This window comes from Chrysemys picta, chromosome 10 (assembly GCF_011386835.1).
Source record: "Chrysemys picta bellii isolate R12L10 chromosome 10, ASM1138683v2, whole genome shotgun sequence".
NCBI classification, from domain to species: Eukaryota; Metazoa; Chordata; order Testudines; family Emydidae; genus Chrysemys; species Chrysemys picta.
In genome coordinates this window covers 39,234,926-39,376,007 of record NC_088800.1, presented here as the reverse complement: position 1 = coordinate 39,376,007, position 141,082 = coordinate 39,234,926, and the positions used below count along the sequence as shown (strand labels likewise).

Sequence of the window (141,082 nt, the reverse complement as noted above, 5' to 3'; positions counted from 1 at the left end):
CCCGGGTGGGAATAAGGGTGAACCCCAATTTCCAACTGGAGGAGGGCATGGTCGGACCATAACCAAAGCATAATCATCACAGACACCCAGGGCCTCCTGGCGCCCCCACCTACCATCCCAGCCGCAAAGCAAGGCACAAAAATTGATCTATCATCTCACCTTCAGAATGAGGCTGTTTGGAGGAGCAGCATGGATGAAACCGCTAGGGCTGCAGGCCCTTCTTGGCTCATGCTGAAGTGGTACTGAGCAGTGCAACACCTAGGGCTGTCAGCCTGCCACCGCTCATCAACACTACATTCACTGGAGGGAGGGGAAGGCAGAATAACAACATGAATAAAGAGTCCTTTTGCTGAAGTAAGCGCTGGGTTAGGCAGGGACAGGTTGTGGGTTCAGCTTTAAGGAATCAAGAGCATATCTGCACTTTGGGCTTAATTAAAGCAGGAACTTTTCTGTTTTAAACCAGGCCATTTATAAGAGCAGTGAGCAGCTTAGGGAGAAGGATCTCGCCCACATCTAGGGTGTCTGTAGAGTCAAAGTCACTCTGCCATGGGCTTCGTCCCCCCTCAGGGCCGTAGAACCAAAGAACATCAAGGCAGCCTGCTGTGTCTTATTGCTTATTCATAACAGGCAGCTTGGCAGCTTGGCTATATATAGGTAGGAAGTCAGGCAATGGTGCGCCTCGCTTTACAGGTCAGTGAAACGTACCCTTGCAGCTAGCCTCCCCGAAGGTGGGGCCTGAAGCTGTCAAGGAAGAAAAGAGAGGGGATTTAACTGGCAGTGAATGATTCTTAAATCAAAAGCTTGGGTAGAGCAGGCTTTGTAGGGCAGGAAGGCAGAATGATTGTACCAAACAGGCATTATTTCCATCTGAACCAGTCCCACAAACAGTTAAAATATACAGAGGTTGGGAGGACACTAAGAGACCGAACAGCTCCAGAGACAAACTGCTCCTAGAAACCACTTGTTTTACTTAGTCTCTCTTCCGCTTTGTCTTTTTTAGGGTCATTTCTCCAGCTAATTTCAAATCCAGATGCTTTATTAATAAGGGCTCCGTGTTGTCAATGGCTCGGACAATCCTGAGTCTTCATTCAATTAGAGAAAATTACTGAGCAATTTGGGAAAAGTCAGCTTTAGCATCAGAGTGTGTGCACACTAACACACACAACAACGGGGCAGCCCCTCAGCTAGCGTAAACTGACATGACTTCAACGGAGACTGGCCAGTTTACACTCACTGGAAAGCTAGCCCTGTGCGTGTATCTATTTAATCTCCCTTTTCTTTTTCTATTTTATCCTCTCTGTTCAGGTTGGGATTTTTTTACTACTAGCTCTGAAATCTCAGCTCTGCCAAGGCCATGTGATGCTCCTCTGGTTTATTTTAGGAGGCAATATGACCTCCAGTCGTGTGAAAAGAAAGCAGTATGTTATCCTGACTGGAATGAGCATGCGCTAAACATGGGCACCTATAAACTATCACAAGCTCTTGGGAGTCTCTAGGATACCGATCATATTCCCTGCGGTTACTGAATGTCTTCTACATGTCATCCCCACAACAGCAGAAAGTCAGTGCTGCTTCCTGTGCTCTCTGAACATCACTGGCCCATTGCTGTGTCACAGTGTTTCATACGCTGTAAGAGCAGCCAGATGGTGCATTGCAATGCAGCAGCACTTGTGATGGCATCCAAGCTGGGACACACCATAGAACGATGGTAAAAGTAGCACTTTCGGCTAATGGGACAAATGATCTGCTAGTGTAAATTAGCACAGCACCATGAAATCACTGGGGCTGCAGCAGTGTCCACCAGCAGAGACGCCGGCCCAGCGTCTCTGGGCTTGCTCCATGGGAGCTGGTGGTTCAGCACCTTGGAAAATCAGGCCATTTATTTTGGTGCCTACATATGGAGTTGGGCTCCTCAGTTTAGGAAGCCAAGCTGGAAAACATTGCCCTTCGCCTCAGCGTTTTCATCTGTGAAACAGGGATAAGAAGATTCACAGCCCCTACCTCAGACAGATGCTGTGGGGAGTAATTAATGGTTGCCAAGTGCTACAGCAGCTGTATGTGTTGTTAATTAAAACCCTGGGCTCCGTGATGGACGCAGCAGCAGCAGAAATACCTACTAGGCAGAGCGCTAAGAATGACCCAGCTAACTTAGCAGAGGGACATCTGCCCAGTATATGCTAGAGTGTGTGTCTGAGCTTGATAAGGCAATAGAAAGCAGTAGCTCTACACTATGGGACGGGGAATTTCTTTGCTGGTAGCTCTCTCTAGTGCCACTCCATTCTCAGCTGCTACTGTCAGATTGTGTCATCTGGATGTTCTGACTCTATGAATAAGAACCTCTCCTAAGCACTTAGGGTTTCCAAGTCACACAAACATCCTGGGAAAGACAGTTCGTTCTTAAAATAGCCCTTTCTTAGACAGGTACCATTGCTATTATCCCTATATTCACCCTTATCGACCAAAAGCTGACCCCTCTACGTCAGTGCAATTCCAGTGAAGTCAATGGGGTTACACAGGTTTGACTGCAGGCAGGGACTGTCTTTTTGTTCTATATTTGTACAGTGCCTAGCACAATGGGGGCCTGGGCCGTAACTGTGCTCCTAAGCACTACAGTAATACAACCAACAAATAATAATTTGTTCCTAAATGCATGAGCTTTTCCTAACCTATAGGGTGCAACTTTAGACAGCACAGCTCCTTAAACCAGCCACTGATATTAGTTTCTAGATTGGTTTGATTGTACCTGCACACTGCACAGGCCTTCACAATAACTCTGCTCTGCATTGGCTTCAATACTGAGGAGTCTCTCCATAGAGATCCACAAGCTGTTTTTAAAAGGACTCCATTTTCCTGTTTGGTCAATGCCCCATCTATTCAGGAAACACGAGTTCCACTTGCCAGCATCATCCCGTCCATTGCATTCCGTCGGGCCTTGGGGCTCTCTTGCCAATGCAAAGACAAGTGGCCCCACCCTGCATGAAAACCCTTTCTTCCTTCACCGGCTTGCAGCTCTAGGCTAGCCCTGGATTTCTTGCCACATGAAAGGACTGGCCATAAAACACAGCCTAATAACTTTAAACAAAGCATTACTGGGGATTAAGCCAGAGAATCAATTTTCCCTCCGCTGTATAAATCCCATATAATTCCCTAACCTTTGGTTCTAGGGTTTTTGTTTTATCATCTCAGTCCTGGGCCCCAATTGCTGCTGCTGCTATCAGGGAGCAGCATTTCCAGTCACTCTGCTCTTCTGATCATGTTTTTTTTTCCCAGTGAAGAGGAAACTAAAAGAGCAAATGTAAAGGGCGATAATTGAAAACAGGGAAGCAACTAAGAATACAGGATTTGCCAGACCGGCTCAACCCATGGATCCATCATGCCTGCTCTCCGCTTCTAGCAGTGGCCGATAGCCAATGATTCATATGGAATTAAGATACCGTTTCAATGGCATCTCACACCAGTCAGGTTAAAAAATAGAGCCAGATTGAATGGGGATCAATATTGGAGAACTGTGGTAAAAGAGGAGATTTTATGCATATATGGCGGACATGGCCAGTCATTACAGAGTATCTGTAACCAAATATCACAAATGGTTGGATATTTATTACCAAATGAGCTTTTGGCAAACCTCCTGGAGCTTCCTAATGGAAACGGTCACACAAAAGGAAACGAAGAATTAATCCCTCATCTGCCAGTAGCTGCTCAGCTATTGGTCGCCTCTCATTGGAAAAAGAAAAATAGCCCAACTATTGAGGAATGATTCAAAAAATACAGGAGGGTGTGATTATGGAAAAATTAACACGCCAATTACATACCCAACAAAACAGACAGAGGACAGATAGACACTTAGATATCTGGTTACCTTTTATTCAGTACTCAGATAAAGTAAGTTCACCTGCAAGAAAAACCAAAACCAAAAAAAAAAACCCAGCACACCCTGTCCAATTTTTGATAGACATACTGGCCTGTTAAATACGTGTATATAGAGATTTCACTCCATTTAATAAAATCACTAGAAATGACATAGGTGTTGTAATGATGCTCACTTGTTAATAGAATAACACCCTGTTCAACAGAAAGATCGGATGATTATATTCCCGGATAATGTCCCTTTAAACAACAGCTCACTAGTGTAACAATTGCTTCATTTCTGATATTTACACGGCAAGAGTTTGTAAACTTGTTACAACTTCCTAAATAAATAGTTTAAAAATAAATAAATATGCAACTCATAATGCACCTGGACAATGGAGTAATGCTCTATTTGGGGACAAAAATAATTCCTGGCCCCCCAAAATCAGGATCTGTTATGTTCTTGGCACATAAACAGAGAAACTAGGTAAAAACATACAATGCTCTTTCTGGAACGTCGGAGGGTACCCCTACTTTATTTCTTGAAATCCAGAACCTTTGCACACAAGCATCAAAAGCTGGGAGATAAAGCAGGCTGGTCCCTAAGGCAGCGAAGCATAGCTCACCCCTCCTTGCTCTTTGCAGACTAACTGCTGACAGACCCAGATCACAAGCTTCCCTACAGAGCCCCCTAGCCTGCAAGCAGGACCAGGAAAACCCTTAAAAACTTAAAGTAATAGTTTTGTAATTTTAACTTAGTTTTCAATACACCACAGTGTTCTCTTCCTGGAGCACAGGATCAGATTTAGTTTGCCACATAGGGGTCTTTAGGATGAGACTTTAGAAACCTATCTGACCTGTCTGGATATTAAAGCTCACACAACCTTTTTTAATTAGAGTGGAGATGGTGTTGCTCCTCTGTCCCTCCTCTCACCTGGGTGCGATGTATTGGTTGCTTGCTGCTCTCCACTCCAGAGATGGCTGCATTTCAGTGCTGCTGCAGCTATACTTTCTAAAGCTCTTTAGGATTATTTAGAATTAAGGGCGATTCCACTATTGCTCGTGCAGCTATGAAATTATCTAACCTCTCCCACTCCTCTTTTTAAACCCAGCTATATTCCTGGACCCTCTGGCCTTCTATGGCAGAGTAATCCACAGGCTGAAACACAGGGATGTCAGTGTACTTGCTCTACATTTAGCAGCCGTTTGTGTCACCAAGTGACCCCCTTTGGGGCTAGTAATAAAACCAGCAGTAACAGGTTACAGGAGATGAGAAGATGCAGCTGTCTTACCAATTCAAATGAGGATAAGGATGGCTAGATCACCTAGTGGGATTGCTAAGGCACACAAAAGAGCCTCTCAAGGCAAGAATAAGGGTATCCACTGTACAGCACAGGGTCCCTGCTTTCTGCAGGGGCTCTAGGCTGGATAATCCAGGCGGTCTATTATTCCATCATCAGTAAGTCTGTGATGCTGACCCTGATGTGATCCTGCCTGACAGATGCTGCAGGCAGAAGAGGGGCCCAGCGTGCCCGCCACCTGGGCTGACTCCGTGCTGTCACACCGCGGACTGCTCAGTTAGTGCAGAAGGCAATGCTCGCTGCACTGCCAGGACCAACACGTCATTAGCTTCAGTATGCGCAGTGACATTTTGGAAGCTTTTTTTCAGGCCTTGACGCAGGCTGACTGGGATCTGCCCAGACAGGAACCTCTGACTTGACCCCAGAGCACAGGCCACGGATTATATTCAATTTAGCAAAGCACAGGACGGGACTGCAGGTTCAGACTACGGATAATTGCAGTGCCAAGAGGATAGTTGCTAAGTACACACCTGCCACTGATGCCCCAAACAACATGCAACTCTTAGCGTAACAAGCCACTGTGAAGGAAAGAAAATGCCCTTAGAGGATGGCCACTGACTGCATCTCTCCTTTAAAGCATATCTGGGTTCAGATTTACCCTTCTGTTCCAGATTGTGTCCTCTGCAGAAGATAATGAAAGTATGTTGAAAACAACCCTACAGTAGCCTATCAATTGATCAACCTAATTCTGTTTCAGATGGCTCCCAGGGCAGCTGTCATGTCTGCGCTAATGATAGACGAGTGGGGGAGAAAGCTAGCATTAGAAAGCTCTTTAAACCTCAAAATGCATTTATCCACTTAGACTTAAGAATGCATCTGCACATCTGTCCAGGAGCCCATTTTCCCTATGCAGATGTGGGTCCAAACAGGAGCATGGCGCTGGCCAGTGAAGTAAATTCTAGCTGGGGTAGCAGAGTGAAAAGACAATAGCTGTATTAGGGAGCATGAATGTGGAAGGGGGGACTGATCCAAAAGCTAGATCCTGATCCAAAAACTAGAGACGTGGCAGCTTTGGCAAAGAATTATCTTACGTTTTCTATTTTAGCCGTAGATCAAAAGTTACATGACAAAAAATGAGTGATTATGAATTCTAAGGAAGGACATGTCCTTTGATAAGGCTGATGGAGATTAATCCCATTATCATCTGATAACAAGAAGTACAGTGGCATGCCAAATGGACCCTGAACCAGCCAGTTAAATGAAACCAGTCTACCAGCAGGATGGCTCACCCTGGTTTAGCAATGAACTCCTTAAAAAAAATAATTACACACATGCATATGTCAGCCAATTAGAGCTGTACGCGCTAAAAGAAGCTGTACTTTCATAGAACCACTGTTCTCAGAATGGCACGACTGTGTGCTCCATTCAATGAGAAAGCCCAAATCAATCAAACTAGACAATAAACAACTGCTGCTGTATCACAGCAGGATCTGTCAGGTAAAACAATTGATTCTAATATCTCAAATTTACATCAGCCTTGCAAAACGCTACTCACTCATGCAGTGGGGGCAAGTCAAATATCACTAGCTGCTCCATCGGGAATAGCCTGGGCAAGTGGATTTTGTGCCCAAGCTGGTATATGTTCAAGACTGTTCTGCAAAGACGATTTAGAGACACTGAAAGAGGAGACTGTCACCTCTGGATTTAAAAATAACCATCTCTTTTTGGCTGCTGACATTTATCTTGGGGCAGCAGACGATAACAGTCCTGTGACAAGGTTCAATTCGACTGACAAAATGTCTTTATTCAAATGTAGGTTCAGCTGAATTATTGTTACGCTACACATTGGCTTGGTACCTGATTGGAAGGCGGATCGAGCACACAGGCAGTAACTTGGTGGCGAGCTCTGACGGGTGCCCATGGCTGGTGTCTAGGTATAGAGGGGAAGGGGTTTGAGCAGTGTGCTGTGCAGCTTTGGGCCCATGCACCATGGCCAGGTTGTTCATGCGACACACTGTTCCTGTTATGATACTGGAAGTGCGAGGATCTGGCAGCCTCCACCTTGCCAGCAACTGACATGGCCTCTTGTCCATTTCCTAAGCATCACTCAGGTCAGTGGCCAGTATTTTGTTGGGGGTCTGGGGGGGGGGGGCTTGCTGCCCTGATGTCTGCTTTGATAAATCAAAATTGGATGCTTTTTCTCAAAGATCTGTGCCAAGGATTATTTTGGGGCAGGTCTCTGGTCCGTGTCATACAGGGAGTCAGACTAATGATCACAATGGATCCCTTCTGACTTTGGAATCTATGCATCTATGAAGCCTAGCATATTAACTGGTCCAAGTCGGAATTTAAGGGAAAAAGATCACCTACCAATAACTGCAGTTCTTCAAGCTGGGTGCCCCCAATGCCACAATGACTGGGGTGGGGCTGCACATCCACTTCTTCTTAGGGGCCCAAGTGATTGGCACAAATATAAAAGGAAGCCACCCCCATTCGCTGCAGGGCCTTCCACTACCTCACGCTACTGTCATAAATATTCAAAGGGAGAGGGTCAGGAGAGTGAGGAGGATGGATGTGCAACGCACTCAAATAACTACAGTTCTTGGCAAGTAAACTTTCCTCCTGCTTTGGGGCTGGTGCTTCCTGGGAGGTCAGCAAGCAGTATAACCAGCCCTAGGAGAGGACTGATTTTAATTCAACAAAGATTTCAACACTGCTCCACCAAACTGGACAACAGAATGAGACGCCATATTCGGAGAGCAGTGCTGCCTAATGCTTTGAACGGCATTTCCAGCAGGGCCTTGCAAATCTCTGCAAGAGATGCAACCTGTCATATATGCTGCCTTGACCTAATCAACCGTGGACCTTCAGGGATAGGGACGGTAGCTAACATATACCATGTCTGAATACGAGATTGAATACATTTGACTGGTTCTGTAACAACCAGACTCACTGAACAGGCCCGATCCAGCAGAGCGAGCAGCAGGAGGTTTACGCGCTTCCTCCATGAGCGGGGATGTCAGGTGATACTGACTATCCCTGCAGGCTTACAGAGCGAACCCAGCACAAAAAGTGCATCCCCTCAGCCAGCAGGTCCAGATTAATGCAGGGGCTTTAGGGGCTGCAGCCCAGGGCCTCAGGCTAAGGGGGCCCCCGCAGGCCGCATGTGGGCCACTGCTTCTTTTAATCCGGCCCACGGCAAGTCTCTGTGCCGCAGGCTGGACACTGGGTCCCCGAGCCCCAGCGCCCCTCCCCCAGGGCAGGAGCCACGAGCGCTGGCTCGCCGATGTGCCCCTGCAGCCCCTAGGCCTGGGGTGTTCAGTGAATCTCTGTGTGCTGCCCCCACGCCTGGCTCCGCAGCTCCCATTGGCTGGGTACTGCGGCCAATGGGAGCTGCAGGGGCAGCGCCTGCGGGCACAGGCAGTGTGCACCACGCAGAGCGGCCTGGCCCCTCTGCCTCGGGGCCGGACATGCTGGCCACCTCGGGGAGCAGAGCAGTGTGGAGCCAGGGCAGGCAGGGATCCTGCCTTAGCCCTGCTGCGCCGCTGACCAGGAGCCGCCTGAGATAAGCATCTCCTGGCCAGAGCCTGCACCCCACACTCTCTCCTGCACCCCAACCCCCTACCCGAGCCCAGAGCCCCCAAACTCCCACCCAGAGCCTGCACCCTGAACCTCCTGCTGCACCCCAACCCCCTGTCCCATCTCTGGCCCCAACCCAGAGCCCACTCCTCTATCTGGAGCTGCAACCCCTCCTGCACCCCAATCCCCTGCCCAGCCCTGAGCCCACTCCTCCACTCCAAACCCAAAATCTAATAGCCCCGGGCCCACAGGAGAGTTAATCCGGCCCTGTCAGCCTGTGCCCGTCTCCTAAGGCCGGCATACAGTGTGCATCCTGATCTGACAGGAATGTCTCACCCCCCCGCAAGAAGCATGCTGCTTACAGCTCACCTTGTGTTTGGAATCCACCATCTCGGCCCGACATAAAGGGAGGCAGCGCCAACTGAAAACTGGCCACCCAAACCAGATCGACAGAAGAAGCGACCCAAATTCCAGGCTGGCCAAGGAGCCCAAGGATATCGCTACTGAAGTCATACAACGACATGGGGCAGGTGCCACTTAACAACTATGCTGAGCAAGCGGAAGGAGTGCAGGGAAGATGAGACAATGGCGCAAAACCCTGCAGTGGTGAAACAGGAGCTAAGCCACAGGGAATCTCACCCCGTTACACTTGCACTAAACTTATGCCGGCTGCAGAGAACTTACGCCGACATTCCAGTGACCACATGGAACCTTCTCATAAGGTTCCATGTGCACGGTGCCGATGGCGCACACATGTCCCAGGTGTGGGGATCCACAGAAGCTGTTCTGAAGTGTATCTTTGCCCTGTAGCCCGTAGTTAATAAGTGGGTTCAAAACGCAGCCTAGGAATCTAGCGGTCTCCTTTGCTCGGTAACTTTGACTTTGCTAAGTCTTTCAAATGCTCTCCAGGACTCATGGCACAGACTTATGTATCTGAACACCCAGCCATCTGGTGTGTAGAGAGTTCCCTCTCAGCCATTATACATCTCAGGCACAGAACAATGAATGTGAATGATTGGTTCCAAACACCAGCACTGGCATCACACTGGGTACAACACTATACTGCATTAACCCACATTTTAGCATTTAGAGAGTTCATTGGCATTCAAAACTGCTTACAGTATGAATGGGTACCACAAAAATGATGACCACATGATGTTTCAGAGGAAAACAAAATGTCTTCAGCATTAGGGCTGGATTAAGGCAAACAGGGGCCTAAACACATTAATATCTGGGGTTGTGGTGGCTTTACTTTAGCATCATCACATGACCTGAGTTCAGGGCATGAATCTATTGTTCTTAGTGGTTAATCTATCCCGGCTGATAACACATCTAGCCAATTATACATCAGAGAAGGAAATTCCTTCCTGACCCCCATAGTGGCAAGCTGAGGGCTTGATGCATGAGATTGGATCCACTATTGTTTAGCCTAGTTAGGCCCATCTATACTGGGACTTTTTGCACCAGAAAAACTAGTGCAATCCCCCGCAATGCAGATGTGCCACACTGGTGTGAGATGCGACTTGTGCTGCTGCACAATAGAAAAAAAGACACACAGATCCAGACAACTCCTTGACTGTGGACTGAAACGAGGAAAATTAAAAAATGGATAATTAACTAGCAATTATTTATATAATGGTAGTACCCAAAAGCCCCAATCTGCATTCCCTAATGTGCTGGGTGCTGTGCACTCAGAGATGAAGAGACTTTCCCATCCTTTGTGTGCAGCATTCCTCTACAGGTATAGGAACAAATTTATATTTCTTCTTTGCATCAATTATATTTTATTTCCAAACATTTCTCCAATATCGCCTGAAATGTTGCTCTGTCAGCGTTCAGTCAGTGCAGCAGATCCTGAAAAGGCACAGGCCAGATCCTCAGCTGGTGGGAATCAAGGTAGCTCCACTGATGCCAAAAGAGCTGTTCCCACTCCCTCTCCCTCTCCCATGCACTCAAACCAAAACAGTAATATCCAGAGATATAAATTGGTGTTGTGCCATCAAAGCCAATTTGGGCCAGTGTACTTCCATTGCATTTAATCCAGCTCCACCCATTTACACCAGCTAAGACTGTCTCCCAGTCTTTCAGTATTGGTGGATTTAGATTCCACCATCTCAGCTATAATAACCTTTTCGTGCACAATATTGCTAATGCAATTTGTTTCTTCCTCCATTGTGACATGGCACTGCACTCATGCAAGAGTATTATTAGAGAGCAGCTGTTTTAAATTTAAGAGAACAGCTGCTAACAACTTTATTGGTGGGAGGCAAATTATCTCAGGACAGATGTGTGCTTGCAAGTCCTCCTTTCACCTGAATGCCCCTCTCATTTTTCAAGTGCATCTAAGGGTATGTATGTCTACACTATGAAATTAGGTCAATTTTATAGAAATTGATTTAATTAATTATCCTCTTACAGTTAGTATGGCTACTTCCACCTTTTCATGTTCTCTGTATATATATATATTTCTTACTATATGTTCCATTCTATGCATCTGATGAAGGGGTTGTAGACCATGAAAGCTTATGTGCAAATAAATTTTAGTTAGTCTCTAAGGTGCCAGAAGTACTCCTGTTCTTTTTGCGGATACAAACTAACACGGCTGTTACTCTGAAACCCGATTACATACAGTCGATTGTATATGTCCCCACTAAGCGCATTAAGTCGGCGGAGTGCGTCCACAGTACCAAGGCTAGCGTCGACTCACGGAGCGGTGCGCTGTGGGCAGCTATCCCACAGTTCCCACAGTCTCCACTGCCCATTGGAATTCTGGGTTAAGTTCCCAATGCCCGATGGAGCAAAAAGATTGTTGCGGGTGGTTTTGGATACAGTCATCAGTCTCCCCTCCCTCGCGCCCTCCATGAAAGCAACTGCAGACAATCATTTCACGCCTTTTTTCCTGGGGTTACCCTTGCATACGCCATAGCACGGCAAGCATGGAGCCCGCTCAGCTCAGTGCTGCTGTTGTGAGCATTGTAAACACCTCACGCATTATACTGCAGTATGTGCAGAACCAGGCTAAGAGACACCAGCACAAGGACGATTGTGAGGAGGACATGGACACAGACGTTCCTGAAAGCACGGGATGTGGCAATTGGGACATCATGGAGGCAGTGGGGCTGGTTGATACAGTGGAATGCTGATTCTGGGCCCGGCAAACAAACACAGACTGGTGGGACCACATAGTGTTGCAGGTATGGGATGATTCCCAGTGGCTGCGAAACTTTCGCATGCGTAAGGCCACTTTCCTGGAACTCTGTGAGTTGCTTTCCCCCTGCCCTGAAGTGCAGGAATACCAAGATGAGAGCTGCCCTGAAAGTTGAGAAGCGAGTGGCGATAGCCCTGTGGAAGCTTGCAACGCCTGACTGCTACCAGTCAGTCGGGAATCAATTTGGAGTGGGCAAATCTACTGTGGGGATTCAAGTAGCCAATGCAATCACTGACGTTCTGCTATCAAGGGAAGTGACTCTGGGAAATGTGCAGGTCATAGTGGATGGCTTTGCTGCAATGGGGTTCCCTAACTGTGGTGGGGCAATAGACGGAATACATATCCCTATCTTGGCACCAGACCACCTTGCTAACCAGTACGTAAACAGCAAGGGGTACTTCTCAATGGTGCAGCAAGCACTGGTGGATCACAAGGGACGTTTCACCGACATCAATGTGTGATAGCCAGGAAAGGTGCACAACGCTCACATCTTTAGGAACTCCGGGCTGTTTGAACAGCTGCAAGAAGGGACTTTCTTCCCAGACCCAGAAAATTACTGTGGGGGATGTTGAAATGCCAATAGTTATCCTGGGAGACCCAGCCTACCCCTTGCTCCCATGGCTCATGAAGCTGTACACAGGCAGCCTGGACAGTAGTAAGGAGCAGTTCAACAATAGGCTGAGCAAGTGCAGAATGGTGGTAGAATGTGCCTTTGGACGTTTAAAAACTCACTGGTGCTGTTTGCTGACTAGGTTAGACCTCAGCGCAACTAATATTCCCATTGTTATTGCTGCTTGCTGTGTGCTCCATAATATCTGTGAGAATAAGGGGGAGACGTTTATGGCGGGGTGGGAGGTTGAGGCAAATCGCCTGGCGGCCGATTTTGAACAGCCAGACACCAGGGCGATTAGAAGAGCACAGCAAGGCATGCTGCGCATCAGAGAGTCTTTGAAAACCAATTTCATGACTTGCCAGGCTACCGTGTGAGAGTTGTGTGTTTCTCCTTGATGCAAACCCACCCCCTTTGTTGATTTTAATTCCATGTAAGCCAACCACCCTCCCCCCTTCGATTACAGCTGGTAAAGGAAACAAAGTCACTATTGTTTTGAAACCATGCATTCTTTCTTTATTAATTTTTTAAAAAGTGAGATAACTGACAAGGTAGCCTGAGTGGGATGGGGTGGGGAGGAGGGAAGGACAAGGCCACATTGCTTATTGTAGCCACACTACAAATCAAAACTGTTTGAATGACAGCCTTCTGTTGCTTGGGCCATCCTCTGGACTGGAGTGGCTGGGTGCCCGGAGCCTCCCTCCGGCGTTCTTGGGCGTCTGGGTGAGGAAGATATGGAACTTGGGGAGTGGGGCAGGCAGTTATACAGTGGATGCAGCGGTGAACTGTGCTATTGGTGGCTTTCCTGCAGCTCCACCAGACACCAGAGCATGTCTGTTTGCTCTCCCATTAGCCTCAGCATCGCATCCTGCCTCTTCTAATCACGCTCACTTAATGTTTTCCTGGACTCTGCAACTGAATGCCTCCATGTGTCCTATCAGTGCGGGAGGACTGCATGAGCTTGGAAAACATGTCATCACGAGTGCATTTTTTTCACCTTCTAATCTGCGATAACCTCAGGGACGGAGATGATAGGGGGAGCATAGAAACATTTGCATCTGTGAGGGGATAAAAAGGGAGAGTAAAATTTAAGATGATACATTTCTGAGAACAAAAGGGAGACTCTTTCACAGTGAATCAAGCAATTCACAGCAGACAGCACATGTGCTTTAGGTACAAGGTTGTATTTTGCCTTTTATACTGAGCGCCTGCCGGTATGGTGACACATCACACACGGCTAGGCAACAGAATTCAGTTTCGGGGCAGCCATGGTAAGCCAAAGGATATGTGGGGTTGGCTTCTAACACCTTCATAACATGTGGGAATGGTTTCAAACTGCAGTGCCCTCCTTTCCCATAGCAAGCAATGCCGGTTGGGTTTGCCATTTAAAAGGAGGGGCTGTGGTTTTTGGGTGGATGTGCAGCACACACCTCCCCCCACCCCACCACGTGGCTATTCTCAGGGATGATCCCTTTTAGCCAAGTGCAAACGGCCCAGCATGAACGGGGTCCTTTTACTGTTTCCTTACAAAAATTCCCCTATTTCAACCAGGTGACCATGAATGTTATCACTCTCATGAGGCTAACACAGAAAGATATAGACCGAATGTTGCTTGAATGCGACCAAAATCCAGGACCATTCACTGGCATGCTTTTTGCTGCAATGATTCCAGACTACTTGCTACTGGCTTGGGGTGGTAAAGTGTCCTACCATGGAGGACGAAATAAGGCAGGCCTCCCCAGAAACCTTCTGCAAAGGGTTTCAGAGTACCTCCAGGACAGCTTCATGGAGATGTCCCTGGCGGATTCCCGCTCCATCCCCAGACACGTTAAAAGATATTTCCAGTAGCTGTACTGGCTGCGAATGCATCCCAAGTCTTCAGGGCAAATCAAACATTAAACACTATTGCTTCTAAACCATGTACTGTAGTTACCAATGTGCGCTCACCAGAGGTGCCTTCTCTGCCTTCAGGGTCAGGGATCCCGCCTTGGCTCCAGGGTGATGAAAAGGTCCTGGCTGCCTGGGAGAACGGATTCACCACTTGCCTGCTGCACATTCTCCTCCTCCTCATCCATAAAATCCTCCTCCCTGTTGTGTGAGATTTCCCCCTTGCAGGTGTCCACAAACAGTGGTGGGGGGTAGTGGTAGGGACCCCCCTAGAATGCCATGCAGCTGATCATAGAAGTGACATGTATGGGGCTCTGACCCGGAGTGACCATTTGCCTCCTTTGTCTTTTGGTAGGCTTGCCTGAGCTCCTTAACTTTCACGTAGCACTGCTGCGTGTCCCTGTTGTAGCCTCTGTGCACCATGCCCTGTGCGATTTTGGCATATATATTTGCATTTCTTCTTTTTGATCGGAGTTCTTCCTGCACAGATGCTTCTCCCCATACAGCAATCAGATCCAGTGTCTCCCGTTTGGTCCATGCGATTCTGGGAGGCCTGCATGGTCACCTGTGCTGCTGAGCTCACCACACTGACCAAACAGGAAATAAAATTCAAAATTTCCCGGGGCTTTTCCTGTGTACCTGGCTAGTGCGTTGGCGTAGAAAGTGCTGTCCAGAGCGGTCACATTGGAGCAGTCTGGGATAGCTCCTGGAGGCCAATAACGTCGAATTGCGTCTGCACTACCCCAAATTTTAGCATTACTCCCCTCACCGGGGAGGAGTACAGAAGTCGATTTTAAGAGCCCTTTAGGTCGACGGAACTGGGTTGGTTGTGTAGACACATTCATTATAAAAATCTACCTAACGTGGCTAAACTCGACCTAACCCCGTAGTGTAGACCAGGGCTCAGGTCAAAAATACCCATACTGACTCCATGCAAAGTACTATTTGGGGCTGGTTTGCAAAACTGGCTCCTTGAAGTGTAAAGATTCTGTACTAACCCTGCCAAAAATGCATGGGAGTGTGTAACAAAGGCTCAGCTGAGACCAGATACATAAATGCAGCACATTTCCATCTATTTCAGGCCTTGTCTAGATTGGAGATTTGCCCTGATTTCAGCCATCAGCATAGCTCCACTAATGCAAGCCCCTGGTGTATCCCAGCTGCTGCCATTTGAAAACAACTACCAGCTGCCAGCGAAATGTTCCTTCTTTCACAGGGATCTGAGATTCCCCTTATCATCATCCAAAATTACACTCACCTGAGACCCAGGATATGTAATATTCAGTGACAGATTCCAGATCTAATATCTCATCACTTATCCAGGCTCTTTATACAGTCAGAAAGGTCTGTCTACGATGGTATTTATATGGCCCCCATTACTGTAGTATCTAACACCTCACAATCTTTAATGTATTTATCCTTGAACACCCCTGTGAAGTATGGCAGTGCTGTCACCCCATTTTACAGATGGGAAATTAAGGCACAGAGTGGCTAAGTGACCGTAGTAGAGCTGGGAGGTGAACCCAGGTTTCCCAAGTCCTCGGCTGGTCCATCCTTCCTCTTGCTTTCAGGGACTTTTAACTGTGGTGCCATAGATCATAAAATATCAGACCTTAACATCCTGCCATCATCATATGTGGGAAAGCGAATTCAGGTAAAAGGTATTACTTAGAATTGAGTCATAGGTTCTAAGGCCAGAAGGGACCATTGTGAATATCTAGTCTGACCTCCTGTATAACACAGGCCAGAGACCTGCCCCAAAATCATTCCTAGAGCAGAGCTTTGAGAAAAAAAATCCAATCTTGATTTAAAAATGGCCAGTGATGGAGAATCCACCCTGACCCTTGCTAATTTGTTCCAGTGGTTAATGAGTCTCTCTGTTAAAAAATCATGCCTTATTCCCATTCTCAATTTGTCTAGCTTCAACTTCTAGGCACTGGATCACGTCAATCCTTTCTCTGCTAGACTGAAGAGCCAATTATCAAATATTTATTCCCCCGATAGACACACACACACTGTAAGTCACCCCTTAACCTTTTTTTTTTGTTAAGCTAAATAGATTGAACTCTTTGAGCCTATCACTATAAGGCAGGTTTTCTAATCCTTTAATCTTTCTCGTGGCTCTTCTCTGACCCCTCTCCAATTTTTCAACATTCGTTTTGAACTGTGGGCACCAGAACCGAACTCAGTATTCCAGCCACAATTGCACCAGTGCCAAATATACAGGTAAAATAACCTCTCTGCTCCTAACTGAAATTCCCGTGTATGCATCCCAGGATCGCGTTAGCTCTTCTGGCCATAGCATCACACTGGGAGCTCATGTTCAGCTGAATTTCCACCACGACCCCCAAGCTGAGGCCTGAATGGTTGGACGCACTGTCCTGAAGTAATTTTATAGAAGGAAGGATAGAAAAAACAGGACTAGTAGCAGTGCAAATCATTCGTTATGATATTTCTATAATAGCTTTCCTGTAAAATCCATCCAGAATGGATGATGGGTTGGAGCTGTAGAAGTCATGAGTCTGAGATGGTTCCACCACTCACGAGTAAAATGATCATCCAAATCAATGCTGATAAAAGCTTCCTAGCACACCTGAAAGTTTGCATGCACTGGGCAGCTACATGTTAGAACACAACCTTGAGGAATTATGGTAATGAACACAATGTTAAACGCAGCTTAGAACTCTGCGATTGTCTACTAGGAATAAAGCCATGGCGTGTGTTAACACCGGGTAAAAATCACGTTAACACCAGCTAAAATCCTAGTGTAGTTTTAACACGTGTTAGCTGATTGAGGTAAACCCTAGGCTGATGTAAACTTGGCCTTGTCTACACCAGAATTGCAACCCATTAGGTAACAGGTTAGAATCACACCTTAGCATGACATGGCCTCAGTGTAGACAAGAACGGTCATAGTTAACATCTTCTCAGCTTGTTAAAGATTAACCACAACCTGTTGCCACAATGTTAAGCACAACAGTCTGGGTCTACACCATGTGCTAATTTGTGTCGAATGTGTTACCATGACTCCACGAGGCCGTGTTCTAACACAATGGAATTTTCCGGTGCAGACCAGCTCTCAGGGTGCAATACATGCGTCAAAGGAAATGCAACCCAGTCTGCACTTTATGGCTTGGCAGCATCTCAGACAGAGTCCTTGGGACCCAAGCTGAGAGCGCTCAGCACCAGGATCAGACAATTGTCCTTCCAGATTCTTTAGTTTAATGTATGGGGGGTGGGGGCGGATAGAGGTTGTTTCTGGAATCCATCTTCATTCCTCTCTCCTCCCTGGGACACTCCCCAAGGGAAATCAGGAAGGCTTCTTTGTGTTATTGTGCAGCTGGCAAGAATCCTGGGGGCTGCTGCTGCCCCCGCCCTCTGCCTCCTGAAAGCCCAGAGGGTGGGGAAATCAGGTTCGTTTCCATTTCAATGGCTGGGTGGAATGGAGTGAACTGCACTTCTTTGCAGGCTCTCAAGTGCGCTTTGTCAAGGCAATGGCAGTAAAACAGAGGCCATCTGAAAAAGGCCCCTATTGACAGGCTGCAAGGCGTGAACAATCTTCTCTACCATAAAGGCACCAGCTCGCTGCATGGCCCACGGGAGACAAAGGGAATGAACCAGCCCAGAAAATGCTATTCACCCCTTTTACTTGCAGTGATTAAAACCCATATCCAACCCTGTCTCCCCCCCCCTCCCCCGCTAAACTCTGACCACTGCCACCCCTTACACACCAGCCCTGCAAACTCTCCGAGCAACAGACACACTCACACTCTGTTCCCACATCCACAGCAATCCCCCAGACCACCACGGACCTCTCCATGCCCAGAATCACTTTCACACCTCTGTGTCTCTATCCTTCCCCACAAGCCCAGCCCTACTGCCCTCCCCATTGAGGTCCCTGGCAAGGCTGGCCAGGGACATTTCCCCAAACCGGGCATAAAAATCAATTGGCCTGCAGGTAAGACCACTTGTGCATAGCAGTGTAACCCACCGAGAGCTGACTAGTGCCCACCCTCTGCTAGTCAGTGCTCAATTTACAGTCACCGCCAGCACTGCCCCAGTCACACACACTCCGAGCCTGGCTCACCACTGCCCTGTGGCTTGCACTTACCCTAGTGCAAAAGGCTGCCTCTGCCTGGCATTCTGATTGGGCAGCATTTTGCACAGGCCTAAATGGCTGTGCAAGGCGCAGAGCAAGGGAGGAATTGGACCCTCCCAGTCCACTCTTCTGCCTCCTCCACACCAAGAGAGGCAGCAACCATCCAAGCTAGCCTCTGCTGGCCTCTCCACTCCAGAGGCTCCACCTTTGCTCTTCTTCTGGCCTCTGGAGCCTCACAGCAAATCCCCCTCTGCCTAACCCACACCAACCTCTGCCACCTGCACTGTGCAAAGAGGCCCTGAGCTCATGTTGGCTGCAGAAAGATTAGCCAGATGAGCAGAAGAGATCCATCTGAGGCATGACAAGAATGGCTGTGTGATTACTAGGAGGGGGGGGGAAGAGGAAGGTGTAAGTGAACCCGTTTCTGCAGAGACTAGCAGGAACCTCTTCCTGCCCCATTTTGGGAAAGCCTGGAGACCACACTGGCAGCTGTAGGAACTGGAAGGCCGGGAGAGCAGAGGGGAAAGGGGCGGAGAGATGGAGGGGGCTCTGGGAAGGGGCTGCAACAGGAGGGGAAAGGGAACAATGGGTCTGCAACTGCCTGGAAGATGAATGGAAAAGATTTCCCCCGTCACTGGGTGTGGGGGTCCCCCCGCCCCTCACCCAGAGGGATGGTAGAAGCGCAGCGCCAGCATTTTGCACCGGGGATCTGACCGCGGAGTGCACCGGGACCGGGGGGAACATGCACCCGGGGGCCTGACTGCACTGCAAAGTGGGGGCGTGCAACCGGGCATCTGACTGCACCGTGAACCGGATAGCGGGGCAAGCAACCGGGCACCTGACTGCACAGGTCAGCGGGGCGTGCACCGGGCACCTGACTACAGCGGTCACCGGGGCGTGCAACCGGGCACCTGACTGCACCGTGCACCGGACAGCGGGTCGCGCAACCGGGGGCCGGTCTGCGCCAGCCCAACTTGTGACTGGGATCCGACGGCCACTTGCCCTAGGACAGGGGAGCCCTCCACCGGAACCCATCACTGGGCCCTTCGAGTCACCTGGGCACGGCCCGCTCGGACTGCAGTCGAGCGGTGCCTGGCGGAGCAGGCGGCAGCTGTTGCCTGGCCCCGGGGTAGGAGCGCAGGCTGGAGGCGGAGCCGGGCGCTGGGGCGCATGGAGCCTGGGGCGCCGCTCGCTCCATGTGGCTGTTCCTGCCGCTGCTGCTGTGTTGGGGCCGCGCTGGCGGCGGCGCCCCGGGGGAGCCCTGCTGGGAAGCGCTGCTCCGCTGCCAGGACGAGCCGGACTGCGGCTCCGCCTATAGCCAGTCGCAGGCGGCCTGCGAGCCGGTGCTGGCCGGAGCCGGAGGAGAGGAGCCCCCCGGCGGCTGCCCCAGCCACTGCATCGGGGCGCTGGTGCGGCTGAACCGCAGCCGGAGCGGCCCGGCCCTGGAGCGCTGCGAGTGCGGGCAGGACGCGCGCTGCCGCCGGCTGAAGGCGGCCATCGAGCCCTGCCTGCCCCGGCCCTCCCGCAGCGGCCTGGGCTGCACGGCCGCCCGCTTCCGCTGTCAGCAGGAGCCCGCCTGCCGGGAGCCGCTGGACGCCTACTTGGCCCGCTGCGGGCAGCTCTTCAACGGGCGGCGCTGCACGGCCGCCTGCCGGGCCGCCATGGGGCAGCTGCTGGCCGCGCCGGGGGGCCCCGCGCTGGAGCGCTGCGTTTGCGACGGGCCCGAGCGCCCCTTCTGCCAGGTGCTCAAGGCCAACATGGGCCGCCTGTGCTCCGGGCCGCCCGCCGAGCCGGGCCCGGACGAGGACTACCGGGACGAGGAGCGGCTCCTGCGGGAAGAGGACGAGGGGCCGGGCGCGGGCGGCGCCTGGGTGCGCTCCGGGGGCCGCTCTCGGGACGCGCCGGCCTGGCGCGCCCTGGCACTGGGGGCCCTGCCGCTGGGGCTCCGGCTCCTCTCCTGGCCCTAGGCCGGGCTGCTCGGAGCCTGGCCCGGGGCTGACTCAGGGGGTCGGAGCGAGCTGGTGTGCAGCACCACGGGGAGGGGCCCCCTAGCGTTGGAGGTGGCTGCCATGAGCTGGAGCAGGGGTCCCGGCTGACACTCAGGGTCGCTAGCCACCCGGGGGGCCCCGTTTAGAGGCGCCTTTCCCGGCACTGGGACTCCGGGTGCTTGTCCAGCATTTCTCCACGGGCTGAGGTTCCCATAGGGGTAGAGGTGGCTGGAGGGGCAGAGATGCCTTTTCCTTGGACCCCGGAAACATCATTTTCTCTTTCACCGGAGGAGAGATGCGGCAGGTGCCTAGAGCCTACCAGGGGAGCCCAGCCAGGGACTGAGTCTGTTCTCTATATACTGCTCACCCTAAATTCTCAGTTCCAGGGGAAGAGCTAGTTTGAGGGACACTAGAGGGATCAGAAAATGCTGTAATCCCCATTCTTGCTCTTGTGTGTGGTTCATACCTGTGGACATAGGTATTCACCCAGAGGGGAGCTCTCCATTCCAAACACTAGGGCTAACAGAAGCCAGGAAATCTTCAAACATCTGGTTACAAAGCATTGAATTGAGGATGGCCCCACACTGCCCCAGCTGTTCAGGGCTCATGAGTCAGGCTCCAAGAAATTGAGACTGGCTAGAAAAAATTGTGAGATTGGGAGTTATTTTTCTTTGCCTTTGGGTTTTGAGCCTTTCGAGGGTCGTGTTTTTACACCCAGCCACAAGGGCAAGACATTTCCTTCATTAAAGAAATGAAAGTTTGGAGTCTTATGTGATGACAGATTTAAGTACAGCGCAAGACTTGCAATAGTTTTGCAATGAGTTGGCAATACTGTGTTGGGAAGAGAGGGTCTTGTCTAATGCTTAGAGCAGAAGATGAGGAATCTGGATGCTTGGATTCTATTTCTAGCATTTCACTGGGTGAACTTAAGCAAAATTACATAAATTGCACACCAAGATTGAGAGTGGCTTTCAAAGCACATGGCAGCAAAACAGAGTTAGCAGAGGCACATTTTCCAGACACAGGTTTGCAGTGTCCATAAGGCCTGGCCCTCTCTCTCTGCCTTAGTTTACCCATCTGTGAAATGGGTTTAATAATAATAATTCCTATCTCACAGAAGTATTGGCAGAATGAACCAAAATAATTGACAAAGCCCTGGCTGGGATGATTTAGTTGAGATTGGTCCTGCTTTGAGCAGGAGGTTGGACTAGATGACCTCCTGAGGTCCCTTCCAACCCTAATCTTCTATGATTCTAATTACCTGGTTGATCCCCACTAGCAGCCTATGGCAAACATGCTCTCGCAACCTCCTAGTTGCTGGGACCTACAGGGCATGGCATGAAGGGAGCTGAAAGCCCATCAGTGGTGAGCAGCCCCTGACCCCTGTTTGGCCATCACAGACCTAGGGAAATAGGGGAAAGAGGAATCCAATAGCCCAGGGTGAATGTGAGCGCCCTTTTGCCATCCAAGCTGAGCACTTCACTTCTTATTCCCTCCTGCTCCCCATAGTCCATAGCCAGGAAACTTATCGGTATAAATTAATTTTAGCAGAATTTTTATAACCCTGACAATAACTACAGTGATCACGCCAAGGCCTGCAGGTCTATGTAGTAAACCTAGTCTCTGGTACCGTACACCCCCGTGCAAGCCCACTGGGATTCTACTGCAAAGAGTTTTCTCTCTGTAGCATGCTTCTTCCTTGTAGGCCTGAGCTTTCCAATGACTTCAGATTGGACCCTGGGTGTACAAGTGATACTCTCCTGTGGCTCACATCGTGATGTGCCAGAAAAGGGACATCCAGACATGCGGACCACTCCCCCAAGTATGCTGGGAAGTCTTAGGGTTACACCCAACATCTGTATAAGCTCACAATTTGTTTTAACTAAAAACCAAATGCACTGAGTCTCCGAGCCTGGGTCAGTTGACTGAGGTTCGGAGGGCTCGGCTGTGGGGCTCAAAATAGCAGTGTAGACCTTTGGGCTCGGGGTGGAGCCCATGCTCTGAGACCTACCTGCGCTCACAGGCTCTTAGAGCCCAAATGTCTACACTGCAATCTTCAGTCCCACAGACCAAGCCCTGGGAGCCCAAGTCAGCTGACCCAGGCCAGGCCCAGCCTCTGGTGGGTCTTTTAGTGCAGTGTAGACGTATCCATAGACTCTAGAGCATGCCATAGGGTTGAGCTGGTCCAAGGGTCACCCTCTGGTTACTCATGTTTTGGAGCTACTTAAAAAAAACATTTGCCCTCTCTTCTAGGTGCTCCATTGCTTTTAATGCATGCAAAGCTGCAGATCCTCAACTGCAACCAGACTTTGGCTAACCATTGTGAATATGTATATTGCTTGGAACTTCTTTTCCTGCTCACACATTTTGTACAGAAAGTAGGGGGCTAACCTGAGGTTATTTAAATTGTAAAATAAGCATAACCCTGTCACTGTAAAATCTTTACTTTTTTCTAATTCATCATTAGAACATGTAGTTTTGGTACAATTTCGATAAAAGTTTTTGACAAAGTTACAATATTGGCTTGGGTATCTTGAATCTCCTTAGAATTCTTCTGGAGCTGTGGGAGCGGGGAGTGGACACAGATTAATTGCAGGTGCCCAAGACTGGCTTTTTTTTTAAGGGGTTCCCCCAGCAAAGTTATTCTTGGAGGCTGACAGCAAATGTGGGCTGGTGGGTTCACTGTTCCCTCCCCAGCTCACAGAGCAGGGGCTGGGTCAGTACTGGGAACAGGGGCTGCAAGGTTCATTAATCAGATCCTGTGTGAACAGAGACGCTCGTCACCTACAAACTGTAATATCTGGTCTGTGTCCAGCTGAATAAATGATGGTTCGGTGTCTGAGCCGGCCACTGAAGAAAGGAACCGGGGACTGGAGTATTTGGAAAGTTATTTAATAAAGCCAACAATAAATTACATTTTCTTTATACGCAGCAGATTTTGAGAAAAGCTCTGAGCAGTGCTGGGCCCATTCACACAGCGCTGCCTCCTGCCAAGCAACTACTGCAATTTACATTTCCCTCCCCTACATTTAAAACAGTGCACAGAGCCAGAGGAGCTCACTCATCGACCCAGCCGCCTACAAGCAGAACAGAAAGAAAAATCAGAATCAAAAATAAGAGCTGAGGTGAGGGTCAGTTCAGTCCAAAATAACGTTGGGGGTTTCAGGGTTAAGTGATGTCTATAAGTAAAGATTGTCACAGGGAGGAAAGGATCAGTCAGGATTGTGGCTCAAAGCAGCTCCAAACAAAAAGAGCCAATAAACCCAGTGCTAGAGAGGAACTGGTGGTTAGCAATTCAGCACCCAGTTATATGGGCATAGGAATAAGGCCAAAGCCTGATCCCAATCAGAATTTTGTCATGACCTCCAGTGGGATGAATTTGGCCCAGGGGCCTGCAGCATTTCAGGAGAGTGCAAGGGGGGGCAAAGTTGTCAGCATATAGAACATTATATGTGATTAGATTGTATCCTGCAAAGTTGGGGGGGGAAGGAATGGAACAGAGAGACCTATGAAAAGTTGGGGCGGAGGGGCAAATCAAGGTCTGGGAGGGGTAACTGCCCCCTTTGCCCCATAGCAAATGGCTCCCCTTGTCTGGGATAGTCCAGGATCTACAGAAGTAGACAGAAATAAAGGGCATGAAAATTAGTCAGGCTAAATTCAAGCTGGCGTATTTGGCTTCAGACAATAAAGTGCACAGAGGTAGGACCAATGCTCTTAGGGTTGATATGAATCCTTCTGGTCCCCTAGCTTGCTTAATCTCTCCCCAGCCATTTCAGGACAGTGTTGCTACAGCCTGAGAGAATGCTGGTTAGGGACACAGTATTACAGAAAGAGATTGGGGAGGGCACACGGTGAAATTCTGTTCCAAAACGGAGCGACTGGACTGATTGAGAGATCTGATGTAGGAGCAGGGAGCTGACTGATTCATTGATGAAGGCACATCTGCAGTACTCGAGTCAGCACTAGAGCTGGGCAAATAGATTTTTTTGGTTCACTGGCAAGTTTGGAAGGTCAACAAAAAAATTGTTTTGGGGCAAATGAGATTTTGTTTTGACAAAATCAAACCATTATATTTTGATTTTGACCACGTTCTAATAAAATTAAGAGACAGTTTAGAACTAAAAGCAGTTTCAAACCCATCCCCCCATTTTTTTAAAAAGACCAAAACAATTCAGCAGAATCACCATGAATTCGTGAAACAATTCAGCGTTGCCGAAACTGCATTTTTAACTGGAAAAAATATAAGTTTCTTCGCCCAGCTCTAGTCACGCCCGACCTGGAGTGCTGCACACGTCAGTGCTCTGTACGGCATGGCACATCAGCCTCCACTCAGAGCTCCATTGCTCACAAAAGCATCCAGATCATGGATCTGACCCCAGCCCTCAGGAGCAAACTTGCACCTACTCGACTGCAGTTTTAGCTGTTGTTCGGCTTTCCCACACCGTTGAGCGTTTTCTAAGCAACTGGCTGGATTTCCAATCCAGTCAGTCTTAAAAACAAGCTACTACAGACGTGTCTGTTTAACAGTCAGCTTAGGATCCAATTAAAAAAATAGAGCCCTGAATAATTAAAACAGAATTGATAAAAGCGCAACCAAAGAGATCCCAGTCATTGGGAGATGCTCTGGTGTGGCTTTTACCAAGATTAAAGGTGCATAGTAGATAATACTTAGACTATGGGCCTGGTCCATTGATTTGGATCAGGCCCTTCTAAGTGTTTTTCTTCCATAGATCCCCAGGGCCTGATCCTGCAAGTTGCTGAGTGTTCTCAGCTCTCGCTGATTTCAGGAAAGATACCAAGACTCTCACAAGAGGTGCTCAGCCCCTTGGGGCCCCAGGGAGGCGAGCTATATTTGTACACCCCACCCCCACTTCTCTTCCCTCAGGTTGTGGACAGAGAGCCAAGCGCTGGCTGCACTTCACCGGCCAATCAGGAGACAGGATTTTTTTTAAAAATGTGTCCTAGACGAGGATTTGCAAGGAGAAAGGAACATGTATGGCCCAAAGGAAAGATGAGCACATGGTCTGCAGGGGATGATGAAGAGTTTACAGAGGGGGACAGGGGAGGAATCTGCAGGAGTTAAAATTAAGAAAACAATATTTATCCCACTTTTTAAATAGTGAAGGAGATTCGAGGGTGGAATAGGCCGTCTGCCGCAGTCACGGAGCCCCTGACTGGAGGGATCGAAGCGTGCGACTGGGGATTAGGCAGAAATACATTCATACCATCCTGCAGCCAGGGGGATGGGACTCAGACCCTTTTCTCAGATCCCCCTTAGCCCCTTCCCAGCCCCTCTATCCACGACTCTCTTGTGGAGAGGCAGTGAGTGTGGAAGGAGCAGCCGCAGGGAGCGAATCCTTAAGGAAGGTAGCGCTAAAGCCCCCTGCCTTCTGTTATCATGTCCCTCACCAGATCCCTAAAGGCCAGTAGTCTACAGCAACACATACAAATGCCCTGTTTGTATGATCAGCCCTTTAAGCTCTAAATCTTGCCATTATCCCCTAGCTCCCCAGGCAGGGGTCAGTAATGGAGCTAGGGTTGTTCCTTGATATTAAATACTAAAAGCTCTTTTTAAATTCTCTCTTTGCTTAACATGTGATGACAGCACATACCCATTTTTTACAATGATTTGTACATATATACTGTGTATATACATATGTAAAATCATCAGACAGTGCATATAAGTGAAACCCTCTAGATAAACTCGTGTTCTGTAACTAACGTGACAGCATGTATATAAACCATCCATGTGTCTGTTAATACACGTACGCAAACCGCTATGCATGCACATGATTCCTGGATGGGAAGTCAGATGAGGAGGCTGGTGCTGAGGAGGTCTGTCAGTATCTGTTGCCTTGGGTGCTGTACTGATCCCTCAGGGGTCCATGCTCACCTGGGTGTTACTGCAGAGTACAGGCTGTGACACAGGAAACAAAGGAGGGTGGGGGGAGAATGGAAGATTATTTGCTTAGCTTGTGAATGCTTCAAGTGCAGGCACTGGGGTGTCACATTGGGGCCATGATTGCTACCATGGAACAACGAAATAATAAATGACATGGCTGAGACATCAGACTGAATATTTGTTCACTCCTGATCTGCTGGACTCCATGACAATTATTTATCATGTTTATCATGGTACTGCCTACAGACTAACCGAGATTGGGGCCCCATTGTGCTAGACAATGTACAGACAGTGCTTCTCTGAATTACAGAACTCAAAACTGTCTACAGGTTGTATGGATCTGGATTTTTAGCGAGGCACCAGAAAACACAGGCAAGCAAGGAGGTTTTAAAACCAAACAACATCAGGGCCTTTCTATATTATTTCCCAGTCTTGCTGATCATGGAAAGATCTATCTGCAATCAGAAGCCATTGCCTTTAAAACTTAACCTCCAGCCCAACTACTTCAGGAAGAACGATTCTCAGAGCTACTCTTAAGCCTAGCTGTGCTCCCTGCTAATGTGGGGAAGGGAGCAGGAACTGGGATGGGAGAAACTGGACAGAGTGACATGCTGCATTCTTCTCCTCCTTTCCATTTTGTAGGGATAGGGGTTCACAGTCAGGAAGGCAGTGGGAGATAAGGACCAGGGAAAGCCATCCCACCACAAGGTTTAGTAGCATCCAAATTAAAGTAAACCCAAGTGCAAGCCACGCTGGTGCTGAGTCTGACCTGAAAGGGCCCACTGATTAAGGACCTTTGGAATGAACTAACTTTGATGTTTCTTCATCCAGCATTGAACGGTGCAGGCTGCTAAACCGATAGGAAGAGCAACTCCGCTGCAAGACTGTCAGGAGCTCAAAGGTTATTGCTTGTGCAACGCAATTCACCGCTTTCCATAAAGACGCAGCTAATTTCTATCCAGGCCCCACTCACCTCATTTCAGAATCCGAAGGGCCTGGTCCAATGAGCGTCTGCGCTCTGGCTTCAGCGGGTGTTGGATCAGACCCCAGATCTTCTAGGGCAGAAGGGAGAGCCTGGCCAGGGTTGCAGCTGCCCTCAATGACATGCTCACAGCCTGGCCAATAGCCACCTTAACTCAGCTCCTCTCTGGGCACCAGGGGGATTTGTGAGCAAAGGAAGCTGCAGCCCCACAGCAAGCAGATCTTTGCAGAGATAGCTGGCTTGTTGCTCTCTGACAGCACAGCTTCTGCCATTTGCTCTTCCTTCTGCCCTAGGAAATCCGGGGTCTGATCCAACAACACCTACTGAAGCCAGAGCAAAGACTCATTTGCTTCAATGGCCACTGGATCAGGCCCTTAGTATCCTGAAATGGGGCGGAATGTAAATGCAGTGAGCTGGGTTTGGATTGCCACGCCCCCTCAATGGGAACAATCCCAGGAAACTCTGGAAGATCGACCCACTAGAGTTGGGTTAAATCCAGATCATATGGGGCTTTTCCACTGATCTCACTGGGCTTTAGATCAGGTCAACTGCGCTGTTCTTTTTTTTAAAAGGACATCAACGTTAAAAAACATCACCTCTTTTGGAAATTGGTTTACTTGCAATTGTAAGTAATGTTTTGGAGTAACAGCTACATTCTAACGAGGCTTGGTGGAATTCAATTTTAGATTTTGATCATTTTGATAGAGGTTTATTTTAAAGGTTTTTTAAAGATTTTTTAATCTATTTTTAAATGTTCTCACTCGCGCAAAATTACAGGTTTTCATTTTTTATTTTTTTTTAAAACTTTTATCAATTTAAATTGTCCACATTTTGGGAAATGACGGCGGGGAGGGGAGAGGACAGTAATTACTGAAGGACAGGAGATGTTGAGATTCAAAAAGTTAATGATTTAGAACTGTGAAAACACAAATTGTCAACATCACATTCAAATATACAAAGTAAATATCCTGGAGTCAAACTAACAATTTCTCAAGCAGCATTTTTTATTTACTTTGCCTATCTATACATTTTGATTATGATTGATGGAAATATTTTTTTGGTTTGTGTATGTATGGTAAAATCGACATATTTCAACATTTACCAATAAAATCTAACCCTTCCAAGACTACTTCTTATAAGAAAAGGGGGGAGGGATAGCTCAGTGGTTTGAGTATTGGCCTGCTAAAACCCAGAGTTGTGAGTTCAATCCTTGGGGGGGCCACTTGGGGATCCGGGGCAAAATCAGTACTTGGTCCTGCTAGTAAAGGTAGGGGGCTGGACTCAATGACTTTTCAAGGTCCCTTCCAGTTCTAGGAGATGGGATATCTCCATTTATTTCTAAGAGAGATTAGAGAGAAATATCATTCTCTGTTTTTGTCTTCACTTTGCATATTGTGAATAGTCAAATTCACTCTTTAACCTGTTTGGTCAGACAGATTCCTCTGTTTATGTGGGTCTCACACAGCAAAGGGAGGGGAAAAAACAACTTAAATTGGGTTGTATGATTATTAACCAATCACAAAATCTGGCCGTGGGGACTAGGGGCAGGACCTGAAACCACTAAGTCATTTGAAAAAAAAACAAAAAAACCCAGAGAAGATTTCAAGCTGACAGTGCTCCTGTAGGAAGTGAATATTTAAGGGTGGTGAAAGGAAACAGAACACCAGCCCTGACGTCCTCTGTTTATCTATAGAGCAGATACATCACATACAGTGCAAGCTTCCAACACCCTGTTCCAAAGGGATTCCTGTAGGAGTGACTGGATCATTCGGGTTTCTTAAACCATTCAATTCTTATTAAGGCTGCCAACGAGGCTGCTGGAGCCAATCGCGAAGGCAGGCTCCTGTCATACGGAGACCTATCTGTTAAGAACAGGACTGGAACCAACTTACTTCAGGATATGTAACCAGCTACCCATCAGGTGGAAAATGCTTTTGATCACTTCACCACTGGGCTGAAGATCAAGTGATCTTGAGCTTTAGTGATCAGGAGGGCAGGGAAAGACTCCATCTCTTCTTACCAAGCCTGGGGCTCCCTGGTTCTTTGCTTTTAACTCTCCACACTGCATGTAAAAACACGCAGATCCATCCATACTGATGAGACTAGGCAGTAGAAGATACTCCTATAATACAGCATCGTTTTACCAGCTGCCGAGCGGCACCGACCTGAGTTTGCTAAGCAGGTGCACCCAGGGGGCAGAGAGCTCTTGTGCACGGATTACCCCAGAGAGAAAGGTGGCCGGTCACTTGGAGTCAGTATGCCTGACACACACAACTATCCCCACAGCTGCTGCAAGAGGAGCCTGGTTTATGGCACCATGCCCACTGCAGAGCAGGAACGCCGGAATCCCATGGCTACCCCATTTGACTCCGCTCAAGAGCTTACTGGGGGGAAGATGTAGGATTAAAATCATCATCATAAAATGCACCCTCCAGGCAGGATTTTTATGTCAAATGTGGTGAGCTGAGCCCTTCATTTCCTACCCATCCTAACCTTATAATGTACAAATCAAATCCCCACTCCCCATCTGCTCCCGTATGAGGAGAGCTGGCGGTACAGGGCCTGCAGCCGAAAAACTACTCTGCTCGCAAGCTCCATTAGCCCCTGACCTCCTTCCTCTGTCAGCATGTCAGTAAGGAGAGATGGAAGGAGAAAGGGACAGAAGTAGAGGGAGTGGGGAAAATGCACTTCCCTCCCTCCATTCAGTGTTAAATCCACACGCCCCCACTTCTAGGTGCTGATCAATAGCCTGGTCACTTGGGGATTGAGAGACGGGGTTGGGGGGGTGGTGCACAGAAAGGCTACAGCCCCATTTGGAAGCCCAGCCTCCCATTTTGCAGGTGCAAATAATTGTGGGTGCAAACACATGGGAGCCACAAACATCGTCACGTGAGCATCTCCAGAGTCACTAGTGGTTTTGGGTGCCAGACTCGATGCACTTGAAAGGGATCAGATTTTCAGAGGAGATGCTTAGCACTTCCAGAAAATCCCTTTAAAGGGGTCTCAAGTCTGACACCCACCAAAATGTCACTAGTCCCTCTGAAAATCCTGGCCTTCACTCGTGTCTTCAGATTGGGTAACAGACATCTAAGAGACCTCCACTGAGAGTCAAGCCCCTGTTCGGGTGGGCAAGATGCCACTTTCCTCACTGCACATACTGCAAGGACAACAGCTGGGTCCTGCCATTTATATAGCACCTTTCCTTGGCCAAGGAACCCAGAGCACTTCACAGACCATATATATACAATTTACCATTAAATGCAGCCACCTCTGGGGTGGACAGCAGCAACCAACTAGCACTAGCACATTGCACAGTAGCTGGGAGGGGACATTTTGGCAAGACAATGTCATTTGTTGTAAACAGGAGGCCAAGAATTCATCCTGTGTCATTAAAATATACAGAGATTCAGGTTGGCAGGCACATACAGGGCCTGGAAAATCGACAAAAAGCAAGTAGCGTGAGTGTGTCACACTAGTGAAGTCAAAGCACATTAGGGCTTGCACTTTCTTCCTCCTACAGGGGTCAGGCTGGGAAAATAAGCGCTGGCACCCTCCCAAGCTCTGCCCGCTGGTCACTGAAAGAAGATGCCACTTGCAGCAAATTGTGCAGGTCTTCCCTCTCTCTCAGCTGCTTTGATCAGTGGCGTAATAGTTAACAACATGGACACATAAGCCAACATTAGGTTTCAGAGTCAACATCCCCACAGAATTGAATGGGAGCATTCACACTTCTCAGAGCTATTGTTTCAGGCTGCCTGAAGACTCAGGCATACATCGCTACACCTGTTTACACACACTTCACATGGGGAAGGTTTATACCCATAAGGAGTAGAGACTATTTTTCAGCTCATTAAGCCACCAAGAGCTGGCCGAGCAATGGGAGTCCAGGGAGCATGGATCCCTGTTTTGATGTTAGAGTTAGCAGGGTCACAGACTGGAGCAGGGGGAAGCAGCCTACAATCTCAGGCCTTGGCAGAGAACTGAGGAGAGAACTGACCTGTCTGAGCCTGGATCCCATCACCCATCAGCTGGGATCTTAGACCTGGGGTGAGGGGTGGGGATAGGGTATTTAAAAGATTTCAGTTCACCTCTATCAAAAATATAAATAATTTAAAAAGAGTGCGGACAAGTATCTGCACAGAGCCCGGCTCCCAACATGGGAGCATGAGGTGAGAACCAACTAAACATTAAAGGGTTAAATCCTCTTGACACCCAGCCAGGCTTCCCGGACTACTCCTGGGCTGGAGCAGAACTCTCCCTCTGCCGTGTCAGGCTGTCACACATCTCACACACCCACGGCCCCCCTCTTCCCCGCAGCCTGGGGAGCAGCAGGGGAGAAAGGAGCTCGGGGGGCGGGGGGGGTGCCAGGTTTGCTGGCCATGTGACTGCGCAGAGCAGGGAGGAGAATCTGTGGGAAGGGGCTCCGGGGTAAACGGGGGGAGAGCGAGTCTCCTCCTGGCTCTCCACACTACATCCTGGCAGGGAGAACACAGCTCTGATTTTCCAGCTCAGCAGATCACACAGATTTGCTGGACTCCACGTGCTGAAAAATCTGGACGACGGGTCAGATCAGCCAGTGCAGAGGTACTTGTAGGGACAGCACCCTGCTCGCCCCATCCCAGTCCCAACACATCACCTGGGCATGCAGAAACCCTGAGCCATCCATGTCCCTTAGCTTCTGCCACTGCCCTGTTGGATCTGGTCCATTCCCAGTGGCAAGTGCAGGCAGGGTCCCTTCCTTATAGCACATTCTCTGGAGCACTGTCCTTTCCAATGGGCCCCTCCCATGGAGACACAGAGCCAAGCGCCTCATGTCCATTTCAGTTCAAAGGGCTGCCTCTGGGGGCCCCTCTGAACACCTGCCTGTCCCCCTCCGCCCATCCCCTGTGCCTGACAGGACAAAGGGAGAGGGCATCCCCCTGTGATCTGTCAAGCGTAGGAGAGGGACGCAGGACAGACAGACCCCTGCCTCTCCTTATGGCTCCAGATCTGTTCAAGAAGAAATAAAAGGATCCCCACAGCAGCCTCCTGCCCCCACGGGAAGCTAACAGCCTCTGGGGCAGAGAAATGGTCCCACACGGCATCTTATTCCAATTAAGCAGCCAAGCACAAAGGGGATGGGGATTAGCAGCTACCTGTGGATTCTCCCAAGCTGCAGAGAGACGACACAAAGGCCTGCTTCTACCCCACTCAAAGGGGGAGGGGACGATCGCTCCACCTTCCCCATCAAACTGTTCCAAATTCAGAGGGGGACAAGCACCAAGATCTTCCCTACCCCATCCCCACGCATAGGGATGCCCGCCCTACCCCACTGAACAGAGGGGAGAGCCGCAGCCCCTTCCCCACCTCTGATCCCAGGCAGCCAGGAGCACGGAGACACCTAGCATTCAGCCTCTTCTCCATTCCTGGCTCTGGGTATTGCCGCTTCTCCTGATTCCAACGTAACGATCCCAGGGTGGGATTTTGAAAAGCGACACGGTGAGTCAGGAGCCTGGAGGGGCGGGGTTGGCGGGGCGCCAGCTCTTAACTCAATATGGGGGCTACTGAAAAATCTGGCCATTCTCTGCCACCTGGGCTGGTTGTACAGCAGCACGAGGGAGGCGTGGCATTTTAGACCGTCTCTTTCCCACAGAGCGCACAGTCTCGATTAGATGGAACAGCCTGGGAGGAGACGTCGGAAGGGGCACGGGAACGGTCAGGGGACGTGCCAATTGCTACATGTGCATCTCGCGTGCCAGGCGAGATGGATAAAGGGAGAGGAATGGCTTAAGCAGCATTAAGACATTTGAATTTTTGTGCGTGACGTATGAACTGGGACAGTCGGGCGAGAGGCTGAGAGGGGTGGACAGCGCTGAATCTGTGTCTGGAGGCTGCAGAGAGCCCAGGCCGAATCCAGGCTATTCCTGGCCTAGTGGGTGGTGCACGAGGACGTGTGGCGCCACTAGGGGGCGAAGGAGATCTCAGGGACAGCAAGCCGAGGATCTGGCCAGGCAGCAAGTGGGAGTAGGGGGCAGCAGGATCAGACAGGCAGTGGGCAGGATGAACACACATGGGGATAGGGCCCAGAGCAGGAACTATGGGAGTGGCAGATGCAGGGCTGAACGGGGGAGCAGAGGCATATTTGGAAGTTGTTAACAAGGAGATGGCAATTGGTGGCGTGAGAGCGGATGGAGTCGCCCAGGGACGGAGCATGGCGGGAGCAGGAGGGGACTGAGGATGGAGCCTGACAGGACACTGATGGACAGCAGGACATGGGACCACAGAGAGAGACACTGAAGGAGCATCTGGACAGGCCCACAGAACCGGCCAGGAGCAGGTCACTGGCTGTCTCAGTGAGAGCTGGGCCAGCGGGGGCGGAAGCTGGACTGCAGAGGATGCAGGAGAGAGCTGGGAGAGGGTCAGGAGCAGGTAGCAGGTTCGAGAAGGGGACAAGGAGGAGGAGAGCGGGTAGTAGCTGGAGAGACAGGAGGGGCTGTGGGAGGACTTTAAGGAACCGTTCAGAAGTAGAAGGGAGACGGGAGAGAGGTGAAGACGGCGGGCGGGTGTGGGTCAGTTGTAGGAACAAGTGCAGCCGAGGCGAGACAGCCAGGAGGTGGCAGTGGGGTGAGAGGAGCCAAAATCAAATGCTGAGCAGAGGGATCAGGAGCCTGGGAGGTGCAGAGGGGCTTAGCCAGGGAGATGGCAGAGGACAGTCACACGGGCCCTGCACGTTCTCCACAGAGACTCCACGGGGTGGGAGGCAGAACGGAGGGAAGGGACGGGAAGGGAGACCCCATGGGAGGTGTTAGCGGGGCAGACAGAGCAGTGAGAAGCCAGTGGAGCTGAAGGAGACACAGCCAGGTGGAGAAGGGAGGGCAGCTGGCGTGGAGCTGAGCGCCGCAGAAGGACTGGAAGTGTTGCATGGGGGGGGGGGGGAGGACAATGCTAATGGGAGGCGGTGGGGGGAGCTGGCAGTGGGGACTGGCAGTAGGGAACAGCGAGGGGGAGAGGCCAGTGCTGTGTAAGGCACAATCACACTCACAGCTCCGGACAGACTCCGACAGCATCTCCTTGCCCATGGATTGCGCGTCCCTCATCTGGAACACAGAGGGGAGTTCTCATCACACTGCGGCCACGGACCAATTGCTGTCTAATCCCCAGACACCCAATTTACCGCCCCCGCCTTCCCACACCTGGCAAGTGCCCCAACACGTCCCCCCCCATCCCACCCAGGCCATTCTCTTATGTTCCCAAGTATCCATTTACATCCCAGCCCCCACCCCACGCATGAATCCTCCCCAATTCACCCCTCAGCCCTGCTGTACCTTGATCTGCTCTTTCAGGTACTCAGCCCGGCCCATCAGAGTCTGAATCTGCCGGCAAGACACAAACAATCACTCGTCCGGCTCCGTGACCAGGAGTCACAGCTGAGCATGAGCCGGCAGCTAAATGATGCCAGCTCAGGAAGTGGGGAAAGGCTGGCCTGGCAGCTTAGCGGCAGGGAGTCTGGTTTGGTTCCCTGGGAGAAGGCAACATGGTTAGCCTCAGGAGAGAGCTGGGTCTGACCTTCCTCAGCCAGAAGGGTCACCTGGGGAGGAATTGGGGAGTGGGGGAAGGACAGCTGTGATCTAGGCAACTCTACCAGTGGCTTCGAGGACCACCATGGGAGTGCAGCTGGGAGGTGAAGAGTCAGTGTTAAGGAGGCTGATTTGGACTAATCGAGCTTGTTTAGTCCAAGGAAGGCAGCACTGTCTAGTGGTTAGGGCACCAGCCTGGCACATGGGGGCCTGGGTTCTGTTCCCAGCTCAGCTGCAGACTAACTACATGATTTCATCCCGCCTCAGTTTCCCCATTCATAAAATGGGATGGAACGTGCTCTAGAACAGGTGCTAAGTACTATTATAATCCAGTCCAGAGCATTGCTTTTTATCGGAAGACAACAACAAAAAATCGTCCCACAACCCACCATATCCCACAGTCCTTTGCAGCTGCCAAGGTTTGTGGGCTTGGGGTCCCAGGAGGAAACCAGGGAAGGTGACAGAGGGCTGCTGCTATGCTGTGGGGCTGTTCCTCCTTCTCTCCACCACTCCAAGAGGCGGAGGCGAGATGGAGCCTATGCGGCTGTTCTAGAACTGAGTAGCAGGTAGGAGAGGCAGCAGCCCCAAGTGAGTTCTTCCTTCCATCTCCTGCCCAGGTTCCTGCTAAATCTTCCTGAGCCAGGGATATTGCTGCTTTCTCACCTATTTATCCTCAGAGCTCATGTTTTCTAGACAGTTAATCATTTTTGTTGCTCTTCTCTGGACTTTCTCCAATTTGTTCACATCTTTCCTGAAGTGTGGGGCCCAGAATAGGATACAGTCCTATGATCCACTGAGCTCCCCCTGCAAACCCACCCCTGGCTTACACCCCACCAGCTGAAAGCCCAATCTAGCCTGTTCCCAGGGAGGTCAGAGCAGGATTGTCCCTGACCCAGAACTTGGTCTGGAGTAATGAAACTTCTGCCACTCCCCTTGGCAGAGATCTTGCCACTGGCAAAGGGCTCTCAGTATCCAGCCGTGGGTCATCCCCTCAGCCCTAGCAGGAAGGAATGGAGGCAAATGCTAAAACCAAGGGAGCCTGTAACTGAAATCCCCATTGGGCTGCTCCTCCGGGAGACAGGTGAAGGGAACGACCCCATTGCATACCTCAGAGTGAAGCAGCTCCCGTCTCCTGCCCACAGGCTCTGCTGGAAAGAGAGCAGGCAGCGTTAGCCTCCAGCGCTGCACAGAATAGCAGCATGTACGGTCTCTGTTGCTAAGCAAGATTCCAGCAGCGCCAGCTGGAATCCCACTGCAGGCTGTAACTCACCAGCTAACATAAGCAGCAGCTCCCCCAGACTCTGCTGGTAGAGATCAAGTGTGTCAGAGTCATCCTTGCCCTCCTCCTCCTGGAACAGAGACCCCAGGAGGTTACAGACAAGCTCCCAGACACTGCATAACATCAGTGAGGAGAGGCAGGAGAGAAAGCGCATACAATGGTGGTACCAAGCTCTTATCTAGCACTATTCAGCAGTAGACCTCAAAGCACTTTACAAAGGGAGGGCTGGATCATTATTCCCATTCACAGATGGGGAAACTGAGGCACGGGGCGATGATGTAGCTTGCCCAAGGTCACCCAGCACGTCTCCCGAGTCCTGGAGAGAGAAATCCTCAAACAGACAGGGATATGAGCACAGGCCATTCACTTCTGTGAGCACGTGTAAAGGATGATGCCTGTAATATTACATGGCTATTATGTGTCTGTTTGTTTTATGATTACAAAGGGTTAATTCAGGCATTAGTTTGCCCCCTCGGCAGGAAAGCAGACAGACATGTGTGATAGCCCTCCATTCCCTAACACTAAAAGGAACAATGCAGTTATCAGTCCCTTTGAAGTTTGCCTCTGACCATGCTGAGTTCAACAGTCTCTGGACTGGTAAAGTGGAGAGGGAAATCCAGATGGGAAACGGAAACAAAGAAACTTGGAGTGGATAAAAACTGAGCCCCTGGGGCATAGGGAGAGACAGAGGGCTATGAGGAAGCAGATTGAACCCCAGTCTGAGAAATGGGGGTGTCTGGAGAAACTAGGCCTACCTAAGCCTTAGCTAAGACAGATATGCACATAAACGGTTCCTTGTCCTTTCTCTTGGTACCCTTTGTTCCTGCTGTTAAGATTAAACAATACTTTGTTTTGAAAAGGCTGCTTTGAGGCTCTGTTTTCACCACAGCTCCCGAAGGGAAGTCCTGCACGTCGCCAAACCCAATCGGGCTTGCTGAGCAATCCCAGCTGGTACACGGGGGGCTGCAGCTGAGATCTGGTCTGAGTGGGAGACTCCAGGAATTCCACCCCAGCCCCGGTGCTGGCAAGAGGCCTGACGCCGGAGCGAGGTGCACTCAGCCAGAATGAGAGGGATCAAAGGTGCAGCTAGCCCTGAACCACGACACTACGTAACACAGCGGCCAGGTGCCCACAGGTCTCAGCAGGGTTCAGACCTGGGATCTTCAGCATCAAACACCCACCAGTAGTGTAGCTAGGGGGGAGTGAGGGAGTGGCTGCTCCCCCACTGAGCACAAGTGGCGCCGTGTCAATTTCTTGGCACTTTTTTACTCACCTGGGGGAGCGATTAAAAAAAAAAGGCGCCACCTGCTGCGGCGCTTAATTTTACACACCCGGCGGCGCTCCGGGTCTTCGGCGGCGGGACCTTCACTCACTCCGGGTCTTCGGCGGCAGGACCTTCACTCACTCCGGGTCTTCGGCGGCGGGACCTTCACTCACTCCGGGTCTTCGGCGGCGGGACCTTCACTCACTCCGGGTCTTCGGCGGCAGGACCTTCAGTGCCACCGAAGACCGGGAGCGCCGCCAAGTGAGTAAAAGCGCCGCAGCGGGTGGCACCTTTTTTTTTTTTTATTGCTCCCCCTGTTCCCTCCACCTGGCTACGCCACTGACACCCACCTCTCTGCTACTCAAGCTAAAGGAAAGCTTCTCTAACTGTGAGTAAGGACCAGGCTGCCGCAAATGCTTGGGAAGCCACTAGAGGGAGACATTGCTTTCACACACATCTCCCATCCAATGGGAGCTCTGGGGTAGAATAACTAACTGGGTGGTCTCAGCTCTCGTTCTTTCTCCAGTCCAGAAAAATAAGACACAAATCAGTCTGTGCTGCAAGATTAAGTTCAGAGAGGCTCAGATGGCTGTCACCTGGAGTGCACCAATCATGGAAGCTGCACTTCTGTTTCTGCCCCCTACCAAATTTACCTGGTTTGATATTTTGCAAAGGGCTCTCTGAGGTCAACGCCAAGTGTTGCTGCGTTAAGGGTGGAGCATAAGGTCTGTTGAGTGGCAACTGATTCCCCCACCTGCCATATAACCAACCAGCAATTCTGGGGGAGGGACCAATAGATGCCTTTTAAAGTGTAGCTTATACAATATTTGATATGAAAACAATAGCTGCAGCAAGACAATGGGCTGAAAGAGGGTCTGCAGGCAAGACAGCAGTTTGTGGCTCTCAAAGCTAATCAGTTTTCCCAAAGCATGGAATACATGGGAGGGAGGTCGCCTTTCGGCTGGACATTGTTGTGAACCCTACAAGAGGAAGCGATGTAGTGGATGATGTCACAGGAAGGGAATTTTCCCTATTGACTGGAGGACTGGGCATTAGAACTCTTAGGTTCTTTTCCTGACTTTGCCACTTATTCACTAGGTTACGCTGGGCGATTTCTTTCACCACCCTGTGCCTTAGTTTCTCCATCTGTAAAATGGGGATAGTGATATGGCTGCTTTGTAAAGTGCTGCATACATTATTATTACTCAAATGCTTAAAGAACCCACCTATGCCCCTCACTGATTTGGGATCCCAGTTCCCACTAATTCCTTCCAAGCAGTGATCTTCTTGCCCAAGCTGGTTCCTAGCTTTGCCCCTATCCGTGTAGAGGTCTTAACTCTGTCTCTAGCCTCCTCCGCTGCCAGTGTATCAGGTGACTAAGGAGGGACAGCGATGATCCTGGCACTCTGCTGCTACCCAGAGCAACAATCCCTGTCCCTTAAGCCCGGGACTCACCTTAGTGATGGCTGCAGATGCCACCTCCAGCGCAGCATACAGGCGGGGCTTGTCCCTGGACATCTCTGTAACGAGAAGTTCCAAGAAAGGGTGAGGCCTCAGAGCAGCACGGGTAGAGGGAATACCCCGCTAGGGGAGGGAAGCTAGGATTCACTACTGCAAGGCAAGGGGGAACTGAGCAGCACTCTCTCCTATGTGCTACAAGCATCCCTGCAAGCCCCGCTCTCTCAGGTGGAATCAGCATTCTCTCCCCCTTTTAAACCCCACCCCATGCACTCTGGTCACATGGTACAGCCTACATGGGATTCCCCCCAGTCAAGCCATCTTGGGCCCATTCCTGGGGGTGGAAGGGAGGTTTTGCCCATCCAGGGCGTTACCTTTGAGGATGTCCCTGGCGGGGTTGCCCTGCTGCAGGAGGGTCTTGTTGTTGGATGTCACCAGCGTCTTTAGTTCCTCCGCTCGCGAGATGTACTGACCCACCTGAGGAAAGCAGAAGCAGCAGCAAGCCTTAGAGGTGCCCTAGCATGTTAGCCCCCCCAGGCTGGCTCCAAGGGCACAGCACCGATAGCTGGCTCTCACAGGAGGGTTGTGTGGAGGAGAACGGAGGCAGCAGGAGACCCCCATACAGAGAATCCCACATGAGGTGCCAGATGTACCCGCACATAGTGCTGGGCCCACTGTTCTGTTAGCCAACCCTCCCTTCTCACCCTCACATAACTCCCAGCCCAGCTCACCCTCCCCATCCATCCCTGGATGTTCCCTCTCACCTTCATGCCAGTTCCCAACCATCTCCAGCCTGAACTCCCATGAGACCTACCTCCCCTGCCAGCCTCACCCATCCAAGCTGGAAAGACCTATGTAGCTAAGGAAATGATACAGCCCTCATCACCGCAGTATCTGAGCATCTCACAGTCTTTGGTGTATTTATCCTCACACCCACCTGGGAGGTAGGGCAGCGCTGTTATCCCCACTGTGCAGCGGGGGAAACTGAGGCAAAGAAAGGCTAAGTGACTTGCCCAAGGTCACACAGAGTCTGGCTGAACAGGGACTTGAACCCTGGTCTCCCAAGTCTCCGGTTAGCACTCTAACCACTGGATGGACCAACCTTGCTCTAGTGTGGTCTGTCACTGACCTTCGACCGGATCGCTTCCTTCCTGCGAGCGTCAGTTTCATCTGCAGAAGATAAGATGGGGGAGGAGTTCACACTGACAGCTCCAACCCCCAGCCCAGGGAGTCAGTCTCCCCCCTAGATCTAATGACCCTCAGAACATGACCCCCAACCCCCACCCCATGCAGAACACTTGGGGGTCAGGAAGCCCAGCCAACACCTTGGCCTTTTCTGGCCTGCACGGAGCTCCTTTACTTAAGGTGGTTTCCAGGCCTGGGGTGACTGAGTGTGAGGGCGGGGAGGGGGAGAGGGAGGGAGAAGGAGACCCACACACTAATCAGCCCCATCTGCTTCCAGCTCTCTCCCAACCCCCGAATAAGAGTTGCAGCAATCCTCAAATCTCCACTCTTCCCCTGAGAGACCATTCCCAGACCGGTGGGGTGGGGCGGTGATAAAGGCCCCAGAGAAGAAGGGATTCAGGTGGGGGATCACTTTACAGCAAGGATACTTGCACTGGTGACATCATGCAACAGGTGAGCCCTTGTTGCCAGCAACTGCTGTTGACAGTGTCCCCGTGGGGCCCGGTACCGTTCCCACCAGCCACGTGGAACAAGAGGCAGATGGGGGAGAAACAGGTTTAGTCACTCACAGTGCAGGGCAGGGACAAAAAACTCCAGGGCCTTGCAGTAGAGAGAGAGGGCAGCCGAGGGGTCTCCCTGTTGATCTTTCTTTACAGCTTCCACTACCAGGGCGGTCTGGCACAGAGAAGAGGGCAGGGGAGGGGGTTAGAGAGGTGGACAAGGCTAGAATCTGTACTACACCAGCTGAGAGATCAGGCTCAGATCTGGTATACACCAGGTCTACTGCACTGCGACCTCTTCTCACAGCAGTGCCCCGGGTCAGTGCCTGGCAGATCCACAGGGGGCTCCCCTCAGAGCAGTGCTACGAGTGATCTCTCAGCGTCAGTCAGACTCACCGCTTTGCGCAGGCTCTCTGCGCTGGGCATGTGCTCCATGTCCACGAAGGGGTGGGCGAAGAACTCCTCGAAAGAGATGCGCTGCAGTGGGTCCCTCTCCAGGAGGCGCTGCAAGAGATCCCGGCACTCCTGGGAAAGCCGGGGCCGGCTGGGCAGCTGGGGGACAGAGGGATACAACAGGCAGCTACATACGGCGACTTTGAATGGCTGAGGCCTGGACAGCTTGAAAGAGCCAGGGTCACACCTGCAGATACTATTGCCCTTGTACGGGGGCCCAATGGGGAGATCTCCCAGCCAGTCCTCCGCTGCCCCCTCCACCGATCACTTCTCACACCTGGACACGGTTCTCCAAGGTTACCAGTGTCTCAATCATCAGAGGGAGGGAACAGATCGGGGCATGACAACCTTGCAGTGGTGCCTGACGCAGACGCTGAATCCCCAAAGCCCAGGCCTGCGGATGGCCCTCCCCTTGCTCCGGGCAGGGCCTCTGGAGCCATCAACAAAGTGCTCTCCTTCCCCGCAACCCCAGGGCTCAGCAGGCTGTGCTGCCTCCTGCCAGGCCTCGTTCACCCACCACCTCCTGTCTCAGGCATGTTCTTGCCTTCCACTGATTACAGGCCTGCCAGTGGACGGCAGAGGCACAACAGATGGGGCAGGTGGTCTAGCAGTAAAAGGGCTGGGGGGAAGTATCTGAAATCATCATCATCACCCCCTCATTAAAGAGAACCTCTCAGGTAGCACTGCCATGTGCCGTTAAGACAGCTCTGGGGTGGAACACAGCTGGAGTCTGCACTGCAGTGATGCGATTCCTGCCTAGAAGGCCAGCCAAGCACTTCATGATCCCTTCGGATGAAGGTGAGACGATATCGTCTCCATGCTGACGTGGCTGGTTACCATGACCACAACCACATCCAATGCTTGTGGGATTCATTTACCTCCCCCATGGGACTCTGCTCTGCCTGTAACAGATTTGCTGTCTCTGATAAAGCCCTTGGGTTGCCTCCAGCAGAGCCAGTCATGTCTTTTTACCCATCAGGGTCACAGGCTGAGGATGGGAGTTAGTCTATTTTTTATACAGGCGATCACTTTGAGCAGCAATGAAGGGGTAGGCAGGGCTGGGGCATGCAGCTTGCTCAAACTCCAAGACAGAGGTGAACACGGGGCAGTCTGACTGAGTCAACAGGCTGAGAGATCTCTGTCTGAAAGGGACACTCAGCTTTGCCAACTCTCACAACATCTGGTGTTTTCGTAAAGCCCCAGCACCTGGAGCCGGATAATCATATGAGAATCTCAGCTTTCATTTTATTTTATTATTTTTTTTAATTAAAAAAATCCAGCCCTTTGATGGTGGGGAAAAAAAGCTTGAAAACCCAGTCCCTTCAAGTCACCAAAGCCAGGGGACAAACATTTATTATTGTTAAAAATCTCGTGATTTTCAAGCCAATCTCACAATTTCTCAGGGTCTTGACCGGTGATTTCTGAATCCTGCAGGCTGGTGAAACTGGACGTTGTCAAGCCAAAAATTTGCAGTTTGTTCTAATTGCCTTATCTGGGTTACACCCAAGATTATTCAGAGGATTTTGACACTTCCCACTTGCACTAGTGCTGCCTTCGACCTTTCCCTCTACTAGGCCAATGCAAGGAGATAAATTGCTTCCACTTTTGTTTGGAGGCAGCTTCATTTTTGTTCCTAGTCAGTTTTACTTTCAGGCACCAAGCAGCTGACCTTGCAGACTCCCCAAGGGAATGACTGCTGGTTTTTAAAACCCTCTTTCCCCTGGAATGATATTTTTTTTAACTTAATAGAAATATTTCTACTGCTCTTAGGTTTGGTAGAAAGTTTTTTTTTCGGGGGGGAGGTTTAATCACAAAATCTACACTTTGGACCAAATTTGACCCAACAATGTCTCTTTCCAGCCACTGCCCTCCCTGGATCAATTGTTTCTGTGGTTTTCCAATGTGTCTGGGACTTTCCTCATCTCCCTCTCCATCCAGTGTCTAAAGGGGGAAACAATAGACACTGGACTTATGTAACTTGTTTGCTCTACTCCTTCACCTGCCCCCTCCTTCCACCCTGAAGTCCTCTCTCTCTGTCTCAGGACTGGAATGCAGGCCAAGGTCTCTAGAGCCACAGTGCTCTATGGAGCAGCAAGCTACAGAGAAAATCCAGATCAGCAAGGATTGTCTAGCCCCTGGGTGGACACATACTCCTGCTGCCCACGCAGGCTTCTCGGTGAAAGCAGAGTTGCTTTTGCCTGCACTGAGTGATCACTTCTTGGCTCCTTAGAGCTTAGATCAAGCATAAGTAGTCTCTTGGCCTATTAAAGGCTATGATCAAGTATCATGATGTGTTTGGTCTTTTGGCCCCGAGATGAAAGCCTGGTCTGTCTCTTGGACCGTGACGTACAAACATTATCTACTAAGTTATATCTGTTCTTATCAGTATAATATCTGACTGAGTCAGATACATTAGAATAGTCACTGCTGCAGAGTGCTTCCTGTTTGCCAGTTCTACCTACACAAGCTCAGATATCACCCACCCCCGAGACACCCTAGCTGGCCCAGTGTTACCTCAATCACCCGGTTGCTGCGGATTTTCTCCTCCAGCTCGGCAAATGATTTGGAGAAAAAAGGCGGCCTCCCAAACAGCGCCTCTGGGGAGGTGGAAAGAAACACCGTGGGTTAGGAAAGAAACACCGTGGGTTAGTCCTTTCGGTACAGAATGAGGGGAGCGGCTGCTGCCTTATTCAGAGAGGCAAAGCAAATATACAGCTCAGACTTGGGGTCATCTGATGAAGGGAGATGGGAATCACTGTAAGTTCTGAAGATACTTATCTCATAGAACTGGAAGGGACCTTGAAAGGTTGTTGAGTCTAGTCCCCTGCCTTCACTAGCAGGACCAATTTTTGCCCCAGATCCCTAAATGGCCCCCTCAAGGATTGAACTCACAACCCTGGGTTTAGCAGGCCAATGCTCAAACCACTGAGCTATCCCTCCCCCTAAGGCTGTTTCTGGTGGTAAAACTTGAAGGAGATCTCACAACGACCTTGGGATTAAGGGGGTTTTATGGCTCAGGCACTGGACTGGGTCTCAAGAGACCCGGTTTAGTTCCTGGTTCTACCACAGACTCCCTCCTGTGTGACTTGGGCAAGTTATTTAGGCCTAGATCCTCAAAGTATTTAGGTTCTTAACTTCTAGAGCCCTGCGTTGATACAAAATTTGTATCCACATCTGATCCACCCTCCACAAACATGGTCTGCGGATATACAGTGGAGATCCGCAGATTTGCAGGGCTCTACTAACTTCCATTGAAATCAATGAAAACTTTTGAGGATCTGAGCCTTTGTCTCTTTGCGTCTCAGTTCCCCATCTGTAGTACGGAAGTAATAGCACTTCCCTATCTCGTAGGGGCAAAATTCATCAGTGTTTGTGCAACAAACGCACACCATAGAAACAGCTACACAGAGAATGGGAAGACCCCAGATCAAGTACTAGATGTTTGTTTCAGTGAAATTTTCAAGAGATCCAGACTTTGGGGAGATTATCCAGACTGAAACTTCCGATCTCCTGGGGTTTGCCTAGCACTGGGTATGTAACGGCAATACTAGTAGATCCATGGCTCCAGCAGGTCCTGATGTAACATACAGGCAGCTAGAAGGCAAAGGCTGAAGAATCTCACCTATGCAAACAGAGACTGACCCCTTCATCCCCAGCCCAGAGGCAGGGGGACCTACCGTAAAGAATGACCCCCACGGACCACAGGTCCACACGGGCATCATACTGCCGTTGGCACACCATCTCGGGGGCCATGTAGAGCGGGGATCCCCTGAGCACGTGCTTCTCGTCCCATGGAGACATGTACTGTGCAAAGCCAAAATCTGTGGAGAGCAGAAAGAACTGGAAGGAGGACAGCCAAGGAGATGTAACAGACCACATTAGAACAAGCTCACTAGGGGCAGGATGGACGGCTCAGGGGACTGGTAATGGGATATGGAGCCTTTCACCCAGTTCAAATTCAGCCCAGGTTCAGAGTGGCTCAAAGTTATTACCACCCAATGGCCTAGGTGGAACGAGTTGGCAGGTCTCAGTCCAGCTACGCAGGACAGTAACCACGGGGCGCTTTGCTGGCAAAGAATCCAAGGGCCGAATGGAAGCCAGAGACTGAACTCCCCTCAGCACGTGGGCAGGGGACGATGTGTGAGGAAGCCAGCACGCTGCCACCCATGCTCAGTGGAGAGTTGACACGGCAGAACCCGCAAAGGGGTTTTCCCTTTACTGGATGGGGAAGCCGAGGGCTCTGGCCCATTCCCCGTGGAGATCCAGAGACCTCCCTTCCCCTTAAATCCACCCACCTCCACCCTCCAGGCTCCCCATTACAGCCATCAGCTAAGAGGGTGCCAGATTACAAAGCTTGTCAAGGCCACTCCTCAGCTGGAAGAGTGACCCGAGGCATCTCCCCTTTTCCCAGCTCCTGCCTGCAATTCCAGGGAGCGAGGCCTGAGACTATGACACAAACCCAGCCGCCCCTCCCCAGGCTCCTGCCCCACCCAGCTGACCTGCCAGTTTGAGATGAGGATTCTCCACAGAGCTGAGGAGAATGTTCTGAGGCTTCAGGTCCAGGTGGGAGATATTCCTGTCATGAAGGAACTTCAGGGCACATGCTGGCAGGACAAACAGACCCAGTGTGAGATGGGAGGGACATCAGAGCATCATTTCCACCCCAATTTCTGCGGCCCGCCCCCCACCTCCAAGACTCCACTTCCTTCTTCAATGGCTCCATGCAACCAGTCACTTCCATTCCTTCTTACCCCGCTTTCCCTCCCCACCTTGATCCAAATGCTCCCTGCTTCCCCATTGCATTAGGGACCCCAGGGCATTTGTCACAAGAGCAGAGGCGTTCACTCCAGTCCTGCCCAAATTCCAGCACAGGGCAACTCTAGTCAGTTTCAAAAAGCTGCTGCACCTGGGAAGCAGTGAAAGTATCATGCAATTACCCCCCCCCCCCCCCCCCCAAGGACGAGAGTTCTGCAGCCAAGGACTGGTGGGAGAGGTGGGGTCAGGGGTCCCCTCACCCATTTGCTGCAGAAAGAGCCGTGCCACCTTCTCCGGGAGTATCTTCCGCGTCCGGATGAAATGGGACAGATCCCCCCCCGCGCAGAACTCCATGATGAGGTAAATGTTGTCACTGTCCCACTGCAAGACACACGCAGAGTCCGTCACACTGACGGGTGCTGGGTTATCTTGTATCCAAACGTGACAATAGGGATGGGGAGCAGGAAAAACCAACCTGTAACTCCTGCTTCTCCCGGGCTGCAGGCAGGGGGCCTTGCTTCATACACACTTACACCCCAGGGAAGCCAGTGGGGTTGCACTGGGCTTGTGTATGTGGCCAACCACAAACATTGCCCAGGTGCCTCCCGCCAACCAGTCCTTGGAAGCGGCAGGGCAGTTGGCTCAGGAGGCCCCTTGCTCCAACACTTCAGTCCCGAGGCGCCAACTTCCCCAGTTCCCAGGAGGTGCTCGGCCCCCACTCCGCCCCAGGCCCCGCCCCTACTCCCTCCCTTCCCCCGAGCTCCCACCCTGCTTCTTCCCGCCGCCATTCCGCCCCTTCCTGCCCCACCCCGTTCTGCTCCCTCCCCCTGCCTCTTCCTGCTCTTGCTCCTCTCCCTCCCCCGCGCCTCCTGAACAGCTGATCACGGCGGGTGGGAGGCACTGGGAGGGAGGGGAAAGAGCTGATCCACGGGGCTGCCGGTGGGTGCTGAGCTCCCACTATTTCTTTTCCGTGGGTGCTCAAGCCCCGGAGCACCCGCAGAGTCGGCGCCTATGCTTCAGTCACACATCCCCCTATTAAGCCCCTAAGCTGGCCCTCCGAGTCCTCAAGTCTGGAGAGACCCGCTAGCCAGCCCTCGGCAACCCCCGCATCTCCTACGAAGCCCCAGTCAGCCCTGGCACTGCTGCTCTTCACCTGGAAGTCCTTCAGCTCCACGATGTGTGGGTGGCGGATGGTCTTCAGGATCTCGATCTCTGTCAGCAAGTTCTCCACCGACGCCCGGTTCAGGCTCCTCTTGTTCACGCACTTGATGGCCACCACTTCCCGGGCGTTCTTCTGGAAAGGGAATGGAAACCATGCAGGCTTCCTGCATGACCTTGGGCAAGTCACTGAGGGTCTGTTAACACCACATTGTAAACCCAGGTCTGTAGGACACGGGCTTGTAGACTCATTGTTTTCAAGCCCATGCTTGAGTGTCCACACTGCACTGTAGACCTGCGTTTACAATTGCTGGACCTGGGTCTCACAGCCGTGCTAACACATCCGCCATACTGCACTACGCAGACCTTCTGACTCAGGTGTGCGGCTTGAGCTGCGCCCACACTGCAAAATGACAGGGCGTGGGCCCGAATCACAGTGGGACTTGGGCTCTGACACCCCCCCCCCCCCCAGCAGGACCCAGATCCTGAGTACTTGCTGACTTGAGTCAGACTGATTTGTGTGTGGATAGAAGCGGGGCTTGGGCTCAGACTGAGGCAGCGCCTGGCTTAGTGTGCAGTGGACATAACCTTAGCGTCTCTGTGCTTAATGTCCCCGTCTGAACAATGGGGATAATAGCACTGCCCAACCCCACAGGGGTGTGTGAGAATAAATATATTAGCAAGCCTGAGGTGCACAGGTACTGTGGGAATGGGGCCATGTAGTACCTCAGAGATTCAATCCCACATCAGTCATCCATACCTCCTGAGTCAATCATACCACATGGCACCTGCATAACCCAGAGGAGCCCCGGCTCAGCTGCCCCTCAGCAACCACGGACAGTGCAGTGCTGGGGGGAGGAGGGGGGGATGATGGAGAAGAGGCAGGATTCAAGGCACTGTCTGGTTTAGAAATACAGCCTCCAAGAATGGGGCAAGATGGGGCTCTTGACCAGGAAACCTCATGAGGAAGGAGAGCCCCTGTCCCCACAGAAATGACAGTAGGGGGCAGCAAAATGGAAACACCTCCCCATAGGGTGTGTGAGTCACGCCAGGCAGGCAGGCATTCCTCTAAGGGGAATCATTATCCATAACACTCTGTCCCTCTATAGCCCCTTCCCCACGAAGCTCTCACAGGGCATCGCAGACAATAATGATACACATGGCCTCCCTTGGAGAGTATCATCATCTGCTTTTCCCAAATGGGGAAACTGAGGCACAGGGCAAGGCTTTGCCCAAAGTCACCCAGAAGAGTCAGGGACTGAAGGAGCAGCCCTGCTCTAGCTAGCTCCCTGCGCTCCCTGCCAGTGTGAAAGTGCTTTAGCTCCGTGCCAGGGAATGGGTTTGTACTGCCAGACCAGCTGTCAGGGGCGGGGGAGACAGTTCTGGTCAGAGCCCGACTCCTTGGTGAGGCCCCCATGGCAGAGCCAGAGAGGCTCCCTTGGGAGACACAGCCTCTTAGCGGGGGCTATTTAAAGCATGCTCCCACTCGTGCTCTTCCTCCCTCCAGCCCCCAAGATCCCCCTCTGGCTGTGCCCCTCTCCCAGCCCACCCCCCTCTGGCTGTGCCCAGCAGCCCCATTACCTTCCTGTAGGCTTTGTAAACAGTAGCATAGGTGCCACTGCCCAGCCTCTCGGTCAGGATGAACTCATCCAGGCGTGGCGGTGCCCAGCCAGCCCCTGCCATCCCGCCCGCCCCATGCACAGCCCCCGGAGGCAGGGCCCCAGCCCCTCCTGGAGCACAGAGCCCCTGCACACAGAGCTGGAGCTGATCCCCTCCCAGGGAGGGACATGCAGAAGCAGGCAGCTCACTTCCTGGTTCTCTTAAAGGGACCTGACAGCACAGAACAGAGACAGGCTCCCAGGGAGCCCTCTGCCCTGCTCCCAGCGGCAGCTGCAGCGACTGCAAGGGGACATGAGAGCCCTTAGCAATAGGGTCCTGCAGCATTCTCTGGAGATAGCCTGACATTTCACAGCTGGCTGGCAGTGATGACTAGCCACCCCGGCAGCAATCACAAACCCGGAATCTGGCATGGGACAGCTCGCAGGATCAGGACCTAGGGGCCCAGTTTTGCACATGGCCCCCCTTACTCATGCGTTGAAGTCAATGGGACAATTTATGTAATCTGCATCAATGTTTGCAGGGTTGGGGAATAACTGACAAGGGGGCAGGAGTGAAACTGACTAGACAAAGGGCTGGCACATGCACAATGTAAACTGGAAAAGAGGGAAATCTCCATATCATCTCTTGCAGTTGCAGTGAATTTAGGTGTTATTTGTAACAGCAGCAAATAAAACATTCTCATTTTGCCTTGGCAGTTAAATGGACTGACATATTCAAAGACCTGAGCTTTACGTATTTAAATATGTTAGATAGGGTGACCAGATATCCCGATTTTATAGGGACAGTCCCAATTTTTGGGTCTTTTTCTTATATAGGCTCCTATCCCCCTCCTCCCCCCCACCCCCACACAATGTCCCGATTTTTCACATTTGCTGTCTCGTCACCCTAATGTTAGATGCCAACCTGGCAACCTACCTACACTGTTAAAGTTTGAAAAATCCATTTTTTAAAATCATGCCCCATTTCTATGTATATAGTGTCCTGTAAACACCACCCCATCACCCTCTTATTAAAGCCCCCCCCCCCCAAACCCTGGACCTAAAACAAACAAGTGTCCTTAGACTAGAGTGAGAGGAAATTGTGTCTGTGAGAGTGCATTGGGAGCAGGTAGAGAAGGGTTGGTAGGAGATAAGGAGGGATTCTGCTGAAATATTTTTGAAATATTAAGTAACCACTATTTTCCCCACTGTTGCTTTACAGCTTGCCCACCTCTCATCTCCACCACTAACTCAGTGCAAAGCACCAGTGCTAGCAACCTGACTAGAAAGTGGTAAGATTAGTCATAACCAACTCATTTAAAAGCCAGGAAGTGTTACCTCATTAGAGTGGGATTAGTGCTGGACCCAAGGCATAGTGTTGCAATCAGGGGTGGCTCTATATTTTTTGCTACCCCAAGCACAGTAGTCAGGCAGCCTTTGGCGGCATGCCTTTGGGCGGTCCGCAGTCACGCGGCTTCAACGGCGTTTCTGCTGGTGATCTGCCCGGTTCCGCAGCTTCGGCGTACCTGCCGGCGAAACTGCGGGAACGACGGACCTCCCGCAGCCACGCCGCTGAAGGCCGCCTAACTGCCGCCCCCTGCGACTTGCCACCCCAGGCATGCGCTTGCTGTGCTGGTGCCTGGAGCCGTCCCTGGCTGCAATGAAACACGAGGGCCATGAAAGCAATGAGAGCTGGTTACATTCGTACCCTTGGCAAGGATAGCACACAATGCATTGAGCCATGGTATTTGCTCCTTTCTCTCAGCACCCCACCTGTGCATCTGTACTCTCCACCTTTCCTTCAAAAAAGTGCCGTCTTCTCTACTCAGTCCTGTTGGGTGGGTAGCACCCTTCCAGTCTCTCACACACATCATAGACCAGTGGTTCTTAACCTGGGGTTCCTCCCCCCAGGGGTGTGAGACATGCCAGATTTGTTTAGAAGGTAAATCATCGAAAACACAAATTAAGCACAGACATGCAAGTATAGTTACTTTGTTTAATCAAACCTATGTATTTATTAACATTATACTTTTTTTTTAAACAATTACTGTAGTATACAAACAAAAAATATATCTAGGTTTAAGGGGTGCAAGAACATATTTTGAGAACCAAAGGGATGCAGGCTGCAGTAAAGGTTAAGAACCACTGCCATAGAGCTACTGCAGAGACTGGCCCTAAGGGTCGTGGAGCATCCACTGCTCACAACTGAGCAGAGACAGAACAAGCTTGAGCCCCACTCTTTGGGAGAGGGATCCCAGGACAAGGCACCCATGCCCCTGTAAGAAACAATACCCCAAGCTGCCTAACCTCTCCCCCCCCCCCCTTACTCCCTCTTGAAGGCACAAAGTTAGACACAGACTAATAATACCAAGAACACTAAGTTCATCTGCCATGTTGCTAGGTGACTGTTAAAGCAGTTTTTAGAAGTAAGCAGAAGATGTATTTAAAGATGAGCAGATTACGCTCCCATCAAATGCTCTGTGGCAACCTCTTTAGCTTAAGTAGTTGAATCCTCTATGTGGGATCAGTAGGAGGAGGATCCAGTTCCATCCTCTCCTTTTAAACTTACGGTCAGGTTAACTAGCATAGATTTAATCTCCCATCTCTTCCTTTTTACCGATTCCTCAGCTAGGAGGAAGATGGTGGGTAGAAGTTTGGGAGGTCAAGGCCACGGTATCCATAGGGGCAACACCAGATCATCACTCACAATGCCACGGTTAGATGGAAGAGAGCTCTCGCTCCCTTAGACCAGGCCCTGATTCTTCATCTCTATGCGTCTTGTACAGCCATTTCCACCCACGCAAAATGGATGTTACATGCCATCGTATCGATTTGGCAGCACTTTTCATTTACTTTGGGCAGGTGTCAAGGAACGTCCAGGGAGCCAGGCCCTGGAGCATAGGACTGTAGAGCAGCGACTCCCAAACTTTATTGCTTGACGTACCATAAAGTATCATTGCGAAGTGAATGGATAGAACATGGAGCTCACATATACAGTTGGCAAAGCCCTACTCTAGAGATCTTCGGCCATTGTGGCAGAAACAGCACTACACCTATTTCTTCAGGAGCAGAGCCGCTAGATCTGTTTTCATCGGAACTGTTTTTGTCCATGGCATTTTGATTAAACTGAAATTGTTCACAAATTTGTATCAATCAACAATATTTTGTTCATAAAAAAAACAAAGTTTCAAAATTTTCAAAGTGTCCCATGTTGGTGTTTCAGAACAAAAAGTTCTGATTGAGTAAAAAAAAAATTAAAAAGATCAAAATCAAAACCAAAAAAATTGGATTGACCCAAAATGAAGATTTTGCACTTTCTATTGGGATGAAAAAAATTGCAAGCCTCAACATTTTTTGTGGGATGGAAAACATCACTCCAGACACCGTCCTACCCACTTTTGCTCCGACATTGAGGGCAGCCTTGTGCATCCGAGGTGGTTAATGTGGCAGAAATGTTACGCAGCAAACCCAAGTCACCATCAGAGCCACGTTTTGGCCATCATTAATTAGGCCAGAATTGCTTGAAGCGTGGGGCGTCAGAGGCTCAGCAGATGCCATGCGGTGAAGCTGAAGTGAAGGGGGCACAATCGGGGCTTGTCTACACATGGAAGTTTACTGAAATAGCTATTCTGGAATTATTTTGGTATAAGCCCTGTGTGAACACTGACTGGAGTTTTCCCTGAGACTTGTTAAGACAGGAATTAACTCAGGGAAGTCCTGGGGCTTGTGTAACACAGGTCAGGCTAGATGACAATGGTCCCTTTTTGGTTGTAATCTATGAATACCAAAACTAGAGGGTTCATGCTACAAATAACTACTCCAGATCATTTATATTATCGTAGCACCTAGAAGCCCTACTCACGGACCAGAAACCCCTTGTGCTAGGGGCTGTATATATACAGAACATTCATTCTGGAGTAGTTATTCTGATAATTTTCCAAGTGTAGACAAGCCCTTGGTTTTATTGTCCTGACAGTGGACTTGGCTTCCCTAAACATGGTAAACCCTGAAGCAGAGGCAGTCTCAAGATTGCACATGTGGACAGAGTGGGAGGAGGGCTTCATTCGCAATGGATCCCAGACACCACTGTGCTCTCTGCAAGCCGGCTCAGTGAAAATAACATTTCCACTTCAATTCTCACCACCTGACCAGTGTGCCAAAGAGCTGTGCACCCAAAATGCACAGCACTGACAGCAACATGCTTCAGATGAATCTTCATATGGCTCTCCTCTGAGCTAGCCTCGGACTTCTGTGACTAACGTATGGAATGGACATGTGCAATCACTACTAGTTGAAACATAAGAACAGCCATATTGGGTCAGACCAAAGATCCATCTAGCCCAGTATCCTGTCTTCCGACAGTGGCCAATGGCAGGAGCCCCAGAGAGAATGAACAGAACAGATATCAAGTGATTCATCCCATCGCCCATTCCCAGCTTCTGTCAGAGGCTAGGGACACCATCCCTGTCCATCCTGGCTAATAGCCATTGATGGACCTATCCTCCATGAACTTATCTAGTTCTTTTTTGAACCGTTATAGTCTTGGCCTTCACAACATCCTCTGGCAGAGTTCCACAGGTTGACTGTGCATTGTGTGAAGAAATACTTCCTTTTGTTTGTTTTAAACTTGCTGTCTATTAAGTTCATTTGGTGACCCCTAGTTCTTGTGTTATGAGTAAATAACACTTCCTTATTTACTTTCTCCATACTAGTCATGATGTTATAGACCTCTATCATATCTCTCTTAGTTGTCTCTTTTCCAGGTTGAAAAGTCCCAGTCTTATTAATCTCTCCTCATAGAGGAACCATTCCAAACCAGCAGAGATTCCCAGAAAGGTTGGGGGGTTAGGTTTATTTTGTTTTTTATTTAAGCACAAAAGTGACTTGACATATACATTTTTACACAAAAAGATTAAAGGGGGAAATACATCAGAAAGGGGGGATTTTAAAGTCAAATTTTTCCATCATCATGTACATTCAAAAGAGTGAGAGGCTAGAGGAAACCTCACCAGGTGCACTGGATCAGCTCAAACAGACCTGGTCTGCCATTACGCTGGAAGGGGGGTGGTTAACGACAACCCAGTCACTTTTTCCATATAACACACACCGTGGAAACTAACCCCTCCTTTGTTCACATGAAGGTATCAAGCACTTTGCTCCTCCCAGTTTTTCCCCTGCCCTTCATCTTCCTCAGAGCCCACAAAACAAACAGACTTGGCCCTAATCTGATAGGGATTAATTAACTATGTTTTGATTGGTTAACCAGATCAAATATGGATGTAAGCAAACCCCCAAGGGTCCCAATTCCACAGTAGACTCCCCCCCCCCCCCCCCGCCCCAACTCCACTCAATCCCTCTGCAGAAAGGGCAAAATTCTCAACAGACCGGGTGTCACGGGCACCAATGACAGCGACAGAAGGGAGCAAACATTTCAGGGTGCTGGAGGCTGGCGTTTTTCTCCTTTCTAGACCGACTGAATAATTACTTTGAACACACTTCAGACTAGGAGCTGCCAGATGCACTCAGCAAGCCCTGAAGAGTTTCTGTAGCCTCTAAAGAGAGCGGCATCAAGGCTGAGTCTGGGGGAGGAGTTTCCGCATTGCACAGCCACACCAATGCTGCCATCATCAATTATAAGCAATTTGCAAATAATCACACCATTATTTTCAGGGCGTGTCCCCCGTCCTTCCCAGAGATCCTGGATTTCTTCAGTGCACAGGAGCGCTCCTGCTTTCCCCCTCCTAATCCCTTTTCAGCCTGCTGGTGAAGTGACTTGTTAGAAAAGGGGCTTGTGAGACCGGGATACTAAAGATTCAACACCCAACAAGAGGGGGGAGAGAAAGCAGCTGGTGAAGAGCGGGTACTTTTTTCACTGCGAAAGTCACAAATCTAAAGAAAGTGCAGACACCGCCCCGCCCCCCCGAGGCTCTCAGGAGTGCCCCTCAGGAACTTACCAGTTGCTCAAGGTCAAACACAGCAAACTCTGTCACCAAAAACCAGACAAATGGACTCAAAATCCAGCCACACACGATCCCCAGCAAAACAGATGTGTGATCTTAAGTGAGGCAGAGTAGGGGGGTGGTTATCTCCTGAGCAGAGGCATGCAGTCCAGATAAGGTGGCACGTGCTTCCAGCAACACCCCCGAGAGGGCTTTGCGCAGGCACTGCTTTCAAAAAGGAACATGCTGCAACCAAGACTCCTCTCTCTTGAGAACCCTATGAATTCCCCCTGGAGACAGTCCACGCACCCCCTGGAATCCGTAGGACGATCCTCTCAAATGTGGAGAGCAAGCTGGCAGGGAACAGGAAGGGCCAGCTGCAGGCATATGTAGTGTTCTGAACCCGGCACCCCACTCACCAGGGGCTGAGCAAGCTGTATAAAGTCTAGAGCACTTCCTCTCAAAACTGGTTTGCTGGCTCAATTCCACCCCCCTTCCCCCATCCTAAACCTATGGGACACATACCCAACTCTGCGGAGTCCCCCATGAAGCCGCTGGTCTCTTAAATGCTGCTACAGTGGCTGGTGAGGTACAGAGATGATCCCCCCCCCCAAAATTTAAGGCTATGGTGAAGGCTGCACTCCATTAATTAACCCTCCATGCAGCTCCTGGGGGCTACAGGAGTAAGATTCCATAATACAATCTTGGGTAGGACCCTCACCCCAAGGTGAGAAAAAACAAGTGGGAGAGAGATTTGCACCATGATGGGATGGCAAAGAGCAGTTTCCCAACAGCCCCCTTTATGCCACATGTTAACCCGACCCCACGGGAGCCAGGCAGTAAGAGGTCAAGAACTAATTAGAATAGATGTTGCAAACAAAGGGCAGCTTCCGCCCTTATTATTAACACCCACCTCATGTAAGTTACAAAATAAATCCTTCAGAGCAAAGCCCAGTGGAAGAGTTGCTAAAAAGTGACGAGATTCCTCTCTCTATCACAGGAGCATGGGCAAGCAGGAGAGGTAGTAAAAGAAACGTCAAACCTGTCCTGGATAAGGAGAGCTATATTTGATTTAAGAGAATATTTCCCTACCTAGCCCCCCACCCCAAAGCAAGGAAAGAAGAACTAGTCGCCAGAAATGCAGATGAGCTGAAGCTACGGAGACCTCTTCTCATCTCCGCAGCTGGCGTCGTGGAGTTAGCATGGTGCCGTGGAAAGTGCATCTTAAGATCAGGTTGTGATGAAAAAGGAAGGGGAAGGGAGCACGGTGGTGGCGCCCATGGGAAGGGCTAGTTTCCCCGGAAAGCGCCCTGTGCAGCTGAAGAAGCGGCCCCGGCAGCTGCGTTCTGGAAGTTCCTGTTGGTGAGGATGCCATGGGAGAACTCTTCCTGGGCCCTTTGGAAACTGGCTCCTGTCCGGCGATACAAAGAGTGCACCTGAGAAAGGAGAGAGAATCAGTCAGCCAAAGGACTCTCCCTTTCGCCCCAACACCACCTCTCTACGGGATTCTCCAGGACCTCCGGACAGCACACAGGAAGCTAGCAAATCCCTCTCCCCCTAGTTCCATAGCTAGCTAGCCTCGCAGGCATGAAGGGATGCCAGCAGCAAAAAAAGGGGCTGGCAGCCAAATCACATCCAGCACGAGCTGTGGAAGATTGAGGAGGAGGAGATCCTCACACGTTACATGTTAGAGCACTCAACTCAGAGGAGGATGAATAACCAGGGACCTCCATGCAACTGAAGGATGGTGTGTAAGCCTGACCCCTGAACACTGCGTCACACAAGAGACCTGGGTATGTTGGTACTTGGTGTCACAGAGGCAGACATCATCCCAGGAGTCATTTAGGACTCAAGGAGGAGGCGACTACGGAATTCACTCGCGCCCCCCCCACCCCCACCCCAGCTCCAAGATGCCCCAGTTGCCTTTGATATCTGGCAAACTTTCATCCAGACACTGCAGGAGGAAGGCAGGTGGGACATGTTTGGAACAAAGTTGGGACAGCAGGAGGGAACTGGTTCGTGGCTGCAGGGGGCAGACCATGGTATAGTTTAAATGGGCACCATGTGGTAGTGATGGTTTTGAAGTATTTGGCAGAAGAATGTAAGAATTACTTTCCCAGGTCAGCCCAGTGTCCCATCTCCAAAACTGGCCAGGACCAGATGCTTCAGGGGAAGGTCCAAGAAGCTTCTTGATGGGCAGTTATAGAATAATGTGCCCATAATTGATGAGCTAGGAAGAAGCTAATAAGTGGCACATTACCCAAAGTGGGAAGATTCACAGCCCTTATATATTTTAGCCTATCTAGTGTAACTGTGGCTGTTCTCACGATCCATGTAAGCGTTTGATCTTTTCTGAAATTCTACTTAGCTCTTGGCCTCATTGAGATCTTGGGACAGTGAACAGGTCAATTATGCACTGGATAAAAGTGTGATCAGAGAGAGATGAGATTTCTGTTCTCTAGCCCATTCATTGTTTTGTCTACCTCTACCACAACCCCTCTTTAGACTAACCAGTCCCTATCTTTTCACTGACTCTTGGTATGGAAGTCTCTTGAACAGCTGTAATCTTTTCCACCCCCTGCTGTACGAGCCAAGCACAGTACTGCAGGCCAGGCTGGACCATTTACCTCATTCACAGAGTGGCAGGATCCTGCCGATGTTCTTTTCTTTCTTATGCTTTATGCATCAGGGCATTGTTTGCTTTTTTGACTGAGTAAAGGCCTTCAGTGACCCATCCCCAATGAAGCCCAAGCTTTCCCAAGCGGTTACAATTAATCTAGAACCCAACAATGTCTAAGACCAGTTCATGCGATTCCTGGCAGTTTCACTTCCCTGCATTTGTCAATGCTGAATTTCATCTGTCCTCATGGTACCCAGTCTCCTACTGTGTCTGGGTCCCTTTGGACTTCCTGACAATCTGTTCTAGTCTCAATTCACCTAAATGGCATCTGCAAATCTTGCCACCTCACTGCTTTCCCCTGCTTTTCTAGATATTATATGCTGGTCTTGTGGGGGCCTCCCCTCCCTGATAACCTTTTGCCATATAGAAAACAGACCACCTATTCTGTTTTCAGTCTCTTATCTAGTTTCCCATCCACATGATTACTTATGTTTCCATCACAGCTTCTTGCGAGGGACTTTGTACAAATCCAGGAGGAGGAACAGGAAAACGTGCTTTCCAAAAGCTCTTGACAAACTTGCTACTTTCATCCTTCCTTCGATACTAAGCTGGTTACGAACCACAAAACTCTAGAAGAGACTATGATTCAATACCTGGAAATACTTTGCTACTGGTGGTGAACTGCCCTAGGATGCAGGATCCAAGTTGGAGCTGCTCTTGTCTTTCAGTAACTTACCCGCTTTAGGAGGAAGAGTGAGAGGACAGCACACAGCGTGAAGAATGCGGCCACCACCATCATGACTATGGACACAGCCCAGTTATTTCGTGTCTCGTCCAGAGCTGCAATCCAACCACTGCAAGAAAGAGGGCTCATCACATGAAGAGTACCAGGTATACACAGGGACAAGAGAATAGACAAGACTCTGGGAGAGCCCTAGGTTACTCGGGTTATTTGATGACAAGAGGACTGAAGGACCATAGAGGACATGCAGCCAAGTGGAGCTGCTGCAGGAATATCAGATCACAGGAAAAGTTCCTTACTGAATTTAGTCTCATGCAGGAAGTTACCCATTCCAGATGCTAGACTAGCTTTGAAAAGGATCACTGAGGTGCCTTCCCATTCCCTTGTGCGGTTCCCTTCTCACAGTGCAGTATGGGTATGTCTATACAGCAATGTAAGCCTAGGGTTAGTAGGACTCGAGTCAGCTGACCTGTGTCAGGGAACCATGAGCTTCGGTGTCTACACTGCATTTTCACCCTAGGTTAAGGATTTTCAGACCCATGCTCAAACCTAGGGCTCTGGCATCCACACTGCAGTGTACGGACCCGAGTCAAAGTAACCCTACCCCAGGGTGCCTAGCTCCCACCCCCTATGTCGACATTCTAGCCCTAGAAAGGTGGTGCATTGTGGGAACTCTACTGCCCACCCTGTTTCCTAATTGTGGTGTTGCTATTGATGGGACTCAGTTGCCCATAAGGAGCACAAGTACATCAGCTCATAATTAGCTCCTCTCAGTAGAATGACTGCAGTGTGAGAAGGCTTTATACTGAACTACCATCGAATCTGAGAAGTGGGCTCTAGGCTGAGTCACAGTGGCAGAAAAATCCCCAGGTGCCACTGTTCTGAGGATAATTAGGACATCAGGTTCCAGGGCTGTCAAACTATTAAACTGAAACTTTGCAATTCTTAACTTTTAAAATGGGCTGTTCAATGAAGGTGTCTTTGACTGGTTGGTTTTATTTGTTTTGAAGTTTGACATAAAATGTAGGTTTCAGAGGAAAAACATGCCCCGCTCCCGGCTGCTGCTGGCTGCAGAGCAGTGAAGTGCATCCCTAGGGCTTGGAGTGCAATGTGCCAGTTCAGGGCTGCACTGCACACACAGTAAGTCATGCTTACCTGTCCCCCCAGCCAGGAATGCCGACTGCCTGGACGATGTAGATTGCAATTTGGCAGAAAAAGACGAAGAAGAACACAAAGAAGCTGAAGGAGCTGTCAGACCTGCAAGGTGAGAGATGGGGTGAGTGAAACCCAGGACAGACGCATGATACAAATCACAAAAGCATTTTGTAAATAAACGGGCAACAATTGCAACGAACCCTTCTCCAGCTGAAGATTGCATGAGGGGTAGGGATTGCGGCACCAAGAGGAAGCCATGCAGCAAGAGAGTGATCAACCACAGTGGCTGCAATATGCACTCACTCATTCCGTATGGTATGTAGGATGGTAAAGCCCACTTCCTCAATACTTGTTATATAACCAGTCTGCTTTACTGGGCTGCTACTGTCAAGAATTTTCTGAACATGAATAGTAACTAGGACCAAATAATCAGCTGGGGTTTGGACACTGGATCTATGTTAATTTCTCATTGACAGGCATTTCCCAGTTACGTTAGGTTTCTACTGTATCTAATATGGTACATTTAGCCGCAGTCAGATGATCTTTCACTACATCCATCTCGATAGGTTGTAGATTTTAAGGTGAAAAGGGACCATTAAGATTATCCAGTCTAAGTTCATCAGAGTGAGTAAAAGATCAATCTCTCTTCCACACCACCAGCACATACCCCCAACATCCAGTCTGTAAGGGAGATTTTGGTCTATCTAGTGTACTGAAGACTTGAAAAATCCCCCAGGCAAACACATTATGATCAGATTAAACAGCACGTCCTCCCAGTAACAGCTGTATCCCTGTTAAACTGAAAAATGGTACTTGCCTGAAAGCCTTGTAGATGGGTCGATACCAACAGAGGAAAGCACAAGGGGTGAACAAAATAAACCACAGAATTGAGAGACCAAAGTCTACTCCTCTCTGTGGTCTGTCGGTGAACCATGCCAGGCAAGCAAGCAGGTTTAGAAGCAGGGTAACTGAGTGAACTGTTCAGGATGGGAGAAAGAAAGGAAACAGATTAGCAATCTCTCAGAAAATCCACAAAGTGCCAAAGCATCACTGCCCTCTCATGGACCACAATGCACAACATAGTCTATAGAAACTAGGTAGCACGTGAGCCATAGTTTCAGCATTTCCCTTCCCTGTTGAGGGCCATCTGCATGGAAAGATGGATCTTACTGTAAGGGTCCCATCTGATACTGCTCCTTATTGCTCCAGCCTAAAGTCTTAATTCTTCTTAACTGGCTGCTGGGGATGTGATTACAACATCCCACATGATTACTACTTTAGGTGGACAGACTGATAAACAACAAGAGGGGAGCATAGCTTGGGTTACCTGATGCATTATAGCTAAACACATCCACCATCCTTTCAGATTCATAGATTTTATAGTCCAGAAGGGACCATTATGATTATGTAGTCCTACATAATACAGGCCATAGAATTTCATCTAGAAATATCTGCATTAAGCCCAATAATTTGGGGTTAAACTAGAGTCTTTTTTTAAGATCGGTCTTTAAAAAACAGAGGACCAGGATTTTACAGCCACAAAGGACACCTACAGATGACTTCAGCATCAATAGCTACTATGGAAAAGTCAGCATTTGATAGAAAGCCTCCTGAGAAAGAACCATTCCAAATTTTCCTTCCAGCCCAACACTATTTCCCCAACTGTGCCAGTTATAGGTGCTTACTCACACATCCACAAGTAATACAGCATCTTGCATATTCGCTGGTAATCAGCTGGGATGTCTGCAGAGAAGTCCTGATAGAAACACGGCTTGATTGGACACTTCTTGGGAAAGGGTGGCCAATTGTTCTGTCTCGCTATAAAAGGAAACAAGGAGAGATCCTTCAAGAGAGTTCCCTGGTTCGACAGACTCACTAAAGCACGATAATTCACAAGCAAACAGACTAATAGTCAGTATATATTAAGACTGGACCCTTGGAAGATGATGTAGCAACCAGACCATGGCAACAAATTTCATTTGAATAGTCAGCCTTAGAAGTGAACCTGCATCAGGGGCTTCACTCATGGATGTATAAGCACTGCTAGGAACCAGTGAAATGGGTCAAGTGTTGTTTTAGAGGCCTTGATACAATGGGGGTTCAGCCGAGACTGTGGAACAAACCCCCACAGGGACAAAGGACCATCACAAACCTCACCATCTTCCGCTCCAAGTGCGGAGCACACTTCTTGGAACTGCCTTCAACACACACAGCAGGGAGTACACACAACCCCCCCCCACCAGAATCTAAACACTACGATACACTACACACACAATTCTCATCCTTAGCCACACGTGACAGATGTCACCCACTTTGCTTAGTGTGCTACTGGAAGGTACTCATGTGAGACTATATCAAATTACATTAAAAAACTCCAATAAAAGAACATTAAGGCTGCAAAGTCAAACATCCAAGTTAGGAATTGTCAGAATTAAGGTTACCTGTGCAACCTTAATTTGGCATTCCTGTGTGTATGCATTACAATAGTCTTTAATTACATGATCACATACTATTTTTCCCCCTGCCTCGTTCAGTGAATGGGTATTCAATATTACTTTGTATTGTCCTCATTCAATGTGTGGCTGTCGCATTAATTTATCTGCACAACACCCCCGTGAGGAAAGATGGTGGCATTATTTCCATTTTACAGTTTGGAAAATGAGGCAGAGAGATTAAGGCCAAAGTTGTCAAAAGTGTCCAATAATTTAAGGCGCTTAATGTGAGACACCTAGGGCCTGATTTCCCAGAGTACTTAGCATTAGGGCCGTCACGTGATTAAAAAGATTAATCGTACTGTTAAACAATAACAGAATATAATTTATTTAAATATTTTTGGATGTTTTCTACATTTTCAAATACATTGATTTCAATTACAACATAGAATACAAAGTGTACAGTGCTCACTTTATATTTTATTTTTAATTACAAATATTTGCACTGTAAAAAAAGTATTTCAATTCACCTAATAAGTACTGTAGTGCAATCTCTTTATCATGAAAGTTGAACTTACAAATATAGAATTATGCACAAAAAATAACTACATTCAAAAATAAAACAATGTAAACTTTAGAACCTACAAGTCCACTCAGTCCTACTTCAGCCAATCGCTTAGACAAACTAGTTTGGTTTCATTAGCAGGAGATAATGCTGCTCACGTCTTGTTTACAAGGTCACCTGAAAGTGAGAACAAGTGTTCGCATGGCACTGTTGTAGCCGGCATTGCAAGATATTTACGTGCCAGATGCGCTAAAGATTCATATGTCCTTTCATGCTTCAACTATATTTCCAGAATGTGTGTGTCCATGCGGATGATGGGTTCTGCTCGATAACAATCCAAAGCAGAACAGACCGATGCATGTTCATTTTCATCATCTGAGTCAGATGCCACCAGCAGAAGGTTGATTTTCTTTTTTGCTGGTTCGAGTTCTGTAGTTTCCACATTGGAGTGTTGCGCTTTTAAGACATCTGAAAGCATGCTCCACACCTCATCCCTCTCAGATTTTGGAAGGCACTTCAGATTCTTAAACCTTGGGTTGAGTGCTTTATCTATCATTAGAAATCTCACATTGGTACCTTCTTTGTGTTTTGTCAAATCTGCTGTGAAAGCATTCTTAAAATGAACACGTGCTGGGTCATCATCTGAGACTGCTATAACATGAACTATATGGCAGAATGCAGGTAAAACAGAACAGGAGACATACTCCCCCAAGGAGTTCAGTCACAAATTTAATTAACACTTTTTTTTTTTAAACGAGCATCATCAGCATGAAAGCATGTCTTCTGAAATGGTGGCCAAAGCATGAAGGGAGATATGAATGTTTAGTATATCTGGCACGTAAATACCTTGCAACGCCGGTTACAAAAGTGCCATGCGAACACCTGTTCTCACTTTCAGGTGACATTGTAAATAACAAGTGGGCAGCATTATATCCCATAAATGTAAACAAACTTGTTTGTCTTAGCAATTGGCTGAACAAGAAGTAGGACTCAGTGGTCTTGTAGGCTCTAAAGTTTTACATAACTGGACTCAAAAACAAATCAATGTAACAAAAAAAAATCTACATTTGAAGTTACACTTTCACAACAAAGATTGCACCACAGTACTTGTATGAGGTGAATTGAAAAATACTATTTCTTTTATCATTTTTACAGTGCAAATATTTGTAATAAAAATAATATAAAGTAAGCACTGTATACTTTGTATTCTGTTCCAGGTTTCTTCTTCAGGGTGGTTTTTTTTTGGCCAAAAATATTCACCAAATTTGCAAATAGTTTCGGTGCCCCAAAAAATGCATTTTTCAAGGAATTTACTGCTCACCACAAAAATTTCATTCCAGCTGGTTTCAGCTGCAGTGGTGTGCTCTCAGCACTTCTGTAAATCTGGCTCTAGGTGTCTCATGTTGTGCATCCAGAAAGTTAAGGAACACACAATTAGTGGGCAACTGTGAAAAGCTTGTTTTAAGTGACTTGACTAGCATCATGCAGCAAATCTGTGGCAGAGGCAGGGATAGAATATCACCATGGAAAAATGGATTGTATTTCCTTATCAACAGGACCACCTCTCTTCTCCTGCAATCCTCTGCCTCATTCACTATATGTACACAGTGTAGTTGTAGTCATGTTGGTCCCAGGATATGAGACACACAAGGGGGGGGGGGGTGAGGTAATATCTTTTACTGGACCAACTTCTCTTGGCGAGAGAGAGAGCTATGTAGCTCAAAAGCTTGTCTATCTCACCAACAGAAGTTGGTCCAATAAAAGGTATTACCTCACCCACCTTGCCTCTCTCATTCACTACACACGTTCCAACCTCTACAACAAATAAGGCAAGTGTCCCACAGACAACGGTCTCCTTCATTACACACAACCCTGATGCATTCCCAGGGCACCATCAATCATAGAATCATAGAATATCAGGGTTGGAAGGGACCTCAAGAGGTCATCTAGTCCAACCCCCTGCTCAAAGCAGGACCAATTCCCAACTAAATCATCCCAGCCAGGGCTTTGTCAAGACGGGCCTTAAAAACCTCCAAGGAAGGAGACTCTACCACCTTCCTAGGTAACGCATTCCAGTGCTTCACCACCCTCCTAGTGAAATAGTGTTTCCTAATATCCAACCTGGACCTCCCCCACTGCAACTTGAGACCATTGCTCCTTGTTCTGTCATCTGCCACCACTGAGAACAGCTGAGATCCATCCTCTTTGGAACCCCCTTCAGGTAGTTGAAGGCTGCTATCAAATCCCCCCTCATTCTTCTCTTCTGGAGACTAAACAATCCCAGTTCCCTCAGCCTCTCCTCATAAGTCATGTGCTCCAGACCCCTAATCATTTTTGTTGCCCTCCACTGGACTCTTTCCAATTTTTCCACATCCTTCTTGTAGTGTGGGGCCCAAAACTGGACACAGTATTCCAGATGAGGCCTCACCAATGTCGAATAAAGGGGAACGATCACGTTCCTCGATCTGCTGGCAATGCCCCTACTTATACAGCTCAAAATGCCGTTAGCCTTCTTGGCAACAAGAGCACACTGTTGACTCATATACAGCTTCTCGTCCACTGTGACACCTAGGTCCTTTTCTGCAGAACTGCTATCTAGCCATTCGGTTCCTAGTCTGTAGCAGTGCATGGGATTCTTCAGTCCTAAGTGCAGGACTCTGCACTTGTCCTTGTTGAACCTCATCAGGTTTTTTTTTGGCCCAATCCTCTAATTTGTCTAGGTCCCTCTGTATCCGATCCCTACCCTCTAGTGTATCTACCACGCCTCCTAGTTTAGTGTCATCTGCAAACTTGCTGAGAGTGCAGTGCACACCATCCTCCAGATCATTAATAAAGATATTAAACAAAACCAGCCCCAGGACCGACCCTTGGGGCACTCCGCTTGAAACTGGCTGCCAACTAGACATGGAGCCATCAATCACTACCCGTTGAGCCCGACGATCTAGCCAGCTTTCTATCCACCTTACAGTCCATTCATCCAGCCCATACTTCTTTAACTTGGCGGCAAGAATACTGTGGGAGAGCGTATCAAAAACTTTGCTAAAGTCAAGGAATAACACATCCACTGCCTTCCCCCTCATCCACAGAGCCAGTTATCTCATAATAGAAGGCAATTAGGTTAGTTAGGCATGACTTCCCCTTGGTGAATCCATGCTGACTGTTCCTGATCACTTTCCTCTCCTCTAAGTGTTTCATAATTGATTCCTTGAGGACCTGCTCCATGATTTTTCCAGGGACTGAGGTGAGGCTGACTGGCCTGTAGTTCCCCGGATCCTCCTTCTTCCCTTTTTTAAAGATGGGCACTACATTAGCCTTTTTCCAGTCATCTGGGACCTCCCCCGATCACCATGAGTTTTCAAAAATAATGGCTAATGGCTCTGCAATCTCATCCGCCAAATCCTTTAGCACCCTCGGATGCAGCGCATCCGGCCCCATGGACTTGTGCACGTCCAGTTTTTCTAAATAGTCCCGAACCACTTCTTTCTCCACAGAGGGCTGGTCACCTTCTCCCCATATTGTGCTGCCCAGTGCAGCAGTCTGGGAGCTGACCTTGTTCGTGAAGACAGAGGCAAAAAAAGCATTGAGTACATTAGCTTTTTCCACATCCTCGGTCACTTTTTCCACATGCCTCCCTCATTCAGTAAGGGGCCCACACTTTCCTTGACTTTCTTCTTGTTGCTAACACACCTGAAGAAACCTTTCTTGTTACTCTTAACATCTCTTGCTAGCTGCAACTCCAAGTGTGATTTGGCCTTCCTGATTTCACTCCTGCATGCCTGAGCAATATTTTTATACTCCTCCTGGGTCATTTGTCCAATCTTCCACTTCTTGTAAGCTTCTTTTTTGCGTTTAAGATCAGCAAGGATTTCACTATTTAGCTAAGCTGGTCGCCTGCCATATTTACTATTCTTTCTACACATCGGGATGGTTTGTTCCTGCAACCGCAATAAGGATTCTTTAAAATACAGCCAGCTCTCCTGGACCCCTTTGCCCTTCATGTTATTCTCCCAGGGGATCCCGTCCATCTGTTCCCTGAGGGAGTCAAAGTCTGCTTTTCTGAAGTCCAGGGTCCGTATTCTGCTGCTCTCCTTTCTTCCTTGTGTCAGGATCCTGAACTCGACCATCTCATGGTCACTTCCTCCCAGGTTCCCATCCACTTTTGCTTCCCCTACTAATTCTTTCCTGTTTGTGACCAGCAGGTCAAGAAAAGCTCTGCCCCTAGTTGGTTCCTCCAGCACTTGCACCAGGAAATTGTCCCCTACACTTTCCAAAAACTTCCTGGATTGTCTGTGCACCGCTGTATTGCTCTCCCAGCAGATATCAGGGTGATTAAAGTCTCCCATGAGAACCAGGGCCTGCGATCTAGCAACTTCTGCTAGTTGCCAGAAGAAAGCCTCGTTCATCCTATACAGTGAAAGGGGCAGAGGTCCCATAGAAAAACTAGTACGTGATTATGTAATTAAAGACTATCGGTGGGTATGCACAAGGGGGCTGAAATACAGTTACACAGGCAACCTTAATTCTGGCATTTCCTAACCTGAGTGCTTGACTCTGTATTTAAAAAAAATTGTTAAAAGATTAAGGCTACAATCTCCTAATTTTTAAAAAACCTGAAAAAAATCCCATTATGCGGAACCATACTGACCACCAGCTTGAGTCATCAGCAGGCTTCAAACCTTTAGATCTGCAGAAGGGACCTCTACCACTTGAGCTAACAGTGTAACTGGAAGTAGTAGCAGGCTGTTATCCTCTGTGCGGACCAGCTACTAGAAGGGAATGAGACAGAGACTTTGCCAGTGAGTTATGCAGTTCTTTGCTGACAGCAGAGGAACAGAAACTCAGGGCTCCTGGATGTGAAGTCTAGTGGTTATAGACCCTTCTTTCCTTGTGCCCTCTGGCTGCCTTCCTCCTACGCCCTCTCTCTCTGTGGGATGCAGTATGCTCAGTACAGACTCTTCTGAGAATTTTGCTGCCAAACTAACAAGGCTCTATTGAACATGTGCCAACAGTTTTTTCAGAGGCTCAAAATTGGCCACATTTTAGTGAATTTTAACTATCCTGCTAAAGCATGGAGCAACAGAGCTTCCTAACAAGACAGTTGCAATAATATTTTAACATGGGTAAAACAAGGAATTTTTCCTGAACCTTGTTCTCAGAAATCACTGAATCATTTTAGCTAAAACATTCCAAAAAAATTTAGCCTGAGGCACACACCCAGCACGGACAATTTTAGCCTGAACAGTAAAAGTTTGGCAAAGTTATAAGCAACTGAAAACAGGATCTTATAATGCAAAGTGTCAGGCAACCTTAACTATGGATGGTACCACAAACTCTACCTATAATAAAACAGCCACTTATAGGTGAGTGCCTGAGAACATCAGCATATGTATGAGACAAATGGGTAAGAGGTGTCACATGGTCTAACGGAGATAGGTAGCAGTACCTCCCCCCCACCCCACAGACACACACACCATTACAGGAAAAATGAAGCACAAAGTCCAATTGGATCAAAGTTACACACAGCTGGTCTCCTGAATCCCAGCCTTTAGCTTTTATCACTCTCCCCCTTGTGGGATGCCTCAGAATTGCATTAAAACAGTGTGTGCAAGTTTCCATTGCTGTGACACTTAGACTCAGCCCCAGCACAATATAATGGGGTCCGACACACTGCAGAATGCACAGGACAGGGGAACTCTTATACACTCGGGCTTAGACAGGTGTGACTCACAGAATGGATTCTTAGACAGGGAAAGAAACACTACTCACGGTTAAAGGCTGCTGCATTATTCTGCAACTCTCGCTCCTTCCTCTCCAGCTCTGCTGCTTTCCTCTCCAGCTCCTCCTGCTGCTGAAGGAGTCCAGCCTGGGCTGCTGAGGCTACAGCCTGCATGGAGAGTCACCGAAAAGCAATCAGAACCAAAGAGCCATTCAGTGGGGAGAGGGTCCCTTCCTAAGGGAAAAGGGGATGCACACACACTAATGAGCATTCCAGCAACATTCAGAAGGCTGAGGACATCAGAGAAGCAGAACATTCATGGTTGGTCTGAGATCTCCTTCAGCTTTCTGCCTGCTTCATAGTAGGATGTTAGTAATAGATTTCTACAGAATCCACCAGCAGTTCCCTTCTCATTTCCCAACTCTTCCATGAGGGTGACTGACAAAGTGGGAATCTTCTGGAATATTTTTATGAAGCCTGTGTGTGCCTCAGTTTCTCGCTCTACTTTGCATGACTACCCAATGGGGGAAAAAGGGTTAACAATACTGCTGGAACTGCATAGGGGAGACCATATGTGCCACCTCGCTTCTCTGGGAGGAATGGAGTCGGTAAGGAACTATTTGAAATCGACTCAGATTAACAAGGGGTCCAGAGAGACAGTTCAAGCTTCAGTGACTCATGCATGGCCCTGCCTGAAGAACAAAGACTGGGAGATGACCAGCAAGGAATACAGCATGGGCTTCTGGTTCTGGCTGCTCTCCTGGGACTGACTATGGAGGTCAGGGAGAGAGAGAGAGCGCGAGAGAGCCTGAAATGGAGCTCACTACAGCTTGGCTATGAATCGGGCTGGCTTGGCCAGAACGGTTTCAGCTTTAACCTTCATTTCTCTATGCTAACCTAGGGACTTCCAGTGCTGTGTTCCAGCTGACTGAAAAATCCTACTCTGTTCTGAAAATGCTGCTTGGGTGTCACTGCAAATACTGGCTTGGGTGCATTAGTCCCTGAAGAGTGGACAAGTCTCTACGCAGTCTACTTCAGTTGGACTCGCTGGGCAGAGCTCATGGTGTGAAACAGGAGGGCTGGAGCCCAGACACTTAGTCTAGGAGATGGCGAGGCTGCATGACCAAGCCTCAAGGAAGGAGTGGGATCCCTTAGGGTTCTGCCACACTAAAGGGGCTCCTCCAAGAGACCGTTTAAAAGCTGGGCACAGAACAGATCCTGTGGCTCTGAGACTCCACAGCTTCTCTGGCAAATTATTCTACTTTTCCTCTTCATTTGAGGCCATTACTTTTTGCTGTCCTCACATTAACTACTGAAAATCCCAGCATGACCAGAGGCTTGTGTGTTAATACCTTGGCAGGTGCTTCTGGGCCAATATCCTTTTGCTGCTTTAGTTTAGCGGTTATGCTTTCCTCCTGAGTCTCCTAGAGGCTTTCAGCTCTAGGTTTTGGGTTTAAATTCAGCCCAGACCAGCTATGACTGAATCACTTTCCCCTGAAATCCATTCTGTGGTCTCTGAAATGTGTTGCTGGTCAACGAGGGACTGAAGGAAGACAAACACCCACACCACGACCCCCTTCCCCAGTTGACACTCAGCAGAGAGGGCAAAGGCTGAATGAACCATGAAGACAGTCTCCCCCTTAAAAGGGCATATTGGTGGGGAAAGCTTGCACTGCTGCCCTGCCCACCCGGCCATGGATAACTAGAGGGCTTCAGAGCTGCTAATCTGGGACCTTTCACCAGCACTAAGATAATTTAAACAAAACAAAGAAGATAAAAACTCCCTCTCCCCAAGAGTCTCTCTCATTACCCGTTTTGGATCCTTTCCAAATTAGCACCAATTTGTTTCAAGAGCCAGGAGCCCAAGTCTGCTCAGGCGGTGAGGGGTAAAGGCAAAGCTAAGAGGTCCTTACAATGAAGGGGAATAGAGAGTGGGCTCCTGGGGTTTACGGAGTATGGCGATAGCACTCAGATTCTAAAGAGAGGGAACCTCCCAACCTGGGACAGGAGATTTTGGAGGTCCAAGAAAAAGGCAGTGAAGCCCCCTCTCTTCTCTGTACTTTGCCTACCTTCCCCTGGATCTCTTTTACCTTGTTGCTATTCTGAGAACTGAAATCTTCTAGCAGCCTCTGTCTCTCTGAATTCCTGCTCGCTGAGATGAACCTGGGCGGCAGGTACTTGCTGGTCTGTCTAAGCAGCAGCTGCAACACACAACTGCACTGTGTCCACACTCACAGAGCAGAGTGTGGCTGTTCACTCCCTGAAACTAAGCTAACATCGTTAACAAGTTATAGGTGGCACTGTGCAAGAAGCCCAAGCAGAATGGGACAAAAACCAGAGTCAGGTTCAGTAGCAGAGGGAAAGACATGGGGGCTTTACGTTGTCTACTTCTCTGAATTATTTGCAAGGCTATTAAATATTCCCCATTACAATGCCAATCAATGTAATAAAGACAAATGAGGGCAGAGTTGGTCAGCTGCAGCCTCCCATACCCCACCCAAATGAATCCAATCCCTATAGAAAAGTCTTGTTGATGGCCTGTAAGACGCATAGAGGCTCATTTGTATTCCAACAGTTTTGCTTAGCAGAAGCCACAGTGTGAGCTCTCCAGACATTCAGCAGAAAGGAGGTGGCTGGGTATCTACCTGTGGAGTGGGTTCCACAGATGGCTGTAGGACAGCGGGTTGCGAAGGGCCAGCAGGCTGCGTCGCTGGAACTGTCTGAGCTCCATTTGTCTAGACAAAGAGAGTGACACAGCAAATGAGCATTACACACATTGCTTCAATTAGCTCTGGGAACCGCTGAACACCAAGTGCCTTCAGGTAGGTGTGTGCCAAATTGGAAGGCAGGCCTGGAGTCCCAGGAACACCAGGCACCATCCTGCATAAGCATCTTTATTTTTTGTTTCTGAACCATCTGTCAGAACCTCTTTCAAAAGTTTACAACTGAACATTGACTTAATGCAGCTTTGAAACTTTACTATGCAGAAGAAAAATGTTGCTTCCCCCTTTTTTTTTTAGTAGTTTACTTTTACCACAGCACTGTACAGTATTTGCTTTTTTGTCTCTGCTGCTCCCTGATTGCGTACTTCTGGTTCCAAATGAGGTGTGTGGTTCACTGGTCAGTTTGTAACTCTGGTGTTCATAACTCTGAGGTTTTACTTTATGGAGACTGATGCCTCCCAAGTATTATGGGTAACATCACATGGCAGAGAAGAGACCAATGGCGCTTTGATCTACTGTTTAAACAGTGATTATTGGTTTTCTCCAGCGTCCCTGCTTGCTACTCCACACCCCATACCCACAACAGTACTGGAGCTGGTCACTGCTGCGCCGAACCACCCAGCTTGCACTGATATCACAGCAGTAATCCCTCTCCCAACAGAGAAACTGATCTTGACTCTTATGTCTAGGGCCCTACCAAATTCATGGCTGTGAAAAATGTGTCACGGACTGTGAAATCTGATCTCCCTGTGAAATCTGGCTAGTGTAGAGGAGGGGCCGGGGGCTCTTACTGTGCTCTGGATACTAGTCCCGGCCAGGCCGGGGAAGGATGGGACTTCCTCTTCCCCTATAGGGGTCGCTCCCAGGGCCAGGTCAGACCTATCTCTGGGAACCTCCCCCAGCTGCAGGTAGCTCTGCGGCTGCTGGCTAGGAGCCCAGCTCTGAAGGCAGAGCTGCTGCCAGCAGCAGTGCAGAAGTAAGGGTGGCAATACCACAAGCCCCCTACAATAGTCTTGCCCTCTATGGCCCCCTTTTGGATCAGGATCCCCACAGGTACAACACTGTGAAGTTTCAGACTTAAATACCTGAAGCCATGAAATTTACAATTTTAAAAATCCCAAGACCATGAAATTGACCAAAATGGACTGCGAATTTGGTATGGCCCTAATTATGTCCCTTGGAATGAGACTGGTTCTGTTTCACACTTTGGGATTGCTTTGGTCGTGAGAATTCCTGCAGGTAGATCACCAGTGCTCTGCTCTTGGGGGTCTTATGAGAAGTGTATTGTGCATGTAACACGGTCACTGTCCAGTAGGAACAGATCTAGGAATGCCTCATTCATCTTATAGTCCCCTCTATCAAGGGACCCAGCTGCCTGATACAACAGGTATGTAGATATTGGTGCAATCACATGAGACACATACCAGCCGGGAGTTCTCAGAGAAGGGATTGAATTCATCCAAGCCACCTTGGTTAGCATGTGTCAGCTGTGTCACTGAGGGATCCTGAAAGAGAAAGGGGAAAGGCGCTTAAGACAAAGGTAGGAGTTAAAGGGAAAAAAAGGCACAACCAGTTCCACATGTTCCTTACATTTGTCAAGCTAAACAAAAACCAGTGACTGATCAGAGCTTCCGAAAATAATACCATGTCGCAAACACTTAGTGAAATTGAGGCAGAGAGAGATTAAATTTGCCCGAGATCAGTCTTCAGCACAGTTGCAACTAGGACCCAGATTTCCTCTCATCCCTGAACTTTACCCACTACACTACAGCTACCCTGAAGTCTTTTGTAAAGCTGAAGAAACTGGTAGTCCGTGCTGAGATGACGCTGCAGTCTGCCTTCACATAAGGCTCCAGTGTCCTCAGGATGACAGAGTCTCAATCAAGTGCAGCTGAACAGGTTTTCAGGTAGAAAGGTATGCTAGGTGACAGACATCAGCTACTACAAACTGCTTTCATGCAGCCCTCTTCTGGACTACTGAACTATCTCCCAAAGCAGCCATTCTGACAAGGCAAAAAAGCTATGAAGAGTGAGGCTACGATTTCAGGTTAACTGAACACACTATCATACTCGTAGGTTCAAATCCTGATTTCTGTTGGAGAGTCAGTTTCTTCTTCCTCCACTCAGTACCAGTCTCCTTTTGGTCCCTTCTCATAACCTTACTGCTATGCAAAACCTCCCTGTATCTCTTCTGAAGACAACTTTCTTCCTCCCTCTGTTGCACATTATTTAACCCAAGTCTCGTGTGATGCAGTTTGTATGAAAGCAGGTATATAAAGCAAGGCTGTGCTTTGCTAAAGGTTCTCCCTTTAATAGCCAGACACTGACTGCTGCTGACCCTGAAGCATTCTTTCTCCCAAAGGTAGAATGAGGTACAGTTGCTTCTCTGTAGAAGCCTTGCTCACAAATGGAACAGCCATGTAATTTTATCTCTGGAGTTCTGCTTAAGCAAGGTGCTTTCTCCTCTCCAGAAAGCAACCTATCCGCACAAGCCATTTTATTTTTGTTGTTATGGGGCAAAAAGTAATTGCTAGGCTGGGCAGGGGAGGAGGAAGAGCGGATTCAGATATGTAAAGGTTGGTCAAGTTTCCTGTTGGGTAAGCTCCATAAGTCAGAGCTGTAAACCCTGGGAAAGCCAGTTGACTTGTCTCAAACATACTGTAGATAGAGGTCTCTTGCCTTCCAGTACAGCTTTCTGATCAAATGTGTATAAAAAGCTCCGTTTAATGAGTAACTTTAGACATCCCTAGAGATTAGACACTCCCTGCCTAACTGGTTACACAAGTTTATGAATCACTCCAGGATGAAGTCTCAGAAACAGGTACACGTTCTTAGATGCTGAATTGCATTCACCAGGCAGAATAGGGTTGCAGAAACATTCCAGGGAATCTATATACGTCAGCAATTCTGCAAGGCAGGGGATTCTCAGAACAAAGGTTTCAGAGTAACAGCCGTGTTAGTCTGTATCCGCAAAAAGAAGAACAGGAGTACTTGTGGCACCTTAGAGACTAACAAATTTATTAGAGCATAAGCTTTTGTGGACTACAGCCCACTTCTTCGGATGCATCCGAAGAAGTGGGCTGTAGTCCACGAAAGCTTATGCTCTAATAAATTTGTTAGTCTCTAAGGTGCCACAAGTACTCCTGTTCTTCTTTCAGAACAAAGGGTGCATGTTCTAGTCATGATCCATAGGGTGAAGCACATGTGGAAGAAAAGCACCAGTTTAACCAAGTGTGCTGACAATCCACCTTCACTGGATTTAACCACAAACGCCCTGGAGAGCTGGAGGGGTTGGGGGAAGGAAGGAGCCTAAGCCATCAATTTCTGCAGCATTTAGCCTTTTTTAAAATCGAAGTTTCAATTCCTATTCCTTTGTAATCCTAAGAAAACCTTCCACATGTGAACTCTGACAGTGCTGTCTTCCTGAGTGCATGGACAGGTAGTCCTACCCTCTCTGCATCTGTTCATGGCTTTCCCAAGTAGCAAAGTGAAGCTAACAAGAATCTGGTCAGCTTCTACCTGGAGAAGGAAAAAGAAAAGTTTCTGACTTGTCTTTCCTTTCCAGACTACATGGATTCTTGTCTAGACTAGGACTTAGGTGTGACATGGGGATGTGTTAGCTCCCCCCACACTTTAACTTGACCAGTTTTACACACCTGGTAAGTGTAAATTCAAATTTAGGCAGTATGCCTTGTCTACACTGGACTTTTAAAACATGTTAGTTAGCACATGGTAGCTGTCATGTTCTAACAGCTGCCATGTTCTAACAGCTAACACAAACTAACTATAAGGTCCAACAGATGGCTACCACATCAGGAACAAAGTTTTTAGGAGCATGGGAAGGTAAGACTGTTCAAAGAACCTGAGCTATCCAGCTGGAAAAAACTTCCTATACCTCAGAATCCCTATCTGGGCAGTAAAAAGTGTTGGGTTTCCTGTCACCCACCCAAGGCTGATGGGGCTGTAGTGCTGCAAAGAGAACTGAGCTGCCTCAGGATAGATTCGGAGTTGCAGTAAAAAGCTACAATTTTGATCACTTGCTGCTGCAAAACAGTTTGAGTCGATTTTGAGAGAGAGAGAGAGAGAGAGATTTTTAATATTATTTTATAGCCTTTAAAAAGTGCATACTTAGTTGTGGTTCCCAGGGGCAGGCAGTTTAATTTGCAGATCAGAGTTGTTTAACAACTATAGATGTGAAGACTTGGCTGATTTAAAATAAACTGCAATGTGTTTGGGTTTTAGGGGGAAAAAACTCTCAGGCAGAGGATACTACTGAGGGCTCTGGCTCCTATAAGCCTAAAGCACATGGCAGAGTGGAGCATTGTTAAAACCTGTTAAAAGTATGAGATATTTACACCAGCGGTTCCCAAACTGGGGTATCTGAGTTTGATGTTCCATCAATTCACCTGACAATTATTTAAGGTGGTATGTGAACCAATAAAGTTTGGGAGCTGCTGATTTAGCAAACACTTTCTAGAAGTCATTGTAAGCGATCCCTAGGTTTCACATCCGAAAGATGAAATTCTTGGTAGTTCCCAGAAAGTACAAGAAGAATTTGATAATGTCAGTCCGTTGAAGCGAGAGTACGAGTTTTTCATTCCCCACATGCTGCTCACGTGAAACGCATGGAAGCAAATGGTGTCACTTTGTTCACAAGAAGCATATTACTAGATTGCTCTGTGAGATGCACGGAGGAGACTCAGATTTACTTGTTTAGCATTCCATATATAGTCAATAAAAAAGGATTTTAGTTCTTTACATTACACTGCAGTTTGCAAGCCCCAAATGGCCTTGATCTTGGACCAAACTCTACTAACACAGATTAAAAAGCTTTTAGAGACTCAGTTGCAAAGACTGTGTATTTGTTTTAAAGGCAAGCCTCACAAATACATACAAAAAGCTAGTTTTATTACTGTGCTAGCTGATGGATCCAAAAACTTCTGTGGCTGAGCAAGAATTAGAGTACATCAGGTTTGTGCAGGACAGGAAACTTGTACTCTCTTCTGGTAAGACCTGGAATCTGGGTCTGCTGATTTATTAGCTTTGTGATTCTGACAGCTTTAGGAGTTGTGGAGATCAAGGCGGAAGAGCTCACATCTCAACTGGCTGGCTTGAATGTAGAGGTGTTCATGTAGACCAGGGGTCGGCAACCTTTCAGAAGTGGTGTGCCGAGTCTTCATTTATTCACTCTAATTTAAGGTTTCGCGTGCCAGTAATACATTTTAACGTTTTTAGAAGGTCTCTTTCTAGAAGTCTATAATATATAACTAAACTATTGTTGTATGTAAAGTAAATAAGGTTTTTAAAATGTTTAAGAAGCTTCATTTAAAAATTAAATTAAAATGCAGCGCCCCCTGGACCGGTGGCCAGGACCCGGGCAGTGTGAGTGCCACTGAAAATCACCTCGCGTGCCATAGATTGCCTACCCCTGATGTAGACAGTGCGTAAGCTCAAGTAAAGGCAAAAGCCTCCTCATGCTGTTATTGACCGTGGCATCAGTCACAATCTTGCACTTGCTATTCTGTATCTCAAAAGATTATCCCACCCTCTTAAGAAATTTAAATTTATTTTGACTATAATTTTAAATGTTATTTTTTAGGTCCCGAAGGATGCTGGAGACTTCAAGCTCTTATCTACACCTTTGAGGCAAACATGCGCTACGCTGGAGCGATCTGCCATGTATACTGGGTTGCCAGGGCAATTAGCAAAAGTCATTTGGCTGTCATTTATGTGGCATATACCACAGAAAGAGTCAGATTTCAGGAGATCAAGTCAGGCACATCTGTGAGTGTACAGTGCATTTCACGACTGACCTTCTCAGTACTATGAATTAAATCTCCTACTTATCAAGGAAAAGTTACCTTGTTGTTTGAGGGTTTGTAAGAGCTAGGAAGTGCTGTGCAGAAACCAGAGCAAAGACAGTCCTGAACCTGACTCCTGAGGCCCAAAATGTATCCTTCGGCATGACGAACCCAAAGAGTAAATAGACTGCTGGGGCTTCAGGGGCAAAGCTGCAGAAAATTCAGGACTACATGTCCGAAGCTGCTATTGGGCAACCACCACCATCTATACCTGGTTTCAATTATTTGAATCCACATACTGGCTAAGGGATTAAAAGTATGATAAAGAATTGGCCCATTAACGCAATATGTGAATTGTCAAAATGCCAAACTGGACCAGTGCTATTCTGCATAACCATGATCTAGATTTCAAATCAGATGGACAACGTCTATAGCTATTTGCAGTGTTGTGGTAGCGGTGTTGGCCCCAGGACATTAGACAAATAAGGTGGGTGAGGTAATAACTTCCGCTGGACCAACTTCTATTGGTGAAAGAGACAAGCTTTCAAGTTACACAGATCTCTCTTCAGATCTGCGCTCTGTGTAACTCCAAAGCTTGTCTCTTTCACCAACAGAAGCTGATGCAATAAAAGATATTACCTCACGCACCTTGTCCCTCTAATGTCTATAGAGTTATTTAGCCATTAGAGTTTTTACTTGAAATTGAAATAAATTACATAGGCGCTCTTCTGAGTCCATCAGACGGCTGGTGGCAGTGGCATTTTCATCTATATTAAAGCAACACAAAACTGAACATAAACTCAAGTGAGAATCACTCACTTTAGAAAACAGAGAACATGAATGAGAAACCCTGACCCAACAGTCCAAAACAGAACATGCAGAATGCAAAGAAATGTCCTTAGACAACTACAGCAACAACTGTGAAGATATCTGTACCCTTGCTTTGAATCTGTAATAGGAAATCAGGTTGGATGAGGGCTGGGGAAAGTTGTAGGCAGAAGTTACAGACAAGCTTAAGTGATAATGCTATTTTTCTAATTTCAATAAAGCTCTTTGTTCAGTGTTAGAAAAAAGTGACTTAATTCTTTGCTACAGTTAAACTAAAACAAAATATTATAGTGTACTTAATCATACCAGACTTAAAATTAGGATGAGCACATTTTCTTGTCAGACAACCAAATGTGAAGCCTCAGCCGCCCGTGGACAAGTGATCAGAATCTTTCCCCCCAGCTTGCTCACTACATTAGACACAGCATGTCCAGAAAAGTTTATATTATACTGGTCACATGAGACAGAAACCCCCCCACCCCCAAAGAAGCCTCACAGTGGATGAATAAGAACCCCACTGGAAAAAACAGACAATTGAAGCTAATTTTGACTGCAGGGAGAGAAGGAATGTAAGAAACTGAAGTTATTCATCAGGAATGGAAAGCATTCCTTTGGCAGACACCCAGCACACATACACACCTCTGACTTCCTCTCTCACCTGCTTTACGTGGATTAGAAGACTGCCATCCTACAGTCACCTGGCTCTAGATTATATCTATCTTATTGTTTGAACAATGGGCTAAACTCAAGCACAGCCCGGTCTGGTCAATGATTCTGTGGCAGCATGATGATGCACAAACCAACAGAGTATTTATGTGCCCCCAGTATGCAAATGGACAATATCCATATTTCCAAGTCACTAAATTTCCCCAATAAAGGGGATAAAAAAAAAATCACGAGCCACTTCTAGTTCTCAAACACACCCCAGCAAATATTTCTGTTTTCACTTGGGTATGCACAAGATTATTTCTGCTTCCTACTCCCCTTGGCTTTAGAATGAAATCAAAATCTTTTGTTATTAAGATTTTAATTACTGCTGGCTCACCAGATTTCAATACCATAAAAGCTGTACATAAAATAAGAGGATATGCACCGAGATACAGCTTCCTGTTATGCCTTGATACTTTTCCGTCATGTAATAAAGGTAAAGAACTTTTTTTTAGATTTCTGAAATGTGAAGTGTTAACATCCATCTTCACATCTACAGCCATGTTACTCAGGGTCAACAGACTGTTTTTGGAGCCCCCACCAACTCCCTAGGTAAATAAATGCAGGTCGTGAGACAGCACACACAGACATCAACTCAGCATAGAAAGAATCCAGCCAACAAGAGTGTGTGCAGGATCCCAAAGCACCTCAGAAAGAAGTCCTTTCTCTTAGGTTGCCAAGGCTAAACCTCTGTTAGAGTATGCATTTAACTCTGTATGCTGAGCAGTATTGCCAGAGGAGAAGGACCCCTCTAGAGCATATGGACATAACATTGCACAAGTCAACACAGAATGTGAAACAAACCAACAGTTTTTATGCCACAGTACAGCAATGCAACTGAGAGGAATATTTAACACATCTACAACAACTCTGTCCTGACATTTGTAATCCAGTGTTGCTAGAGCTTCCTGTACCACAGTAACTGACACCATGTCATGTACATCCAGAGAGATTTTAATGTCTCATTCACTCGTTAGAATAAGTTCTGCAGAAAGAAAGTGTGCGCTCTTTGAACCAAGAGCATGGTATGTACATTTACCACAAGAATACGCACGTAGATCAGGCAATGCTGGTACACTATGAGCCTCGATACTACGTCCTAATGCTGTCCCATGACCGACTCCCATTCACTTGCACATACTCATTCAATGGGCCTGATTCTCCTCTCACTCACACTGCTGTGTACGCTCCAAAGTAGAACTGGTTACAGTAAGTGGAGAATGTGGCACAAGGTATCCACGACACAGCTTGGCCAGTTACAAACCTTATTTTCACCATATGGTGAGTGACTGCCAGCATAACTGAATGGGAGACAGCAGGCACTGGCTGATACAGCCAACATATTAACCTAATAAGTGGAAATAGCTGCTCAAAAAGATTGGGAACCACTAGCCCTTGAAATACAAAGAGACAGTGATCATTCCTAAAAGGGGCCACAGGACACAGCTGCATTTGAAATACAGTGTCTGTTCTTAATAAAGACTATTTCCCAAGATAAGCTTCAAGAAAGTAAAAGAGGAAGGACAATCTTGTGTTTAATACATGGGACCTGAGTTCAGTTCTTCCCACAGACTTCCTGCATAACCCTGGGCAAGTTGCTTAACTCTCTGTAAAGCAGGAGTGATACAACTACTTTTCTCCCACACATTGTCTGTCTGGTCTATTTAGATTGTAAGCTCTTTGGAACAGAGAACATCTCTTACGTGTATGTAATACCAGAAAGCACAAAGGAGGCTCTCCTCTCAGCAGGGGCCGTAATACAAATAATGCGTTATCAGATTAATTTAGATCACTGGTTCTCAAATGTTTTGCCTAGCTGTACTTGTGTATGACAACTAAGGCCTAATCCTGCCATGGTTGCAACACCCAGAAAAGCCAATGGGAGCTGCACCTGGAACCACTAGCAAAACCAGGAGCCTGTCACTGTCCCAGCCAGTGCCTACTGCTCCCAACCCACCGGGCATGCCCTAACCCAGGACTGCGACTTGGAGCAGTGTCCTGCTGGGTTGGGGCTGCAAGAAGGGGGGTTCTGAGTTGCATGGCAGGTGAGATGCATGGCACTGCTGGGCGGGTGAACTAGGCCCCGCAGACTGTACAGACCGGAGAGGGGAGCGCACAAGCAGTAGGCACCAGGCAGATTGTGGCACTAGGGGAGGGTGGAGCACGGGCCAAGTGGCTCCCGAGGGGGGAGTGGGAGGAATGGAGTCTGGAGAGCAGATGGGGCAGACCCGGGGCACTGGAAGGGGGGGTGCTCTGCGCCCCCCCCCCCGACTTATTGCTGGGCCCCGCCTCCCCCGATACGCGTCGCAGACGTGGGGCTCCCAACGGGCTGGCACAGCCCCACAGGATCGGGCCTCCCCTACGCCCCCATCAGTCCTGCCCTCTCGCTCCTGATTGGGCGGCGTGGGTCAAAGCGGCCCCACTATTGGCAGGCGGCCCCTCACTCAGCGCCACGTCCCGGCTGTGGGGTACGGGACAGGGAGCCGCGCGGCCCGGACGCGCTCTCCTACCTGGAAGGGATTCACATCCACCGGGTCGGCGAACGGATTGGTGTCGTAGGCCGACATGGCAGGGTCCGACTCCGTGCCTGCGCCGCCCTCCCCGCTTGCTCGCTTCCTGCTCCCTGGGAACGGGACACTTCCGGGAGCGAGACTGCGCGTGCGCCCGGCTCACAGTCCAGGAGAGGCGTCGACTAGTTTCTGTCACGTGACAAACAGAGTTTGTGACCTCACGGGCTGGATAAATCCCGACGCATACGACGCAAGGAGGAACAGACGCGACTAGGCTCGCGGCCAGTTGTAACGTCTGTCTGACGCCGCGCCGCAGTGTGCGCGTGCCCCCAGTGCCTGAGGGAGGGCGGCTTGCGCGCGTGGGGGAGGCACACGGACGTCTAGGGGCGGAGCCTGGCGTTAAATGAGAGGCGGGTGTGGTAGGGCGGGAGGTTGTTATGGGAAGGGGGCGGTACGCCTGGGTGATTGTGTACACCCGGGGAAGGAGGTTGCACACGTGGGGCTGCACACACAATAGGTTACCAATAGTGGGGAAAGGGTTGGGCAGGTCGATATGGTGCGAAAGGGGGCTGCGCGCACTGGGAGGTTGCATATCCTCCGGTGGAGCGGATTGTGCACAAAGGGGTTTGCACACAGACTCCATAGAGTGGGGAAAGGGCTGCACACGTATGGGCGGGGGATACACGTGCTGGTGTATACAGTGGGGAAGGGGACTGCACACGAGGGGATTGCACATGTGCACACGGGGTTGCACACATCCTGGTGTATATAGGGGGGCTGTGCACACGGGGTTGCATACATGGGGATGTGTATAGTGGGGGAGGGGATTGCATATGTGGGGAGAAGGGCTGTGCACAGAGGGGGTTGCACACATGCTTGTATATATAGTGGGGAAGGGGGCTGTGCACACCGATTGCTCACATAGAGATGTATATAATGGGGAGGGGGGCTGTGCACACAGGGGGTTGCACACATGGGGGTGTATAATGAGGAAGGGGACTGCATATGTGGGGAGAGGAGCTGTGCACAGAGGGGGTTGCACACATGCTTGTATATATAGTGGGGAAGGGGGCTGTGCACACCGGTTGCTCACATAGAGGTGTATATAATGGGGAGGGGGGGCTGTGCACACAGGGAGTTGCACACATGGGGGGTGTATAGTGAGGAAGGGGATTGCATATGTGGGGAGAGGGGCTGTGCACAGAGGGGATTGCACACGGGGGAGGGGTATAGTAAGGAAGGGGATTGCATAGGTGGGGAGGGGGGCTGCGCGTACAGGGGGCTGCCCCATGCTAGGGCAGGACGTATCTGGGGGAAGGGTTGCCCCCGTAGAAGCCCGCATGCACATAGCAGGCTGTTCCCAGGTCCTCACGCGGGCCCCGCCCAGGCTGGGTGAACAATGGGTCCTGGCGCCACGCCTCCAACTCGAACCCTGACTGGGGGCCGCGTGGACCGACGACACCGGGCTCCACCCCATCCTCCTCCCGGCGCTGCTGGGCTTCAGGCAGGGAACTACCTCTCCCAGCGTGCCCGGGCCGGGAGGGGGCGTGCCCGCCGCTCTATCCCGGATCCCTTCTCGTTCGGCCGGTGGGGCGGTGCAGGCTGGGGAAGTGGGCACCAGGCGGAGCTATGGCGGAGCTGAGAGGTGAGCGGCGGCCGGGGCCGAGCCGGCTCCGGCGCGGATGCCGGGAGGGTGGATCCCATGGCATTGGGGAAGGGGCTGCAGGGGGAGCTGGGCTAGAACCTGTCCCAGCTGCTCAGACACTCCCAGCCACGGGGATGCGCCTTCCTCGCGGCAGCGGGCGGCTCCCCGCAGAACGAGGCACATGGCCCCTCCTACGCCGGCAGGGAATCCGCCAGCACAGGCACAGCCAGGCTCCTAGGCCAGGCGTCCCTGGGGCTGGGGCAGGACCGCCCTGGGTTCTGTAGGGGCGGGGCTGGGGCAGGACGCCCGGGTTCTATTCCTGGGTCTCTCATAGAAGGTTTATTGATGGGGGGAGGGCTGAGAGGCAGGTCTCCTGGATTCTCTTGGTGAGTGGGAAGGGAAGGGAGAGGGCCTCCTGGGTTCTATTCCTGTCTCTGGAAAGGGAGTGGGGTCTGTTGGTTTGTGGGGAGGGGGAGGGGGAGGGGGAGGGGGTGGGGGTCTGGACTCTTGGGTTCTATTCCTGAGTGCTGCTGATTTCCACATGTGGTGTTGGTCCAGCATGTCCTCTGTACTTCTGTTTGTATATGGAAAATGGGTATAATGGTCCTTGCCCACACCTCTGCCAGCCACAAAACTACCAAGCGAGAGACAAACTGTAGCTTGCTGGTTCAGGCACCCCACTGGAAGGTGGGAGGTCCTGAGTTCAGGCCCCCTGCTCCAATCACTCTTTAATTATTTATCCACAGTGGAACAGCTTGAACAGGAGAGACTGAGGGAGCCCCACTATATATATATATATATATATGGGGTATATCAGAATATCCCGTAGCTCAGTGCTCATAACTCCGACAGGTGGGAGATGCCTGTTCGCATCATTTCTTGTCAGCATCTCCCATTGATAGTTGTAGGCGGCCTCTCGCCTAGTATGTCGGCTTTTGTGGATCGCATTCTAAGGCGCCTACCTCCACTCGTATAGGAGCCTAGTGGCCCAACAGCTTTGTGGATCACAGTGTCGTTCCTGTGATTTTCTAGGTGCCATGACGATCAGCTTGTCTAAGTTCCTTTGTCGCGCCCACCCTCTTTGTCTATCCAGGCTCTCATGTGGTCCCCATCATTGTAGCATCTGAGGGTTAAAGAAGTGTGTTTGTTTGTTTGTTTGATTGACGAAAGCTTAAATTCTGCAGGAATCAATGGCTTTGCTTACTCCACCCTCCTCTTCCTTGTCCCTTTCCACTTGTTAGGGAAAGTTTCCTGCTTAGCACTGGCAAGTAGAGTTTTCAAGGCCTACCAGGGATGCCATGCCCTGCGTGAGCACTTGATGAGAATGCAGGTTCAGCCAAGCCTGCAAAGTCTGCTTAGGACCCTGAAGATTAAAGATTCTGCCATCAACAACATGGTGCATGAGGTGGAGTGGGAGCCAGCTCACTTTCTCATAACAGTATGGGCTGTGCAAATGACAGTAAACACACATTTTTGTCTGGCTCAGCAGGCGTGACTCAAAGACGAGCAGGGGGCAGATCTGGGGTGTGAGGATGCCGTATTTACGCAGTCACACTTTAAACCACATTGGGGAGGAGGTTTGGCCAGTTTTGGAGCTGGAGGCTCTTGGAGTAGTTGAATGTCTTACGCTGGGGCACAGATTTTTCACCGTCATTTGTTGCTCTGTCTAAACTGAAATCGTCTTGTAGTGAAACATACTGGACTTTAGGTAGTGGACATGTGTGGAACTGGACTGTGTGGTGCAAGACCAGAGCATGTAGGTTTGGACTGGAGGGTATTGAGGTAAAATCATGAATGGTGTGGAGAAAATTAATAGGGAAGTGTTATTTACCCCTTCATTTACTACGAACCAGATGTCATCCAGTAAAATTAATAGGCAGCAGGTTTAAAACAAACAGAAGGAAACTTCTTCACACAACACACAGTCACCTTGTAGAACTCGTTGCCAAGGCACGTTATGAAGGCCAAAAGTATAACTGGGTTCAAAAAAGAATTAGATAAGTTTATGGAGGATTGGTCCACGAATAGCTATTAGCCAAGATGGGCAGGGATGCAATCCCATGCTCTGGCATCCCTAAACCTCTGATTGCTGGTACTGGATGACAGTGGGTGAATTGCTCTATAACAGTTCTGTTCATTCATTCCCTCTGAAGCATCTGCTACTGGCCACTTTTGGAAGACAGGATACTGGGCTAGATGGATCAGTATGGCCGTTCTTATGATCTGACTTGGAGGAGCTGTATAACCATGCCATTAGCATGTGCTCGATGCTGTGCAAAATGCATCACTGCTCCAAGAATCGTGTGCTCTAAATTAGAGATGCAGGAGCGTTCAGACATATGGCAATGGTCTCTCCCGGGCCCCTAGGGGCTACTGTAATACAACTAATCCTGATAATCCATCATTTTCTCTGGTGGATGTTGTTTAAAAGTCTTAATGGAAGAAGTGAGTTTTCAGGAGGGGAAAGTGGTTGGGTGTATGGGAGAGGAAGACTGTTTTGAGTGTGAGGAACTGCATGGGAGGAAGCACGAGGATGAGCGTGGGAAAAGGACACAGAGGGCAGTTAGGGGTCAGGGTAAGTTGTGCAGAGACCTAGAGATGATGAGCTTGAATTTGATGGAGGCCCTGAAAGAGGAATGGGGATGGGGATGGGATGGTGCATTGATCTGAGCAGCAGCATTTTGGAGGGGGCAGCTTCCCAGAGGGGAGAAGGTTGCAGCAGTGGAGGCAAGAGGGGGCGGGTGTCAAAGTATGGACAGGAATTTTAGCAGGGGTGGCCGGGAGTTGGCAATGTCAGGCCATTTTGTGAGCCGGTGATTTTTGCCTGTTGTGTCCTTGGATAACCCTTTGTTTTTGTGTGTTTGCTTAGTGTTTCCCCTTTCCTGCGTTGTGCAGAAATATGCCTGGGGGAAGATCGGCCTGGACAGCGAAGTGGCCAAGCTGCTGGCTAGCAGTGATCCACTGGCACAGATCGATCCAGACAAGCCATATGCTGAGGTAAGCCCCCAGCTCCCTTCCTCTGCCAGTCTTCTGTGGTGCAGGTTTTGCTGAGATCCCAGAGTCAGCCACTTTCCCTCTCCTATCTCCACCCTCATGACTGAGGCCAAAAGTTGGCTTCTTCCTTTGGAACATTGCAGCTATTACGCGCATGAATAGCATCTACAGTGGCAAGTATGCTCTTGATCCTCATGCTTCAGGGCATAAGCAGATCACCAGCTGGGGTCAGGCAGGAATTTGAATCCCTTTTCCTTGCACTTCACTGCAGTGCAATGCTGACAGAATCTGCGAAGGGGTGGGTGGGGATGGGGGGACTTCGGCTTCGTTTGAAGCATTGCATAGCTGGATTGGGCACCACTATGGCAATTCTTGTGTTTCAAAAGGTACTGAGGAGAAGATCAAGATCAAGCCTGGCAGATCAGACCTCTGTATACTTTGACGTAGCTGGGAGATGAGGAAATAATTATAGGTGGGTGGATGGGAGAGATGCGTTTAGAAGCTAAGGGGGATGCTGATATTCAATCTGAATTGTAGCAGGAAGTGAGAGCTGAGAACTCAAGTACAGACACCCTACCTCCTTTTCCCCTCTCCTTGAACCTGCCTATTTGGCCTGTCTTCTAAGCCTGTCAAGAGCCATGCTGGAGATGCTAATGGCTTTGTCCTGTCCCTTTTTTTCCACCCCACAAATGCCTGTTCCAGCTCTGGATGGGAACCCACCCTAGAGGCGACGCTGTTATTCTAGATAATCGAATTCCCCAGAAGACCTTAGGACAGTGGATAGCAGATAATCCTGGATGCCTGGGATCCAAGGTCAAGGAGACCTTCCAGGGCCAGTTGCCTTTCCTATTCAAAGTGCTGTCGGTTAACACAGCCCTGTCCATCCAGGCCCATCCCAACAAGGTAAGAAGCTGTTCTGAACCCCCTCTGAGTGCACTGCTGGGTCCTTGCAGGCAGCCTCTCTGCAGATGTCACTGATATAAGCTGTGCTGCTGAGTCGGGCCTGCTCTCGTGGCATGACACTCATGAGTGCACCACATTCATGGTCCCCTACTCACTGAGTTCTGGAATGGTTGCCATGGTCCCCTACCCGCTGAGTTCTGGAATGGTTGCAGATGCTGCCAGCACCTGGCTGTTGCACTCCATGCCCAGAGGCTGCTAAATACCTGACAGAGCATAGCTAAAGCCAGACCTTGCTCCAAAGCCAGTGCAGATACAAAACCAAAACCCCCTTCAACTTGCACTCATCCAACCCCATTGGGACGAGACGCAGCTTGCATCTCACCCAGATGGGTGCCACAAACATGCTGTGGTGGCTGGAGGGGAAGAATACGGTACGGCCTCTAGGTCTTGAGAAGGGGCCCTGCCGTGTTGCCATCAGATCATATTGTATTTTGACCCCATTGATTTCAATGGCTGTGACAGAGCATGGAGCACATGGCAGAGTAGCTCTATGTTAGAACAGGTCATTCAGTAAAACGCTTTCACTGCTTTTCCCAAGTTGCCTCCCTCAGTATAGGGACACGCACAGCGCTATGCACAGAAATAAAAATAATGGGAAGATTATTGTCCTCTGTCCTGTCTAGAGTCTACACAACAGGCTGCAGTTGAAATAGTGCCCATTCAGGTGTAATGTGAGGCCTAGGTGTCTACTTCAACATCAGTCTTCTTTGAGCTTACAACCTGCCCAGTGAGGCCACCTGAGCATCTAGTGCCAGTCTGGCATGTAGAGCAGTAAGTCTGATCTGGCTCTGGCAGTGCTCCTATGTACGCTGCTGCTTTGTATGACTATGAATTGTAATAGCTTAATGCAGATCAGCCAGTGGAAGTTGTGTACAAGGGGCTTTAAACATAAGGCAACAGTTCTGTTGATCATAACCTTTTGTTAAGCTCTTTGTACAAAACCTAAATGTTGGGCTTGAATCAGCCACTGGGTGTCATGGCCAGATCTGATTGCTCGGTTGAGGAGCTGTTTTATTGCTCCGTACAAGAAGAGGGCATTAGGGCAATAAAATGTTCCTTTTTGCATCATAAGGCTCAGCCCTGAGATGTTTGTTCTCCACCCATTTCCTGGGGAGAAAATAACTCTGACTGAAGCATAGGAGAACTCGTCTTGGGCAGAATATGGGCCTGGAGCTTTCACTGAGGGGTGTTAAGTGCTCTGATCTCAGCAACTGGTTCCCATCTGATACCAAAAAGCAGCTTTAAATTAGAAACACAGAAAGAATCATTGGACAGGAAGCCCTCCGCTCAGCAGCAAGTGCCACTGCCTACTGCTGAGACCCCTCTGTTCATCCTGGTGAGATGTGCACAGTGGAATAAACCCAGGGGACGTAAGCCCAGCCCTTGCTAGCATGTGCTTGTATCCCAGATCTCCTTGGTGCTGCAGTGTTGCCATGTCTGCTGGCTGCACTTGCATTTCCTCAGCATCCTGTGTTTTTAAATGTGCAGTCGCTGTGCTGAAGTGTCCTGGTGGGGACCGCAGCAGTGGGCAGAGAAGGGAGGTAGATGGGGGGGATGTTTAGCTAGTTGGGCATTCAGGCTGAAGCCTGGCACGTAGCTAGCCGTAGCCCCTCTCTGGGAAGCCAGGAGGATGGTGCAGTGAGGGAGCCCAGGGAGTGAGAATTCTGACAGGGGTGAGTCACTCTGACCCCCTAGGCAGGACTGACTTTCCTCATTGAATCCATTTGGTGGGATCTCTTCCCCAGGATGCAGCCTCCCAGCGCGTGAGCTGGTGCCGAGGGACCTGGCTGTTGAGGGGGCATTGCCCGGACTCTGACTCTTTTTGTCCTCGTCTCCCCTCTCTAGGAGCTGGCGGGGAAGCTTCACGCCCAGTTTCCCGAGCACTATCCAGATGCCAATCACAAGCCAGAAATGGCCATTGCGCTGACCCCCTTCCAGGGCATGTGCGGCTTCCGGCCCGTGGAGGAAATTGTGGCTTTTCTCCAAAGTAAGCACCAGGTGGCGCTGCTGGCTGGGGATGTGCTGGGCAGGGCAGGAGAGGAGGGATAAAGAGATCCCAAGCTTGGGGCTGTCGGCTTGAGTGACAACATCCGAGTCAGAGGAAAAAGGAAGGGTCAGATGCTATGGGGCTGGGGGAGGGAGGGCTGAGCACTTGTAAGGGTTAATAAGATCCCCTTCAGTGTATCCCTGCAGGTGGGCTGGGCATATCCTCCTCCAGCCCCTGGCGGTGTCGCTCCAAGCAGAGCCCTGCAGGGAGGAGAAATGCCAACGCATAAGGCCTGGTGCAGTGGTCCCAGAAGCCGAGCTCCGGGCTACGAGGGGCCAGAGGCTTGCACTCCCCTCTCGCTGGGCCTGCCTGCGGTGGGCTGATCACTCTGACTGACCAGCCGCGATTATGGGGGCTGCTCCATTGCTGAGCCCCTCGCCCCCAGGGGAAGCTGCCCTCTGCTGGATGTAACGAGCAGCTTCGTAATGCAGATCAGCACCTGGGAAAGGCTCAGCGGAGCAGCTCGGAGACACTAAGCCAGACAAGACCTGGGGCTAGCACGTCCGTGTTGGCAGTTACTTTATCCCTTCTCCAGGCTTTTCAAACACAGGTGCCTAAAACAGAGACTGAAATGCCTAAGTGTGCACCAGAGTGCAAAGCTGGGCCCAGGGAATGCAGTGATGGGGCAGGGGCTCCTGGCTTCTATGGCCTGCTCTGCTGCTGCCATGCTCTGTGACCATAAGCCAAATGCTTTGTAGAAGGGGGCGTGGTGTTAGCAGCCCATCCCTGGCGGGTAGTTGAGTGGGTGGGTTTGCTCCTGCTATCCTACCCCAGCCCAGGCTCCTGACAGGCATCTGCTCTTTGCAGAGGTCCCTGAGTTCCGGGCGCTGATTGGCAATGTGGCAGCGGAGCAGCTGGAGCGCAGTGTGTGCAACGACCCCCGAGGCGTGTCTGCCGCGCTGCGGGTCTGCTTCACCAGGATGATGAAGAGCGAAAAGAAGGTCTTTGTGGACCAGCTGAACATGCTGGTGAAGAGGATTTCCCAGGAAGGTTTGTTCTGCGTCTGTCTGTGACGTGGAGAGCCCTGCGTTCCCGGGGGGGTCGGGGATGTGGCTGTCTCCTCTTCCTGTCGGTCCAGGAGAAGGAATGTCCCTTGGAGCAGGGACAGCTCAGAGGCTGCCTGCATGGATCCTTGTCCCATGCTGGCCCTGGCAGTGCCTGGATTAGTGAAGGGGATGGAGCTGCTATGGATCTTTGGGAGGAAGCAGGCATCTTGGAGTGGGTTAGAGGGGCAGCATCTTTGTAGCCACTGACCGGCTCACACTTGTCAGGGCTTTTAACACCACCCTGCTAGGTGGGACCAGCTGCCCTGGCTGGGTGGGTGATGGTATTGGATGTAATGACTGGGTTCCCTAGGGGGATGCTGCAGGTGGAGCGGGCGTGACACACGGGACAGAGTGCACATTTCACTGCTAGCTCCTCCCCAGCTCCATCCTCCCACAGTGCAGTCACCTAACCTCGCTCCAGAATAACCGAGGGCTGTGCCCTTTGCTTGCTGCTGATTGGTCTCGTGGGTGCTAGCTGAGGCTGTTACATTGTCAGTTGCCTCCCTGCAGGAACAGCACCTGGCACCATCTCCCCCTGCCATTCCAGTCAAGGCAGAGCGCTTTGGGGAAAGCCTGTTCGCCTTCAGAGGCAGGAAACATCCCCTGAAGTGCACACAACTTCCAGCTCTACACTGCTCTGCTCATGTAGGAGAGAGTAGCTGTCTGCTGCTTGGCCAGTGATAGTCTGTGAAATGGGGAGTTGCTACAGAATGTGCCTGTCCTGTAGAGCCCCCTGCTGGCATTCCCTGCCTCAGTTTCCCCTCACCAGGGTTTCCTGTCTGTTCTGGAGATTCATGGATTAATCCTCTGGCTGGGTCACTCTGAGTTCAATCCCCTTCTGGGGTAACAAAAGTCCAAACAAAGTTCTTTCACCTCACTTGGGCTCCTCTTCAGCCCACCTTCTGGACTCCCTTTATCCCCGAGTTGAGAGACCCAAAGTGCTGACTCCCGGGCTACTTCCCTGGTGTCCTTCCAGCCCTATGTCAGGACTTGCTACCTAGAGTTCCTTCACCAAACTAAATTCTCTGCCCCTTTGTAAGGCCCAGGTGCTTATCATGCTGCCACCTGACCCCCAGTAGTCCTGAGAGGGCGGATCAGCTGAGCACACCGTGGGAGGTGTGGTCCCTCACTGCTTGGGGGCGTTAAAGATCCTAAGTCACTTGTGAGAAGCATGTATAGCCCTGGCGTCCTGGCTGCTATCAGTCTTGGGGAACTAGGCTCCGCCCTGTGATTTTTAACTGGATCTGACACCTCTTCACTGCCTGCCCTGGGAAGCTTTGCTGGTGTTCCCATGCCTGAAGTGGCTGCAGTTCAGCCCCTCCCCCTGTATTTGAACAGGAGCCGTGTAAGTTGCCCTGGAGCGATACCGCCAGGAAAGGCCTCTGTGAGTTCAGCACTGAACACGAGTAACGTTATGGCCTGGGGACAAAGCCAGAGCTTCAGATCCCGCCCTGTGTATAGTTTACCCAGTAAAAATAAACTGAGTGGAGCAGCCAGGTGGGCCTGGAGGGCGCATGTGTATTTATACCGAAGAGTAACAAGCGTGGAGAGGATTTTGCCTCCTGCCCTCCCTGCTCCAGCAGGGCAAAGCTCTGAGCACTCTTGGCTGGAGCTCGTTATATCCCAGCATGGTCTTTCCCGTCAAGACTGATCTGCTCCTCGAACCAACCCAGCGAGTGTTCGCCCAACAAGCAGTAGGAGAGGAGTGTCTATCTTTCTGGCATGGCCCACGACCGTGAGTGAGGGCAGACTGTCAAGAAGCAGGGCACAAATCCCGAATTAGCTGAGTTCTATACTTAGATTTCACCAACCACCTAACAAGTGTGAACTCGTAAAGCCCTAAAACAGCCTTAACATGGAGTCTCAGACAGTCCCCTGGGGCACTCAGTTTATCTTGCAAGCCTGCCTTATGCCAAAATTCCCAACAATATCCAGGTTACTCTCAGTCCTAAAGGGCCAGTCACTTATCCCAGGTCAATTGTACCTTAGATCTCTTACCAGAGGCAATGCTTGTCGCCATCCTGTGATAAACTAACCAAAGATTTATTAAATAGGAAAAAGAAATGAGTTATTTACAAGGTTAAAGCAGGTAAACATACACACACAAATGAATTACAGTTTTAGATTTCAAATGGTAACAGATGCGTGCTGTAATATGCAAGCTCTATATGTCCTTTAGGGCTAACCCAAGCTGAGCATAGCTTGCTTATGCTTAGAAATATTGCCCTCTGAATTCCAGGCAGCATAGTGATAATTCTTCCTTGGCAGGGATTTTTATGCTCTTCCCCCAATTTTGAAGCTGTGATGGGATGAGGGCTTGTAAACATCCCCTCTTCACGGGCGTGGGGGGAGCAATCAACAAAATCTTTTGTCGCCTGATGTTGCACAGCGGCTTATCTGGTGTCTAGAGGCCAGGTGGGGAGAGATGACACCTCTTGTGGTAAACTAGCACTTCATGCTTGGTGATGCATCTCTCCTGACTGGGTTTTTTTACACTTACTTACCCATTACCTTATACCGGGAGGTGGGGGGGTGTAAAGATACTACAAGTAAGATTAATGCAGGCAGCAGCCTACAAGCATTCCATACAATCTAAACCAGGGGTCCCCAATGCGGCGCCCGCCGGGGCATCTAAGTGCGCCGGTGGACGAGCATCTGCCGAAATGCCACTGACAAACGGCATTTCGGCGGCAATGCCTCTGGATGACGGTGCTTCTCAGCAAGCGGCATCGCCACTTGTCGGCGGCATTCGTCCGCCGCCATGGTCCTCTGTGGCTCGTCGTCTGGTGCCCACCAGACGAAAAAGGTTGGGGACCACTGATCTAAACACTAACCTCATTCTTAGACTCTAGGATCTGTTTTAACTATCGTAACCCACAGGGGAGCCAGACTGGCTTCCAGCTCTGCATTTGTCAGTGTGCAATGAAGCCTGGGCCTTGGCATGAGTTGGCCCCCAAGCTTATGCCAGATCTTCAGCAGTCTCTCTTTCCTCGGGTTGCTGGGGCTCTGTCGGGGACGCTCCCAGAGTGGAAATACAAAGGAGCCCTTTTATTCCAATGGAGGGGAAGCGTGAGCCAAGCCAAAGAGGCCTCCTTTCTAATGAAGGAGTTTCAGGTCAAGTGAGGCTGCCCTAGGCTCTGCTCCAGCAGGAGGGGGGAAGAAGGAGGATCAGCTCCAAAAGGATACCCCCTCCCCCACCCCTCTAACGGCCATTCTTGGGTGGGGGAGAATGCCCCTTCTGACCTGCTCCCCACTGGAAGAGGAGGGAGGGGCTGAAGTAGAAAATGGGGGGGTGGGATATGGAGATGAGTATCTTCCCCTGGAAGCCCCCCTTCCTCCTCTCCTTCCCTGGGAGGACTGGGACATGGGAAGGAAAGGATGGACCTGTTGGATGCTGGGGAGAGTGCCTGGGGAGACCTGGGCGTAAGACAGGGAGAGGAGTGGCGGTGGCATGTGTGTGGAATGGGCAGGTGGGTGGAGGGTTTTGGAAGTGGAATGAAGGGGTGGGTCCAGGTGTGTGGTGATGTATCGTAGCTGGCAGGGTTTGTGTCTGGGGTGGTGGGGAGTAAGCATTTCTGCTATCCAGGAGATGCCCTTGTGGGAGAGAACAGGCCACTGGCAGTCTCTCTCAACTGCGATCGATAGTTGGGTTTAGTGAGAAAGGGTGGAGTGGGTGGCCTGTGATGTACTGGAGGTCAGGCTAGGTGATCAGTTCCTTCTGGCCTTATTCTCTGACTGTATGATCCTGCTGTCCCAGGCAGTGGCATGGGAAAAACCAGCCATCCCACCCATCCCTCCCCTAGAGCAGAGCCTGGGGACATTAGACCCTGTGTCTCTGGAAGTGGATGGATCTGGGTGAGGTTCATGTGGCTAATGAGGTCTGACTCGTAACCACACCCAGGCAGGTTGGATCCCTCGTTGGCCACCTGTCCTCACTCGTCCCATCTCTGGGGATCTAGAGGGACTCGGATGTGCAGCTGGACCTGCCTAGGCCTGCTCTGGCCTCCTGATGAGGAGGGTTTGGGGGAACCCCAAAGCCACTGGCAGCACTGGGTGCCCCCACTGGAGGGCTGTAAGCAAAGCAGTGGCTCTCGCCAAAGGGACTAAGTTGTGGGGCTGCTGCTAACCTGGCTTTGCTCTTGTCCCCCACAGTTGCTGCGGGGAAGGACACCTCGGGGAGCAGCGGGAAGCTGCTGCTGCAGCTGCACTCGCAGTTCCCGGGAGACATCGGCTGCTTTGCCATTTACTTTCTGAACCTGGTGATGCTGCAGCCAGGAGAGTCCATGTTCCTGGGAGCCAACGAGCCTCATGCCTACCTCTATGGAGGTGAGATTGAGTGGTGGCTGGGCAGGTGGGGCGGCTGCTGTGTTCCTGTGCTAAGCCAATGCTATTGAGACCGTTCCGAATAATAGCATTTGTGGTTCCACTAATTCAGGGGTTGGCAACCTACGGCACGCGAGCCGATTCCGAGTAGCACGCTGCTGCCCACTGAGAGGAGGAGGGGCGGAGGGGCCGGAATGCACCACGCTGTGGGAAGAAGGGGGAGGGGGAAGCTTGGCTGCCGCAGGGTCAAGCTTATGTCTCCTGCCCCCACGGGGAGAGCGGCGGGGAGGGGGTCCCAGCCTCGCCCCACTCAGCCCCCCCGCCCACCGCTTTCCCCTGCGGGGGTAGGAGGCAGAAGCTTGGTCCTGCGGCAGCCATGCTTCCCCCCCCCCCGTTTCTTCCCACAACGTGGTGCATTCCGGCCCCTCCTCCTCCCAGAAGGGCAGAGCCAAGCACAGCGTGCTCCGTAGAGCAGGCAGAGAGAGGTAGGGACGGGCCTGGGGGAAGGGGGTGGAACAGGTCATATCCCTCCCAGCCCCCTGCCATGAGCCTCCCAGCCCCCTGCCATGAGCCACTCAAGGCAGGGGGCTGGGAGCACCCCCACGAGCCGAGCGCCCCAGCCTACTGCCCTGCACCTCCCCACCCCAACACACACCCATCCCTCTGCCCTGCACCCCTACAGCTGCAGCCCTCTGCCCTGCACCTTTCACACTCACCCCAACCCTCTGCCCTGACCTCGAATTGCCCCCAACACCCAGCCTTCTGCCCTGCATCTCCACACACACCCCAGCCCTCTGCCCTGACCTCCCCCGAACACCCATCCCTCTGCCCTGCACCTCCACACCCCCCAGCCCTCTGCCCTGACCTCGAGTCCCTCCCCCAACAGCCAGCCTTCTGCCCTGCACGTGCACACACCCCAGCCCTCTGCCCTGACCTTGAGTCCCCCCAACACCCAACCCTCTGCCCTGAACCCCCCCCCCACACCCAGTCTTGTGCCCTGCACCTCCACACACCCCAGCCCTCTGCCCTGACCTCAAGTCCCCCCCACACCCCAGCCCTCTGCACTGAACCCCCCACCCAGTGGGCTGAGCAGGCTGGCGGCGTAAGATCAGCATTTTAATTTCATTTTAAATGAAGCTTCTTAAACATTTTGAAAACCTTGTTTACTTTACATACAACAATAGTTTAGTTATATAATATACACTTAGAGAGAGACCCCTTCTAAAAAAAGTTAAAATGTATTTCCGGCACGCGAAACCTTAAATTAAAGTCAATAAATGAAGACTCGGCACACCACGTCTGAAAGGTTGCCGACCCCTGCACTAATTGGTGGATATTGACTCCTATAATGGAATGGGCACTTTGTAACCCTGGCTACGGTAAGACTGCCACTTCCAATCATCATGATCCATGACTTATGTTGATCTCCAGGTTACATCTTATCTCAAGGACCCTGCCTTGGCCATTTTGGGACCTGGGATACCAAACTAGGTGGCTCGTTGGCCTATTGGAGCATGGTCACCACTAAGTGTCTCCATGGAGGATGGAGTGAAAGGCCGCCGCTTGGATCGTGCTTTCTCGGATCGATGCATTGTGGAGGGAGGTGTTTCAGGCTTAAGATTGCCACCTACTCCCTTACCCCATAGGTGCCCAGCCTGGTGTTGACAGCAGCTGTTTGTGGGGAGGAAGTGTTAGCTGTGTTAGTTTTGTGTCAGCAAAAACAACGAGGAGTCCTTGTGGCACCTTAGAGACTAACAAATTTATTTGGGAATAAGCTTTCGTGGGCTAGAACCCACTTCATCAGATGCATGGAGTGAAAAATACAGGAGCAGGTATAAATACATGAAAGGATGGTGGTTGCTTTACCAAGTGTGAGGTCAGTCTAATGAGATAAACCAATTAACAGCAGGATACCAAGGGAGGAAAAATAACTTTTGAAGTGGTAAGAGAGTGGCCCATTACAGACAGTTGACAAGAAGGTGTGAGTAACGTTAGGGGGAAATTAGTATTGGGGAAATTAAGTTTAGGTTTTGTAATGACCCAACTACTCCCAGTCTTTATTCAGGCCTACTGTGATGGTGTCCAGTTTGCAAATTAATTCCAGTTCTGCAGTTTCCCATTGGAGTCTGTTTTTGAAGGTTTTTTTGAAGAATTGCCACTTTTAGGTCTGTTATCGAGTGACCAGAGAGATTGAAGTGTTTTCCTACTGGTTTTTGAATGTTATGATTCCTGATGTCAGATTTGTGTGAATAGATATGTGGACAGAGTTGGCACCAGGGTTTGTAGCAGGGTTTGGTTCCTGGGTTGGTGTTTTTGTTGTGTGGTGTGTAGTTGCTGGCCAGTCCTCGCCCACAGACAGCCCCCCAACCTGAAGCAAATACTCACCAGCAACTACACACCACACAACAAAAACACTAGCCCAGGAACCAAATCCTGCTACAAACCCTGGTGCCAACTCTGCCCACATATCTATTCAAGGGACACCATCATAGGACCTAACCACATCAGCCACACCATCCTGGGCTCGTTCACCTGCACATCTACCAATGGGATATATGCCATCATGTGCCAGCAATGCCCCTCTGCCATGTACATTGGCCAAACCAGACATTCTCTACGGAAAAGAATAAATGGACACAAATCTGACATCAGGAATCATAACATTCAAAAACCAGTAGGAGAACACTTCAATCTCTCTGGTCACTCGATAACAGACCTAAAAGTGGCAATTCTTCAACAAAAAAACTTCAAAAACAGATTCCAATGTGAAGCTGCAGAACTGGAATTAATTTGCAAACTGGACACCATCAGATTAGGCCTGAAGAAAGACTGGGAGTGGTTGGGTCATTACAAAACCTAAACTTAATTTATCTCGTTAGACTGACCTCACACTCGGTAAAGCAATCCCCATCCTTTCATGTATTTATACCTGCTCCTGTATTTTTCACTTCATGCATCTGATGAAGTGGGTTCTAGCCCACGAAAGCTTATGCCCAATAAATTTGTTAGTCTCTAAGGTGCCACAAGGACTCTTCATTGTTTTTTCTCTTACTCAGTGTCTCTGACATGATGGGATGGCATGTTTCCCTGAGCCAGGCATCCCTAGTCTTTCCCGCAGTGAAGGGACGGAGGCTTTTCCTCCTGCCTGAAACCTGCTGGAGCTGAGTTTAGACACCTGGCTTCCCAGGAGATGCTCTCTGATCGGGAGGGTCCCACCTTTTGCACTGACACTGAGCTCCTTGCTCCCCAGACTGCATCGAGTGCATGGCATGCTCCGACAACACTGTGCGAGCTGGCCTGACGCCCAAATTCATTGACGTGCTCACCCTGTGTGAAATGCTGAACTACACCCCAGCACCCAGCAGCTCCAAGGTCTTTGCCCCCACGCAGAGCCGCTTGGATCCCTGTGTCTACCTCTACGACCCGCCTGTGCCAGACTTCACTGTCATGAAAATAGAGGTGAGTGGGGACCCTGGCTCAGCAAATGAACGGGGGGGAGAGGAGCCTAGTAGCAGCATCAGACCTCTCCTCCGGGAGCAAACAGAGACAGCATCCTTGCCTTTGGATCTCTCTAGCAACTTCTCCTCCTGTCAACAAGCAGCAGTAATTGGCTTTGCAAAGAGCTAGAGCTAAACCTAAGCCTCCCTTGCCAAAGGCCATGTCACTGTGATGTGGGGTGGGAGGGAAGAGACTTCCCAGTCAAGGAGGGGAAAAAAGCACATACATCAGTTGGGCTGCCCATTAACATCCGACTCTTATCCCCTTCCCTCCAATGCTGTGACCTGAGATGAGATCACTGCATCCCCTCCCCAGCCTATTGGGGTTCCCCCTTCCCTCCCACCACCTGTACTAGAGGTAGCATCACGGGGTCAGCTGAACCTGGGACAAGCCACACCGTGACTTTGAGACCATAAGGCAATGGGATTAGGGGAGCAATGATACTCAGACCTCAGGGGTTCAGGACCCACATTAGCGACCAACATTACCGAAAAGAGCCATAGTAGTAGCTGGCTATAATGCTCTATAGTCCTATTTAAACAGTATGATGGGAAATATTTAGGTTTTTTATATATATTATTCTCACAGCAAATAAGTTGTTAATTTAGTGCAAGTTGATAACTTAATTGGTTAATAACATAGTAAAAGCATCCTGATTGGTTAATAACTTAGACTGGCTAATAATTAAATCAGTGTTTTAATATTAGGCCCTGCAAAGAGCCCCAGGAGACATGTGAAAGCCACTTGTGGCTCCCGAGTATCACTGGACTCAGCTAGCTGGCTCTGGGACAGGTGCCGGAGTGTGTCTGCCCAGCCTGCCCCCTGAAGCCAGAGTGTCCCATGTCCTCCAGTGAGCTTTGCCTCTGGATCCTGCTCCGTTTCCCCCTCCCCTGTCCTGCTGCTGCAGCTGGGGTTGGCAAGTTTCGCTTTGCTTTGAATGCAGAGCTGGGGGAGATATGCCCACCTCTTTCCTGGGTCACATGTTATCCGCTTGTCTGCCCGGGCCTGAAAGCTGCAGCCAGAGGGGGAAGCCAAGCCCCAGTCTGAGCAGCGCTAGGATGTGCTAAACAAAGCAAGCATCTCTCTTTGCTCAGTGCTCGGCATGGGGTAGGAGCTAGAATGCCACGCAGAGCTGAGACCTGGGGGTGTTTAGCTAGGCCTCGTGCTCGCAGTTGAGGGAGGTGATGAGAGGCAGCACTGCTGTTGGTTTTTCCCTCTTCCTGCTGTGTTCTACCATTCACTTGTCTCCCTCCCTCTCCTGGTGCTGTCTCAGCTGCACAGGCATCGCTGCACCATCGTTGGCTGCTCACCTCTCAACAGGGTGGTGGTGAAGGAGCTAGAGACTGACTCCAACATCTGGAGCTTGGCTGCTCTGAGTTATGCTGTGATCTCCCAGGTCTCATGGGGCTTGGGCTGCTGTGAGCAGCGGCAGGCTCCAGAGTTAAGACACTGTGCCATGGGTCGTCTGAGATACAAGTGCCTCCTGCATCCTTGAGGAGGCAGAAACTTGCATAGGAATTTGAGCCAGACTTTGTTTCCATGGCGAATGTGTTTCTATTACAGATTCCCTCCTCTATTAAGCTGTACCTCATCTCAGCCATCGACTCTGCCAGTATCCTGCTGGTGATCCAAGGCACGGCCGTGGGCACCTCCACCGCTGCCATTTCTGAAATGACCCTGCGCCGAGGCTCAGTGCTCTTCATCTCTGCCAATGAGAGCGTCTCCCTGCACCTGTCCTCCCTGGATGGAATGCTACTCTTCCGAGCCTGCTGCCTCCTCTAGCCTGGGACACTTGGCGCCTACCCTGCTGTGACTCCACTTAGAATAGATAGAAACTGGCCTCTGCAAACTAGACTTGAGCATGATGGGTTAGCTTGAAACTTGCCCACAAACCACTGTGTCCAAACCTAAAGCAGCAGGGTCCCAATCTGTAGAAACAGCAACTCCAACTCCCATCCCGACTTGCCTCTCTTCAGCTCCCAGCATTAAATGAAGTGCTGGGAGGAAGAGTCCATTATCTTCCCCCCTCCCATTATGTAACACTGTAGAGGCAGCTGCTCTCATGTCTGCTCCAAGTGGATATGGAGAGTAATAGGTGAGTTTCCCTAACATAGTGCATCCTGTAGTGCCAGCAGAGCATTACCTGCACTGTGACATCTGTTCCTTTTGGGCTCAAGTGAGCCATGGAGTTGTAGCTGGAAGGGGGTGGGAGGGACGTGGTTGGGATTTGTATGGGGGTAAGATGCATGTATCCTATTAAGATAGGAGTCCCTTTCGGAACTACCACAACTGGAAAGCACAGTACTGCAAGGGAACGCTGGTGAGTTCCTGCTCAAGGGATGCTGTGCCAACCTGTCCGGGGGGAAGCTCTAGAATAAGATTGTTTGGTTGTTGCAGGAAACTCTCAGTGCTTTTTCTCCTAGCTTGTCAATTTCCAGCCCTAGTGATGCAGTTTCAAGCCCCGGAGCCCTTACCCTATTAGCTGGGAGTAGGATATTCCCCAGCCATAGGCAGATCCCAGTGCTGTGCAGGGGAGAGATGAGATGGAACCTTTCAACAGAGTTCATTTGAGCAAGTGGCCTTGATCATCTTGCTGTCCCTTACGGACACATTGTATTTGAAATAGGTGCTGGGTATAATGGAGAACTCATGTGGCTCTCACCCCAATCTGTCCAAAGCAGGTCCTGCAGCAGATAGGCTGACAATTGGGATTGAATCTGTGGCTTGTCAAAGTTTCCTCTGTGCCTGCCACATGCTAGCATTGACTCATTTTCATGAACAGCAAGTGCATCCGTAAACCCATCAGCCAGCAAAACCCTCTCTCCCATGTGCCCACTTTACTGAGACCCCTCATCTTTGGCCTAAAGCCCTAGTTTGAAGACGGGTAGACACTCTGCAGCTGCTCTTCCAAAGGCTGCAGCTCCTGCCCCATCCAGTTGTTTCTGGGAACGATAGTTAGTCCATTGTGTGTGTGTGTGTGCAAATTAGACATTTCTCCTATGGGTAGAGTGTGGAGGAGAGTCAGGGATGGAGTAAGGTTGATAGAGAGCCTGAAGTGACCAAATGTGTTTTTGGCAATTAAAGGGGAAAGGGGTGCAATCCTGAGCTGTACTGGATCAGCCAGACTCCATTCGTGCCTTCCTCCACCACTGACAACAGAATTGCCTTGGGCTTAAACTTCCTATCTTCAGAACAACAAAAGGAGAGGGGGCTGCGAGACTCCTCCCCTCCAAATTCTGCCACAGCAAGGCAAATTCCTTAAAGCAAGACAGCAGAGGGGGTGAACTGTGCACTTTTAAGACAGGAAAGGGCCTATCCTGCTCTGAAGCAGGCATCTCAGAGACTAGATGGATGCAGAGGCTGTGGTGGCTAGGAATTAGAGCAGTGGTCAACATCAGAGCTCCTGAGTTTTATTCCTGCTTCTGCCTCCCTGTAGGATTGTCAGCAAGTCACTTAACTTCTGTACCTCCAGTCCCTGCCCTGCACAATGAGAATAACTGATCTACCTCACAGGGGCGTTGAGGCTGCATGGATGAATGCTTGAAGTGCTTGGAGCTCCTTAGCTGAAATGTGCTATATGAGTAAAGTATTATCCTTGCCCTTCATTGTGTCACGGGGAAATAGTCTTCGCTGTCCCCCTCTTCTCAGCCAGACTAATCCCCCCTAGCTCTGCTACACTGGAATGGTGTTTAGATTGCTGAAGGGGGAAGCTAGAAGGGTGGTTAGTTCAGTTTGCTGGACCCAACAGGTTGCTCTTGTTAGATTTCATTCTGTTGGTTAGCCATGACTCCCATGTTCACAGGTTAGTGCTGTCTGTTATACAGGGCCAGGCTTTCTACAGCCCCTTACTCTGCCCTAGCAAGACTGACACTACCTAAGCCTGGTGCTATTTCAGTGTGCCTACAGCTATAGATATTGACTGTGTCATAGTCTAACAGGAGAGGTCATCCCTACAGGGGTAGTTGGTTGCTATGGCATGGCTGGCTTAAGCTTGCAGGTGGCAGTTGCTGGCATTTTTGGTGGGAAGCAGCCTGGTTGCATCATTCCACCAGAGAAGAGATGTGCACCCACTCTTGGTGCTAATGCTAAGAGTAGCTTAGGCTTGATTTGTTCACATCTTAATGGCAGTTCTAATGTGTAGCCCTTGAACTGTCTTTGCCCCCAGGGTGGTGACTAGGTCAGGCAGTGGCACAGTGACATCAGTATTAAAGAATTCACTTTAGTTTTCCAACCCCAGAATGATCTGCTGGGAACACACAGGCTCCAGCAGCCAGGCTCGTGGGGTGATGCATTGGTGGAGTTAATCCTTGTTCTTTCACCTGCCTGTTGCTCATTTCAATCTTTTAACCATGGAGACTCAGCCAGGGCTCTGTCCCTCTTCAGTTCCTTATTCTGGGGTGGGGGGAGGGGATCTATCACTGAACCTAGATTAATCTGATAAGTACTTCCTCAGGACCCAGTCAGAATTACACAGCATCAAACTCTGCTCCAGTGGAATAATCCCCCCGTTGTTTGGCTTTAAAGAAAAACTTCTATTTTGATGTAATATTTTAGGCAATTCCTCTGTGGAGAGGGGAACAGTGTTTGTTGTACAATGAAGCTGAGCTCTTAATTAACTGGAGTCATTCTGGAGCCCCAAGGATTCAATAGGCTCTGCTGGGGTGGGGAAGGAAAACTGCAGCAAGAACTGAACCCAAGGAGGAGCTAGCCTTAGGCATATAACCTGTATTTATGAACTAGGGATGAGTGAGACTTTTCTTCCAACACACCTGGCTGTGCTGGTTTGACTTGTGCACCATATGCTGCTCTACCAAGAGCTATAAATCCATTTAGCAGGGTGGCATGGGTGGGGCAGCAGTGACAAAGAACCTTGCAGCATGGTATGTCAACAGCTAGGGTATATTCATGGACTGGAATGTTGTAACAAAGAGGAATAAATAAAGAGTCACTGCAGAAGACAAGCCCTGGGCATTGTCTGCACTTTATTTCAAAATGGGTATTAAGAAGATAACCAGAATGTGCCCGTGACCCCTGGGAGGAGGAGGGTATTCTCTCACCCAGGATCAAAGCTCTGAGCAGTCCCCCACCCACTCCTTGCTTGTAGTACTTCATGACAGTCATAAATAGCTTCCAAGAGACCTAAGCCTGGCTGAATTCTGCCCAATTATCTATTAAAAGTCAATCAGGAACTCTTTCAGTTGCACCAAGCACTGAATGCGATTGCTCCCACCTACAGTAAAACACACTGCTTGTGTAACACAAGATCAAGTTTATTATAAACAAACACTTCCCTTGACCAGGAATATATAAAACTTTGTCATAGTTCTCTGTAGCAACACTTAAAACGTTAGATTTCTTTAGAAGCTGGTTGTCCTCTGCATATCACAGCGAGACTGATTTAAGGCAGCTTTTTAACTTCATGTCAGATAGAGCCCCCCTTTATCTTCTGTCCTTGCCCCAAACACATAACTATCTGCTCACTACTTAACCTAGAGGTTCTAGACTAAAGACTACTTCATAGCCACAACTCTCTTGTATTGTCTTGGTAGTTGAACAAGCACCATTAAAGAATGTTAGATTAGAACAGAGATTAACTTTGAGCTAAAACAGCTCCCTGGAATTGACTGGGAGAGTATTTTCCACAGCAAAAGGATCTGTAATTCAGGCCCTGAGATTTAGCAGGAAAGGGCACAGCATCATATTCCAACTCCCTGTTTTAACAAGTGAAAGGCAAGTAGGAAGTTAAGCACAGAACCAAGCACCCAAACCTTTCAGGCCACTACTAATGTGAGTGCACCTGTGCTGATGGGGAAGTAAACCCTCCATAACCTCTTCACTGCTGTCAATCAAACATGGACTTGGTTGCAACATATAGCCCTAAGTAAGGCAGCACACTTGGTGTGGCCCACAGCTTTAGAGGTGCCATGAAATCCAAGCTCATTTATTCAACTGCTGGGATCAGGAAAGTGCCACTGAAAGCAGCCAGAGTCAGCCAACTTCTAGGCCCAGCCCGTACAGGTACTTACAGAACAACCCTCTCCTCAAGGAGAAGATGTAAACAGAATGGGCTCAAGTGCACTGGTCTGGGATCATCCAGCTGAGAAAAGGTCACAAGGGGAGGGAACTCAAGACACTTCATATATAAATTTAATCCGCTTCAGCCAGCAGAGACAGGAGCCTCAACAGTTGGTGACATGTGCCATCCAAGATTTTAGCATCAAGACATTCTGTCCTTGAGGCCTCTATTACATCCAGGAATCATTCTGGCACCCCTCTAGGCTGCAGCATTAGTGTCAGACTATGCTCAGTCCCCAAGATCTACAGAATGACCAAAAGGCAACAGTAATGTGGAAACTGCTCCCTCCTCTGGCCATGACACCACATTCTGGACAAGAATGCTTAATCACTGCACACAGCTGAATACTAATGAAGACACAGTATAAAGGACAGGGCTAGGACAGCGGTGGTAGAGAGACTACACTCCAGAGCTCAAAGCTTCACTGCCAGTCAATGAACATCTGACTAGCAGAAAAAAATAAATAACATTTAAATATAAACCAAACAGCCCTTCAAGTGCTTCCATAGCATCATAATCTCTACATAAAACAATCCACTCCAAAGAATTACTGTTCGTGTGCACAGTAAGCCAATGGCAGGGAAATCACAATATTGGTTGCTACTCCTGTTCTGAAGGGCAAAGAATTAATAATGGAATTGAAACTAACTAATGCTGAGCATCATGGAAGGAGGCTCAGAATCCTCAAGCTACTTTGATGCAGGTTGTTTTTTTAAAAATTAAATTTCCTTAATTTTTAGGATAAAGACCAAATCCATCTTTATGAATTTTGCCCGTTTAGAAGAAGTCAGTTCATTGTATCATAATGCTCTAGGAGATCACATCAGCACAATGGATATATTTCAGGACTGTTTCAACAGCCCACCATATTTGGGATTGGCTCACCAAAAAAAAGCATGAAGGGAAGCAATCCTGACTGTATGCCGCGATGCAGAGATTCACAGTTGACAGGATGAGTAAGAACAGCACAAGACTCTGTTCTGATTTTGTATTTTTGTAACTAAAAGGTTATCAGCCAAATTCACACTAAAACTTCTCACTCCTAAATTCAGACCTTCCGTGGCAGAGTAAAACTACTATGACCTAGTCAGAAGCCCCTAAAACTCACTAACAAACAGAAATTGACATGTCCTACAAGAGATGTTAGCGGTGTTTCTATATAATACGGCGTGCCACTGGTCCATCAGACAACTAGAAACCAGTCACCTGATTAATCACATCAGATGCATGGAATGTAGAGTGCTCTCAGTAGGCAACATGGAATCTTTAGCAGACAGCCTCTCAACGTAAGCAGCTCAAGATCCTGCCCACACCTGCCATGACCCTCATCTCCACCACACCCAGTCACTTCACAGTGCCTTAGTACTCAAAAGGAGCAGTAGGCTTTGGTTTTGATCACTACGTATAGATTTAGTTCAAAGCAAACCCAGAGCAATTATAGATGCCATTACATCCATTAATCTAACTAGACACTTATTAGGCAGCCCTCCTCCTCCACTAACCTCTGCTGTTTCCCAGAGGAATTCCATCTCAGCTGGCCTACCTCAACCTCTCTGTCCCAGCGGGGGCCCCGCTGACTTCAAGCCAGAACTAGTGAATACACCAAAGAAAATAAATAAATAAATGCAGACAGTTTGTTAGGTCACCTCTACAGAAGTGGGGATTAAAGGCCAGGGCTTGAAGTTGCTTACGAGATACACTCGTAAACTGTAGTGCTGTGGCAGTAATGTTACCATCCAGGATCTCACAGCAGCTCTAATCACCTTGAAAGCCCCTGGACAAAGATTTTTTTGTTGTTGTGTTGTTTTTTTTTTTTAAATAAAGGACAGTCAATGCTTTAGTTATATCATAAAAACAACCAGTTAATGAGATGAACCCCAAAGAACGAAAGCAAATCATTTGAAATCCCACAGGATTAACAAAACGTGTGAGCAAACTGGATCAGAGTATTCAAGCGCCTTTCAAGTAGCTTGTTTCAACATGGGGGAAATAAAAGTTCCTTCCTTCTCTGCTTACCTGCTAGATCCTGAGTTCAGAGTCTATAAGGACATGGCAACCACCCAAGGCAGCACCAGATCCCGAACCCCAGCCCTGGCAGATGAGGAAAAGGAATGACTGTTTGCAGACACTCAAGTGCCTTCATTTGCATTTCTCCAGCTTGTTAGGTTACTGACTTGAGACCTTTGCTGTTCCCCTTTACAAACAGCTTTGGAGTTGTCCTTTAAGAGTGAGAGTACCCACATGTTCTCTCTTCTCCCTCTTCCCCCAGCCAGCATGAAGCATCTTTCCACACTCCAACACTGCATGAGGTGACCAGTCGCATCCAGGCAACCTGAATAGCTACACATAATATCTATATATTGTATCACTGTATGTAACAAAAAGTAGCTTTGGGATAATCAACTGTTGCTGCTCAACTTGAGCAGGTGCCAATAACTGCAGCAATGGCAGCGTCCCGTTCTTCAGTCACTGAGCCCATTTCAGTTTCTGCCAATGTTCAGTGCTGAATGTAGTTGCCTCTATCAGGCATGCTAATGTCCTAAGAAACAAGGTAGAAAGTGCTGGCCCTTGACTTGTAGTGTGCAGCCCCAGCCTACTGGATTGTGCAGGAGAGAGACTCCCCAAAGCAACAGGGACAAGGTGACGAGGCAACAGGTTTTGGGGGAATGAGATCTAGGTCCTCATCGTCCGGGATCTCATCTAGGTGGTACCCGTCCTGCAGAAGCTGACGGCTCAGATCTTGGTTCACCTGCTGAGTGGGCGACAGAAGAGATAAGAACTCCTGAAGCATGTTAGTCAGTTGGGAACACTGAAGCCCTCCACTGCTCCAGCTCCAACGAAAAGATGTTCCCTGTACTATGTGATGTCTATCATACCCTCTCATGGTTGGGGTTGTAGTTGGCAAGTTAATTTCATTTGCATTCTTATTACACGCACACCCCCTCAGGAGCCAAGCAATCAAGGTGGGCTGGTTAGAAGGGTGAGAGGAGGAGAGGGTTGATTTAAACTGAAAGGAACTTTTAAAACTAGGATCAAGTCTTAGCAAAAAAATACTGATTTAAACTCAAAAAGTTCCAAGTTTCCTGCGTTGCTCCTGATCCCCAGCTCCCAGCCAGCAGCTTCTCGCAGAGGAAGCAACACCAGCTGAGCAGAGAAAGTGCACAATGGGGGAAAGAGCTTTAACTCTTGGACTGTAGACACTGATGAACACTACACAGATCAGTGTTAGGGTTGCCGCTCAAAGTCCTTTACAAAGCTAAGCTTGGGACAAACTGCTTCAGGGTCTGGAAAGAGACAGGGTTTACATACCTGAATAGGAAATGGATAGGAATTTTTAGCAGTATCAAAACTGTGGTTGATTTGTTTTGGAGTTGGGAAAGGAGAATTAAGCATCCCCTTGCAGTTTTTGGCACCAGAACAGCATTATGCTATGGCAGGAGAATCGGAAATTTGAAACTGACCAGTCTAGTTAACTGTCCAAGCTCAGCAAAGTCCACAAACAGCTTTAGAGGAGTAAAGTAAATTACATTCCACATACTGAACTCTTTGCCATCAAGTACATGGCAACTGGACAAAGGGGATCGTTAGGGGTGGGGCAGAATGAGACTGGATCCATGTGAATCATAAGGGGGTGTGAGAAATAATAAAACAAAACACTCTGGACTTGCCTCTGCAGAGGAGTAACCGGAGGAACATCTTGACTCCAGCTCCCCATCACTAAGAGAAGAATGCAACAGTCAGGTAAGCAAGAGAATGTGTGAAGCGCATCAACTGCTGCATCAGCTCTCAGTCAGTGGGGTGTATACGACCTCCTCCCCCTCCCAGCAAGCAGATAAGGGGATCTTTGAAGTGAAGGAGTGGAGAATGGCTCTTTACATTTGCACTGCTAATGAGTGTTTCAGCAGGGACCTCAGTATCAGCACTGTCCTGCTGAAATACTCATTAGCAGTGCAAATGTAAAGAGGGTCCTGCATCACCCTCTCCAACAGGTGCCCACATGAGCCTAGATTACAGGTCAGCAATGCATCAGTCTCAGAAAGATGGGAATAGAATTTGCAACTCAGGTTGTTAACATGTCCAAATCCCTCAGGGTTGTACTGTTGGGGGCAAGCAGATTTGTCACAAAGGTGGCAAGTCAGCCACTTCCTTTTACTTTACAGTCCCAGGTCAGCTCCCTTAATGTAAGTGGACTTCTCTCCATATAAATAGAGGCTGGCATAGCTTAGTCAGTTAGTAACTTGTGTCTTGAACAAAGTGTTGCTATGCAGGGGCTCAGATCCACCAAGTAGGCATCACTCAGTACCCGAGTACACCTACCTCAAAGCACCAAGCCAGTGACACACACAAAGCTCTCACCTGTCTGAATCAAGGGACACCAGGTTCTCATCTGCTGTCTGGCTGAGAGCAGCATAGCCCTTGTTAAACTTCACTGACCTAGAGAGAGGTGCACAAATGAGCCTGCAACAGACATCTAGATGGGGAAGTGTGATCACAGATCTGACCGTCTGCCAGGCTAAGAACACAGGATAGGAGGTACGGCAGTGGACACTAGAGATGTCCTCTCACTTTACTGCCTAGGTCAGGGGTAGTCAATAGGTGGATCATGGGCCAAATCTGGATCACCCGATGCTTTTGAACAGACCCCGAAATCTTTTTATTTACTTATTATCATTATTATTATTTATTATTTTCTCTGGAGTCTGGACCTTGACCAAGAAATTTGAACCTTGACAAAAAATAATTGACTAACCCTGGCCTAAGTATTGCTAATCTCGACTCTCTCAGCCACTATGGGCCATAGCAGCTGGAAATTAACTCCACCTCCAACTCCAGGTGCTGCAATTAATTTAGCTGCTTAATTCCTCAAAGCCAGACTATCCCCCAGACTGAGAGGAGAAATACGTATCTTGTTGAAAGGATTTAATGTTTGTGAATGTGCTGGATTGACAGCTCTAGGGCAGCATTTCCCAACTGTTGGCAACTCTTCATTCAAAGTCAACAATTTTCATAGCCTGCTTTTTTACTCTTCCTTTTACAATACATGTGTCAATGCTAACAATTATGAGCCTATATAATTTGTGTGTTGTGTTTTAAGAGGCTAACAGGAAGGATAAGGGTGTGCAGGGAGTGGGGGAAGTGACATTTTCTTTGCTTAAGATTGTAATCAAGTTTTCAATACTGTGTGACCCCTCTGATTGATTTTTGTGATCCTATGGGGGTTGCAACCCACCAGTTGAGTTGTTCTAGAGAGTGATGTCCTCTGTTTAGCCACAGAACAGTTACACCATAGGCAGCAGCATCACAAGCTTCCTTAAGCTGCCCCTTGCCAATGAGCCTCATGCCTGACCAGGAGGGACCTCCTCTAGGAACATTAAGGCAGTTCAGGCAGTCATTTGCCTCTTAGCTGAGGCTGTCAACAAGGGGGTAGGGAGAGGAAGGGGGCAGCACACAATTAATGTGAACGGTGATCACTGGTTTGTGATGTGAACACACACTGGGAACTGACCGGAGACACTAAACTCATTTCACATATAATGCTGACCTATCAGTCACTACACACCTGAGCTGAATTAGAACGAGTGACCTAGAGGTCAAAGGCCCCATATCCTGCTCCTAATCCTCTGAGCTATCCGGTCTCTCAAATATGAATTTGAAAATACAGCTTGTCAACAGTGAAAAGAAATGGGCTCAAACCTCTTTGCTGCTGGCTTTGGTTGCTGTTGAACGGTTGCCCCCAGGATGCCTTTCCTCCGCAGCACCGCCTTCGCCATTTCTCGATGCTTCTCTGAAACCCAAACAAGGATACTTACAACCCTGAACCCAACTGACCCGTACTCCTGGGGCAAGTTGTCATAAGTCATCGCTAACAAGAGCGCAGCTGCTTTACAATGCCTTTCACATGCAGTATATGGTACAGAAACAATTCCAACATGTCAATTCTTATCACTGATTGAAAGAGGCAGTTGATTTTGTTATCCATGTAGTCAGACGCACACGGCGGTGTCTTCCATTTGTTTAATTTAAAAGCCCCCTTTCCCCTGCCAGTCACATATGCTTTGGTGCCGAACAATATTAAACACATGACTTGCTGACTAATGCCAACATTAGACGTATCAACTGCCATTAATCTACATGTTGCCCTCAAAAATACCCCCCACCTCTACAAAAGCCTGGGGAAAACAGATTTGCCTTCAGAGCTTAATATAAAGCCTGAGAAAACATCAGACCGGGGTGGGTGAGTGGTGGTGAAGCAAGTTCCAGAGTCAAGAGCCCTCCACCAAGCATTCTCCATCTCCAGTCCCCACATGTTCAAATTGAGGGATGTCAGCAAAAGCACCTCAGCTGACTTCTGTTGCCTGGGCAGTAGACAGGCTCAGCTAGCCAGGACCCAACCAGCGTAAGGTTTTGGCAATCAAAGACAATACCTTGAATTGCAGCCAAAAAAGCAAGCAAGGAGAAGAGTCTGGAGAATTAGCGCAATGAGCTCCCTGCAACTCAAGCTGCCGAGCAATCAGGCATTTACATTCTCCACCATCTATAACTCCTCGGTGCACATGGCAGTTACCTAACTTGGAAGATACAAAGGACAACTGTAGCAAGATCCACATCAGAGAAATGGTGGCAGTCACTTAGCCAAATGAACACGAAAGGCACTTTTGGCCACAGATGTTTCTGAATTTTTAGATAGCAATTGAGTTCAAAGCCCCCAGATTTGAAAGCCTTACGGACAAATGGTGGATGAAACTATCAGTCATGGGGCCTAGGCAATCACCATAAGAGTTTCAAAATGCTTCCCCTATATTAAGGGCAGTCAGCTTTGATTTTAGTTTATGTGGAAGTCTTGAGCTATTCTGTCCCATTCAAATTATGACCCCTTCGTTAGTAATCCAATGGCAATATTCTATAGGCAGTCACGACAGAATTATGCAATACTACTTGCCTAGAGCAATCCAAGTTGATCATGATAAAAGATAGAAGTTTTTTTGTTTTGTTTTGTTTTTTTAGTACAAATGGTTTAATTTGACCAAAACTTCCGGCACTAAACAGAAGATCTAGTTGATCAGTTATTCTAATTAAAGGGAAAGATCTAGGCTTTAACTTCTGATTTAAGGAGAACATTCCTTAGATGGAAAAAATTATTACCAAGCAGTGCAATGCATAACTTGAACTCCCTCAGTGCAAGGTTTACAATGCGAGGGACCCATCAGTCTCTGCAGTGGGCTACTCATGTGCTTCTCTTTTAAGCCATATTTTGAGCTGGCATTGGGATTGGGAAAGAACGCGACTGAAAGGCCTGGAGACAGAAGGCTTTATTCACAAAACAGGCATGGGACAGGCAGTGCTAGCTTCTGCCATGCAGACCACCAATGGACTGTCACCCATCCCTAGCACAATCACCTCCAAGGGAGGCAGGCTCCATGACCCATTCAGTCCCTGGCCTCTCTGCTGAAACTGTCAATAACCATAGCAACTGCAGTGATAGAAAACCACAAAATGTTTACTAAACCTGGATTAATTTTCAATTCAACTCATTTCACACAAATGGTACAATTTACAGTCACTACTGACCTGGGCTGAGTTGAACCATTAACCTGGAGGTGAAATGTTTCATTACCCTCCCCGGACCCTCAGATGGGAACTTGCTAGGGAGATGGGGACTCTGTGGCAGCCCAGGCCATTACTTACGCAGTTTGGCATGAATGGAGGAAGCTTTGGTCATGATGTATGGGCCCCTTTTTTCCACTGCATCACTCTCCCTGTTTATCCTCTTGTTCTCCATCTGGGCCTGCTGGAGAGAAAACAAGCAAGAGCAGAGCAGGTCAGCCAGCATCACTAAGATACAAGGACAGACAGATGCTGTTCAAGGTGTCTGCAGTTACTTTCAGTATTTCTAAGGAACCCATCGCTGTAATAACATACTCTAGGACAACAGCAACCTCTCGCCACAGCAATTCAAGAGAGCTGAAAGGGGGAAACCTTACTCTCTTCCAGGCCCTGTGCCTGCTGTGAAACTAGAAAGATGGCAGAAGTGTGGGAACAGAGAGAAAGATGGTCCATCAATAAATGAGATTTTGGGGAGGGGACTGGAGATGTTAAATAAAGACAACTCATATGGCTGTGATAATAAGCTTCCTTGTAAATCTGTCTTCAACAAAAAATATGGAAAAATGGATTTCACAATTGCACTGTAGCCAACCCAACCATTCAAAAATCATGAGATTTTTTAAATCTCATGATTTTTAAAGCCGGTTTGGGAAGCTTATCCCCACCCGGATAAGAAAGCTAAGTTTGTAGATCATTTAAAAAGCAAAAGTGAGATCTCATGTAATCATACGACTCCAAGACCAGGGCCCTAAAGAAAAATGCCAAATATTGTGAGATTTGTGACAAAAATCGTAAGAGTTCGCAACAAAAAGAAAACTTTGCAAAAATAACTTAATAAAAAGCAAGTAGAGAAACACTTGGAAAATGTGACACTTATAAATCAGCCAATCCAGATGATAGATATCCTAGCATATTAAAGGACCCAGTAGGGCCGTTCTTATGAACTGACTAATGCAGGGGTTCTCAACCTTTTTCTCTTTGAGGATCCCCTCGACATGCTATAAAAACTCCAGGGCCCAGTGCGGGCAGAGGGGCCTTGGGCATAGGCATAGTTTGACTTCTATTTTGGGTGAGCAGGGGCCAGCAGGGCTCAAGCCACCTCCACATGGCACGGTCGAGGGAGGCAGCACCACCTCCACCCCCCGACTCACCTCAGCAGGCCACCCAGCCTGTCTGGGTTGGGGGGAGGGGGGCATAGAACCCTAAACTTACAACTCAAAAGTGGGGGGCTTAACTCAAAAAGTTTGAAAACAGCTTAGGGTGCAGGGAGGGATAGCTAGGGGCTGTATTCAGACAAAGGGTAGCTCAAGGTGCAGGGAGGGGGTAGCTGGGGCTATGTGAACACAGAGGGTGGCTGTGGGTGCAGGGAGGCGGGTGGCTAGGGGCTGTGCGCGGGCATTGGGGGTAGCTCAGGGTACAGAGAGGGGGGTAGCTGGGGCTGTGTGCAGGCAGGAGGGTAGCTCAGGGTGCAGGGAGGGGGGTGACTAGGGGCTGTGTGCAGGGAGGGGGTAGCTCAGGGTGCAGGGAGAGGAGTACTAGGGGCTGCGTGCGGGCAGGGGATAGTTCAGGGAGTGTGTAGGTCAGGGTGTACAGAGAGGAGTATTAGGGGCTATATACTGAGAGGACTCCCTGGCAGTCCCTGTTCTTGGAAGGGTCTGCCAGCCACAGAGTCAGGTCTTCCCATCCAGTGAACTCTTACTGGTTGCCTCTGTGGGAGCAAAGGAGGCTGGGAGCTGAGGAGCAGCTTGAACCCGGGAGACCAGCAGAAGAGGAGGGAACGCTGCCGCTGCCTGCTCCATGGCACCAGCCAGAGCAGCAGCTGCCCCGCACTGCCTGGCTCCAGCTTCCCGCCTCTGACCTGACCAGACCAGGGGCAAGGAGAGGAGATGGTGGGGAGCTGCCTCCAGGACTGCCATGCTCTTGCACTGCAGTTCTTTTTTTGGGGGAAATGCCCTCCATGTCCCCAACTCTGCCCATGGGCTCAGGGGTTTTGCACCACAGGAAACACCTCCCAGCTTTAGCCCCGCAGGGGGTGCTGGGAATCGGGGCTTCAGCCCTACAGCTCCCAGCTTCAGCCCCTCAGGGGGCACCAGGAATCGGGGCTTCAGCCCTGCGCCTCCCAGCTTCAGCCCTGCAGGGGACACCATGAATCGGGGCATTAGCTCCATGCCTCCCAGCTTCATCCTGCAGAGGATGCCGGTAATCGGGGCTTCAGCCCACAGGGGACGCCAGTAATCGGGGCTTCAGCCCAATGCCTTCCAGGTTCGGACCCACAGGGGGCGCCAGGAGTTGGGGCTTCAACCTGGGGCCCCACAGCACCTTGAAAGGGCTCACAGTTCCCAGGTTGAGAACCGCTGGACTAATGAATAAAAACATACAGTAACTCTGAATGTTGGCAGGGAGATAACACTAATTCTTGATGTAACTGTGGTTTTTGATGCTAGCTCTGCAAACACACATGTGAATATCTTTATGCATGTGAACAGGCTTGGGAGAAACTGATTTTTTAAAATAAATTTTGATGGATAATATTGATAGTTATTTTAAAGCACACCCCCCCCCCCCAACCAATTTTCCATCTGTTTAAATTTTCACCATTGTTGGAAATTATTGGGGGAGGTCACACAATTATTATTTAATGACAGTAGAGAATGAGATATAAAGCTTTAATTTTTGTAACAAAAAACATACACCACAAATATTCTTAAGCCAAGCTCTTGTTCTCGAGCTGTGTTTTCTCTACTTTGCCTATGGGTATGTTTCATTATTATTGACTGAAGTATCTGTAAGTGAATTTGACGTTTACGGACAAAAGGCTAATCTCTCTAGGCCTACGCAGAGACAGACCCCGCTGAGCTAATGGCACTAGTGGTAGCACAAATAAGGCCCTGCAAAGAGCCAGTATCTCCAGGAGCGCCCCAGCCACGTTCGATCGGGAGTAGCCGAATTCCCCGGAGCGGGCAGACACCGCCCACGCGGGGACTCGCCGGGATCAGACGCGCTGGCCGAGCCGGGCGGACCCCGCTCCCAAGGGGAGACGCGAACCCGTGACGCCCACGAGTGACCCGCGCGGCTGCCTGTGCGCGGCCTCGGCTCTGCTCGCAGCCGCGGCGCCTCGGGTCAGCGGGGGTAGGAAAGCGGGGCCACCGGGGAGGGGCCGCCCCGTGAGGGCGGTGGTAGCGGAGCCCCCCGGGCGGACAGTCCCCTCAGCCCCCACCAGGGCCGCGGCTCCTCACCGTCCCGGCGCTGGATCCGGGCTGGGTCCCAGGAGGCCGGCTCGCGCCGCCGCCAGCCCCCGTCGCCATGGTGGTCGCTGGCGGAGCCCCACCCCGTCATTTGCATACTCGCGGGTCATGAATAATTAACCAGCCGCCGTCTCACCTGATCGTCCTTGACACACAGATCCGAAAGCGAGGCGGCCTATTCGCTTGCACGGCGGAGTCCCGCCCCCGCCCCCTCAAACCAATGTCTATTGGCTGCTGTGGGACAAACAAGCCAATCCCAGATGACCAATGTCTTTCACCCGGAAATAGAGAGGCAACGTCCTCATCACCCCTTCTGGAAAGCCGGGGGCAGGGAAAGACTACCGGACTATCTTCCTGGTGCGGCTGTCTCTGGGGTGTCCCCCACGCCTTTCCCGGGCTGGGACATGTGCGTTCCTCCTACGGGACAGCAGGTGGCGCTGCGGGCCCTGCCTGTGGCTGGCTCCTCCCCACCCCTGCCTCGGGGCTGCACGTGGGGGAGGTGAGAAGGGGCGGGGCAGTTCGCACACGGGGGCGCTACAGGCTGGTTCCTGTCTGCTGCTTGCGGAGCACCTAACGCAGCCAGGCACTGTTGAGGTAGGGTTACCATATCTCATAAATAAAAAAAGAGGACTCTCCACGGGCCCTGGCCACGCCCATTTCCCCCCACCCCTAGCCCCGCCCCAACTCCACCCCTTCCCCACCCTAACTCCGCCTCCTCCTCCCTTCCACTCCCAGCCAGAGGGAAAGGGCTGCCCCAGTGCTACCGGCTTCAGGGTTTGCCGGGCAGCTCCCAGACCCTGCGCCCCCAGCCGGCGCTTCCCCAGCGCAGCTGGAGCCCGGGAGGGAAGCGCCCAGCCGGGGGCGCAGGGTCTGGAGGCTGCCCAGCAAACCGTGAAGCCGGTAGCGCTCGGGCTTTGGGCAGCCCCTATGCCTCCGGACCCTGCGCCCCCAGCCGGGCACTTCCCCTCCGGGTCTCCGGCGGCTCTGCGTAACTTACACTGTGTAAGTTACACAGAGCCGAAGAGGAGCAGAGCCACTGCGGCTGGAGGCTCTGCTCCTCTTCGGCTCTGGTTAAGAGCCGGGCTGCCCCAGCGCTACCGGCTTCGGGCAGCCCCTGTGCCTCCAGACCCTGTGCCGCCGGAGCCCGGGAGGGGAAGTGCCCGGCTGGGGGCGCAGGGTCTGGAGGCACGGGGGCTGCCCGAAGCCGGTAGCTCTCGGGCAGCCCGGCTCTTAAACAGAGCCGAAGAGGAGCAGAGCCTCCAGCCGCGGCGGCTCTGCTCCTCCCCGACTCTTCGGCTCTGTTTAAGAGCCGGGCTGCCCGAGCGCTACCGGATTCGGGCAGCCCCCGTGCCTCCAGACCCTGCGCCCCCAGCCGGGCACTTCCCCTCCCGGGCTCCGGCGGCGCAGGGTCTGGAGGCACGGGGCTGCCCGAAGCCGGTAGCGTTCGGGCAGCCCGGCTCTTAAACAGAGCCGAAGAGTCGGGGAGGAGCAGAGCCGCCATTTTCCCGGACATGTTCGGCTTTTTGGCAATTCCCCCCGGACGGGGGTTTGACTGCCGAAAAGCCGGACATGTCCGGGAAAAAGAGGACGTATGGTAACCCTAGTTGAGGACGGGTCGCCAGTGGGGTGCCCACCTGTGTGTGTGTGTGTGTGTGTGGTGGGTCATTCTGCACGAGGAACTGCCTCACCCCTTACTGTGTAGGGGGGTTAACAGGGCGTCGGGGTTCAAGTGGTGTAGGCACCGCAGAGAGGGACCAGCAGCCGGTGAACTGCCAGGCTCCTCGCCTCTCAGCTTTTCCTGTCCTGTGCTGCTCTTCACTGCTTATCCAGCTGCCAGTGAGGGCAGGCTGGGACTTGAATTTCTAATGTAAACAACATGCAGAAAAGGTTCTTCTCTATACATGATTCAATCTAGGGTTACCATATTTAAAAAATAAAAAAAGAGGACACCCCACGGGCCCTAGCCCCGCCCCTTTCCCTTCCCCAGCCCGCCCCCCAACTCCACCCATTCCCCGCCCCTTCCCCAAAGTCCCCGCCCTAACTCCCCCTCCTCCCTCCCAGCCACGCGAAAAGGGCTGCCCAAGCACTACCGGCTTTACGGTTTGCCGGGCAGCCTCCAGACCCTGCGCCCCCGGCCGGCGCTTCCCCAGCGCAGCTGGAGCCCGGGAGGGGAAGCGCCCAGCCGGGGGCGCAGGGTCTGGAGGCTGCCCGGCAAACCATGAAGCCGGTAGCACTCGGGCTTCAGGCAGCCCCTATGATTCCGGACCCTGCGCCCCCGGCCGGGCACTTCTCCCCGGCTCCAGCTGCTCTGCTCCTCCCCGGACTCAGACTTCGGCTCCGTTTAAGAGCCAAGCTGCCCGAGCCAGCGCTACCGGCTTCAGGCAGCCCCCTTGACTCCGGACCCCAGCCGCCAGCTGGGCACTTCTCCTCCCCGGCTCCAGCTGCTCTGCTCCGGCGGCACAGGGTCTGGAGGCACGGGGGCTGCCCGAAGCCGGTAGCGCTGGCTCGGGCAGCTTGGCTTTTAAACAGAGCCGAAATCTGAGTCCGGGGAGGAGCAGAGCAGCTGTGGGAGGGGAAGTGCCTGGCCGGTATTTTTCCCGGACATGTTCGGCTTTTTGGCAATTCCCCCCGGAGGGGGTTTGATTGCCGAAAAGCCGGACATGTCCGGGAAAAAACAGATGTATGGTAACCCTATGATAAAGTAGCACCAAAAAAGAGGGGAGGGGTCCTTTTATGGTTTCAGATCCCCGTTACACTGCTCCATCCATCTCTACTGGGACCACACTCTCCTGGGTATAGATACAATTCCTCCTCCTTTTTTTGCTCACTTCTAGCCTTGTTTCAGAACCCCTCAACACTTACATAGAGTAGAAGGCACTGTATCCATTCTGCCCTGGTCTTAGCATAGTACAAATGCTGAACTAGGTTGCCTGCTGTCCTGCAGAAATGGGCTTCTTTAAGGAATATAGAAATATATTATGATTCCTGCTGGCTGCCCAAGTTTCCAGAAAGGTGGGGGAAGGAGAGAGGATGGTTGGTTGACTAGAGAAGAGCAGAGCTGCAGAAAGCCTACTGAAAGCTCAGGGTAGCATAGAAAACAAACCATCATGCCCAAAAGGATTGTTACTGCCCCATTGGATAGCAATATTACATAAATATTTACACAGAGGGCAATTAAGGTGCAGCTACTTAAGGAAGCAACAGATGCTTCCACCCATGAATGTATCATAAAAAGTTTGAGCTGTATTTGAAGAAAGAGACATGATAGACTAAACAGGCTGGATAAAGATGTCAAGGGACCATGTGACCTCATTTGTCTTCTCTAGGAAACCTTCTGGTTAAACAGGATTGTGAGAAGTTGTTAGCTAACAATGCTGATTTTGACCAGAGGGGGTCTCCCCTCATCCTTCATGTCATGCTGGTAGTTCATTAGATTTCTGCAGTAATGTAAGGAAGCGGTAATATAAGCATTTTCATATTTTCTTTCCTATGAAAACTGCCATAAACAGACTGAAATGCATTTGTGTCTGGCCAATAAAAGGGTGGATCTTTATTTAACTAACCCATGGCTCTGTTTCACAAAAAGTGGTGCTGAATGTTTGGATTATCCAGGGGGGTTTGGATGGTTAAGCTTCATAGCAGCAAGCAGATTTACCCATGGTGCAATTTCCAAAGTGAATGCTAACAGAAGTTACATGCTCCTATAACCTCAGTCCCAGCTATGATACATTTTAAATTAACCTACCAAGATGGACAATCCACAGTGCAGACAATTTTAATCTTAATCCTTTGAGGAAGGCTGGGGATCAGGCGATTTGAAAGAGGGTTGCTAAATTGAAGGGAAGTCAATAGAAGCAACATACAAACCATTGTACGCCTGATCGATCCTGAGACAGGCTAGGGTAGGATCTGTTTGTATATTATTACTTTTTATTTTTTTAACATCCTCTGCAACAAATGCTTTCCAAGAACATAAATTACATCTTATTCTTAGCCCTGTTACTGTGTATCCCATTCCTCCCAGACTCCACAATTTCTGATTTATAAAGCATTAATAAATGCCACACTTGTAAAACTGTGTCTCACACATAAGGATTTAATCTCTCTGAGAATCTGTGTGTTACAGACAGAACTTCTAGATCCCATTAGCTGGACTGACAGGAGAGTGTTTGAAATAGATCCTATACATACTTAATCCCTTATCTCACTGCAAGACAGGCCAGGGAGCTTATGCCATGGTTATAGTCTCAGCTTTTAAAGGACACTAAACACTGAACAGTTGTGGTCATGAGGGGTCTGGGGCACATATTTTCTGATGTTCAGCTAGGTCACTTCCCAAATAACAGGACTAGTCTCTTTTTCTTAGCCCACCTTCCACTTGCTTTTTTGCAACATTCTGTGGAAAAGAAAATAAAGGGTTCTTTACCCAACAGTAACTGTAGTTCTTTGAGTCAGTGTAGATCCTAGTGTAGGATGGGATGCACAGGAGATCAGATTTTTTTAATAAACCTTGCTTGTCAGGGCTGTGCATGTCCATTATGCCCCCTTGTGGCTGAAGAGTAAAGTGGTCACGACCCTTCCCATGTTCCCTCACCATTAAAGACCATGGCAGGTAAGGACTCCAAGGATGGGGGCAGGTCTGGGATCCACACTGACCATCTTGAACTAGTTACCATGGGGTAAGTAACTGTTCTCTCTTAGAGCTTGTGTCAGTGTGGATCCTAGTGTAGGTAACTGACAAGCAGTATCCCCTCAGGATGGTGGGAATGAGGAGTTCCAGCTGCATCAGTTTAACACTGATTGTAGTATTGGTCTCCCAAACTTGGCATCTGACATAGCCACTAATTTAAAGGTACAGCACTTGGCATAGGTCAGCAGGTTACTCTACATCATCGCTGATCAGATCTCCCATACTGGTGCTTTTCTGGAGCAGGTGGAGGATGTCGTTTATGACCCGGTGGAGTAACCCTTGATGTTCTGTAGGAGAGGTGCATCAGCCAGCTGGTAAGCACAGTGAGATACATTTGTGACATGTCATTCCATATTATTTATGAAAATATGCTTATGATATGAATGATATAACAGATATACTTTATGCAAGATGGCTCATGTGAGATATCATGGGAAAGATTATGATTTACTGAATGTGATTAACCAATTTGTTTGCCTGTATCATTTCTGTATCTGAAGTTAGGAATATTGACTATGTATCTATTTCAACTATGCCACTTTGGGTGATGCCCACTGCCAACAATTCAGGTACAACAATGGAAAAGCCAGCCAGGGCAGATGGCCCATCAATAAGGACAATGGACTGTATAAGAGGTTAGTCTTCCTGTGAATTTGTGGGTCAACCTGTGAAGAATGGCTACAAGGGCCCTACAGAGTCAGGTGATCTTGTCATCTGATACTAAAACATTACCTGGGACTTCTTGTAACTTTCTACTGTAAGAGAAGGGGGGTCAAACTAGGAAACAAAGGACTCCTGCCTAATGCAAATCCTATTTAAGGGAGGGGAGGGAGGTAATCCTGGTCTTGAGTTCTCCCCTACTACCTCACCCACGATGACTGCTGGAAACAATGAAGATTGAACAGGGAAAAGACCTGGACCCAGGCTGGAAGGACATCTGGCCGGTGAAGATGATTATTAGAACCACATTTAGGGTGAGAACACACATGTAACCAGTTTCTTTAGTGTATTCAGTTTAGTAATCTACCTTGTTCTGTCTGCTACCTCCTTAACTACTTAAAATACACCTGAACGGCTTGGTCCTGACAATATAATAATGCAAAATCCTGACTACATATAGCGCGTGTAATTTCTTTTCACCCAGGACTGAGTGTGGCTTTGGGAAGAAAACAGTAGGTTGATTGGTGTATATGAAAATCTGAGACCAATTTAGGAATGAACTTTGGGTAATATCTTTGCAGCATCTTGTCCCTATGGAATGTCACATGGGGGTTTAGCCATAAGAGCCTGCAGCTTACTCACCCTCCTGGCTGAAGTGACAGCTACCAGAAACAGATTGTAGAGTGAGGTGGGGTAAGGGACATTCTGAGAGAAGTTTGAACAGAAGATCCGTGAGCCTCAGAAGGTCCCAGGTGCGTGTGTAATAGCCATCTGAAAAACGTCAATACCATGGAGTAAGAGATGATCAAAACTGTACAGGCAGATGGCAAGCTAAGACTGCTGCTGGGTGGACATTAATAGTGTTGAATGAAAGGCCAGCCTGTTTTAAGTGTAGTAAGTAGTTGAGGATCTTTAATATCAAGACTGGGCTGGGTCCAAACCACATTGGGCTGTCAATATCAAGAATCTCTTCTATTTAGATAAATACATTCTCCTGGTAGATGTTTTTCTGCTCTGTGTCAGGATTTCCTGGATCTGTAGGGAGCAGTTCCTGTCCGTAGTACTTAACACCCTGCAGCCATGCCATGAGGTGCTGTAACTTTGGTCTGGATACAGCAGGCGGCTATGGTTCTATGAGATCAGGTCTCGATGGTCTGGGAGCTGAAGTAGAGGTTGAATGGACATATATTGCACATCTGTCAGCCAAAACTGTCTCAGCCAATATGGACCTATAAGAATGATTGTGGCTTTCCCTCTTGATCTTGGAGAGTACCCTGGGAATCAATGGAAAGGCATAAACAGGCTTCTGCTCCACCGCAGGAGGAAGGCATCTAGTAGCAACCCTAGACCCAGACCTCCTCTGGAGCGAAAGTTGTGACACTTGGCATTGTCTTTGTGCAAAGAAGTCTATTACAGGGAATCAGCAACAAGGGAATATCAGTCCTGTGATGAAGCTATGCAAGGTTCATTTGTGATTGGTCAGAGATCGCCTATTCACAAAGTCTGCTAAACTGTTGCTTACCCTCAGGAGACGAAAGGTCATCAGGGTTGCCCCATTCTGATGGGGCCAAGTCCAGAATGTAATGATCTTCAGGCAGAAGGGTGAGAAGTGGGCACCCCCCACCCCCATTTGTTCAGGCAGAGTATAGCTGTCATGTCTGCGAAGATTTGGACTCAGTTCTGGAGGACAAGTAGGAACATCATCCAGGACAGTCGGATGTCTCTGAATTCCAGGATGTTCATGTGTAACCCATGTCATCCAGGGAACAACTTCCTTGAATTTGCAGGTGGTCCAAATGAGCTCCCCAACTGAGGTATCCATGATCAGTGTCCCTTTCCATGCACTTGTAGGATCCGACCACATCAGTTCTGCAATGACTTAATGTGGCACTGAAACCTTCCTATTTGATGTCTCACTGGAAAATAGACCACCCTGAGCCAGAGCTGAAAGGGTCACAGGTGAAGTCTGATGGAATATTTCCTAGAGTATCATCATTTCCATGATGGGTATTCTGGCTGATTGGTTACTGGTATGTTCACATTTCCCAACAATAATCAGCTTTTCATTATTCTCTCAAAAACAGAAATGATTGAACTCAGTGACTTGTATTTCAGGTATGTTACTTCAAGCTAGTCCCATTACAAGCCTTCTACAGTTCATACTATTTTTTAGAGAGAAAAGAAAAATCTCTGGCTTTCCTCCCAGCCAGTTGCAGGAGCATATGTAATGTGACTTCTCTCTTTAGGATTTTATAGATATACTAAAAGGTATAGATAAGTAAGCATGATTGGTTACTGGCATAGAAGACAGTGGAGGTCATTTGCTTGGACAGTGCAATTTGAGAGAGCTAAGACAGGGGATGGATGTAGTCCTAGCTTTTTCTTAACCCAATAAGATCATCTTGTCATTAAGGTAGTATTCCCACTCTGAAGGATTGTTTGTCTTTAAATGCTTTTGATGTGATTGACTCAGACAGAACTGGCCCTTCAATGGGACCTCAAGTGGCCAGCCACATGAACTCTGCCAACCCAGGAACTCAATCTTAGGGCTCTCGCAGCGCTGTATGTACTCCACCTCTCTGAGGGGAATAGTGTGCAGCGCTGCAGGCACTGATTACACTGGTGCTTTACAGCGCTGTACTCGCTGCGCTCAGGGGGGTGTTTTTTCACACCCCTGACTGCAGCAAGTTGCAGCGCTGTACAGCACCAGTGTAGCCAAAGCCCAAGTAAAGCTAGCTTATAACCATTCAAGCTGTTAGTAGTAAAGCTGGTCACACAGATCTCTGGTTATTCATTCTTCAGGACTCTCAGAACAGAAATGTGGTTTAGTGCTTTAAAAAAAAAAAAAGACATCTGAATTTAATGCTCATAAGAAATGAGACAATATCGTCTAGCGACAGACAGGATGAGTATGATGTTTCAGACAGCATGACAGTTTTAGGCTCTTCCTAGATGACGCTACAGCCAATAGTGGTAAGTTTTATTGTGAACAAACTTTCATTAGAGAGCCCCCTGAAATTATCAAAACTGATTTTTCATCATGTCATCTGAACTGTTTCTAGCAGTGGAAACGTGTGTATTAAGCTTATTTCCCCTCTCCTGCCCTCCATACTAATAATTCCAAAAAGGTGGAGTTGGAGGTCAATAGTGAGAATAGAAAGAGGTACTAGTAAGAAACTTGAGACCCCAGGAATATCAAAGGGAGGATTAATTTTCATGGTCTCCCTTTATCAGTCCCTTTCCTTTTACAGTTAAGAGCCTTAATGGGGGGTTAGGTTTGCCATTCACAGAAAGCAGCCACCCCTACTCTCCCAAAGACACTGAGCACGGACTTCATTGGACAAGGCTTATGCATATAGAGCAGGGGTGGGCAAACTACGGCCCACGGGCCGGATCCAGCCCATGGGATTGCCCCCTGTGGTGCCGCGGGCCCCGCGCCGCTCTCAGAAATGGCCAGCAGCACTTCCCTGCAGCCCCCAAGCAGGGGGGCAGAGGGCTCCATGTGTTGCCCTTGCCTCCAGACACCACTCCCCCACAGCTCCCACTGGCCAGGAACGGGGAACTGTGGACAATAGGAGCTTCAGGGGAGGTACCTGGAGGCATTGCAAGGGTAGTGCATGCAGAGCCCTCCCTCCCCCAGCACTTCCTGAAGCAGTGCAGCGTGGGGCCAGGGCAGGCATACAGGGAGCCTGCCCTGGCCCCAGTACGCACCGCTGCTACCCCAGAGCCACTTTAAGTAAGCGGCACTGGGCCGGAGCCCAAACCCCACCCCTTAACTCCCTGCCCTAAGCCCCCTGCCTGCACCTTGCACTCATCCTGCACCCCGACTCCCTGCCGAGCCCCCTCGTACACCCCAATCCTTTGCCCTGAGCCCCTTCCTGCACCCCCCCCCCACACCCCGCACCCCAATCCCCTGCCCTGCATACAATTTCCCCACCCAGATGTGGCCCTCAGCCCAAAAAGTTTGCCCACCCGGATACCAAGCCTTTGGAAACAAGGGGGCAGACTTTCAAAGGCACAAATAACCGTTAAGCAATTGTCAGTTGTGCCTGTGAAAAATCACCCCTAAGGTCCCTTACCTGAAGGCCTTACAGTCCAAACAGTGTACAAAGACTTGGATATAATGAAAAGCAAGGCACCCAAGCTGAGAAATCTAGGTGTTTTGTTAGAAAAATCTGAACAGATTGTGGCACTAACATTGATTAATTAGCACTTCATTAGTGGCTGCCATGGGCTTGGTTTGATAAACTAAACTTCTTTGCAAAGGTCTCTGGGCTTGTCTTCACTAAAGCGCTAGAGTGGTGCAGCGGTCTTCCTTTGTGTTTGAGTTTGGAAGAAGGGGCTATTTCTCCATCTACACATCCAAGAGTGTCTGAGCAGGCACCTCACCTATTGCTATACATCTTCAGACCGTTACTATTGCTGTTGGCTCTCTTCAGGAAGCTTCTGCTGCCCTCTTGAGACAGCAATTCAGCAGAGGATGGACTTCCAGGTGAAAAGTGGACAGTGACCTCCTGAGTCTTATTTTTCAATGGTGACCAAGACAGATAGTGACTACGATACCATTTTTCTACAGTGAGAGGGTCAACAGAGTCCAAAATAAACCCATCTGATCAAATCTGTAGTTTTTTTTTGTTTTGTTTTTTAAAACGTTTGGTTCGTTCCCTCAAAGATTTCCCTTTGGACACAAGTCTTCTGGCAAAGAATACACTGATTTGGTCAAGTAGTTCAAGTGTATGTGAAATGCTTTAAACAAGCCTACACTTTGGTTAGCCTAGTCTTGTTCATTGCCTTTTTTAGCTGTAAAAGCCTGGGCTCAAAAGATGATTCATGAAAGGATAAATTCCTTCTAGTAATATCTTCAGGTTACTTTTTCAGTTCTTTGCTATAGATTTGTGGACCTCCAAATACGGAGGAAATACCTTCTCAGCTGTAACAACTGCTCTTCTCGCCTACACTCCTGAAGTCAGTGTTATCTCAGCACTGTTTGAAAAGAAAAACTGTTTGAACTGGCGTGGCTCATTCCAAGAGCCCAGCAATAAATATAAGGTGTGGTATTAAATATTCTTGCTGTTTAATTTCCCTTATCAGTCTGTTTTTGCTACCCAACTCTAATCTGGCTAGGATTGCCTGTAAGCAGCTGTTGGCTACAGTTACTCACTCCTTCATGTGGAAGGGGCTAGCACTCCTGTGCAGGGGCAGAGAGAGTATGATTGAGGAAGTGATCGTATTATACAGAGGCAGATGCCCCAATCTCCCCAGTGAACAGTTCTAGAATGTATGCACACTCCTTTTTCATATTAAACACGTTTTGCTGTTTGGACTGTACTCCAAGTCAGATTCAAGATGCACATGTCATTGCTTCAGGCCCTCTGAAAGATTCCATGCTTGGCAGAGCAGCAGGCGAGGTCATCAGGGAAGAGTTTTATATTGATTGTTTTTTGGGAAATGGGGAGGGAAAGGGAAATAAAGATTCCTAAAGAGAGGAAAAACAGGTAAGTGGCACTATCTGTATTGCCATATCACCTCAAAGTCCTGGTCAGGATCGGGACCTCTACTTTGTACAACACCTAGCAAATGCAAAGATGGGATTCCTGCCCCGAAGAGCTTACAATTACCATTTTATGTTAAAAAATAAAACTCAGCAGGTTAAAACTGATGTCCCTAAAAACACTTAATGCCACGTATGTTCTCTATGGGAGAAAAGAGGCCCTGATTTACTGAAGTTCAAGCATTAGTGTGCGTAAGCATAAGTCACACACAACAGACTTGGGTCAGCCAGTGGTCAAGAAAGCACACAACTGATTGCTTAAATTACATCCCATTCCGGGGTACAACGAAACCAAGCAAAAGCCTCCCATGCCTCATTGCATTAATCTACATTGCTAAGTAGTGCAGAGAGGCCAATTGACAATACTTTTATCTTTAGAATTCTAGTAAACTTCACATGTTGTGAATATAACATCCCATCTAGGAACTCTGCAGCTGGCCTTGGAAACCAACACTGTTGCTGGATGGATTCAGGGTGGGTTATACAGTTAATAGCAGGCTGGCTCTATCCAAAGTGTATTTTTGCTTCTCTCTTTGCTCTTGGGAAATTTCATTTTTTGGTTTTCCTCTCCAATATCACCACAGAGGCAACAAGGATCAAGCTCAGTTCAAACCCATTTCTCCTTTATTAGTTCCAACTTCACATTACATACATTGGGACTCAATAAAGAAAGAAGTTATTTCAAATAAGGTAATATTTTAACATCTGTGTCTCCAGGCGACTGTGTACAATCACTGAGCATTAATAAAATGCATGTGCAGCCCATCTGGAAGAGAACAGATAAGGGATTAGTTTAAAAAAATTACTTTAAGCAGGCCAATACTTCCACACCATTTTAGGTGGTCTCAGATCATATGGTGTTCTTCCCATCACTCAATCAATACATTGCCAGGTTTAACAAACAGTCTAATTCTTCAGGCCCAGAAGAGCAGTACCCGCACCAGTGACCCAGCATTACCACTCCACCCGAGGGGGGCGGGGGGAAATGTTAGAAACGCAGTTTTTACCCCTTTAAACAGGCCAATTTGTTGAAGTTTTTAAAATGGGTGAAAATGCAAAGTTTGAGATGCTTTAAGGTTACATATATCTCATCTTAAAAACTCAGCCATCTTCTGTATAACCCATTATTTTCTGAGAGTGAAGCCCATTTCTAATAAATTGATATGCATCAGTTGCATCATCACTGAAAGTTGTGTTATGCTTCACTCTGGTCTACGTAATAATCAACATTTACATTCAGTGGCTGGAGCTTATTTGCTATTGTGATAGATACCCATTGGCCAACTGACAGCCTTTTGGTACCAAGCTGTCAGCCAGTGATGCAGCAACATAAGCATTAGCTAATGTTAGACAATGGGAAACTTATTACTTTAAAACAGGATGTAGATTCCCATTCAAGTTATATTTGAATTTGAGGACAGATACCAGCTTTCAAGCTTAACCCTAAAAACAGATCCATCACCTTTGAAGCACTGAAAATATCTCCCCCAAGCACCATTAAAGAACGTTAGACTAGAACAGAGATTAACTTTGAGCTAAAACAGCTCCTTGAAACCGCGCTTGAAACTACTGAAGCCAACAGGAGTTTTGCCCACCGAGCACTTAAGCCCTAGCTACGCTATGAAATTGACCTGTCCACTATGTTGTAAGCAAAGGGTCCCCCAAGCCAGTGCTGTGCTTTTTGAACAGCTGAAGGGGACAGTGCTATTTTCAGCACTGGGTGGAGCCAGATCACACTTTTGAAAGATGCAGAAGATTTATCCCTTCTACATCAGCAGCTTCAATCCTGCGGACAGTTGTTGCCAGCAATGGGACCACTTCCCAACATAGGGAAGCACTAGTGTCCTGTTCTATCTTCTGTTTAAAAGGGTTAGACAGACTGAGATGTTAAAGTAAAGATTAGCATCATTTCATCTGGGATGATCCTTCCATAGGGAGGGAAAGAGCTTCTTGCAAAGACTGCTGGGAAGCAAAAATCTTATATACTTCTGAGCAAGTATGGTAACAGCTTATTGTCAAGGCAACAGACTCAAAGCTGCAACACTGAAAAGAAATGAGGATTCTTTAAAGACCAGTAATTGTATCAATCAAGCAAACATCTAGAACACTGAATATTGCCTCTTCCCCTCACCGCCTGCCCTCCAAGCAGCAGAAACACATTATTAGATTTTAGTAGTACTACAGCTAGGTGATCAAAATTATCAACACATGAAAATGTTTCTCTCCACATATCTTCTGTCTTCTTGCTGTATTTGGACAAATGCATTTGATAGGCCCTCTTTTACTTTTATTAAAGGCACCATCTAAAGTTTTCCATTTAGGAATGGAGTCTAGGATCCTTGAATTTAAAAAGACATCTGTCAACGTTAACCTCCTTTCATTTTTAGGATGCATTAGAGACTCTAGGGGAAATATTTCAGTAACTGAATATTACGATTTCTGTTACAAAAGCCTCTCTCCACTTATTAAACCATGCTCAGATTAGTCTACCACACCAGTCTCTCACCCACAGCCCCTTTGATTTCTTTTTACAGAACACATTACAATTAGGAATTGGACTTTAGACACCCTCATTCTGTATATATAACTAAAAAGAGAACTCTGAACTTTTCACTGAGCATAACCTTACTGTAGACACTACTGAATTGTTTTCCATTGTCAGGTAGTGCAAGTCCCAAAAGTCTTACCCATGAAACATGCATTCCACCACCCTTCTCTTTAGGGGTTCCTTATATCCAAGGAAGACTGCTATATACCCTTAAAAGGAGTTTTAGGCTACGTAGTCCCATCTCAGGGTTCTAGGAAGATACGGTTCCCCTTACCAATTATGTTTATGCTTTGTCCAGGCCCAGTTCCTCTGGAGTGGAGATTCCCAATTCATTCAAAGTTGGTCTAAGTTCCTGGATAACATAAGGGTAGATTTCCTTGTGAGGTCCTGCCTTGTCCTAATCAGAAGAGGAAAAAATTAATTCAATAGCAAAGAGATGGCAAAGAAAAATCAATATTGCACTGTATGCCAGACTATGTCTGCCTGTGTCTGAGAATCACGTACTCACAACAGGATCTACAGCTTGATCCATTTATTGCTAGTAATAAAATAGTTTATCCCCAATAAGATGGAAAGGTAACATTGTAGCACTGCTTAAGAACAAAAAAATCAGATGAACCTTCCATAGAATATCTACACTGAAGTCCGCTAATCACAGCCTGTACTTATTTGGCTGGAGTCAAGTACAAAGAGGTAGTAGCTAAATTCATTCATTTACTGCAGTGTTTTTCAAGTGTTCATAATGTGGACTTCTTCCAACCTAACCACAGTTATGTGGACTACCCTCCCCCATTCACTATCATGCAGGCCACCTCATTGCCTATTAAACCACAGCAGTTGCTTACATGGAAAATAAATGGGTGGTGTGAGATTTTGTGCTGCACAGAACTCTCACTAACTCCAATGGAAGCAGAGTTAGGACAAAGTTGAGTGTTTCAGAAACCCCCCTCCCAGACTATCTGTAATGAAACATACAAACTGAATACAAGGAAAAACAGCACTAGGTGAACAGCTGGCTCTCCACACATCTCTAGATGCTCTGCAGACCAGTTTGAGGGCTGCCTGTTGATTGCTTTGGCAAAAAAGAGCAAGAGATACACGAATATCTAAACAAGTCCAAAGAAAGGGTCAGTTTATAAAACATAAAATGTTAGTTTCGTGTTTCTTTCAGGGGTTAAGGAGAAGTCACCCCCACAAAAGCCTTTCAAACAGGGTTTTAGGGGAGAAGAGAAGTTTGGGAGGGGGGTTATAAACCAATCTGATCCCTTACATTTCCCCCAAAGGAAATATTTTCAAGAATCATCTCAGTGGCCAGTCATTCTGGCATAGAAGGAAGAGGAGGAGAGCAAAAAAAGACAGGGTGCAGAGAAAAGAGAGACGATAAGTTTAGCATGTGGTCATCTTTGTTAAATTCCCTGAAAAAATGCTACAGTTGTACAGAGCTGTTTGACTTTCACAGCCATGCTATTTATATTCATATTTATGTTTTAGATGATTTGGTGATAGGCGAGGTCTCAGTTTGGTCTCCCTTAAAAGATATGTCCAGTATAGACACTTCTGAAAGTCAGGCCCCATTAGCACACGATTCTCCTACAAGTTTGCCTGGTGAAGAAGAGGGGACAACATGTTCCTTTTCTCATATTCTACAGTGTGGGCGGCAGAGGCTCACCTCTTTATTCTGTTCTCTTCTAAAGAGGAGGGTCAATAGAGGGGAAGGAAGAAGTACAGTTGTATCCAGTGCATTTACACCTGTGATCCTATTTGTTAGTCTCTAAGGTGCCACAAGTACTCCTGTTCTTTTTGCGGATACAGACTAACACGGCTGCTACTCTGAAACCTATACAGGAGGGATTTTCTGTTGGTACTTAAACAGCAACAAATTAAAACTGATTTTGGCCATGCAATCTTAGTCAAACTACTAGTTCCAGTACCATCAGGAAACTGGGGGTTTCCCCTGCTTAGGTGGGTGAAAATACAACATGAGAAGCTAGGAGACTCATCTCCATTTTAAAACCCTTTCAGCAGCATGAAAGCACAAGCAGCAGCATTTCCAACATATCCCAAGTCACCACTATACGGACCTTTACAACTTCTAGGATGCGGACCGCAGTAGCAAAGTCATTTAACCGTCTGCATGCTCTCAAAGCAGCATCGATGATTTTTGGTTCTGGCACCAGATCGTAGCCCACCAACGCGTTCATGCCTGTCAGAAGAAGATAAGAATGACAGCCTGAGGAAACCCCCATTATTTAATAGGTAAAAGAAGGGTTAGAACCTGTTGCGAGAGTTCTTTTCAAAGTTCAGCCTAGGGTCTCCCTCATCGTCCACTTTCCTTCCATCTCCATGATATTTTTAACATGATCATCATGGTGATAAACAAGCACCATCAAAATCAATTTCAATCTTATCTCTCCCACATTCCAGAACTATTTTGCCCCATCTGTTCCTTTCACTCTTTTCTTGCCATTGCAGTATGATGCTAGTCATGTGATCTCATTATTTACAAAAGCTTTAACAAAAAAGATCAGGCAGCCCCTGGGCCAGCAGCAGCAGTTTGGGTGTGTGGGAGGGGGTTCAGGGCTAGGGGCAGGGAGTTGGGGAGAGCGGGGGTGCCTACCTTGGGGTAGTGGACTCCCCAGCTCCTACCGGCATGGCCTCCCTGCAGCTCCTAGGCAGAGGAGGGGCGGGAAGTCTCCGCACCAGGCACTGCCTGCAGGCGCCATCCCCGCAGCTCCCATTGGCTGCGGTTCCCAGCCAATGGGAGCTGCGGCAGCCAGTGCTTGTTGCAGGAGCAGCAGAGCCCCTGTCCTGACACCTGCCTCCACCACCTAGGAGCTGCAGGGACGCAGAGACAGTAGGAAGGCCCTGCCAGCCACAACCTCTCCCCCCAAGCACCCACACACACCCCGACCGTGTTCCCCCCCCCCCCCCCCCCGAGCACCCACGGCCGCCCGCCCACCCGAGTTTTAGTCAGGGCAGGTATTTTTAGTAAAAGTTATGGACAGGTGACGGGCCCGTGACTTTTTGTTCACAGCCCTGCGACTTTTACTAAACATATCCGTGACTAAAACGTAGCCTTAGCTATAAGAAGTGAACTCCAGATCTATTACATCAGTGTTTTTCAAAGTTTGGGTTGTGACCCAGTGTTAGGTTGCAGCACGTAAGGCACTGGGTCGCCTTGCTCAGCACCCAGGGACCCTAGCGGCTCTGGTGAACACTGCCGAGTGGAATGTTAAAAGTCCTGTCGGCGGGGCTGCCCAGCTAAGGCGGGCTAGTGCCTACCTGTTCCAACGCTGCGTCCCAGAAGCGGCCAGCAGCGGGTCCAGCTTCTAGGCAGCGGGGCCACAGGGCTCCACTCGCTGCCCCCGCCTCATGCACCGGCTCTGAACTCCCATTGGCCGGGACCTAGGAGGCGGTGCCTGCGGGTGAGAGCTGCGTGGAGTTGCTTGCGTGCCTCTGCCTAGGAGCCAGACCTGCTGCTGGCCACTTCTGGGGCGCAGCGTGATCCGCGGTGCCAGGACAGGCAGGAAGCCTGTCTCTTGCACCCCAGCTGCGCCGCTGATCGGGAGCCACCAGAAGTAAGTCCGTGCCCCAACCCCTTCCTGCACCCCAATCCCCTCATCCCCGGCACCATCCTAGAGGCTGCACCCCCAGCCCAGATCCCTGACCCCCCTCCCACACCCCAACCCCAGAGCCCCCCCACACCCTGAACCCCTCATTCCCAGCCCCACTCCACAGCCCTCACCCCAACCCTCTGTCCTAGTCCCGAGCCCCTCCCACACCCCAAACCCCTCATCTCCAGCTCCATTGGGTTGTGGGGATCAACAATTTTCTTAAACTGGGTCCCCAGAAAAAAAGTTTGAAAGCCACTATACTACATCACTGATCATCTTAACAGTGCTGATACAAAGCAATCACAATGAAGCAGCAAGTCACACGGATTGCACTTGGACTACACAAGTAACCCCACTCCCTAATCTCAGGCATCTACATTCTAGAAAAGGCAAGACCCCATCACCCTATGCCCTTGATTAGCACTCAGTAAGTTAAGAAGACTACACTGGAGGTTCCTGGGTTCTTTTAACTCCTTCACAAATGTCTAATATTACAGAGTAAGTGTAGTAGTTTGTGTCATTCAAGGTAGTTTAGAAAACATACACCGACCGTACAGTTCAGTATTATGGAAGTGAATTTTGGGAGAATTTCTGAGCTCTCTGCCTATAGCATTGCATATCTGCCCTGCTATAGCATAAACTTTTACTTTCTGACATAGCTGTAATGTTCAGTGGTCATAATATTTCAAAGCAGTTTAGGTTTCCCCATATTACCATAGCCATGAGTATTTCAATATCAGACATTCCTTCCTTCCCTTTTAACACACCTTTCCTTAGCTCCCAGGCATCAATATCTGGTTTGTTGAAGTATGTCACCCAGCGAGCATCAAATTCTTCATCTGACTCTTGTGTCCCATGAGAGTAGCAACGAGCAGGCAACACAGCTGTGTGAGGAAGGAAGAGGAAAGAGTTGAAGTGAAAACAGAAGAAATTTAGTTCAAAAACTTAGGCCAAGAGACTGCAGCTATGACGTCGTCATGTCTACACAGCAACTAGATACCCACAGCTAGCCCACGCAAGCTGACTTGAGCTCATAGGGCTGTGTCAATGCTGTGTAGACTTCTGGGCTTGGGCTTTAAGAATCTGCGGGGTGGGAGGATCTCAGAGTTCGGGCTCCAGTCTACACAACAACGGAACAGCCCCGCAGCCTGAGTCAACTGGCATGGGTCAGCTGTGGGTTTTTCTTTGCTGTGTAGACATAACTTTAGTCAGGATGCAGCAAGTACATAATAGATCTGAGTCACTAATTCAGTACATTTAAAGTCCCAGTGATGTGCTCTGTGGTAAGACGGTCCAAGTAAAGGCCTTTCAAGCGTTTGCTCTCCCTTTGAAAGAGCAAATCTACAAAATGTTTACAAACTGGATTCAAAAGTTACCAGCTCTCAAAAAAGCACTAGTTTATGCTTAATAAAAGTGATCACCTTGAAATTGTTAGAATCTGTTGAACAATTAATTTTTAAAAAGGCTTCCAGGTCCCCAAATAGAAAAAGAAAAAACACTGCAGTACTTTTGCTCTGCAGCAAAGGAGTAAACCAGCCAAAAATGGTAGTCAACATTAAGGAAGCTCTATTTACAGTATCTAGTTGGCAACACTGTCATCATTTATGACTTCACAAGGATATTTGCCAGCTAACACTATGCCAATTTTTGCACCAAATGAAAGGTGGGAAAGCAGAAAGTGAACTCCATCATTCCTGCCTCCTAAGGGCTTGTCTACATGTGGAAATTGACCAGAATAGCTATTCCACAATAGCTCCTCACCCAGGGAGTTGTTGCAGAATAGCTATTGTGTTTCAAGTTTACACCCTACTTTATTGTGGAATGATTTCCCCATGTAAGCCCTACAATTGCTAAATAGTTGGTTTAGTAATCTAAGGGAGGAAATGTTTTCTAGTTTCTAAATCCTATTTCTAACAGTAAGAAACACTGAGAGGGTAGGACAATTGGATGACTCGGAGGGAGAAGTAGCAGGATACACACAAGTCTGGGTAACCAGATTCAATAGTGGATGAAAGCTAACTTTCAATTAATGGCTGTTCAGTGGCCTGTGTAAAGTGACTTGGTGGCATCTGTATAGTGCCTGTGTGTACAAGTGTCCAGTCCCCAAAAAACACCTATGCTGTCTCCAGCGGCATCCTGGAGGCAGAACTACTCTTACCCCAAGAATAGAATAGTGAAGCCTTGTGGTGGAAATCTACATTATCACTACTACAGCTATTCAATGAGTCAGCACAGAACCTCAATCTTTGGGGTTGTCATCCAGCACTAAGTTTCCATTGAAACTTGAGTATCTGACAGTTTCTTAAAAACATTCATTTAAATTTAATAAAAGTGGGCTGGTTTCTAAGATGAATTCAATTAACATGGTTGTAATCTAGTTTCCTCCCCTAATACTGTTCTTTATCACAAGGGGTTTTCTGAACACTAAACAAGGGATGAACAAGTAGCCTTTGCCAACAGCAACTAACAGCTATGGGACTAGCTGCTGCGCAAACAGGCAGTTAGATCCGTACTCTCAAGAGTAAGTGCTTCCCCAGCTGCTCCACCCACAGATGATAAAGATGACTAGGACCCATCAATTTCACTCTATGATTGGTACTGTTGAAAGAGTAATTGCACTCAGGAGCATGGCACTAATTGCCAACCTAGCCTACCCTAAAGACAAGAGTCTAGGAGAAAAGGGAAAGAAGTTAAGACTCGTTCCTTTCTAACTTAGATGCAACACATTATTTTGTTCATATTGACCAAAGTTTTATTAAGTTCTCTGGGGCGGGGGCATGTCTTATTCTATGTTTTGTAAAGTGCTATCTGCATCTACAGCACTATATAAATGTTTAATGTGTGTTAAAGACTTCTGTGCTATACTTTGGTTTGTTCATGCTGACTAACCATTTTTTTTCTAGCTTGAAGTGACACTAGGAAATTTACCATTAAGCATGAAGCAAATATAATTTTCCTAAAAACACAATGTGGACTTAAGACAATGGATCCTAATTACAAAAAAAATTGCAAAATACAAAGGAATGTTCTCCTAAACATCATTCTCTCCAATACATAGTCAGACTAAAGTTATGTTTAACAGAATGACCTGAGTGCAACAGATTCTTGCCAGACATTGATTCAGTACATCATTTGAACAAAGCTTTCACAATGTATTCAATGTTCCCCAAAACGTAACAGATTATTGCATCATTCAAAATGTAGATTATGAATTATTGATTTAGAAATCAAAGAGTTCTCTTAAAAAGATGCATATCTCTCCACCGTATTACAATGCCTTCCTAATAGAATGGACAATGAACACCCTCAGGTATACCACTCAATTGTAGCTAATTGGAAGTCAATTGAAACTCATTAAATTTGTCGAGAATGACTGACAACCCTTCACCTTCCAGGTACACAAGTATTCAGGGATCTGGGAGAAAAGAGAAAAGAAGAGTATTCTGAACTACTTCGTAATAATCAGACCTTCACTTGACATATTCTTGATTTTTAATGCTTTAAATGTAGTACACCTCTATAACGATGGCTACTTAAGTTAAAAGGATGCTGTCAACTTAATCATATTTCAAACAATGTTCCTTGTGTGTGGGCGTACTAAATTTAAGATTAAAAGCGTAAATTTTAAAAAACCAATTTCCTTTTCCTCTCCCCCGCAAAATCTCAAGCTGGAAAATGGAAGTATTGGGGAGAGTTTTCTCAGGCATCAACCCAAGACTGTGGAATGAGCTCTCAAAGGAATTAAGGACCATCACAAGAGCGGCCATACTGGGTCAGACTAAAGGTCCATTTAGCCCAGTATCTTCCATCAGTGGCCAATGCCAGGTGCCCCAGGGGGAATGAACAGAACATGAAATCATCAAGTGATCTATGCCCTGTCATCCATTCCGAGCTTCTGGCAAACAGAGGCTAGGGACACCATCACAATCTTCACCACCTTCCACTATAAGCAAAAGGCACATTTCTTTGACTTTGCTTTTTCTGACATATATAGCAACATATGTATTATAAAAAATTCCAACATATGATAGTCTACTACACACACTTCTCCAAGGGAAAATATGACAGTACAAATACAACAAACAGCCATATAGCTTAATGCATTACTAGAAGTTGCTCAAGTATTACGGTGCTGAGCGTGGTATTACAACCTATATAGAAGTCAATTAAGTCATTTTCACTTTCAGATTCTTACTGCCTGTGTTTTGAGGTGCAATTACTGAAGATTAAACTAAGTTTTTAAGGAAGTGTCATGAAAATATGTCCATTGGTTTTAGTTTTTATAACTGCATGTTTACAAAATTATATGTTACAGGCCAACTAAGTTAATAACATCCTTTTAGAAATAGATACTTGTGCACTTGAATATTAAGAGCCAGGAGCTAGAACTCAAAGCTTCCAGGATATATTCCTAACTCTACTGCTGACTTGCTTCGTGACCTTGGGCAAGTTACAGCTTCCAAATACCTTGTCTACTTATAGGTAAAAGTGGATAATACTTACCACCTCCCTTTTATAGGAGATATTCCAAAATTGACATATTTATAAAATATTTAGATCCAGCTGGAATGTGATATAAATACTAAAATAATACTGTGACGAAGAGCTGTCAACATATCCACATTTAGAAGGGGACGGCCTCAAATTCACTGTTACCCCTCACTATCCAACATACTCATCTCTATTTGGTGGTCAAGCCAGACTTGCACTCAGCTGATCTCCAGAGGAAGATGGGGACACAACAAAAGCAAAAGTAAAACATTGGTAGAAGAAAGACAAGGTCAGAAGAGTGCTGGGGGACGGGGGAGAGGAAGTGGAGGTGTGTATATATAAAAAAGGACCATTTAAAGAGATTAATTTAAAAAGATAAGTTTGAGTGAAGACATGCCCAGCAACAGAAAACAGGACATTGTACACCACACTCAAGTGTGCTAGGCATTTCACACAAAAAAAGAGACCGGTCTCTGTGCCAGGGAACTTACAATCTAGAGATGCACTTGACAAAGTTATACAGGAATGAAGCACACACCAGAAAGTGGGAGGAGGGAAATACAAGTTTACAGATACTCTTATACCATTACTCAGTTTAGACAAATGCATCTTGGAGGCATAATTTTTTTAAAGCATGAAACATTTTTGTGGAAGTGATGCTGCAAAAGTGGGTCTTGGGAGTGATGTGAATGAGATAAGGATGGAGACTTGGAAACATGAAAGGACATTCCAAGCACATAGGGTAGCAGAGAGGGCAGCACACAGACTTTCGTGAAAGGCTATAAGAAGGTTAGCATTGATGGAATACAAAAGACGAGGAACCAGAAGAGGTGTATGAGAAGGGAGACAAGGGGCTTGTTTGTATTTAAGATACTACAGTGGCACAGCTGCGTCTCAGCAGCACTTGCATAGACACTACCTATCCCAATGGGAGGGATTCTCCTGTCTGCATAGGTGATCCACCTCCTCAAGAGGCAGCAGCTAGATAGATGGAAGAATTCTGCCATTGACCTAGTGCTTTCTACATAGGGACTTAGGTTGTTTTAACTACACTATTTGGAGGGGAGGGGATTTCACACACCCCTGACCTACATAGTTATGCCAACCTAATTTTCTAGTGTAGACCAGGCCTAGGTCAGAGATTTAAACATAGGCGCTTGAAAGCAATCAGAGAAAGCTTAACCTTGATGAGCAATTCAACAGAGTGAACATCAAGATACAGAATTGAAGACCAGGAAGAAAAGGAGGAAGATACAGCAACAAATTTTACATAAGCATTCTTTTCAAACTTATGATTTAATGGTAGCCTGGCTGCTTTTAGGAAACCACTTGAACACTTCAGAATATAAACAGGGATGCAGCAATATCAACTTCCTCAGTCCACCTTCATTTTCTTTTTGAAAAAGCAAAGATACAATCTATCCCAGGAATGACTCCTGATTTAAGTTTACTGTAGACACTGATTTGAGTTTGCAAGTGGTACATTTTTGAAACCAATAGCCTTAGAGGCCTAGTAATAATTTCAGACAAGAGCACGATATGCTCTTTCTACAGCAGTGGCTCTCAACCTTTCCAGACTACTGTACCCCTTTCAGGAGTCTGATTTGTCTTGTGTACCCCCAAGTTTCACCTCACTTAAAAAACAATTTACTTACAAAATCAGACATAGAAATACAAAAATGCCACAGCACACTATTACTGAAAAATTGCTTACTTTTTCATTTTTTACCATATTATAAATCAATATAAATATAAATATTATTTACATTTCAGTATATAGTACAGAGGTCAGCAACCTTTCAGAAGCGGTGTGCCGAGTCTTCATTTATTCACTCTGATTTAAGGTTTCGCGTGCTAGTAATACATTTTAACGTTTTTAGGTCTCTTTCTAGAAGTCTATAATATATAACTAAACTATTGTTGTATGTAAAGTAAATAAGATTTTTAAAATGTTTAAGAAGCTTCATTTAAAATTAAATTAAAATGCAGAGCCCCCTGGACCAGTGGCCAGGACCCGGGCAGTGTGAGTGCCACTGAAAATCAGCTCGCGTGCCGCCTTTGGCACACCTGCCATAGGTTGCCTACCCCTGGTATATTATATAGATCCATATAAACAAATCATTGTATGAAATTTTCGTTTGTACTGACTTTGCAAGTGCATTTTTCATAGCCTGTTGTAAAACTAGGCAAATATCTAGATGAGTTGATGTACCCCCTGCAAGACCTCTGTGAACCCCTGGTTGAGAACCACTGCTATACAGACATTCTGTCACTGTCCTACTAATCTGGGGATTAGTAAACCTTAACACTTGCACTCAAGATTTGTTTTCCCTTTGGTTGCAAGGCATGTGAGATTAACCAGAACATATATTTTTCATAACACTGGGAGAACAAGGAAAGCCTACTAGGCTGGTTTACACAAATCAAGATTTGCATGCCACAGACAGGTTAGCTTTGTTATAGAAAGGCCCATAACGTGGCTGCAAGTGGTGCCAACTATCTTCAAATCTGAGTCACTGCAGAAATGCTAGACAGCGAGTGGAGAGAGACAAGCATGAAAGAGGAAGCAAAACGGGCAACGGAGACAAAGGTAGCGGCATTGCGAAATAGGCCAGCTGGGCTGGCCCCAACTAACCTAGCCCCCTTTGCTGCCCTTCCCTAAGGAGAGACCTACTCCCCATCAGGGAGGTGGGGGCCAGAATCAGGGCCGACACTACCTCCTCTCCCTTGCAGGGAGGCTAGCACAGGTGCCCGTGCAGGCTTCACCTCCCTCTCCCCTTCAGCCAGCTCAATGTCACCTTCCCGCGGCGGCCACGGATGCAACCATCCCCGGCGCTCCTTGGCGGGCGCGGCTCCCGCTTCGGCACGCGGGGGACCCCGGCGCAGGTACCGAAGGCTCGACCTGAAGGCGATAACCTTGACGGAGCAGGGCGGTGTCCTAGCCCGGGCCCCCCGCCCCCGCTCATGCCACGGGGCGGCGCGAGGGCTTCGGCCGAGGCGCGGGGGGGACGAGGCTACCACAGCCGCGGCGGGGGAAGGGGCGGTCGGAGTGCGGCGGAGGAAGAGGGGACGGGGTGCGGGGGGGGGTGCAGGGGGCTCACACTAGGCCGCAGGTGCAGCCAGTCCTCGAGTGACACCGCAGGTCACCGCAAGGACACGGCGCTGCCGGGCCGGCGCAGCCCCCCGGGGCCCCGCCGCTGGGCGCTCCCGGAACTGGGCGCCCCCACAGCCCCGCCCGTGACCGCGGAGCCGAGGGGGGCAGGGGCGGGGGCGCCAGCGCGGCCGGGCTCCAGCGGCCCGGGGCCAGCGTCGAGAAGCGGGAACAAGGCGCCGCTCGCTCGTTCGCTCATTCACTCACCGGCGGCGGCGGGCGGCTGTCGGACCCGCCGGGCCAGGCCACGGAGGCCGGCGGCGGTGCAGCGACGAAGGAGCAGGGCAGCTCCCAACATAGCGATGCGGGCTGGGGAGCGGGACGGGACAACCGGGGCGCGAGGCTTCCTCTCGCCGGCCGCGCTCAGAGGCCACCACCACGCGCCTGGATCGAGGGCAAGGGGAGGGGCAGCGGCTACGGCGTCGCCGGGGGGACAAACCGCCCCCGCCACGTGACAACGAGGAGCCGCAAGGGGGCGGGGCCTTGCGGAGCGGAGGGGAGGAGGGGCGCGGGCGGCCATTTTGAAGGGGGGCCGGCGGAGAGCGATGGCTGCTGATAGCAGAGGGACGGGGCGGGTGAGTAGGACAGGCTACCCCCTCCCCTTGCCCCCCCATCCTGCCTCAGAATGGGGCAGATCGGAACAGGAGGGGGACTTGAAGTTGCTCCCCCAGGCCAGGCGGGGGGCGCTGCTCCCATAAGCCAAGAAAAGGGGGGAACTGGGCTTCTCCCTTAGACTGCGTCCACCCCAGGAAGGGCCTGTTCCTGCCACGTGGGGGCTAGCAGGTGGTAACTAAGGCCACAAAGGTATTTAGGCTCCTAACTCCCATTGAGTTCAGTGGGAGGTAGGTGTGATGGTTTGAACCCCCCTTCTGGGATGCACATGATGTCCTGGGATTTAATGGAACCTGCCTGCTCCGCTAGCCTGGGCTCCCTCTCTTGCTGAATTAGGCTCTCTGGCCTTTGGCAGCACACGCACAGGTAGGGTCACACCAGCTGTAGAATCACACAGAGTCTGCAAACAACTCTCTATGAGAAGACTCAGCTAGGAAATCGCCCAGCACTCAAGTGCAGCTCTTCTCTGGAGAGTACACCCAAGATAATATCATCTTGTACTGTTTTGAAAGCTCTGCACAGTGCAAGCTCATAAAAATTCACCCTCTCCCTCAATGTGGAAAGAGATATGCACAACTTCTCCCTCCCCCCTCCCAGTTATAAATTGCACAAACTGGGTTTAATAATAAAAACAAGTTTATTAACTATAAAAGGTAGATTTTAAATGATTATAAGGGATAGCAAACGGAACAAAGCAGATTACCAAGCAAATAAAACAAAACACACATACTAAGCTTAAGATCTTAAAGAGACTGGTTTCAAGAAATTGGCAAGTTGTAAAGTTTCTGTAGCTTAGAGTTCTAGGTATTTCTCTTTACAGACTAAACTCCTGCCTTGTCTACACTCCCACTTTACAGCGCTGCAACTTTCTCACTGTGAAAAACACCCCCCTGAGCACTGCAAGTTTCAGCGCTGTAAAGTGGCAGTATAGACACTGCATCAGCCCTGGGAGCTGCATTCCCAGTGCTGGGAGCTACTCCCCTCATAGGGGTAGTTTTTTTACAGCGTGCTGGTGCCATGACTACACAGCCATAGAGCTTTAACATTGCTTGTGAAGACATACCCTTAGTCTGGACTCAGCCCTTGCTTCTCCCACAGTTCAGTTCCTTTGTCCCTTCAGGTACTGTCAGCAGTCTTTCTTCTTGGGCAGGAAGACAATGGAGAAGAGTCCTGTTTGCCTTCCTCCCCAGCCTTAAATAAGATGTACATAAGGTGGAGATCTTTTGTTCCCCAGTCTTGACCTCCCCTTCCTTTTAGTGGAAAATTACTAGAAGTCCAAGATAATGTTTAGTACCAGGTGACAGGACCACCTGACCTAGTAGTGTCACAGCTAAGTCCAGGACACCTCTCAGGAAGGAAAGAGATTTATTGTTTCTTCCTAATGGCCCATCAAAGCTGATGACCTGTTGTCTGGTGGGTGTCTCCCAAATACACACACAGTTGCAATTGTTACATAGTCAATATCCCTAACTTTAGATACAGATTTGATAATCACATTCAGTAAATTATAACCTTTCCAATGATATCTGACATGAGCCATCTTGTATAAAATATATCTTAATTATGCCAAGGCCTCCACCTCAAACCACTGATAATTGAAGTCTCTGATTCTGTAAAGATTTATGCATATGCGTGACTTTAAGATTGTGAGATCTTGGTGGCACTGCTCATGTGCTTTGTGTATGTGTAAGTCTTTGCAGGATCGGGGCCTAAACAGACACCCTGCAGAAAGCAAAATGGGAACAGAAACAATGAGATTGAATAGGGAGGTTATGCGGACATCTTGCTAATTTCATGATTTTTGTATGGGTTTTTTTGGTAATATCAAACTATTCAGGTTTGCGTCCTGCACTCATCATCCTGGTGTCTGATTCCCTTGCAGAGGTGATGTACTACATACTTGCTGGAATAATAAAGAGGATTTGGTTCCCACATGTTTGTATGAATAGTATTAATTTTGAAACTGTTTCTTC

General features: G+C 48.8%; 6 protein-coding genes across 19 annotated transcripts; 2 read left to right on the top strand and 4 right to left on the bottom strand.

Annotated features, from left to right (window-relative positions):
- The first annotated feature begins 19,591 nt into the window (after positions 1-19,591).
- On the top strand, positions 19,592-20,636 carry LOC135973968 (growth arrest-specific protein 1-like). The gene has a single exon (XM_065559623.1). It carries the CDS (start codon positions 19,730-19,732, stop codon positions 20,498-20,500), a length of 771 nt encoding a protein of 256 aa, XP_065415695.1. The 5' UTR covers positions 19,592-19,729; the 3' UTR covers positions 20,501-20,636.
- Positions 20,637-23,397: 2,761 nt separating this feature from the next.
- On the bottom strand, positions 23,398-48,814 carry ULK3 (unc-51 like kinase 3). Of its 3 annotated transcripts, none has more exons than XM_065559620.1 (16): positions 48,595-48,814; positions 47,009-47,149; positions 46,116-46,236; positions 45,600-45,704; positions 44,778-44,921; positions 43,615-43,697; positions 41,044-41,199; positions 40,717-40,822; positions 40,092-40,132; positions 39,337-39,439; positions 38,960-39,024; positions 36,232-36,310; positions 36,069-36,109; positions 34,710-34,757; positions 34,427-34,481; positions 23,398-26,438 (listed from the first exon to the last, which is right to left on the bottom strand). In XM_065559620.1, exons 1-16 carry the CDS (start codon positions 48,694-48,696, stop codon positions 26,422-26,424), a joined length of 1,407 nt encoding a protein of 468 aa, XP_065415692.1. In that variant the 5' UTR covers positions 48,697-48,814; the 3' UTR covers positions 23,398-26,421. The 3 variants fall into 3 exon arrangements, with proteins under 3 accessions (XP_065415692.1, XP_065415693.1, XP_065415694.1); XM_065559621.1 differs by having other exon boundaries at positions 36,069-36,106; XM_065559622.1 differs by having other exon boundaries at positions 47,009-47,180; positions 48,595-48,763.
- A 4,642-nt stretch (positions 48,815-53,456) lies between these two features.
- On the bottom strand, positions 53,457-80,556 carry SCAMP2 (secretory carrier membrane protein 2). Of its 3 annotated transcripts, XM_065559618.1 has the most exons (10): positions 80,351-80,556; positions 71,928-72,008; positions 70,426-70,515; positions 69,850-69,981; positions 67,831-67,948; positions 60,757-60,885; positions 59,885-60,044; positions 59,068-59,169; positions 57,907-58,024; positions 53,457-55,986 (listed from the first exon to the last, which is right to left on the bottom strand). In XM_065559618.1, exons 1-10 carry the CDS (start codon positions 80,405-80,407, stop codon positions 55,840-55,842), a joined length of 1,134 nt encoding a protein of 377 aa, XP_065415690.1. In that variant the 5' UTR covers positions 80,408-80,556; the 3' UTR covers positions 53,457-55,839. The 3 variants fall into 3 exon arrangements, with proteins under 3 accessions (XP_065415690.1, XP_005311649.1, XP_065415689.1); XM_005311592.5 differs by lacking the exon at positions 69,850-69,981 and having other exon boundaries at positions 80,351-80,552; XM_065559617.1 differs by lacking the exon at positions 69,850-69,981 and having other exon boundaries at positions 59,068-59,176; positions 59,892-60,044; positions 80,351-80,549.
- Positions 80,557-81,740: 1,184 nt separating this feature from the next.
- Positions 81,741-101,827, top strand: MPI (mannose phosphate isomerase). 4 transcript variants are annotated; one of them, XM_005311593.4, is made up of 8 exons: positions 81,741-81,995; positions 84,865-84,992; positions 85,692-85,892; positions 87,798-87,939; positions 88,807-88,989; positions 93,198-93,371; positions 96,619-96,827; positions 98,430-101,827. In XM_005311593.4, exons 1-8 carry the CDS (start codon positions 81,980-81,982, stop codon positions 98,646-98,648), a joined length of 1,272 nt encoding a protein of 423 aa, XP_005311650.1. In that variant the 5' UTR covers positions 81,741-81,979; the 3' UTR covers positions 98,649-101,827. The 4 variants fall into 4 exon arrangements, with proteins under 4 accessions (XP_005311650.1, XP_042717989.1, XP_042717988.1 ...); XM_042862054.2 differs by having other exon boundaries at positions 81,876-81,995; positions 84,891-84,992; XM_065559613.1 differs by having other exon boundaries at positions 81,980-82,381.
- A 288-nt stretch (positions 101,828-102,115) lies between these two features.
- FAM219B (family with sequence similarity 219 member B) lies at positions 102,116-113,947 on the bottom strand. Of its 5 annotated transcripts, none has more exons than XM_024112152.3 (6): positions 113,784-113,947; positions 110,629-110,731; positions 108,637-108,727; positions 107,299-107,376; positions 106,611-106,659; positions 102,116-105,694 (listed from the first exon to the last, which is right to left on the bottom strand). In XM_024112152.3, exons 1-6 carry the CDS (start codon positions 113,850-113,852, stop codon positions 105,536-105,538), a joined length of 549 nt encoding a protein of 182 aa, XP_023967920.1. In that variant the 5' UTR covers positions 113,853-113,947; the 3' UTR covers positions 102,116-105,535. The 5 variants fall into 5 exon arrangements, with proteins under 5 accessions (XP_023967920.1, XP_005311654.1, XP_065415687.1 ...); XM_005311597.4 differs by having other exon boundaries at positions 102,116-105,691; XM_065559615.1 differs by having other exon boundaries at positions 102,116-105,691; positions 110,629-110,728; positions 113,784-113,945.
- On the bottom strand, positions 110,694-138,923 carry LOC101940337 (cytochrome c oxidase subunit 5A, mitochondrial). 3 transcript variants are annotated; one of them, XM_042862056.2, is made up of 5 exons: positions 138,705-138,923; positions 131,623-131,739; positions 129,323-129,444; positions 127,516-127,638; positions 110,694-110,731 (listed from the first exon to the last, which is right to left on the bottom strand). In XM_042862056.2, exons 1-4 carry the CDS (start codon positions 138,793-138,795, stop codon positions 127,525-127,527), a joined length of 444 nt encoding a protein of 147 aa, XP_042717990.1. In that variant the 5' UTR covers positions 138,796-138,923; the 3' UTR covers positions 110,694-110,731; positions 127,516-127,524. The 3 variants fall into 3 exon arrangements, with proteins under 3 accessions (XP_042717990.1, XP_005311652.1, XP_005311651.1); XM_005311595.5 differs by lacking the exon at positions 110,694-110,731 and adding an exon at positions 117,698-118,793; XM_005311594.5 differs by lacking the exon at positions 110,694-110,731 and adding an exon at positions 125,296-125,459 and having other exon boundaries at positions 138,705-138,921.
- Between the last annotated feature and the right edge of the window lie 2,159 nt (positions 138,924-141,082).

Coding starts and splice junctions, on each gene's coding strand:
- FAM219B (XM_024112152.3), bottom strand. CDS start 113,852: ATGGCGACGGGGGCTGGCGGCGGCGCGAGCCGGCCTCCTGGGACCCAG. Junction 108,728..110,628: donor CTCCATTCATGCCAAACTGC/GTAAGTAATGGC, acceptor TTTGGGTTTCAG/AGAAGCATCGAGAAATGGCG. Junction 105,695..106,610: donor CCGGTTACTCCTCTGCAGAG/GCAAGTCCAGAG, acceptor TCGCCCACTCAG/CAGGTGAACCAAGATCTGAG.
- LOC101940337 (XM_042862056.2), bottom strand. CDS start 138,795: ATGTTGGGAGCTGCCCTGCTCCTTCGTCGCTGCACCGCCGCCGGCCTC. Junction 131,740..138,704: donor ACAGCCGCCCGCCGCCGCCG/GTGAGTGAATGA, acceptor TTCCTCACACAG/CTGTGTTGCCTGCTCGTTGC. Junction 127,639..129,322: donor GCATCCTAGAAGTTGTAAAG/GTCCGTATAGTG, acceptor TCTTCTGATTAG/GACAAGGCAGGACCTCACAA.
- ULK3 (XM_065559620.1), bottom strand. CDS start 48,696: ATGGCAGGGGCTGGCTGGGCACCGCCACGCCTGGATGAGTTCATCCTG. Junction 46,237..47,008: donor TGGAGCTGAAGGACTTCCAG/GTGAAGAGCAGC, acceptor TGTGTCTTGCAG/TGGGACAGTGACAACATTTA. Junction 36,110..36,231: donor GCTGCTGCTTATGTTAGCTG/GTGAGTTACAGC, acceptor CTCTCTTTCCAG/CAGAGCCTGTGGGCAGGAGA.
- LOC135973968 (XM_065559623.1), top strand. CDS start 19,730: ATGTGGCTGTTCCTGCCGCTGCTGCTGTGTTGGGGCCGCGCTGGCGGC.
- MPI (XM_005311593.4), top strand. Junction 84,993..85,691: donor CAGACAAGCCATATGCTGAG/GTAAGCCCCCAG, acceptor TGCCTGTTCCAG/CTCTGGATGGGAACCCACCC. Junction 87,940..88,806: donor AATTGTGGCTTTTCTCCAAA/GTAAGCACCAGG, acceptor TGCTCTTTGCAG/AGGTCCCTGAGTTCCGGGCG.
- SCAMP2 (XM_065559618.1), bottom strand. CDS start 80,407: ATGTCGGCCTACGACACCAATCCGTTCGCCGACCCGGTGGATGTGAAT. Junction 70,516..71,927: donor TCTCTGAGAACTCCCGGCTG/GTATGTGTCTCA, acceptor CTCTTTGTCTAG/ACAAATGGAGCTCAGACAGT. Junction 55,987..57,906: donor CACTCTTCCTCCTAAAGCGG/GTAAGTTACTGA, acceptor CTCCTTTCTCAG/GTGCACTCTTTGTATCGCCG.